The 112,526-nt window shown below is 42.0% G+C and overlaps 2 protein-coding genes across 12 annotated transcripts; one reads left to right on the top strand and one right to left on the bottom strand.

Annotated features, from left to right (window-relative positions):
• The first annotated feature begins 2,911 nt into the window (after positions 1-2,911).
• HAGHL (hydroxyacylglutathione hydrolase like) lies at positions 2,912-60,744 on the top strand. Of its 10 annotated transcripts, none has more exons than XM_021006668.2 (10): positions 2,912-3,095; positions 3,614-3,759; positions 9,156-9,280; positions 12,303-12,367; positions 20,800-20,917; positions 22,187-22,340; positions 22,610-22,713; positions 24,278-24,379; positions 26,549-26,628; positions 57,098-60,744. In XM_021006668.2, exons 3-10 carry the CDS (start codon positions 9,176-9,178, stop codon positions 57,189-57,191), a joined length of 822 nt encoding a protein of 273 aa, XP_020862327.1. In that variant the 5' UTR covers positions 2,912-3,095; positions 3,614-3,759; positions 9,156-9,175; the 3' UTR covers positions 57,192-60,744. The 10 variants fall into 10 exon arrangements, with proteins under 10 accessions (XP_020862327.1, XP_020862329.1, XP_020862330.1 ...); XM_021006670.2 differs by lacking the exon at positions 57,098-60,744 and adding an exon at positions 40,891-44,579; XM_021006661.2 differs by lacking the exon at positions 57,098-60,744 and adding an exon at positions 33,579-34,619 and having other exon boundaries at positions 2,914-3,095.
• Positions 34,970-64,697, bottom strand: CIAO3 (cytosolic iron-sulfur assembly component 3). Of its 2 annotated transcripts, none has more exons than XM_021006659.2 (11): positions 64,554-64,697; positions 61,900-61,995; positions 53,496-53,639; positions 52,894-53,026; positions 50,364-50,498; positions 49,717-49,835; positions 47,858-47,987; positions 46,380-46,452; positions 38,760-38,897; positions 36,783-36,940; positions 34,970-36,232 (listed from the first exon to the last, which is right to left on the bottom strand). In XM_021006659.2, the coding sequence occupies exons 1-11, from the start codon at positions 64,617-64,619 to the stop codon at positions 35,994-35,996; spliced, it is 1,431 nt and encodes a 476-aa protein (XP_020862318.1). In that variant the 5' UTR covers positions 64,620-64,697; the 3' UTR covers positions 34,970-35,993. The 2 variants fall into 2 exon arrangements, with proteins under 2 accessions (XP_020862318.1, XP_020862319.1); XM_021006660.2 differs by lacking the exon at positions 64,554-64,697 and adding an exon at positions 62,723-64,427.
• Between the last annotated feature and the right edge of the window lie 47,829 nt (positions 64,698-112,526).

Here is a 112,526-nt window from a genome sequence, read left to right as displayed (position 1 = left end):
GTTTCTATCTATCTATCTAAAACTAACTAGCAGGAATGGTTGGATCTAGGGAGGATTTTTTTTTTAAAGGATGAGGAGACTTGAATGTGTTTGTAGGTAGGGAATAAAACTTAACTGTGGGGAGAGATTGAAGATTAGATAGTGAGAAGGGAAATGATAGTGGAGGAAATCTGATGGAGAAGACAGGAGGAAAGCATCGTCACTGTTTTTTCCATTTTTCATGTTGTTTTTCTTTCTAATTTCATACTTAAATGCTTTCAGGATGATCTGGCTTAAGTCCCTGTAAACATTTGTTTCCCTCCATAGCTACTCACTGTTTTATGTACCTTTGTAATTTGCCACCGTTTTCCTCTATATATCTTATAAATGTTTATATTCTAAACTTGTGTTGTCTTGGGGGCCATTTCACTTGGGGAGGAGATACAGTATTTGCTGGTTGAGGCAGTTTCTAGGCTCTTTTGAGCTCCTTCCTGTGGCAATTAAGTTACATTGGTTAAATTTTCTTAAGAAATTGTGATGGTCTTTGTCATTTTTAAAATCCACTTTCTTTTTTTTTGCATCAATAACTTCTTGAAATAGGTCAAATCGAGGTAGCTGCATGTTCATTTTTGTTCTTTATTCTAATTTTGATCTTTGCTTTAATAATTTGGTAACTGTACCCTGACAGTTAATTTGGAAATGACTCCCACATCAGTACCCAGGTATTTCTTGTCTGTTCAAATATGATTTTTTTTTTGTGATGCTTTCAAGTCTTAGTGCCTCCCACCTCTCTTTTTGAAGATGATATATTCATTATCTATGGACATGACATTTCCATATGGTCTATGTCTATATGCTTCTCATTTCTTATTCTTATGTCATGTTTTACAATTCTTTGCCATCCTCCCCTATGCCCACCTTTATGTTGAAGTTACTATTAAAGTATATATTGATTTAATTTGGAGGGTCCTGATCTTAACATGTGTTTTGTAGAATTTCTCCAGCTCTTCATCCCCTGAACAGATGTTGGTACCTAAGTTGCATTATCTTCATGGCTGCCTTATTTCAAATGGTTAGCTTGAGCACTGCCATATGAGATAAACAAACATCCTATGAAATGATATTTCTTCTTGTCTCTAGACAAGATATTAAAAAAACAACAGAACAAACTCTACCAATTCCTTTATTTTCATCCCAGAGAAGAAACTGTGAGCCACCCTTCTATTTAGTGGCAACTTCTTTTGTCTTCTGACTTAGTTATCTCACATTTGATGTTCACTGTCTAAAAACAGTGATTTAACTTAGTACCTTCTTCCCCCTTTTCTACCATTCTGCCACTATCACTGCAGAAGTACTAAACTGGTCATATAGCACTGAGGGCCATTTTATGTTTTTGTTTCATCTACTGCCCCATCCAAAAGCATTCATCACCAAGTGGTCAACTCATTGGTGACAAGCCTTCCCATGTTTAACTGGTCCTTAGAAAGCAGATATAGTCTAGTCCTAGCTCTATACTTAAAATTTCTTCCATCATGGTAGAACCTGTCAAGACCTTGCTCTCTGTTGGCATAGTCTTAGAGAATCCAAGTATCATCTCCTTCCCAACATGGAGGCCTTTGTAGAGCTAAAGAACCTAAGACTGTAACTTGGGTGTCCTGAAACCCTTTCTACCATGGTGGCTAAGGTTCTTTATAGCTATAATTCTGTCTAATTGAATAAACATTAAGTACATATAGTGTATAAGGCACAACACAGTCTTTCTCTTCAGTAAACTCACTTCTGTGTCTAGCTGATGTGTCCAGGTTCTATTATTTTTTGTCGCTTACCATGTAACTGTAAAATGCCCTAAGAACAGACTTTTACTGAGGCCAGTTCAGAAAATTGGTGTTCAAAGAGAGTTTATCCCTGGAAGTCTTCAGCAAAGATGGGGTTTGGCATAGTTCTCTGATGGGCTTTGAGCAACTAGGCTTGAATCCTTATAGACTCTGATAGACAAAAATCCGTGGGATGCCACTGACTACTTTCCTGGACTGAGGGATGGCTATGTGAGCCTACAATGAAAGAATTCATTATGTACTGACCACTCAGAATGTGTCCCTCCTGAGGGAGGTGGACGGATTGGCACTAGTAAGATAAGGTGGCAGAGCAGGAAGTAGAACTCAGGTCTCTGGACTCTAATGCCAACGATCTCACTAATGTGCCATTCTTTACTATCTGTGAACTGAGGCAGAAGCACCTCTGTGTGAGGAAGCTGGAGGGAGGGGTGTCTAGGAAGTTAGTGTGGCTCTGTTGAAGGGTGATGGGCCTGGGGTGATGGATCCCGATGGCTGAGACTGAAGAGGACTCACTTTCTAGAAGGCTGGGGGAAGGGGTAAAAAGGCAATGGGGCTGGAGGACAGTACACTGCAAACTGCAGGTGTTTGACCAGTGTTTGCTCACGGAATGAATCGAAGGAATGGGAGGGTGGGAATGAGGGAAGTTGCCTGGGAAGACCCAAGGGAAGGAGGGAAGAGGGCAGGGGCTGAAAACAGGAAAAAAAATGGGAAAGGGGAAGTGGAAAAGGACCTAGACTGGAATAAGAGCCAGGGTCAGGTGGAGTGTGCGTCTGGATGAGGCTCGGCTGGGGGAGGGCGGTGTCCCTGGGGCCACGGAAACTGGGGCAGGGCGACCTCTGAGGCAGCGACTGATAACTGCGGCAGGGGAAAATGGGCAGCTTCAGTCTGAGGGGCTAGCTTTGGAGTGGAAGGGAGCTGCTTCCTCAGGAAGGCAATATCCTGGCTAGGGTGGAGGAGGACAGGACGGAGGTTACCAAGGCCGCTTTTCTCTGAAGCTTTTGGAAATGGAGGGAGAGCTGAGGGGAGGCCGGGGGCGGAGCTGGAGGTGGGGGAGGGCGGGGCCTAGAGGACGGGGGGGAGGGGCGCTCGCTCGACGGCCGTTGGCGGCGTGCGCTCCTGGTGGGCGGGGTTGCTTCCGGGGCCAGTGACAGCCAAGGCCGGCCCCGGACTAGCCCCTGGTGTAGCCTTCGGGCTCCGCCCCCCGCTCCGCTCCTCGAGCTCGCTTCCCCCACCCCTCGCCGTTCTCGCTGTTTGGACAGGTCAGGCCAGGCTCAACCACTGGTGAGGAGAGCCCGGATCCTGGGTGGGAGACCTTCTCCCCTGACGGCGAGTGGGTAGCAGCCATAGGGGAGGGGCCGACGTGGGCGGAAGTGGAGGGGAGAAATGGGCGGGGGCGGAAGCTGGTGTGTTGGGCGGGGCGGTGGGCGGAAGTTGGCGGGGATAGGAGAAATGGAGAGAGGCTGGGAGGAGCGGGGGTGGCCAGGCCCTCTGGGAGAGTTTGTAAGAAGACCTGAGGCAGATGGGCAGAAGGTTTGGGGGTGTAAGGAGGTGGGTGATGGGAAAAAGTTTTGGGCGAGTGTCAGGAGATGAATTAAGTTGGACGAAGTTAGCCGTGTGTCTGGTTGTACATTTGGAGGGGTATTTGGAAGCGTGAGGACACTTCATTTTTACATTCTTAGTCCCTGGCTTCTCGATCGGCAAATGCCATACACCACTTCCCCCCCCCCCCTCCAATTTTACAACATGAGGAAATGACCTCAGAGATTATCTAGTACAATCCATTCATTTTACTGTTGCAGAAATTGAGGCCCAGAGAGAAGTGACTGCAAATGAGTACGCCTTTGCCTAGACCCTCGTATGACAGCTGCATTTGACTGGCACAAATTCCCCAAGTGACTGAAAATTGCTCTTCATCTACTCCTTTAAGCCTGGGCACGACCCTTAGGTGCGTTGCTTAGGCATCCTAGGGAGAAAGGAACCTATTTGGGAACTCAAAGATAATCTGACCTTCTCAACTACCGGGTCATCTGATAAATTGTGCCATGGATCTAGTCTCAAACCTATTCTGTCACTGAGATAGCTCTTGATATTCGACATGAAATCCCAAGAAACTCTCTTAGACGCACCTGAAGATCAGTGATGTTGACTCTGGACCATCTTGGCCTGACTAAACTTGAAGTTCTCAAGCCAGTCCATTCACTTGTATTCACTACCCCATGAGTACATTTAACTCACTTCTGATGCACAATTTTTTTTTCTTGACGAGGCAATGGAGGTTAAGTGACTTTCCAGGGTTACACAGCTAGTACATGTCAAGTGACTGAGGTTCGATTTGAATTCAGGTCCTGACTCCAAGGCAGGTGCTCAATCCACTGTGCCAACTTGCTGCCGCGATGGTTAATTTAAATGTATTTGGTCTGAAACACTTTGTTACGTAGTCAGGTAGGCTAAGCATTCAGCTCTTGATGGTCTCCATGTGTGTCTTAAATGATGAGCTGCCCAAAGGGCAAGAACTGGATCTGACTCAGCACAATCCATGATAAACACTTTTTGTTGTTCATGATGATGATGATGATGTTGATGATGATGATGGAGGAGGTAGGGGTTATTCTCCCTCCTGGATTATTGAATAGCTTCCAATCTCCCCCTCTGATACATTGTGCATATGCTTGTTCTGTATCAAAGGTTTGGTTTTTTTAAAACTTTTTTTTGTGTCATATGCCTCTCTGGCGTCTTGGTGAAGCTTATGGACCTCTTTTCAGAATAATATTTTTTTAATATTCATAATGGAAAGAAATTCTAAATTGCAATTAGAAACTAGTGAAAATAAAAATGTATTTTTTTCTCCATCCACGTTCACAGACCCCCTGAAATCTATCCATGGACTTCTAAGGGGTCTGTGGACCCCAGGTTAATCATTTGTGCTTTAGAGTCATCTTTGTAAAGCAGAGATATAATGACATCACTTTCCTAGTAAAAGACTTCAATTGCTCCCCAGGGCCTACAATAAGGTCCATACTCTTTAGCTTGCCATTTTGTGTTCTTCACAAGCTAGCTCTAATCTATCTTTTCAGCTACACTGTTACTTTGATTGTTCCTTTTCTTTTTTTTTGGTGGCATAGTGGAAAGGGCAATGGATTTAGAATCAAAGTATCAGTGTTTGCTACTTCTCACCTCTGTGACCTTGGCCAAATTACTGCGTCCCTTGGAGGCTTAGTTTCTTCATCTATAAACTGGGAATAATACCTGTACTACCCAACTCACAGGGTTGTTGTAAGGATCAAATGAGATGACTTATTTAAAAAGTCTTAGAAATGTAAATTGTTGTTATGTTTCAGCCAAACTAGGTTATTTGTTTTTCCTCCAAAATATCTTTAGTACTTCCTCTTATCAATCAATAACTAGCCTTTATTAAGTGCCTACTGTGGTACTGTGTTGAGGAAAACATGTGCACATAATTATGTTTAAAATATATAAAGTAAGTACAAGATAATTTCGTGGGGAAGGAGCTAGCGGCTGGGGTTGCAGTCAGGAAAACCTTGTGCAGTAGGTGGTTCTTGAGCTGAGCTTTGAAGGAAGCTGTCTTCATCCCTTAATGTCTTTGTTCATACCATCCCTTATGCCCAGAATGCCCTCCTATCTCTGCTTGTTAATAACTGTTCTTCAAGGCCCAGTCCAGGTGTCATCTCCTTCCCTGGTCCCTCTAGCTAGAAGTCAATTCATTCAATTCAGGAAGCATTTATTAAGTGCTTACTATACAGTCAGTGAATAAACATTGAACCTACTATGTGCTAGGCACAGTGCTAACCACTGGGGATACAAAGAAGGGCAAAAAAGCAGCTTACCCTCAGAGCTTACAGTCTAATGGGCGAGACAATGTGCACATAATCACGTACAAACAAGATATATTTGGGATACGTTGGAGATAGTCAACAAAAGGAAGGTGCTGGTATTAAAGGAATCAAGAAAGGCTTCTTGTACAAAGTGAGATTTTATTTTTATTTTATGAGGCAATTGGGGTTAAGTGACTTGCCCCAAGTCACACAGCTAGTAAGTATTGTGTGTCTGAAGTCAGATTTGAACTCAGGTCCTCCTGACTCCAGGGCTGGTGCTGTATCCACTGCACCACCTAGTTGCCCCAAAGTGAGATTTTAGCTGGGACTTGAAGGAAGCCAGAGAAGCTAGGAGATGGAAAAGAGGAAGAAGAGAATTCTAGGCATGAGGGACAGCCAGTGAAAATGCATGGAGTCAGGAGATGGTGTCTTATGTGAGGAACAGCAAGTAGGTGAGTGTTACTGGATCACAGAGTATATGGAGTGGAATAAGGTATAAAAAGACTGTAAAGGTAGGAGGGATCCTGGACTTTGATTTCCAAACAGATTTTATGTTTGATCCTAGAGGTAATAGGGAGCCTCTAGAGTTTGTTCAGTGAGGAGGGTTCGGGGTGACATGGTTAGACCTGTTGTTTAAGGAAGATCAATTTGGCAGCTGAGCAGAGAGAGGACTGGAGTGGGAGAGATCAAGGAGATCAAGAGAGCAGGCTATTACAGTGTTCAGTTGTGGAGTAACTGAAGCTGGGTGGCGGCAGGATCACAGCAGAGAAGAATGTATATACAAGAGATGTTATGGAGGTAAAGCTGGTAGGCCTTGGCAAAAGATTGGTTATAGAGGGTGAGAGAGAATAAGGAGTTAGGGATAACACTTAGGTTGAGAACCTGGCTGAGTGGTGGGATGCTGATACCCTTGACAGTAATAGGAAAGTTAGGAAAAGGAGAAGATTTGAGAGAAAAGATGAGTTCAGTTCTGGATATGTTGAATTTAAGATGTCTACAGGACACGTAGTTTAAGATGTCTAAAAGGCAGTTGGAAATATAATGCTGGAAGTTAGGGGTGGATAAATAGATCTGGGAATCATCAGTATAGAGATGTTGCTTGAATTAATGGAACTGATGAGATCATCAAGTGAAATAGTATAGAGAGAAAAGAGAAGAGGGTCCAGGAGAGCACCTTGTGGTCAGTGATTTGGATGAAGATCCATCAAAGGAGACTGAGGAGAGATCTAAGAGGTAAGAGGAGAAACAGGAAAGTATAGTCACAAGAACTTAGAAGAGGGTACCAAATTGCAGAGAGTGGTCAACAGTGTGAAAGGTTGTAGAGAGGTCAAGAAGGATGAGTATTAAAGAAAGGGCTGGGGCAGATAGGTGGAGCAGTGGATAGAGCACTGGCCCTGGAGTCAGGAGGACCTGAGTTCAAATGTGACCTCAGACACTCAATAGCTCTGTGACCTTGAGCAAGTCACTTAACCCCAATTGCCTCTAAAAAAAAAGGCCCCAAATATCTGGCAATTAAGAGATCACTGGTAACTTTGGAGAAAGTAGTTTCATTTGAATGATGAGATTTGAAGCCAGTCTGGAGAGAGTGAAGAGGAAAGGAAGTAGAGTCACCAATTGTAGACAGCTTTCTTGAGGAATTTAGCCACACAGAAGAGGAGTGATATGGAATGACAGCTAGCAGGGATGGAGGGGTCGAGTGAGAGGTTTTTTGAGGCTGAAGAGACATAGGCATGTTTCTAAGCAATAAGGAAAAAAACTGGTAGAGATTAAAGATAAATGAGAGGGCAGGGATGATGAAAGGGGCAGTTTTCTGGAGAAGACAGGATGTAATGACATCACTTGTGGATTTGAAGCGGTTTGTCTTGACAGGCAGAAGGTGGTACCCTTCATGTGAGACTGGAGTGAAGGAGGAGATGGTAGCAGAAGACATCCTGAGTGATGTGAGATGAGTAGGATTGTGCTCTTCTCTGGAGTTACAATGACAACATGAAAAATCACCTGCCCTCAAAGAGCTTGCATTTTAGGTTGATGCAACATTTATACAGGGAAGTTTGGTACAAGATAATTTGAGAAGAAAGGAAACGCTAAAAGCTAGGGGGATCAGAAAGCCTTCTTGTAGGGTGTATTGCTGGGCTAAGCCTTGAAGGAAACAGAGGTGAGGAGGGAGGAAATTCAGACTTGAAAGAACAGCAAGCAGGTCTGTTTGGCTGGATGGAATGGTTGAGTATGAAAGGGAGTTATATAAAATAATTCTGCAGAGGGAGGTTTGCAGTCAGACTCTGAAGGACTTTAAATACCAAGCCAAGAAATTGTTATCATAGAAGCAATGGGAAGCCATTGAGGATTCCTGAATAGGGGAAGTGACATAGTCAGTGTTTTAAAAAGATAATTTTTCCAGCTGTGTGGAGGACCATTTGGAGAAAGTGCAAACAGGGAGATCAGTTTGGAGGCTATTGCAGTAGTCCAGGAAAGAGGGCCTAAACTAATGTGAATGGAGAGAGGAAGGGATAGATTCAAGAGGGGAGGAGGAGTTAGAATTGGCAACACCTGGATATGTTGGGGTTAGGGAGAGGGAAGAGTCAAGGATGACTCCAAGACTGAGAACCTAAGTTATTGGAGGGATTGTGGTGCCCTCCACAGAAATAGGGAAGTTTGGAGGAGGCCTGATGGATTTTAGGGGAAGGGAAGGCAATAAGCATTTATGAAGTGCCTTCTATGTGTCAGGACTGTTTGCTAAGCATTTTTACAAATATTTGATTCTCACAACAACTCTGTGAGGTAGGTGCCATTATTATCCCCAATTTACAGTTGAAGAAATTATGGTAGACAGAAGTTAAGTGGCTTGACCAGGGTCACACAGCTAGTAAATATTTGAGGCTGGATTTGAACTCAGGTCTTCCTCGCTCCGGGCCTGGGATTCACTGTGCCACCTAGTTGAAGGAGTTTAATTTTGTATATATTGATTTTGGGATGCCAACAAGATATCTAAGTATAGATTTTGAGGAGGTAGTTGGTACTCCACAACTGGAATTCAGGAGAGAAATTAAGACAGGGAATATATAGATTCGGTAGTTATTATGGGATATTATGGGATTATACTATAACCAGATTAGAGTTGAGAGGGAATTTAGAATTTAGAAATTATACTCCTGGCCCCTCTCTCCCTGCCCTACCTCCCTGTCTCCCCAAGCCATTTTACAGATGAAGAAATTGAGGCTCAGAGTGGGTAAGTGACTTGAAATGATTCTTTTTCCTGTGCAGTCCTCTAGGATTTAGTTAATAGCACTCATGTAGCTCGTATCATGTCCTGCCTTCTACTGTACTTAACTGAAGATATTTTATTACCGTTAACACAAATATAAGTTCCCCAAGGGCAGGGAGGTCTCTCATCTATCTTTTTCTCCCTTCCTTAGGATTGCTCACACAGATCCTTCCTGTAGTGGACACTCAGGAAATGATTGTTAACTGACAGATTGAAAAAGTTTCATTTTCCCTAACTTTCATGTAGAGCCTGAAACTGAATGGACCATGAAGGTCAAGGTTATTTCAGTCTTGGAAGACAACTACATGTATTTGGTCATTGAAGAGAATACCAGAGAAGCCATTGCAGTAGATGCAACAGTTCCCAAAAGGGTAAGTAGGGGTTTAGGAACCTTCTCTTTGTGGGCCTCAGTCACCTCTTAAGGTGGCACCAGCCAGGGCTAACTATTCTCAAGAGGCTGGGTTGTTACAGAAACTGAAGAATTCCCGGTTTTGAGTTATTGTGCTTTGGCTAGTGAGTTATCAAGACTCTAATCAGTGTTTTTCAGTTTAAGTTCTATGTTAACTTTTAAATTATCAAAGAATTAAAATGAAAGAAGTTGAACAACAGTTAAATTTAGGAGTAAAAATTTATGAGGGATCTTTTTGGGGACCCCTTTCCTATTCAGGTGACTGGGATAGGGGAGACTGAGTAGGTGGGAATGCTCTTTTTCTAGGTCTCAAGCCGTGTAAGGTCTGCTGCTATAGTAGGTTTGGTCATAGTAATAATGGTAAAATGGCATATGAAGGAAAGGAATAAATTTATTGGGTTCTTGGCTCTGTCACTAATGTTCTGTGTGACTGTTGGTAATTCACTTCTTTTTTCTAAGATTATTGCCCCCCCCCTTTTTTGCTTTTAGGCAATTGGGGTTAAGTGACTTGGCCAGAGTCACACAGCTAGTATCAAATGTTTGGTCTGAGGCCAGATTTGAACTCAGGTCCTCCTGACTTCAGGGCCAGTGCTCTATCCACTGTGGCACCTAGCTGCCCTTTTTTGTTTTGCTTTGTTTTGTTTTTTGCATATTTCCCCATTTTTAAAGCACAGGGTTTCATTAGATGACCTTTAAGGTCACTGCTGACATTCCATATAGCCAAGGTTTCTGTGGTAATGGAGAAAGGAGATGTTACAAAGCTGAAATTGGGGGCAATTTGTTGTGTCTCTGACCTTTCTTGTGGTAATTACACTTCCCTGTCCTCCATGTTGATCATTCTGAAAGCCCTGGAGAGACACACAGCTAGTTGCCTTCCTGGAAGCCATGCCCTTTAGGGATCATGAACATGAGATATGCCCTTAAGTCTGAGATTGAGGTTATGGAATCCCTAATGCACCTGAGGGAGAACTCAGAGATCCTCATACTACCGTGGCTGTATTGGAGATGCTCCCATGTTTCCTATACACTGCTACAGCAAAATGGTGGTTAGATCAGTTACTGGGTTACCAAATTGTCCTGGGTAGAGCAAAACACATGGAGATTTGCGATTGTCTAGGGATGGGCTTTGCCTTCTCCAAGGAGGCATTTGTCATTGTCATCTGCTTGGCAACTTTCTCTTCTGAATGGATTTATTTGTGAAAGTGCCTGTGAGTTGCTCTTTCTCTTTCTGTCTCTTTTTTTTTTTGGCAGTTGGGATTAAGTGACTTGCCCGGGGTACACAGCTAGTAAGTATCTGAGTCTGGATTTGAACTCAGAACTTCAGGGCCAGTGCTCTATCCACTGCGCCACCTAGCTGCCCTGATCTTTCTCTTTTTTATGCTGTGTGCTGTAATTCCTAAATGCTATTGATCTGATGTTGATGAGTCAAGGAAAGCACGGTTGAGGAACTATGACAAAAGGCAGAGATTCAAGAAGACATGTCAATACAAAACAACTCTAAAGAGAAGCAAGTGCAGAAAGGGGGTCATTGGACTGCAGGAGCAGACGCAGAAGGAGAACACGTGGAAATGGATCCCAGCTAGAACTTAGGTCATTCTGGACCTTGGAAAGAGGCTGAGAGCGGTAGCCCTGTGCCTGCCGCCCACGGTCACTACCTCAGTCTACTTTCAGATATAACTAGAACAGTCCTGGTGCAGGCCTCGAAGCTTTTGTTGGCATGCAGCCCTCTTCTGGGCAGTCCTGCCTAACATTGCCTAAGCTTTCTATCAAAGCCTCCTGTTATTCCAACCCCTTCTGTCTTTCCCTCTCAGGTTCATAATCTCGGTCCCAAGCCTGCCTCAGGGAGGGACTCATTATTCTACATTATGATATCTTGCCTTTTGATCCTTCCAAGGTCCAACTCCAGCCGTGCTTGTGCTGTGTGGAGGGGGCTGTGTGTGTGTGTGGCCAAGGGCCTCTCTAGAGGAGGAGATATATTGGCCCATTACTAGCTGTCTGATTGCTAGATAGATTTAGGTAATTTCTGGGATAAACTATTTTTGATTATAGGGAATAAAGCCCTGACAAATGTTTAAAGGCAGTATCTTTCCTTCACCCACTTTCCTTAAATGAAACAGAAACCTCAAGGCTGTCTGGGGGATGGGCTATGCTTTCTCCAAGGAGTCCTTGTCATTTGCCTAGCAACCCTCCTCGTCTTCTGACTAGACTCATTTGGGATAGTGCCTGCTGTAATTCTTCATCTAGTTTCAGGCCTAATTGGTCTTTGCTGCTTCACTAAGAAGTCTGAGACCCTGTCATATTCTGCCTGAACCTAAACTGAAATCACGTGCAGAGGGTGGAGTCAGTGAACTTGAGAAGTCACTCACTAGGTAATGGAAAAAGCAAGAGATCTATCTTTGAGTCACAGCTCTGCCCCTTACTACGACATTCCAGAGGTTATTTAACCCTTTTGGGCCTCATTTTCCTCCTGTAAAATATGGATATTGGATTAATTAACCCCCAAGGTTCCTTTCAGTTTGGATATTCTGTGATTGTGATTGTGATTCTTGGGAAGGCTTATGCTTCATGGTGACAAAGGCCATTTGGGCTGATGGGCTGGTAGTTTCTGCTGACAAGAATGTATCAGTGCTGGTTCTAGTTTGCATTTCCCTCGGGTGCCAAAAGATCCTTTGTCAGGGTTCCTCTGTGGGAGAGGGGATTTGGGAAATTCCTTAGCATCTCACTAGCGGTTGCCTACTGACCTGACCAAATGAAGATAAGAGCTATAAGCTGCCCTGCTTTAGGGTTAGCCCTTTGCTTTGTAGGGCTTGGAGCAGGCTGACTTAATTATGTGTAACTGTGTTCCTTCCTCCTCAGTCCTATAGTCGTAAGCCTTGACTTCTTTACTCCCTCAATACCCTCATCTCTTGCTGATTAATATGGTCTCTGAGCAGAGTTCAGGAGGAAGCTGATTCTTTCTGAGGAGCACCCCAATTCTCTTTCAGTTGCTGGAAATTGTTAAGAAGGAGGAAGTGAAGTTGACAACCATCCTGACCACTCATCATCACTGGTAAGTAATTTCCCTTTGTCTAAAGATTGTTCCTCACCTGTTTCTTCTAGTCCTAAACAGTTCAACAAGACTAGGCCTATTAGAGGCAACTAGTTGGAACAGTGAATAGAGTGTTGGCTAAGAGTCAGGAGAATCTGAGTTCTAAACTGGCCTTGGACACTTGCTAGCTGTGTGATCTGGGCAGATTACTTAACTTTTATTTGCCTCAGTTTCCTCAACTGTAAAATGGGAATAATAATCGTACTTACCTCCCAGGGTTGTTGTGAGGATCAAATAAAATAATATTTGTAAAAGTGCTTAGCACAGTGCCTGGCACATAGTAGATGCTTAACTTCTTTCCTTCCTTTCTGTCCTCTCTGTATCTTTCAGAGAGGAACTTGACACTCCTCTCTTTGATGAAGGGCAAATGTGAGTCCCAGTTGTTTGGGGTCTGATTTACAGATTTACTAGCTTCTTATAATCTCTTATTACTGGATTTTCTCTTCTAAGTATTTCTTTTTAATATAAATTTGCTTTGCTCTCCTTTTTTGATTAAATTTGTGCCTTTTAAATAAAGTTAACCCATCCAGAGCTGTGCTCTCAATAGGAGACCAAACTCTCCAAGTCTCAGTGATTTTTGTGATGTCATTCCCTCCCCTTCCTTTAGGATCATCTCTTCACTGTTTGGTACTCATGCTTTTCCCATCCGTATTTTGTCCCAACTTCCCCAGTCAACACTCCTGGTTCTCCTAGACCTCATAAGACCTTACCTGTCATAGACCTTACCTGTCTCCTTTTGATTTTAGATCCTTCCTGCCATTATTATTGTTTTTCTTTTTCCTTGCTTTTTGGTGAGGCAGTCAGGGTTAGGTGACTTGCCTAGGGTCACACAGCTAGTAAGTGTCAAGTGTCTGAGGCCGGATTTGAACTCGGGTCCTCCTGACTCCAAGGCTGGAGCTCTATCCACTGCACCTCCTGGCTGCCCTGAGGTATTATTATTGTTTTATTTATATTTTCTCATTCTTGCTCAGGGGAAGAATTGTTAAGTTGTCATAGGATCATAGAACCCCACAGTTGGAAGAGACCTCAGAGAGATCCCTGTCTAAGCAGGAATCTCATCTATAACATTCCTGACAAATGGTCAGACAGCCACTGTGATACCTGGGGTCCTCATGTTGAAGAGAATGAAGCATGGACTCAAAGTGGCTTAATAAGGATGCTTGAAGAGGAGTTAGATTCATTCTCTTTGGCTTCAGAGGACAGGACTAGGAACAATGAGTGGAAGTTATGAGGGGGTAGATTTTAACTCAATATAATGGAATGGATCTACTTTAGAGATAGTGAAACCTCCTCACTGGGAGGGAGTCTTCAAGTAAGGCCAAGGGATCACCTGTCAGGAATGCTGTGAGATTCCGTGAATCTTTTACCCTTGGGAAAGCTTGACCTTGAGTCAGTGTCACAGCCCAAAGGATTGCATACAGCTGTCTTTTATGCTGTGGTGCCATTTGAAGAAACCAGAAACCACAGGTCCTGTGTGTGCCCCTTGCTTCCCTGAGTAAAGTGAGGACAGATTCAAGGAAATTAGAGTTCTGGGGTAGGACACCTTTAGTTGTAACCTGTGTATCAGTTTGAATTATTTTGAGGTTATGGGAAACCCCTGTCTACCTTTATGGTATTTTCTTTTTTGCCCTTGATTGGTGATCAGAGAAAGAGAACTCTACTTAGTCAAGTGTTTGGGGAGCACCCAAATCTGCCTTCCATGGCAATGAGGGGGCTTCTGGATTGGCTGAGGATCATCCTGGGATTATAGAACTACAAAAGAGCTCCCTAATAGCCAAGTCCCATATCATCTGTCTGAGTATCTTTTTAAAAAAAATTTATTTTATTAATTTATTTTGATTTATCAACAATCACTTCCATATGCTTTTGAGTTTAAAATTTTTCTTGCCCTTCCTCCCCACCGCCCTCCCCAAGATGGCACACAGTCTCATATATGCTATACATTTACATTCCTTTTAAACATATTTTCACATTAATGAAGTTGTAAGTAAAAATTAAAACCAATAGGAGGAACCATCAGAAAGAGGAAATAAAACTCAACAGAGGAGAAAAAAAAAAGATAGCGATTCAACTTTAACAGTTATGATCACTGTGTCTTTTTCTCCATCCTTTTTTTGCCCTGTTTATGCTTTTCTTTCTCTTTTCTCCCCTTCACTAGTGTTTTGCTTTTGACTGCTGCCTCCTTCAGTCTCTCCTCCCTTCTATTATTCCTTTCCCTTTTCTTCCCCTTTGCCCTTACTGCTTCTTCCCTCCCTTCTATTCCCCCTCCCTTTTCTTTCCCCTTTTCCCTCCTACTGCCTATAAGGCAAGTTAGATTTCTATACCTAACTGATTATGTTATTCCCTTCTTGAGCCAAATCTGATGAGAGTAAGGTTCAAACAATGCTCACCCCCTCCTCCTTTCCCTCTGCTGTAATAGGATTTTCTGTCTTTTCCTGTAATGTAATTTACCCTTGTCTGCCTCTTCCTTTCTCAGTATATTTTCTAAGATCAGACTAATCCACTTACTTGGATCCATTTAACCCACTTGATTAGATTTTTTTTTATCATTACATCAAAGTCAACTAATATCCACCCCCTTTATGTATACTCCTTTAACATGGTGTAATAACAATACAGTTCTCAAGAGTTGCAAGTGTCATCTTCCCTTGTAGGGATGTAAACAGTCCGCCCTTATTAACAACATTTGTATCTTTCTGTCCCATTTACCTTTTTATGTCTTTCTTGAATCTTGTACTTGAAGATCAAATTTTTTGTTGAGCTCTGGTCTTTTTATCAGGAAGGTTTGGAAGTCCCCTATTTCTTGAATATCCATCTCCTCCCTTGAAAAATCATGCTCATTTTTGCAGGGTAGTTGATCCTTGGCTGCAATCCAAGCTCCTTTGCCTTATGGAATATCATGTTCCACCCTGCGGTCTTTTAATGTAGAAGCTGCAAGGTCCTGTGTAATCCTGACTGTGGTTCCATGATATTTAAATTGTTTCTTTCTGGCTGCTTGCAGCACCTTCTCTTTCATCTGGTAATTTTGGAATTTTGCTATTATATTCCTTGGCATTGTCAATTTGGGATCTCTTTCAGGTGGTGAGCGGTGTATTCTTTCTATGGTTATTTTACCTTCTGGTTCTAGGACTTCCGGGCAGTTTTCCTTTATGATTTCCTGAAAGATACTGTCCAGGCTCTTTTTTTCATCATGATTTTCAGGTAGTCCAATGATTTTTAAATTGTCTCTCCTGGATCGATTTTCCAGGTCAGTTGTTTTACCGATGAGGTATTTTATGTTTTCATCCATTTTTTCATTTTTTTGTTTCTGTTTGACTGATTCTTGCTCTCTCATAGAGTCATTAGTTTCCATTTGTCCAATTCTAGTTTTTAACAGATTTTCTTCTGTTAGTTTTTGTACTTCCTTCTTCACTTGGCCAATTGTATTTTTAAGGGATTTGTTTTCTTCAGTGTACTTTTTTCCAGGGACTTGTTTTCTTCAGTGTACTTTTTTTCCAGTTGGCCAATTGTATTTCTTAAGGATCTTTCTACCTCTCTCATTAGACTTTTAAAATCCTTCTTGAGCTTTTCTAAGAAGGCTTTTTGGGCTTCAGACCAGTTCATATTCCCTTTTGATGTTGCAGATGTGGGTTTGTTGACAATGTTGTCCTCTTCAGAATTTCTGTCTTGATCTTCACTCTTCTCATAATATGAATCTATGGTAAGTTTCTTTTTACTCATGGTTTCTTTATTCCCTGGCCTTTAAAGAGATTGAGCTCTCCTGCTGGGGAACAGAGGGCACTGACCCAAGCTTCTTGTGTTGGGAGCCTAGGTCTTGGTCACTGGCTTTGTGTGCTAGGGCCTGTTATGTTGGCAATTGGAGGCTGTAGGGTTTTGGCAGCTTACCTCATGTTGGGCTGGAATCAGCAAGGCTAGAACTTTCAGGCAATTCTAGGTTGCCTGCTTTTCCTTTCCTTTAGCTTTCTTCAGCTCCTTTCAGATGAATGCTGCAGGGTGCTTATCAGCCTGGGGCCCTTTGTAGTGCTGCTTCCCTTATTTTTGCTGAGGCACTGGGAGACCTGTTTGCTGGGCTGCTACACTGCTGTTCCCTGTCTTTCTTCTAGTTCACCTGTTCTAGGTTTTTTTTTTTTTGTGAGGTGATATTTTTTGGGTTTTTAGAGGTTGATAGGGGAGGGTGAGAGTGACTACCCTTTTACTCCGCCATCGTGACTCCTGGAAGCGGAGGTCTGTCTCAGTATCTTTTGAAGAATGGATACAGTTTTCATCTGTACTGACAAACACGTGGCTGTTAGCAGTGTTGGTATTGGGTACATCTAGCTTAGAGAGAATAGGGATGTGCCAATCTGGGTCTAAGAGACTTTACTTAAGGATTTGGCTAGAAAGCTAAGGTGTTACTGTATCAGTAACAAAGACAACAAAAATCATATAATTATCTCAACAGATACAGAAAAAGCTTTTGATAAAATATAACACTCATTCTTATAAAAAAACACTAGAAAGCATAGGAATTAAAGGAACCTTTTTAAAAATGATAAGTACTACACATATAAATCCGAGAGCAAGCGTTATCTATGATGAGGATTAGCTAGAAGCCTTCCCAGTAAGTTCAGAGGTGAAAGAAGAATGTCCATCATAATCACTATTATTCAATATTGTATTAGAAATGCTAGCTGTAGCAATAAGGCAAGAAAAAGAAATTGAAGCAATACAATTAGGCAGTGAGGAAATAAAACTTTCACTGTTTGCAGATGATATAATGGTATACTTGGAGAACACTGGAGCATCAAGTAAAAAAACAGGTAAAACACTTAGCAACTTTAACAAAATTGCAGGATACAAAATAAACCCACATAAGTCATCATCATTTCTATATATTCCCAATAAAAACCAGCAGGAAGAGATAGAAAGAGAAATTCCATTTAAAATAACATTACACATTATAAAATACTTGGGAGTCTATCTGCCAAGACAAACCCTGGGACTATATGAACACAATTACGGAACACTTTTCACACAAATACACATCTAAATAATTGAAAAAATATTCATTGCTCATGGGTAGGCTGAGCCAATATAATAAAAAATGACAGTTTTTCCTAAATTAATTTATTTATTCAATGCCATACCAAACTACCAAAGAATTATTTTATAGAGCTAGAAAAAATATAACAAAATTCATCTAGAAGAACAAAGATCAATATCAAGGGAATCAATGAAAAAAAATATGAGGGAAGAGGACCTCCTAGTACTTGGTTTCAAACTATATTACAAAGTGGTAGTCATCAAAACAATTTGGTACTGGCTAAGAAATAGAGTGGTGGATCAGTCGAATAGATTCAGGTACACAGTACCCAGTAGTAAATAACCATACTACTCTAGTGTTTGACAAACCCAAAGATCCAGCCTTATGGGGCAAGAACTCACGATTTGACAAAAATTGCTGGGAAAACTGGAGAGCAGTTTGGCACAAAGTAGGCATAAACTGTCTCACACCATATACCGAGATAAGGCCAAAATGGGTACATGATTTAGACATAAAGGGTAATAGAAGCAAATTAGGGGAGCATGGTAAAATGTACCTACCTGTCAACTCTTTGGATGAGGGAAGAATTTATGACCAAATGAGATAGAGAAGGTCACGGGAGGTAAAATAGATAATTTTGATTACATGAAATTGAAAAGGTTTTGCACAAACAAAACCAATGCAGCCAAAATCAGAAGGAAAGCAGAAACTGAGAAAAGCTGTTTATAGTGAGTTCCTCTGATACAGGCCTCATTTCTCAAATATATAGAGAATTGAGTCAGATTTATAAAAATAAGAGCCATTTCCCAAATGACAAATGATTGAAGGATATGAACAGGCAGTTTTCAGAAGGAGAAATCCAAGCTGTCAATAGACACATGAAAAAAAAATGCTCTAAATCTCTATTGATTAGAGAAATGCAAATTAAAACAACTCTGAGGTGCCACCTCACACCTATTAGATTGGCTAACATAGCAGAAAAGGTAAATAAATTCTCGAGGGGATGTGGAAAAATAGATACACTAATGCACTGTTGGTGGAGTTGTGAACTGGTCCAACCATTTTGGATAACAATTTGGAACTACACCCACAGGGCTATAAAACTGTGCATACCTTTTGACCCAACAATATCATTACTAGGTCTGTATCCCAAAAAAGGACAAAGAAAAAGAAAAGGGCCTATATGTACAAAAGTATTTATAGTAGCTCTTTTTCTGGTGGCAAAGAGTTGGAAATTGAGGGGATGCCCATCTGTTGGGGAATAGCTAAGGAAATTGTGGTATATGATTGTGATGGAATACTACTATACTATAAGAAATGATGAGCAAGGTGGGTTTGGAAAAACCTGGGAAGACATGAATTGATGCAAAGTGAAGTGAGCAGAATCAGGGGAACACTGTACATAGTAACAGCAATCTTGTAACAATATTCAAATGTGAAAGGCTTGGATACTCTGATCAATACAATAACCTAAGACAATTCCAAAGGATCCATGATGAAAAATGCTATCCACTTCCAGAGAGAATGCTGATGATCTCTTGAGTACAGATTGAAGCATACTTTTTTATTTTATGTTTCTTGCTTTTTTTAAAATTATTTTTTGTTGTTTTTTTTTTGCAACATGGCTAAAGTGGAAATGTTTTATATGACTTCACATGTATAAGTGATATCATACTGCTTGCCTTCTCAATGGATGGAGGAGGTGTGGGAGGGAGGGAGTAGGGAAATAAAAAATTTTAAAACAGAAATGTAAATATATATATATATATGTATATGTATATATGTACACATAACACATATATACATATATATTTAAAGAAAGCTAAGGTGTTCCACAGTTTGGGATGGGGTAGATTTCTATGTATAGATAAATAATCAGAAGATGTAGTTTGAGACAACTTCTTCAATATATTAGTTGTGTGTAGAGTTGGAAAGAACTCAAGATTTGGAGCGAGAGGGTTTGGTTTGACTCTAGTTCTGCTACTTACTATTGTTGTCCTTGGTCTAGTCACTTTACTTCATTGAGGCTTTGTTTCCTCATCCATAAAATGAGGGGTTGGACTAGATGAGCACTAAGGGTTCTTCATCTCTAAATCTGTGGGATCCTAAGTAATTTCACCTTTCTGATCTCAGTTTCCCCATAAGTCAAATGGGACTAATAACACTTGTACTACCTGTCCACAGGAGTGTTATGAAGAAAGAATTTTTTTGAACCAAAGAACACTATGTCAATGTAATTGAACGATTATCGCTTTTCTGCTTTTCTTTTTTAAAAATCAAATCATACAAAACACCACCCCCCTTCAATCTTAGAGACCTGTTCTTATTGTATGGAGTATATACTGATGGGTGTACACGAGAAAGAAGAAAGAAGGTGCTAGGACCAACATCAAGAGAGTCAGATCAGGGTGGGGTGTATCTCTGAATCCACGGGATTCAGAGGAAGGCCAGTGGCCTCCTGCCTTAAGTTGTGAGTTCAAGGATCAGTGTAGAAAGTGGTGAAAGGTGAAGAAGGCCTTGAGGGCAAAGCCAATGAATCCTCTGCTTGGTGGCAGATGGAGGAGCTAATACACCAGGCAGCTTGTGGAGGGTCAGTGAACCCAAGACCTAGGATAGGATGCTTTACATGTATGTGGTGGCACCCTGGGAGCAACTTTCTAGGGGCCCTGAAGCAGACATAAGGACCAAGACAGGGCAGAAAGTGGGTAGGGGAAATCCCTTGTCTCATAGCATCATAGTCTCTAATAATTGCATTATTTAATAATGCAGTTATCCCTTCAGCATTACTGGAGTCAGGGGCATAGCACCCCTGTGTAAAATTTTTTGGCCCTTAGTACCAGAGAAGAAGTCTGAATTATTATGGTATTAAAAGATAAAATATAATATAATACTGTACATATATTTGATACATTTCTGAATTTCTAAACCTTTCTGTGGTGTTTGCTGGCTTTCCTGTCTTGTTTGCAGCTTCTGCAGAACTCCCCCCAAATTCCCATTTAACTTCTTATGCTGACCCGAGATACATTGAAACCACGATGGGGAAAGTCTTGACATGGGAGGGATAACTGTAGTTAGAAGGAACCTTTGGAAGCCCTCTAGTAGAACCTGTACAAGGAACTCTTTCATGTCTGATAAGTATCTCTTTGAAAGCAACTCTTTGAAAGATCTCCAGTGATAGGGAAGCCACGGTCTCCTGAGGCAGTTCATTCCACTGTTGGACAATGATAGGAAGTCACCTCTACCCATTGCTTCTCATTCTGCTCTCTAGGATCAAGGCTCCCACTTAGGTTTTTGGAGCTGGGGGAAGGGAATATGGGATATAGAGAACTGTGGCTTATCTGGGGTCCTTGAAACCTTCCTGTCTATGCAGGGATCATTCCAGGGGCAATGAGGAGCTGGTGCAGCTGTGTCCAGGGCTCCGGGTGTATGGTGCTGATGAGCGCATTGGTGCCTTGACACACAAGTTGACTCACAACCAGGAGCTCAAGGTACTGTGGCAGAGTCAGCTGTTCCCTTCTGTCCTTGCCTCCTCTTGGATGTCCTGTTCTCAAGTATGCCGCCTTACCTCCCCCCCATTGCTTAGCTCTGGGAACTTTCAGGGTTAATTAGGCTGTTGGGCTGGAAGCAGGGACCAAGAGTTATCAGGCATAGGACAAGCAAGTCACTGCTAAGCCTCTTAGCACGACCATTTCTGAGTTTCACTACCCTGAGAGAGATATGAGGAGGAGGAGGAAGATCCAGGTTCTATGCCTAGGAGGCTCAGTCTTTTTGGGAAGACATGGAAAACAAAAAGGAACGATGCATATCCGGGTATAATCTAGTTGCCCAAGGGCATGGAGGGGTGCAGAATGAGGGCACTGAGCATAGATTGGATGCCCAAAACTCTGGTCCTGCTCACATTTTCTTGTGTGACCTTGGGTAAACCATATGGATTCTCTGTTCTCATGTGCCTCTATCCGTCCTTTGTGGAGAACCACATGGCAATAGAAGAGACAGGCCCAGGGATAGACGCTGGGTGGTTTCCAAGCAGCTGAGATAAGCTTTGGCCAGGAGGGGGCATCCCTGAACCTTGTAATGAGTTAGTGAAATCTCATTGTTTCCCAGGTCTCAAGATGTAGGAGGGGGTTTTAAAGGATGAGGCTAGCTCTCTTTGGTCTAGCAAATAAATATTTCAGTTGGAGGCAGTGTGGTGCAGCAGGAATAGCACTGGGTCTCAGTTTTGCCACCAGCTTGTGGCCTTGAGCAGGTTGCACCTAGGAAGGCCTCATTATCTTTAGCGGAACAAGGGGGTTGGACTCGATTATCTCTAAAGTCCCTTCCTACTCCAACATTCTGTGTTCTAAGGCCAGCCAGACCAAAGGCTTCATGGTGCCCTTTTATGTAGAATGGGTTCTAGAAATTAGGGGGAATGGTACCACCAAGTCTGTTTGTCTTCAGAAACCTGCCCCGATCCTAGGTGAGGCGTGCAGAGGACACAAACCTTTGTCTCAGTCTTGTTTCCTTTTTGCTGGGTGTCCTCCTCTGTCCCCTGCACTGGGTCTGTGGTGGAATTTGGCCCTTGTCCATTGGCGTCCTACCATGAAAGTGAGAGAGATACCATACCTGGAAGAAAGGTATGGGATAGGGGTTACAGATACTGTCTCAGTCAACTTGGGAGCACACCTTGGGTCAGGGGTTGGGGCAGGGGTGACAGGGTAAGGGGAGGGAAAACTAGTAAGGCTTCAGGCAGTTTCCTGGTCCTTCCCTTCCCTCTGCAGTTTGGAGCCATCTGTGTGCGGTGCTTGCTCACACCTGGCCACACCTTGGGCCACATGTGTTACTTCATGTGGGAAGACAACTGTCCAGATGCTCCAGCTGTGTTCTCAGGTACCTGGAGGTGCTTCTTTGTGTTGCATACGCCTAGGAGCCAGGGTGAGCAAGAATGGGAGGGAGTACTTTGGTTTTCCTTTGGGACTGTAGTTGGCATCATTCCCTGTACATTCTCCTTTGGCTGAGGTTGTGTGTGGGTGTCTTGTCCCGATGGGACCATTCCAGCAGACATAGCATGACAATTTTGTCCACCTCCTGCCATCTGGGCTTGTGTGTGGCTGTGTGTCTCTTTCCTCTGTATTGTGTCACTCTCCATGATGTCCCTTTCCCCTGGCAACTAGAAAGAACTTCCAACCTCCTTCCCTGAACAGGCGATGCCTTGTTCATCGGTGGTTGTGGTCGACTCCTGGAGGGGACAGCAGAACAAATGTACCGGAGCCTCAATGAAACACTGGGGACTCTGCCCAAGGAAACTGTGAGCACCTATTCTTAGCCTGCTTCCCTTTCCTCATCTTCCTCTTGCAGTCTTACCACATTTTTCTTCCAGAGGCTAAATCCTCCCCCTTGGGAGGCTTTAGGTAGAGCTGGGGATGAGCTATCTGATGTCTGTCTCTTTGGTTTCCCTGACCCTACTGAATGACATCCTCACTGGGGCCTGATACTTCCAGGCTGCTGGGATGAGAAACAGAAATGTAGTACCTAGTCCTAAAGGACCCTGAAGTATGGAACTCAGGGAAAGTAAGGGGGCAGGAGAGCCAAGAATCTAAACCTGTAGGGGTCAGTTCACCTGGATTATGTCTGTAAGGGACAGATGACTTAGGTTTGTCAGGCATGGCTGGCAAACAGAACCTAGAATCTAGCCTAGTAGCCTCTTGATTAGCTAACTGTATGCCTGCCCACAATTGGAAGCTGGGGGCTTTGCCACTGAGTGTCAGGGGATGCATTAAATAGAGAAAAAATGAAGAGAATGAAATGGCTAGAGTATGGGACCTTCCTGCCTAGGTCTATAACCTTGCTGGAACTGTATAAAAATCCATTTGTTCACCATAATTGAAGTAAGTGGTTAATATCCATTCTTCCTTCTGTTGTGTTTAGGAATGCTGTTGCTTAGATGGCCAAATAGTAGTGATGTACTTAATCTTTTCTGCTTACTTTCCCAAATTTGGAGCATTCTTGGGAGACCAAATAGCTGGCTGTATTCATCTATGTCCCATATAACTTTTGCCTTATGTTATAAATATTATGGACCAGTCTTTTAATTCCTTAGTAGGATTTGTTCTCTGAAGCATGTCTCCAGTAGTGGAGAGGGGCAATCTTGAGCTAGCCATATTTTCTCACTTGTTTCCCCTTGTAGACAACATACTTTTCTTTGGGGGGCGGGAAGTAACTGGCAAGGTTAATTAAGGGTCAGATAAGGATTAGAATCAGGATTCGGTCTGTGGCTAGGCCTAGGGTTCAGTCAGGGATCAGGATTGGAGGTGATCCTGTGATTGGGGTTAGGGGCTCAGTGTATGTAATAGGAATAAGCTAATTGATTTAGATGGGGTTTTCACTTATACGTCTCCAAGACTAGAAATGTTACCTAGACCTACAAGGCTAAATACTGGAATGCTTTAGTCTTGGGTTTTAGTCTGTACTGCCACTTTGATCCTATGTGTGATTAATCTGGGCCCTTGGCTTTTCTCTCTTTTCCCTCTGTCTATAGTCCTACAACTGGCATGAGTTCTAGAGAGCCAGCCTAGGATTAGAAAGGGGGAGAAACAGACAAGTTCAATGGCAGCAGCTCTGGAGAGAGAGAGAAAAATAGAAATAGAAATATTTGGTGGGGATGGAGACTCATAGTTGTTGGTCAACAAAAGGTTTGGGGAATCCCAACCTATCTGCATGGATGACAGACATTGGGCTGATGTGCCCACCTCATTGTCCCCAGCTGAGCTTATTCTTGGGGTGGTTTAGAACATCCTTCTGTTGGCTAGATGTGCCAGGGCAAAATCCTGGCACTATGGAACCCTAAAGCATCTCTTCCTTTTCTTTTGCAGAAAGTGTTCTGTGGGCATGAGCACACTGTGAGGAATCTCAAGTTTGCTTTGAAAGTGGAGCCTGATAATGAAACTGTGAAAACAAAGTTGGCTTGGGCCAAAGTAAGTATTATAGAATTTGGGAAGACAAATGGGGCATTGAGGCAGTGTTGGGAGGAAGTAAGTGGAGGTATTAGGTAAGCTTGCTTTGAAACTGAGGACTTAGAAAATGCAATGGGGAAAGAAATTTATTTTATATAATATACCCTTTTGGTGTTTACAAGTCAGAACTAGCAGCCTCATTTTATTATCTAAACTTAACCAAAATACCTAAAAAAGGAGGCATGCTGGTCAATTTGTTAAGATTTTAAAAATCTCAGGTTTAAAGATGTAAGCTATTTGCAAAAACACTTTAGAATTGCTTCCCAAAGATGGTGGTGACAAATTCCCTTAGGTCTTTATTTCATGGAACACTGGGAAATAAACAACAATATATTTCAACTCTCTCATTTTCGCTTTGTAGAAATAAGGCAAAACAACTGATATCCCAGGAACACCTGGATAAAAGATTGTTTTTATCATTGCTCCTCCCTGTCTTTCCGTGTTGAGTGGGATGCTCGTCTTCATAATAATGGTCCATTTTAGGGACCTTTGGCAACCCAGTGTTTCAAAGGAAGGGGTTTTATTGGGTCTGGGCTATCAGGCATCCAGATGTAAATCTGGGAGAGGTCTTGCAAAGAAATTGTCAGGACCTGGTCAGTCCATTCAGTTGGGCTCTTGTGTTTAATCAAGCTCATCCTTCTTGGCTTGGCTGGCACTCTGACTCCTCTGTGCATTTACTAATAGACATTTAGTGCCAAGAGATGATGACCCAGACTGGAATGAGTTTTCTCAGCTTACTAGGATCAGCTTTCTCTCATTTGGGGATATCTTCCTCTTCTGGTCCTTAGTATACTGACCCTACTGGCACAGAGTAGGGATGTTAATGATTGTTAGATATTTGAAAGACAGGGGACTAGGGCAAATAGTCCTGACTGTCCCTCCCTTTGTATGAGCTGACACAATAGGTGTTCTCCAGTATCTCTACCACCAATCTGAGCCCCTTTCAGCTTTGGTGGCTGAAGTTTTCCTCCTTGCGGTAGCCGATAGAATCTAATTTACCTCCCAAGCAGAAAGTCCTTCCTGGTGTGGCGCTCAGAAATCCTCTCTTCACACGTTGCTTATTGTGTCCCGGAGGACAGGAGAATGAGCACTGATGAGAACTTTTTATAATCCCCGTTCATCTTGACATGTTCCATTAGGGACTTTAGCAGGCACTTTAATGAGTTGTTGTGGCAGAAGAAAGTAATCACTTGATGGGGAGCCTCTTTGCACTTGGCAATAGGTTGGTCCTTGGATAGCAGACACAGTTATCCAGCGAGCCCTACTTAAAACCAGTTCTTGAGCTCTCTTTCTCCTTTGAGAATCCGTGGTCACCTTCATGCCATAATGAGGTTTCAGAGCTTTGGCAAAGAATTACCAAGCCTTGCTAGTTACTAACAAGTTTATGTCAGCTTATGTGTATACCCTAATATTTAATGGTAGTTTATAACTACCAGGATACCTCTGGCCTATGTTCTTTCTCCCTTCTCCTTTCATTCCTTCAGTGTTTCGATGATTCCTCTGTCTTCTCCCATTAGAACTTTTGACTTTCAAATCCCCTCAGCCCCTTTATCTCAGTTTCTTTTACCCTGTTGGCTTTTGCTTCTCTTATCCCTTGATCCCTGCCAGTTCTTTTTGCTTTGTCCCTCAGTACTAGTGTGTTGACCTGGGTCAGCCACTTAGAAGGCAGCTGTACTAGCCTTTATACCATACTTAGCCCCTAGTATATTTCTGTTATAATGCATTGGGTTTATGGTACAATAATGATATTTTGTAACCCTCATCTGATGTTGCTTAGATGTGGGAGATGTTTCCAGGCCTTTCCATTGTTCTCCCCTTCGGGCACTAAGAGGGCTGTAGTAGTATATGGCCATTAATTCCTTCTTGTCTCTCCTTTTGGATGTGGGGCTGTTGTGTTGTGAAAGGAATGGAGACCAGGCTTAGGTCCCTGTGATTTCCAGCTTTTCTTCATAATGGGTGGGTAGCTGCTAGCAGGAGAGCCAGAAAACTAGAAGGGTGAGCTGAGCATTCTTTACCAAGTGCCTGCAGTAGCTGGTTCTGAGCCTGCATTTTGCTTTGGCTTTTTTGTTAACAACTTAAATGTGCTATGGCATGTGGAAAAAGTCATCACTGAACCTATTATTGTTCCAGGCTAGAGATGATGACGACATACCCACAGTGCCTTCGACCCTAGGAGAGGAGTTTCACTATAACCCCTTCCTGAGAGTAGTGTAAGTATCTTTCTGTTGGTTGGGTCTGCTTCAGCTCTGTAATATGGAACATATTCCATGTGTGTACATGCTCGATTGTCCTCTACTCTGACCTCTTCCTGTGTTCCTCCCCCCCCCGCCCCCAACTGAGCCTTACTATTGTAGGGAGGTGCTCTTCCTTCAACCCATCCCTTAGGTGTCCAGGGCTGCTGGAACTTCTGAATCCAGAACCAGGGATTCTCATTTGAAACCCTGTTTTGAAATCCTGTGTCTTTAGTTTGAGAAATGTGTAGCTCCCATGGGATGATGATGACATTTTTGTTCCAGGGGTTTTCATCATGGTTGTTGTGGGCCCAGAAATATCAGCTTAGTAGTTGAGTGAGAAAATTCACACTGGAACAGACAACATACTTAGAATGAGAAAACTTCCAGGTAGGAGAGCCATGTGGCAAGTGGCTTAAATCCTCCCTTGGCAATAATTTGGCCAGTTAGCGATGTCTTTATGGGACCATTTGCTGCAGTAAGTGGAGTATCCTTGGTAATGGAGACAGTTGGGCTCGTCAAATTTCCAAGCATAAAGGGCTGCTTGAAGCTCTGCCCTATCACATGTGTGGACTTTTGCCTGGGTAAGTGAATTTGTCATGAATGGGTTCAGTAAACCTGAAAAATAATAGTCATAGCATTGTAAAATGAGGAAGGACTGAGAGAGCTGGGTTTTGAGGAAACTATTAGGTTTTTGAAAACTTAACACAGGCCATATGCTCCATCCCTTCCTGGCCTTCTCCTTGCTCTCTAGGTCATAGATGGAAGGGCCTTTAGAGCCTTCTAGGTCAACTTCTGACTTGAAGTACAAATCCAATCTACAGCATCCGTAAGTGGTCATTCTGTCTCTACTTGAACGCCTCTGGTAAAACTCAGTGCGTCATGATAACGCCCGTCCACCTGTCTCATTTTTGGAGAATGATTGTTAGGAAGTTCTTCCTTGAATTAACCTGAGATCTATGTCCTTGTTACTTCTTATCTTTTCTCTGCCTCCACTCACTCTTCCCCAGGAAACATCCCTAGTTTTTTCAGTCAGTTCTTGCATGGCACGAGCTTGAGACCCTTCACCATACTGGTTACACACCTTCAGACAATCCCTAGCTCATCTGTATCCTTCCTAAAATGTAATGCCAAGAACTGAATACCATGCCCCAGATTTGGTTCAATGAGGGCAGGATATAGCAGGACTATTTCCTCCCCTTTTCTGGGCGCTGTGTAACTTTTAATGGAGCTAAGGTTGTACAGAGGCAGTGTTGTAGAGTAGAAGGCTAGCCTTGGAGGTAAAATGGGAGTTTAAGCCCCACCTCTGACACACACTGGCTGTGTGACCTTGGGCAAGTCACTTACCCAGGAAAACTCTCTAAGATTGAGTTGAAGAACAGTTTTCAACTTGCATTGGTAGAGGAACTTTTCCCACTGGGAGTCCCCTATTCCATTGAAATCACAGATCTTGGTTGCCACATCACATCAAGCCTGCTGTCCATTAAAACCTCTAGATCTCTTTTCTGACTGCTGCCTAGCCAACCCTCCCTCATCTCATACATGTGAAGCTGGATTTTTAAATTCAGGTTCTGTCATGGCTCATCTTATCAGATTCAGTTCAGTTGTTGAGTCCACATTTCTCCTCATGCACAAGTGGTTTTGTCAAATGTTTTGCTTAAAATCTAGGTATAGTATATCTGTTTTTCTCCCTTCATCTAGAAGTCCTGTCAAAAAGAGGAAATCTGGTTAGTGTGGCCCGACTTGCTTGGGAGCTCTTCTAGTTCTTGGGAGTACGGCTTCTTTTCCTAGCTTTTCACTAACTGTTTAATAATAAAGTCTTGGATTTTGCCAGGAATGGAAGTCAAAGCTCATTAGTTTATAGTTGACACACCTAATTCCACACCCTCCTCCTTTTTTAAAACAATCAGAACATTTGTCCTTTCTGGTCTGGGGTTACCTTTTTCACTGACAGTGGCCCAACAGTCACATTGTCAGCTTAGTAGCTTGGGATATAGTTCATTTGGAACAGGTGACTTGAACCCATTAAGGGCAGTTAATGTTACCTTACTTGGACATCTGTTCCCTATTAGCCATTTTTATTCTGTCCTTTCTAGCCCAGGGATTATTCTCTTGGAAGGGGAAATCATTCAGGACAGGAGCAAAATAAAGTGTTGAATATCTCTGTCATCAGTTACCATTGTCCAATTCACCATGAGTAGCAACAGTCCCATTCCTTCTTTGATCCTCCTCTTTTCCCAATACAGGGTCCCCCCTACCCCCAACATTTTATTTTGTTGTCCTTAGTATTCTACAGCTTCCTTTAACTTCTGTGTGTTTGGGCTTTAGCACTCTTGAAGCGTTCTTACAGGTCTGTGCCACACTTCTGTGTCCATTTTCCATTACTTGACTTTGCTTTTAGAGTTTCTACTTTTTTTTTTTTTGGTGAAGCAGTCAGGGTTAAGTGACTTGCCCAGGGTCACACAGCTAGTAAGTGTTAAGTGTTTGAGGCCAGATTAGAACTCAGGTCCTTCTGACTCCAGGGCTTGTGCTCTATTCACTGCACCACCTAGCTGCCCCTACATGTTATTTTTTTTTTAAATTATAAGCTGGTTGGCAAGTGTTTAATGCATTCACATCTATCCTTTTTTCCTCATTGAAACTGTTTCTCTTTTTTTATAGAATTTCATTCTGAAGAGCTTCCAGTTCTTCCTGGACTGCTTTCCTTTGCAGCATTTTAGTCTGTGGCATCCTATCATTTCCTGAAACCTTTAATATCTGCACTCCCAAAATCTAGGGTGAATATTAGATGCTTAGCTTTCCACGGGCAGCTAGATGGTGAAGTGGATAGAGCACTGGACCCGTACCAGGAAGACCTGAGTTCAAATCCAACCTCAGACTCTTACTAGCTGCATGATCCTGAGCAAGTCACCTCTGCCTGTTTCCTCATCTAGAAAATGGGGATAATAATAGCACCTTCCTTGTAGGGTTGCTGTGAGGGTGACATGAGATAATATTTTAAAGATCTTTGTAAACCTCTATGGCACTATACAAATGCTAGCTATTGTTATTACTAATTATTACAAATTCTGAGATAGTGTGGTCATTTCATCCCAAGGTTCCCATTGTTTCCACTCCAGCAGCCAGTTCCTCGTTTCTTCTTCAAGATGTGCTTCAGTTTGTCTGTTTTCTTGCTAAGATATGGTGTTCAAAAATGGACATAGTAGTCCTTATGGAGCATGACCAGGTAGACAACAGGGCTTCTTAGTGAAGTTAAAGATCACATTTGTTCTGTCGGCTGCCTTGCCAAGGTACATTGAGCTTGCATCATCCCTCCCCACCCCACCCCACCAAGTTCTCTTTTTTTTTTCTGTGAACTACTCCATAGTCACATACCTCCTCTTTGAGCCCTTGTGCCCACTGTCCCAACCCTTTTCCTTGTGTTTATCAGCATCTGACTTTAGAGGAATGCTGTACTACTTTATTGCAAGGAGAAGAGATTAGGAAGGAGGAGAAGAGGCACTGAGAAGTGTGGACTGAGCTGAGTTTTTACAGGCCTAACAATTTCCAAGGCTTCCTCCTCAGAGGGTCCAACTTTTTCTTGTTTGGGAAGTATCCCATACCCAACAGCAGTACAGGAAGACTAAACTAGCTCCAAAACCAATTATTCCTGCCTTGGAAATTGCTAGGCCTGTGTTTCCATAGGTATCATCAGGTGAAAGACAGTCCAGTAAGGGTCAGAGGAAGAAGAGGTGCTGATGAGGCCTACACAGTTTTCTTCCTGACAATAATAATACAGAAGTCTTCTGTCTTCCTGGGTCCTGTGTCCTAGGATGTGACCAAGAACCTCCCAAGACTTGTTAGACCTGATTACTACCTACTCCTTGTGAATGACATGGCAAAAATGATATTGCCAGAAGGAATCTAGAAGGCATTGCTAAGGATTATGAAATCTTGGTTAAGAAACTGAAAACTTGAGGGCTTGGAGATATTTTCTTTCATATTGCTGACTAAAGGCAGGGGCTTCAGAAGAGAAAGGCAGATTTGGGCAGTGAAAGGTTGGTTATGACATGTCTGAGGAGGGGACTTAGATTTCTGGACTGTGGCTTAAAATGCAGAAATGACACCCTCTTGGCCAGGGATGGAGTGTACCTAAAAAGAGCTAGTAAAAATGTATTTGTTTGCAGTATTACAAATCTAATCAAAAGTGAACTGCATATGTTTATTCACCAAGCTAGATACCATAAAAAGTAATTCCAGTGAAGGAAAAGTAGCAGTGGAGACTACCTAGGATTGCACGATAAAATACAAAATATTCATGACATCAGATACTTATTTACAAATGCACAGGACACAGATAACGAACAAGGTAAAGAAGTAAATTTGAGGGGCAGCTAGGTGGCGCAGTGGATAGAGCACCAGCCCTGGAGTCAGGAGGACCTGAGTTCAAAGCTGGCCTCAGACACATGCCACTTAACTAGCTGTGTGCCTAACAAAAGCAAAAAAAAAAAAAAAGAAAAGAAGTAAATTTGACCTTCTCTGGGATTTGGCAGGATGGAACTTATGATCAGAATATGGCTCTGGTAAGCTACTCTTTATGTAAAAGAAATAGGATAGGTAAAAGGAGGAACAGAGTAGTGACGTACCTAAAGAATATATGTTCATCTGAGGAAATCCAGATATCAGAATCAGGGGAAGAATTGATAAGCACATTTAGGTGAAGAACAACAGAAAAATAAACAATATTGTTATGGGGTAGTGTACTGTAGACCACTTAGAAAGAGGAAATGGATGAGAAGTTCAGGAAATCAACTCTATGCTTGGCACACAGGCATGATAGAGAAGTGATAGGGTACTTCAGTTAACTGGACATCTGCTGGAGTTCTATGCCAAAAGGAGAGCAAATGATAATTTCTTGATGTTTCCTAATGATAATTCCATTCTTCAAAAGTTGGAGGAAACAAGAGGAACTTCTTTTCTGGACCTGATTCTCACCAACAAGAAACAACTGGTCACTGAACAGAAATGAGAAACTTATTGGGTGGGGGAGGTGGGGAGGGCAAGCTGGGCACAGTGTGCTGTGTCTGGGAGCATCTAGAGTCTGCGAGTTCAGATTTCAAAGGGTTCAGAGAAAGGATAGGGAGGATTTCGTGCACTAAAATTCTACAGGGTAAGTCAGCCTAAGAGGGATGACTTCAGAATGAAATTCTAAAGATGGAAATGGAAGCAATTCTGTTGAGGGACAGAGGGTGCAGTTGTCCAAAGAGACCACTGTGTATACCTAGGAAACTCACTGAACTACAGGGGTTTAAGACAGCTACAGAAGATGAATAGTATTAGTAATGCTAAAGCTCAAAATGGGTGGGGAGGTGGTGAGGAAAGCTAATGGGAACAAAACAGGGTGAGTTTTTTTTAAAGCTATATTGAAGAAAACAGGAAGATCAAAGAAGCAGAAGACTGCTGCTGCCAGGGTGGATGGGATGATGATAAATAGCTATGATGATGGAAGACAACATGGAGCTACTCAACTTTTAATTTTTTTCTGTCCCCCCCCCCCCCCAAGAGGAATATGTTTGGCCTGGAAAGGACAAAACAAAAATGGCTCATAGGGAGTTGAGATTCCAGATAAGGAGATAGTGAGAGAACACCTAGCTGCTTTTGATGAGTTCAGATCTCCAGGACCAGATGAATACCAGGGTACTGTAAAAGAACTTTTGAATGTAATTGCTGTCCCACTGCCAGTGATCTTTAAAGACTGTGGTGAATGGGAGAGGTGCCACAGGATGGATTTTGAAATAAGGAAGAAAATAGAGTCTACAAATTAGGCAAGAGAAGTTTGACTTCAATTCCTGGCAAAATTCTAGAACATATTTTTAAAAGGGATATTGAATGTACAGTTAGAAAAGAAAGCCGTGATAATAAACCAGCATGACTTCAAGAACATGTCACATAAACACCATTTTCTGTGATTAGACTTGTAGATGAGGGGAAGCAATGGCATTACATGTACCCCTATCTACCAGACTAGTAAGTCTGCTTGAATTTCAGCAAGATATCTGATAAAATTGCATGTCATTCTTATGGGTAAGAGCAGAATGTCAGTTGGAAGAAAGGGCATTTAGGTGATTTCAGAATCAGTTAGATGATTGGGTCCAAAAAGTAGACATTAATTTTTCAGTATCAACTTAAAGGGAGGTGTCTCGTGGAGTGCCCCGGGGATCTATCTGTCTTTGGTCATGTTCTGCTTAACATTTTTATCATTGGCTTAGATAATGGCATAGGCAGCATACTTCGACTTTTGCAGAAGATACGGAGTTGGGGTGGATAGTTAACAGGTTAGATGAGAATCAGGCTTTAAACTAGAACAGAAGTCAGCCTGTGTGGCCCACTGCCTGTCTCTGTATGAGAGCTAAGAATGGTTTTTATGTCTGTAAGTAGTTTTATTGTACTTAAAAATCTTAAACCGTCCTGAGCTCAGGGCTGGATTTGGTGAGTGGTTGTAATCTGCTGACCCACAGACTAGAACATTGGGCTGAATTTGATAAAATGAAATTTAAATAGTGATATGTCTTAGATTAGGGTAAAAAAAATCTCAGGTATAAAATCTGTGAGGCTTGGATAGACAAGGGGTGTCAGATTGGGTCTGGCTGCTGATTGGTGGTTGGAAAATCTGTGATTCCAACAACGGCCAGGACCTCAAGCAATGGAAGAAACTGCTGAACTGCTAGTCTCATAGCTAAACTGTGCCTCTCTACACTGCCACTCATCCTGATCTTTGTGGGCACTCCTGGTTTATTGAATTATCAGTATTTCTCTCAAAGATGCTAGGAATATAGGTTGTGTTTCAGAGTGCACAATTTTGTTTGCTATTGTAACTTTTTCTGAACCCTGATGGGATTATTTTACATCTCTAAGATTCTTACTGAACTAAAGCTACCTTTTAATTGTAGAGAAGAATCTGTCCAGAAATACACTGGGAAAAAGGATCCGGTGGAGGTCATGAAAGTTCTACATATGGAAAATGACAATTTCAAAAAACCTGCGGAACCACTGGACCCTCGTGCAGTCCTTGCACTAGAGTGGGGCCTCTTGGGCTCTTTAGTGCAAAAGAAATAAAGCCAGTAAAACCAGCACTTGCAAGTTGGGCCCATCTCTCCTGACATTTGGCAACACTATAAGTGGGAAGGACTCCTACAGTGGTACATTGCTTGTTTTAAATTAATTCTTCAGAGAGCTTCTCCTGGGCTTATTTTGGCCTACTGCTGATAAGATTTTGGGGGTGAATCTTTGATTTTTTTGGCAGATGGTTTCTTCCTGTAGTTGGGTAATCTGTGGTTTTAATCTGATATGGTATTATTTCAAAGGGGAAAGAGCCCTGTAGCCAGAATCAGAAGACCTGGGTTTGAGGCCTGGCCCCATCCTCTACTGGCTATTTGACCTTGGGCAAGTCTTCTTCAGCTTCATCTGTAAAATTAGGGGATTGAATTAAATGCTCTCTGAAATCTCCTCTAGCCCTAAATTTATTATTCTGTTGCTAGTTTATCGCTTTTCTTTCTTCCTCCCTTCCTTTTTTTTTTTCTTGGAAGGGCAGCAGCCACTTATGGGTCCAATTCCAGTACTGAGGAGGGTATGGAAGCTTTAACCTACTGTTTTTTCCAACCTGGGCTGCTTTGCCCCTCCTTTGGCAGCGTGGTGGCCCTCTTCTTCTGGAAGCTCACCCTACTGGTGCCAGACTTAGCATATCTGATTGGCTTTAGCCCTGTTGTCCAGAACTTCTCAACTCAAATGTCACCCCAGCCTCAGTTTGTCCAGTCTCAGGGACTACAGATGTGCACCATCACACAGCTGCAGCCATATTTTTTTCTAAAAGGTATTAAAATCTAGTTTTAATCATGGGCTATAACCTTTCCTTACATATCACTATTGCACCTGCATTGCCTATAATATGTAGAGAAAGTCTGTGGAAATAAAACCCATTTTGGAAAATGGAATATGGAAGCCAAGTTGATTTTAAAAAGCTGCTTAATAGCACTGTGAGAGCTCACAACCATTTTCATGTTACTGTGCAGAACCTATTTTTAGGAATGATGGGGTTTTTTTTCGAATAAAGCTTAGAAAAAGCTTTTTTTAATTTGAAGAAAATGTCAGAGGGAGGAACTTATCCTTTAGAAGTGTTGAGTGGCTTTCTCATAGCTTAAAAGAAAAAAAAGCACAAAACCGTATAGTAATTCAGTCATGGTTCAGCCTGACCTGCTGTATAGAAGCTACAATTTAGAGGACTTCACCTAACTCCCTCTAGTCAGAATCTTGACAGTGAAAAAAGAGGCTCACAACAAGGAAATGGAAAAATGCCAGGGGCTGATTTTTAATATTGCTCATTAGTCAATATGCAGAATTTAGAACATAATTACACATAAAGAAAAAAAGATTCTAATGACTATGGGAGTCATTGACGCATCGTAAAAAATAAATACTATGTTTTACCTGAGAGCAGCACACAGATGAATTCTTAAGGCATCTGAGTGGGTTAGATGCTTGACACATTGAACCTAAGAACCTGAATATGCCGTTTGTTTTCATACCCAGGCGGTCTGAAGTTTTATCATTTGACTAAGAAAATGACTTTAATTCAGTATTCTATAACATGACTGGTAACACCAAGGAATTAGGGTTAGATTCTTGTCAAGACAACCTCAGTTCCATCTGGTACTTTCATTTTCCCCAATCCACAGACATTTTCAGGGAATGACTAAAGGCTCACATTTTGCTTTACATTAAGATCTGGGGTCAATCATCAGCTAGTAATCTATTTTTTTAAAAAAATGATGCCAGCACCACTGCATTATTGGAAAATCTCATAACACTTGTGTAAAAATAAGAGAGACAAACACCCAAAGAGATCAATGAAATCATCCTTGGGCTCTTAGATCTGATCCTGGTGACAGAAACTCAAGTCACATAATACATGGAAGTGTTTACAAAATCACTTATATGAAAACTAGATTGAATAGGTGTTGGGGTGTGGTGGTGGTGGGGGAGTGGGGGAGAGAGTCTAGAGTTTTTAACCTCCTTGGTTAAACTCCAGGGCACATAAAATGTAATGCAAAAATGTCTTGTCCCATCCAACTAGAAACCCACCTTTTAACTGGTTTCCATTTTTATCTGATGGCCCCTTTGCCTCAATATAGCTCTAATACCAGGCCCAGGAGTAGTCTCGCAGTTTGTTTTTCTTAGTGAGCAATTGGAACGATGGCTTGGTTAGGATTTCTTCCGGTGGGGCCAAACTCAGCCAACTTCAGCAGCCTTTGATTTTCATGGTGTTCTTACTCATTCAGCAGAAATCACATGTGGGACACCCTGCTTCTCTACCACTTAATGTTAAATCCAGAGCTCATCTTCTCTACCGCGTGATACTGTGTATGCAATGTTTTCCTAGCTTCTTTGGAGGTCTCCCCTTTAAGCCACTGTTCATATAATTCTCTGATTTCTGGACTTGTCTCAGGCATTACAGTCCTAACCATCTCATATAGCTTTTCAACTTGTTGGAGAAGGTCCTTACTGGATATAGCTTCTGCTTTGATCTGACCACCACCATTTAAACAGCCTAAATGAAAAAGAAAAGCTCATGAATTTGGAATGAGATGTTCAACTTTAAAGACACCAGAGGAAGCAATTACAGCAATTGAAAAGGTATTCAGAACTACAAAGGTCTAGGCTTGATGCTACAGGGAGAAATAAAGATGATATGGGGAGAAAGAAGGTGAAATAAAGCACCAAAATTATCAAGGACTGATTCGGAACAGCCATTACTCTACTACCTTCATCTTATTTCCCCCACAAAAAGAACAAAACATGAAGAAAAGGCCTCAACTCTGTTCTTCCGGGATTCTGGAAGGGTCAGGATAAACACCATTGGCTTACTTCAACACTCTGGGAAGTAGGATCAGCAGTACTTTGCTGCTGCCCCATCCTGGTCACTGTGAAAGGCACAGTCCTACCAATTAAAATCAGATTCTACTATTCCCTCCCTAATCCTAACTTCACCGAAAGTTAATTTCAACAAATTTCTATATTTATATAAGAAATCATTAGGTCTTGCAGGGGCCAGTACAGCTGCTATGCTAGCCCGTTAGAGGTAAAACTTTATCTTTTACCTGATGGACAGGCCATGACTTCCACATAGTGATATGGAGACTTTCCTCTCTTGAGTTTCTGCACTAAGTTCTGAATGTTTCTAAATCCATATGCCAGTGCAAAGTGAAGTAGAACTGTACCATCTTTTTCTAGCGTCACTTCTTGGAAATCTTTGTTTCTGACATGAAAAAGGAGAAAATGTAAGAATGTAAGAAACTTTGTAATCAATTATATTTGCATACAGAATATTCCATCTTCTGTACAGATTGGGGAATGGGGACTTAGCAGACTTATAAGGAAATTAGGCAATTTGTGGCTTTTCAAATAGGGTACAAACTCCCAAGGTTGTATCCTATGACGTTTATGCTCTATTCCCTTAGCAGATGTGGCATGACTAGAGTACAACTGGGCAGAAAATTGGACCCAGGAAGGAATGGCAACCAAGAAGAGTTGGTTGATGTAGAAGGATTAGCCTTGCTTTGTACTGAAGGAGAAGGTAACAAAGTAATTATCAAGAGTCCTCGTCACTTCTCTTGGCAACAAGCTTTGAACCCGGAAGGAAAGGAAAGGAGGGGAGAGAGGCACGCCACACAGGCTGATTTAAATGAACAGTCAGAGGAGGATGCCAATTTTGGTTGCTGTCTTTTCAAACTATCGCCAAACTCCTGGGGAAAGCAGCCTATATTTATTGTCTCTACTTCATTTATTCTCACTCAGGTCTCAATCCCTTGCAATTTGGCTTCTCACCTCAGCACTGAATTGGAACTGCTCTCCCCAGTTACCAATATCTCTTAACTGACAAATCTGATGGCATCTTCTCAGTCCTCATCCTTCTTTTCTGCAGCATTTAAAACTGTTGACCAACCTTTCTGGGACCTCTCTGGGACAAGTGTCTGACCACATGACACACTCTGTCCCCCTACTTGTGGGTGTTCTTCAAGGTGCTGTCCTATTTTCTCTTTAACACTCTTGTTGACCTCATCAGTTGCTAAGGGTTCACTTATCTCCATGTAGAAAACTTGAAAATCTACATATCCACCCCTGGTCTCTTTCCTGAACTTCAGTACTCTATCACCAGCTGCCAGTTGGACATTTCAAACTGAATGTCCTCCATGCATCTTAACCCAGAATGTCCAAAACAGCTCAAAAATCTTCTCTCCAAAACCCATCCATCTTCTGAATTTACCTATCTGTTGAGAGCCCAGATTCAGAACCTTGGGGTCATCTCTAATTCTTCACTCTTGCCCATTCTAAAAATACAATCAACTGTCAAATCTTGGCAGTTCTACCTCCACAGCATCTCTCACCCCACCCTCTCCACTCAAGTGGTGGTTACCATCTAGTTCAAGCCTGAATCATTGCCTCTTCTCCCCCTCTCCAATCCATCCTCTAGTTAGCTGCCAAAGTTATGCTTATTAAGTGCAGGTCAGATTATGACATTCTCCTAAGCCCCATTATTCAGTCGACTCCAGTGGTTCCCTCTTCCCTCTAGAATCAAATGCAAACTCATTCACTAGTCATGTAGAACCATTCACAACCTGGTTCCAGCCTATTTTTCCTATATTTTCCTTATTACACATGATTTTCATAGTCTTTGGTTCAATCAAATTGACCTCAGAATTTACTGTTTCCCACACAAAGCACCCACTCTCCTATCTCTGTAAAGCTGTCTTCCATGTCTGGAGTGAATTTCCTCCTCAATTCTAGCTCCTGGAATCTCTCGTTTCCTTCAAAGCTTAGTTAAAATGCCACCTCCTCCATGCAGCCTTTCCTAATTTCTCCCTGCTTCCTGCCTCTCCTCACTAAATCACCTTATATGTAGTTTGCATTCACTTGGGTGTGTATAAGCTGTACGTGTCTCCTACAATTTCAGCTCTTTTGAGGACAGGTACCATTTGCATTTGCACGGTGCAGGTGCTTGATAAATGCTTGTTAATTGACTTCACACAGTCAGTTTTCCAAGTTCTCTTGTCTGCACAGTAGTTGAAAAGCCTTACTTCAAGGGTTTGTAGGTGATTCCATCCACTTGGATTCCAAAGAGTTCTTGGGCAGCATATCGGAATATGTGCTCTAAATAACCACCGGAACCACCTCCTTGGTGGCCGAGGAGCTCCTCTCCAGAAACACAGCTAAACCTGGGGGAGAGAGGACACAAAAGATCATGGCCAGCTTGACGACACACACGCAGTCACAGATCCGTGTGCTCACAGATGGGTAAGAATCTGTATTTAGGCAGAGAATCCATCTACTGGTAACAAGGAAAAGGCTTTTTTTGGTCGACCTGCTGCTCCATGCCTTCCAGGATGGCTTCAGTGGAAATAAATAGCTCTGACAGCAGAATTATGCCCTGGGCTTCTGATCCTGCAGAATCTATGTGGCAGATAGGTGCAGTGCTTATGGAAAGTCCTAACCAGGGGCTCATTTGCTGACAATGGAATTTTTGTCCTAGCAACAGTGAACATGTAGCATAAAGGACATTCATAAATGGCAAGAGTAAGTTTTTGGGGAAATTCATTATAGGACACACACTGGAAGCACAAAAGCTTTTTTTGTGTCTAATGTACTGGGTGAACAAATATACTGCACTTTAATACTAAGATCTGCAAATAGCTCAGTCGGATCATTACCCTTTTATCACAGTATGCAGGGAGATAGGCATATGGGCACTGGTGCCAGAAATGAAGGAAGACTTTCCCCTGGTTCATCACGTTACATTCAGAGCCTTCAGCTTCAGCAGCCCGCTGAGGCCTATTGGCCAGGGCTCACTGCACACGGTGCTGCTGTGCTTGGATACCAAATCAACAGCCCCATTTCCCTATCAAAGCATGCATGGATAGGTTTCCAGGTACTCTGTCCCATTCTCCTGTGCAATGAGATAAAAAAGTATAAATCTGATTCAACGAGTCTGTGTTGATGGTGCCAGACAAAATGCCTTATTTTCTGACTCCTTAGTAAAGACCAAAGTGCCTCATATTAGGATTTCTAAATGCTTGTGAAAATAAAGCTATTAAGGCTGGCCCCAGAAAAGAGTTCAGAAAACGAATCTCTCTCCCTCCTTAACACAGGTGGGGGGTTATGGTTGTGGAATACTGCACATACTGTTAGACATGACTAGGGTGCTGGTTAGATTTGATGAATTTTTTTTCTTCTTTTTTATCCTTTGTCCCAAGGGATGGCTGGCAGGATAGGGGCATATTCAGAAATGAGGATGATACAAAAATAAAAGATACCAGTAAAATATTTTTTAAAAGTGGCCCACTGTATCAGGCAAGGAGAAGTGAATTTAGACTTCGTTGACTTTATTAATCCCATGAGCATCTTTAGGAGAATGCAAGCTGGTGAAAAATGGTTGTATTCTGGTAGTTTTGATGCTTATTTACAAGACTGAAAAAGTGCTTTGAGAGGTCATCCTATGTGTGAATTCATCACTTGATAGCAGCTGCCATTGGTAGAGTGCTGTAGAGGTTTGCAAAGCATTGTCCTCATATTATCCTAAAATAGGTAGTGCAAGACTTATCTCCATTTGACAGATGAAGTAATTGAGGCTCAGAGAGACTAGGTGATTTTCCCAGGGTCACACAGCTGGTTTCAGTGCTGAGACTCAAGCCTTCTGGCTTTATCTATTTCCCCGCTATTTACTAATTCCATGCTACCCTTCACAAGACTATCTTTAAGAAGGAAGAAAGCCTTGAAGTCACTTAGAACTTGTTCCTTATCTTTAAATCAGTTCCACAGAAACTTTGAAGCATATTAAGAACAAATTTTTTGCTAAAGACATGCCAAGCCAATTCCATGCTCCATAGCCACAGGGACATAATTTCATTTCATTCATTTATAGGTATACTAGCCTCTATTTAGGTCTCAGGCTTACACAGCAGAAACAACAAATTCAATGTGGAATATAACAATGGATCTGTACAGGTTAACTGGAAAGCTGTCGCTGTAGAACAGCTGTGCAGAAACCAACGCTGCCCTTCTTGGTCAGTGCTGAGGCTTCTGTGCCAGAAGCAAAAGCTCTGGTCTTCTGCAGAGTAACATACTCATTTAGGAGGAACTACAAAGGGCAACATTTTGCCTGGGAATCTGCTTCAAAGCTTCTATTTTTAACTCCCTTGCTCTTGTTTACAGGAACTGAGATTCATTAGTAAATGCTTCAGTGTGTTCAGCATCACGTCCTGCTGGTCTCCACCAGGAGAACTACCAGGAGTAACCTCATCAGGGAACCAAAGCAGACTCAACCATGATCATGCCAGTAGCCATGGTTCTGACACCGGTAGCCCAATACCTCAACCAAACTGAAGAGCCCTGTTCTCTTTTTCCATGTGTGAAAATAATCCCAAGCAGAAGCAGGCATTGGGCTGTTTGTATTTGTGCTACAGCTGTCCTAGAAGATGTGTCTCAAGGCTTAAGAAAGTTAAAAGGCCAAAGTAAAAGGAAAATGGTCACTGCCTTAAGGTAAAATCAAGTCAGTTCCTCTGAGTAACTTTACCTGAGTGGCCTTATACTGCTAAAGATTTGAAGCCAGGAAGTGGACACTCTGGGATCTCCTTAGAGTAAAAGAGATGACCAATGTGGAAGTCACAATTGTGTCACAAGTACTCCATTATCCACAGTGCTGCCTCTGGCCCAGGAGATCTTTGGCTGAGCTCAGTGATAGCTACACTTGGAACAGGATGTGTGTCAATACCTGCACGTTTTCCTGGGCTCTAAAGTCAAATACAACTGATATGCCTGGCACTTACTGTGGTTAGAGCTTAAGAAATGCTTGCTGGTTGACTGATTTGGGGGTTATTTGTAGTTTAATATTAACTGTGACTTCAGTGGATCTGTGTTCTCATGTGGATGCTCAATGCAGTGGTGGAGATTACAGCCCATTTGTGCCTGCTCATCCTGGGGACACCCTTATCCATGTGATCCCCTAAATCCACAGTGTAATCCCTGGATCCATCCACTCTGGTGGAGGCCTTCCTTTAGGTTTTCTGACATTGCGTGGATACCAATGGAGCTGGCTCCACTGGATAGGCTGTTCATCCCTTGCTCTTTCTTAGTGACTGGTCAATCTTTTTCTCTCCAATAACATCTTTTATGCTACTTCTCCCAAACAATTCTTCATTTTAAATGAACTGTATCCTATGTATGTTCACCATATGCCTCCCCATTGTCCTTTGGGTGACCCTCAACTTTAATTCTTTGGAGGTATTGTATTTCACAACTCGCAGCCATACAGCATCACCTGAAGAATATTAATGTTAAAAGGATGAGCCTCTGTTTCAGTTTGGCGTCATAAGGAGCACTGAGCAACTAATTTCTTAAAAGCAAAGCAACTCTTCCTTTTTCCTCCTGGAGTAAGCGGTCTTTCTGCAGTATCTGTTCAAGGCATATGTATTGACCAGCTTTATCTGCAAATCAAAGTCTGAACAACAGACGTTCTTTACCTACTTGTATTCTTCTGTGTGATTAGGTGGAATGCTTTTGAATGATCGTGGATCTCATTTAAAAGGCTGTGTAATATATGGGGCTTCATGAAAATGCACAATGTTACCTATAGACAGACATAGCTGGAGGACCTCACCATCTGTAGGGAATTCTCATTTGGACTCTCAACTAGAATCCTTAAATGACAGCATCAAATATAGTTGGCAGGCATATCATTCTATTTTATGTTTTGCTTGATATTTATAAGGGTTGAACAAAGTTATCTTTGTTGTTACATCTGTCAGGCAATCTTATATGATTTTGATATAAATGGAATATACCTTACTGGAGGAAAATCTTCAAGGTAGTGTATTGCTCTACCAAGTCAATTTTTTTTATAGTCAACAATAAGTACAGTGAGATCTTGTATTCTCTCAACTTTCGCTCAACTCTATAAATATAACTATGTGGCTTCTTGCACAATATTGTGAAAGCTTGCTGATTCCCCCCAAAAAACCTTCATCAAGTATGCCCTCAATGCATATGTAGGTTATTCTCACAAAAATTTTATTGACATGGCAATATAAAGTCAGCATATGGATTGGTAGTTATTGATAATCTTTTGGTTGCCCTTTAAAAAAATATAACAAGGAGTAAGATTTTTTTTCCCCAAGAGTTTGTTATTTTTCCCCTTTTCATAATTTGAGAATCAACCCTAATGTCCTCAAAATTGCCTCACTTTCACCATGGACCTCCTCTGTACATACTTGGTCCAATCCAAGAGCTCTTAGTATTTTAAAATTTCAGTCTAACATGTCAGTAGTCTGACTATATCAGAGCGACTAATATAACTAAACTGACTCATCATGGATAGCTGATTTAGGAAAAACCTCCACACGACTACTGAGTTGTTTCTTATACATCAAGGCAAAACTGGTTTCATATTTTTTATAATGTGATTTGGTGCTCACCACATCTAGTGTCTTCTTAGTCCATTCATTAAGACAGCATCCATGATATAGATGTGAGGCTTCTGTGTGGTCTCTGACCTTTTATTTCTACTCCTGATCTATATTTTCCAATATGTTTTCTGCCATCCTCACCTATGCTCATCTTTGCACTGAAATCATCAAGAATCAACTATATAGGGATCTAGTCCTAATTTTGCCACTAGCTATGTGACATTTAGTAATCAAGTTAATACAGATTTAACTTGAAGTCTTATCATCAAATTCTTTATAGAATTTCTCTACCTCGGGGCAGCTAGGTGGCACAATGGATAGAGCACCAGCCCTGGATTCAAGAGGACGCCTCAGACACATTAAATACTTACTAGCTGTGAGACTCTGGGCAAGTCACTTAACCCCACTGCCTAGACAAAAAAAAAAAAGAATTTCTTTATCTCAAATGGCAGATGTTGGTCCACAGGTTGCAATGATTTTTATGGCTTTTTTTTTTTGCAAATACTTATGAGGACTATACCATGAAATGACCCAGTACTCCCTGAAATATTTCTCTTCATTTGAATCTTGAAAAAGAACTTGTGAGCCATCTTCCCTTTTAGCTGCAATTTCCTTTTGTCTTGTTTCATTTACACTGTGAATCATATTCAGATGGGTAAGATTTAGTCCTTCCAGTAGGTGGTTCACTTGTTGGTCACGGTTATAAGCCTCATATTTAGGTAACTGGTTAGGGTCAGACTTATGTGTGATTCTTAGCATCCTCTGCTCTCTTTCTGACACTGTACTACTACTGTCTTTGCAGAAGTGGAAGGGAGTAGTGAGGGAGCTGTACCTGGATAACTGGCTATTTTATTTTTTCCTTTGTTTCCTGGGTTATAGGCAGTCTGTCATAGACAGAGAATTCATCACCAAGTGGCCAATCTACTAGTGATGAAGCTGGTCCTAAGGACCAGCTGTTGGAAGGTTACCTGAAGCCTCTCCATTACTCTGCTGCTATAGCCTTTGAAAACCCAGGGTCATCCCTACACCACAATGAAGCATTGATACTATCTGTTATAATAAGAGAAGCTCACATTTCCGTAGTGTTTCATTACAATTACAGAGTGCTTTCCTCACAACAACCTTGGGAGATAGCTATTTATTATTACTTAACATTTATACAGGACTTCATGAGCTAAAAAGTACTTTACATATATATCATATTATTTGATCCTCATAATAATCCTGTGGGAAATGCAGAAAAACCAGTAATATTCCCAACTTTACAGACAGGAAACCAAGATTCACTGGTGAAATGACTTGCTTAAGGTCACGAGGCCAATAAATATTAGAGAGGGGACCTCAACCCAAGTCTTCTGGACTCTTAATTCCACAAGTCTTTCCTCTAATACAATGAGAAAATAAGGGACTATCAGGCCCAAGAACCCTCATACCCCCCCCCCCAAAAAGAAAAGGAAAAATGTAATTAGGCTCTCACATTAATAGTTTGTAGATTTTTTTTTTCATTATGAAAATATCCAGGCTGGTTATTTCCCTTAAATACCAAGTCAAAGCCCTGCCTCCCACTTCATGTTTATAAAGTTTTAAATGACAAAAACAAGTGTGAGTCTTAGTGATTCAGGCTAAAATGCCATCTCTTGGGTAGAATTCTGCAAGCCCAAGGATACCTCGATAAAAATTTCAAAACAGGTTATCTTGTGCTACTTTTTCTTTCTCCTTAAAAATGAATCCACATTGATAAAAAGTTTAAAAAACCCCAACAAATCTACAACTAGTTCTGAGTGGTGCAGCTAAATTGCAGTCCATTTTATAAGCCCTGAGCTTAGCAGGTCAGAGAGGGAACAGAAGGAACCTTCGAGGTCATCAAGCAAAACCTGTGTCCTCATACATATGGGGAAACTGAGGCCCAGGGAGAAGAGGAGACTGAAGGTCAAAAACTTAGTGCCAGAGGCAGGAAGAAAATCCAGGTCTCTGGGCCCCCACCAGGCAGCTCTGCTATGCTGCATCTGCATGCCCAGGGACACAGAGAGGAGTCCAAATTCAACTTTGTCTGTGGTCCCATGCTATCTAGTATTACTGATTAAATAGGAGGCAAGGCTACAAAGCCATTTTCTGTGCACTTAAAAAGAAATGGGCTTAGTCGAATGTGGTACATTTACAGCTGATACTAATTTAGAGCAGCAAAACATGTAATTTAGAAGTTATTCAAAGTCTTTTGAGCCCCATCTCTGTTTGTATGGATGGCGTCCAGCCAATGGTACTGCTTTTCACTTTAAGCACTTGAATCACCGCTCATCTGTTTTTCACATTTGAGAGCTCCTGCTTTTGCTAAATTGAAAACAAATGATACACACAAAGGGGCAGGCTGAAACGACCCCAGATGACTTTATCAGTGCATTTAGGATTCCAATACACTCAGGAAATGACTGACTAAACGGAATGGCCAGGGAGGGGAAAAGGACTGTGCTATTTATCACTGCATGGTCTGTTCCATGGAATTAAGCATTTGGATTAAAAAAGGACATTCAAAAGTAGACTCACATTTCTTGTAACTTTTCCCTCATCAGGTAATGGGCCTGGAGTCAATTAAATTCACCTAATATATAGAGAGATACTGAGGGAAACAGAAGATGTTGTATAGAAATAAAAGATAGGAAGGGCAGAACAGGAGATCAGTTAATCAAAAGCATTTACTGAGTGCTTGCTATATGTCAGGCCCTGTGTTAAGTGCACGGGCTACAAGTACTTAGAATGAAACAATCCCTATTTCAAGGGGGACTTAGATTTTTTGGCAGCAAATGCCTATTGGTCTGTCAGAAGGCCCTATATAGTGGAAAGAAAACTGGCCCAGGAATCAGGAGAAGTGGGTTCCAGGTCTGGTTTTGCCACTATCTAGCTACGTGACCTTGAGTAAGTCATTTGCCTCTGTCAAATAAAGGGGCTGGACTTCATGTTACCCTCAGGTCCTTTCTAATCCTAGCATTCTATGAAGCCATGAACCAGTCAAAGACTGGCCAGGGCCAAAACTGACTTCATCTTCTGATTTGCTCAGCTTTAGACCATTAGCCACCCTAGACACACACCAAAATAAAGTTCCTTATTTCTAATTTGTGCCATAACAGCTCCTAGAGCCCAACACTTTGACAGTGAGTAAGAGCACTCAGTGATGGTTCTGATGCACTCCAGCAGATACGATGAAGACGCTTTAACAAATGAGCAACAAAAAATACTTGTGCTTACTCAGCATCCAGAGGGGCTGGATCCACATCTGACAAAGAGATTCCCTCTTGTTCCAGCAACCTTAATATTTCCCCTAGAACAGAACCACAACATAGATTCTTTTTTCACTTGGCATGTCAATTAAAATTCTGAGTCATCTAGTTGAAATAAATTTCACAAAAGACATTCAAAAACAAACAACAACTGTTGGGGCTTGAGAGAATGGGGGGACACAGGCACACTGTACAAGCCTGACATAATTAAAAGGACTGAAAAGCCTAGGCTGAGTAATAATGTGAGTTCACTAAAGATGCCTACATGTTCTTATGGCCTAGTTCCTACAAGAAAGCAGAGCGAGGACCCTAACAAGTCATTAAGTCCTTTCTCTGCTAAACTAGTCAGATGTGACTCTACTCAACTTTAAATTTAACGTCTTCCAAAAGAGATCCACAGCTTCCCCATGTAACTCAATACTTCACTTAACAAACCCAAAGACATTTTTCCTTAACACCATTACTGACACCCCTACCTCCATCATTATCGTGGAAAAAACTGTGGGGTTAGGCCTATACCTATGTCCCCTTGCAGGTGCAGTATAAGTCAATTTCTTCCAGTTTTGTTTTCAGTGGAAATTGAGAACAGCTGATCAGGAATGACTGCTATATTAGGTCCAAGCAGAAAAGAAGCTCCTTCACACAGAGGCCATTTTTAGTTTTGTCTTTGTATCTCCAGCACTGGGCCTGGTATGCACTTAATAAATGCTTGCTGAGGAGATGGCTGGATAATGAAGACTGATTCAGTTTTCTGCTTTCTAGGATAACACCCCAGATTATTTAACCTTCCCCCACTTTCTACTCTTTTAGGGATTCCTGGAATCCTCTCCAACTTTTTCTCATTTTCCTGCAGTCCAGATATGGACATGCCATTTAAGTGTGTGCAAGGGCTGAGTCGGGAGGGGGATGTTCCAATATGTTCTGAGTATTGTGCTTGCTGTCTGTCACATAGCACAGCATGGCTGATTCTTGTTCAGCTTGTGACATAACCTTTTTCCGTTATCAATTCTCCTCAAAATGGGATGCTTTGAACACTATTCCGGATGTGTGGTGAGGCCAAAGCCAGGGCTTTCCCAGCTCCAAAAGAGTGAACAAAGGCTCCCAGTTATGCTCAAACTGTTCAGTTGCTAAGTTCTTGAAAACCTGGAAGTCCCTCAAATTCAGAGTTCAACTCTTAGGGAAAAGGACCAATAGTAGTACTTCACATTCCACATAAGTATGACATGGATAAGAACTTAATGGGAAAACTAAGTTATAGAGAGATTCCACTCAAAAGTAATAAGACAGCATTGTTTTCCTATATGTCATGGGAAAGTGGTGCTGAGAAAGGCCAGACACCGAAGAGATGCTGTTAGTCTAGCAACTAAAATGAAACAACTGCAAAGTCCTGTGAAAATATTAGGTCTCAGAGAAGTGCTAAGTATATTATAATAATGTTACCCATACCTGTGGTAATTACACAGTCTACGTCTCTAGTTTGGTACTCTTGGTTGAAAAAGTCTGGTCTTGATGCTTCTAACTTTTTGTCATAGCAGGGCATCACTGTTACATGGTAGATCTTGTCAGGGGTTAAATGCTACATTAAAAAATATGGAAAACATGGAATTGCTGCACTGATTACTATTCATAAAAATAATCTCACTACTAAACAAAAACAACTCACAGTCCTATGGTGCTTTATGATTTATAGGGCACCTTCCAGTGGCAAAGCTGGGATGTAAGCCCATGTTGTCTGAGTCCTAGCCTAGCATTCTTATGAATGCATGATACTGCTTCTTAAATATACTGAATAAGAGGGATTAGACACATGTTATCAAGAGAGACAAAAATACAACATACCCACCAACTTCTTGGAGGGCCAGGAAATAACTGATAGTCAAGGCCATTTGAAAGAGAGCTTTGCCAAATATTTTTTGTCTCTGTCAGTGTTTTTTTTTTTAAATGCATGCAGATGTCTTGAGTTAAATTTAGTAGAAGAAAATGAAACCATTCACAGATATTAAATCATTCACAGATAGTAAATCATGGAATCTGTAGTGCTTTCACATGTTCCCTAACAAAATCAATTTTAAATAAGAGAAAAAAACCATAGGATATCTATATAGCTAAGGGGGAATTGCAGAGGTCAAGTAGGAAAAGAAAAATCACACTGGAAAAAAATTAATGAGCTTGGAGAGAAAAATTCATTCATTTTTTAAGGAAAAACAAAATACCCTTAGGTAAAATAATTAAGTTGAATTACATGGAATTTTCATCTATCCCCAAAGGCTTTATAGAGTATAGTGCAAAGTATGTGGCGCATTCCAGTTAAAATAAATGCCCTTTTTTTACAGACTCATAGACTGCTTAGAGCTGGAAGGAACCTCAGTGATCAACTCTCCCATTTTATGGATAAGGGTCAATGGTGAAGTGACTTGTACAGTCACATGGCTCATAAGTGGAATGGCAGAGCTGGGATCCAATCTCAGGTCTGCTGCCTCTTTTTTTTTTTTGACTAGGCAATGGGGTTAAGTGACTTCCTCAGGGTCACACAGCTAGTAAGTGTTGTGTGTCTGAGGCTGGATTTGAACTCAGGTCCTCCTGAATGCAGGGCTGGTGCTCTATCTATTGTGCCACCTGGCTGCCACTCTGCTGCCTCTTAATCCAGTGTTTTTTCCATTATGCCATACTGGTTTTTCCTCCTTAGCTTTATCCCACTCTCTCTAGGAAGTGTGAGGGCATCTATGTCTGTAAGTGTAGCCTATATTTTGGAAATGGGGCCCCTTATTAGATTAGTTTTGATTGCTTAATGGAAACCAACACATAATAGTTATAAATTATTAAGAAGTTTGATAGAGAAAGCTATATAGTGCTTGTACCCGCATAATGTTAAGAGGCCTAGAAAAAATCTGTGAGCTGAAGAGTAATGGGAGGACATGGACAAGAGTTAAAGAGGATGACAAGGTACGAATGGGTTTTGATCTGCACCATGGGAGAGAGTACCCACATCAACAGTATCACAAATCCACTGAAGTATACTTCACTAGAACTGGCATTCTGTCAGTATAGACGTCTTCCACCAGTGGGGACTGCATCCCCACCAAAACTTAGGAGATGCTACAATCAAAAAGCATCCTCATGGTGGTCAACCTTCTGGCACAAAGTCTCTCTGAACTTGGCTGGGCTGGTCAGCAGACAAACAGTCTGCCACCAAGTCCACACTCTGGCTATCTTGTTACTCCTAAAAAGTGACCGTGTAGTTTGAAAGGATCTAAGATAGAGCTCTGTCAACACTGTCAGCTTCATATGGACAAGAGAAGTATTACCTGCTGCCGTGCAAAGTGATCCTTGATTAGGCTGCCCATGACCTGTTGGGGAGATTTAGCTGTACTAATGTAAGGAATAATAAAACTTCCGTGGGTTTTCTCAGCATAACAGATCCAACCTGAAAACCACCACGAAATACAGTTAGCGCACAGATGTAATAACTTGAAAAAATCTAGCCACCCACTCCCTAAACAAGGTTAAGATTCCAGGTACTTTTGCTGCCAAATGTCTATAAAGCAGGTTTGCAAATGACATGACATTTGGGGGAGGATTAGCTGCTAAAGAAAGTCTTGAAAGGAAAAAAACATGTATATGATGACATTAGAGAACTTTCCTATTTTTATCTCTATTATCTTTATTAATAGTAGTTCAAATCATATCACATCACATCACCCCTGGTTTCATGAGAACTGAAAGACTAGAAAATCAATTTCAAGAACCAAGAAAACTTCCTGGCTTCTAGAATCAATTCCTGTGGGTTTAGGAAGAATAAATTTTATGTTGATGCCATGAACCAGCTTTTTTATATCACTATATTTCCTACCCAAGAATGACTCTCCCTCTACTTATTTAGAGCCACTGATGACCTGTCAGATTTTATTTTAATATTCAGAGGCCAATAAAAACCTGTATTCTTCAGGCACACCTGGGCAGGCAGAGGCCAACATGGGCAAGGCTTGTTTGGATTCTGTGCGTCTTCGAAATCGCTGTACAAACTCTCGCTGGCTTTCCAAGAGGCTAAAATTCCTTGAGAAAGTTGTGTCAAACACATAGTGCACTCCTGCAAAATGAGTATCTCATTTACAAACAGGGAAGAAAGTTTAAAAAAACAAACAAAAAAACTGTGCAATCACGAGTCTGCCTAATTATTTTGTATTTGGACTGTACATTGCTTGACTGTATCAGAATGACCCATTTACCTCAGTTTTAGTAAACGCAACAAGCAAGAATTGAGGCTGAATCTGGACTCTCAATTGACTTTGCATGAGTAAGAAATGATACTGCTGATTATGCCACAAAAATAACAGTGATCTCACGTCCCGGTAATGTTACTGCTCAGCTGTTTCTATATTGGCCAAAAGAAGATTATCTGCCAAAGTGCCCCAAAGACTACCCATTGTGTCTGTGCATGAAGCATTTTTATAAGAAGCACTGTTCCCTTTGTCAGAATGCTAATAGCTCCAAACTGGACTCTGGTCACAAGAGGAGTAGGTAAAAGGAAGTGTGGTTAGCTCAGGGCAAGCCTATTAGAAGGGCTGTCTCACCTGGCAAATGGGATGAAAAGAACTGCAGATGTTTAGTCTGAATTAGATTTAGAATACTCCAGACTTGTCAACATGTAAGTATTATTAGGTTTATTCTGTTAGGTCTGAAGGGTAAAGGTAGAAGTTATAGGGATGTACTGTTTAAGGATGGAATGCACTATCGTGGGCACCCCTTTACCAAAGGTTTTTAGGCGTTAGGTGGCTGCATTAGGAGAAGGAAGGGATTCCTAGTATAGGAGGAATTGGATTAGATGACCTCTGAGGTTGCTCATCTTCTAAACCTAACTCCATGGTTCCGGGATCTTGAGCCCAATATGGTCTATGCAGTTGGCTGACAGAAGACTGTCACTGTATAGGAAAGGCGGTGCTTCTACTCCCCAGTTAGAGGCAGCACAGCACAATGGAGACAGCGCAGACTTAAAAGACCTGGGTTCAAACCCTGCCACAGAGACTTAGTGTGTGACTAACTGTGGCTAAGTTACTTAAACTTCTCAATCTGTAAAACGGTGAGAGTAATGACTGTACTGTTTACCTTATGGTGCTATATTGTAAGGAGGGCACTTTCGATGCTATATAAATATGAGTGATGGTTAGCAAAGTTTATGGGACAGTCAAATCATGTTAAACCTAATCTCCCCTCTCTAGCCCAAGTATCAAAAATCTGAATTCCCTGGATGACAGTTCAACATGATACTGATCTGTGCAAGTAAGACAAAAACAATGTCTTCTGGGTGATTGCTGAAACCCTCCTGATGCCTCATGGGGTATGGTGATGATAGAGGGCTCAAGGCCATGCATGGCCTGAATTCAGAGCACAGATTCTGGCCAGTACCAGAGAGCAAACCGTCAGGCTGGAAAGGTGTTGAGAGTGGACTCAGTGACAAACTGGGCCTGTGGCCTGAGGTCTGGCTTCACCTTCTACCAGAAGGTGGACCACCAGAGGCTGATGAAGAAGATGATGAAGGGGCAGCTAGGTGGCACAGTGGATAGAGCACTGGCCCTGAACTCAGGAGTACCTGAGTTCAAATCCAGCCTCAGACACATAACACTTACTAGCTGTGTGACCTTGGGCAAGTCACTTAACCCCATTGCCTGGCCAAAAAAAAAAAAAAGATGATGATGACTATTTGCACAGTAATGCCTGAAGGTGATTTAATAAGGTCCAGAAGGGTATGATTTATCTTGTACATCACTGAAATCCTAGCTCTCTTAAATACTGAAGAAGTGGCTGAATGATGTAATTAAAAGAACATTACAGTCAAAGGATGTGGGTTCCAGTCCTGGCCTTGACACTGAGGCTGATGCAGGGTGATGGAGGAGCAAGTCTCTTCATCTCTTTAAACTCTGGTTTCCTCACTTGAAAAATGTGGATAATACTATGATATTACCTAATACCTTTGAGAGCAGAGTAAAGCTTTTTATAAATCAGAAAGCATTAGGCAAATGTGAAATATTATCTTTCCTTTTTTGTGTGTGTGTGAGGCAATTGGGGTTAAGTGACTTGCCCAGGGTCACACAGCTAGTAAAGTGTTGTGTGTCTGAGGCCGGATTTGAACTCAGGTCCTCCTGAATCCAGGGCCAGTACTCTATCTACTGCGCCACCTAGCTGCCCCTGTGAAATATTATCAACAGGAAAAATAAATTAATTCTAAACTTTGGAGGGACCAAAGTCAGAATTTTAAACTGTTTTGCCTTAAAATGTGCTGTCCTTGATCTTCAAAACTAAAACTCTGACTTGAAGTCAAATATAGTATAAGTGGTTGAAGTTTCAAAAAAAATGACTTAAGATTTCAGTCAAGCACAATGTCAGTGACTAATAGGCAGGCGAGTACTTCACTTCCCACCTTGATAGTTTGAGGACACCCTCTCATTATCCAAAGGGCAACTGGAACAAGGGGGCCCCTTTCCCACCTCTATTTTTAAAGAATGCAGTTAATTTCTTGGCGGTATCTAGAGGAGTCAGTTGAAATCTTGCTGCTAGTGATGCTCTCGACTGTGGTGAAACAGAAATGACAACCAGCCTTTGCTGGCTTGGCTCCGTGGTCTGGAAAACAAAAAGTGAAAAACTAATCATAATGTCAAAAGATAAGACAGTGACTATGCTGAAGGAGTACACACATGTCCTTGGCTCTGCGTCAGATTTTCATTGGTTCTACACATAAATGGGACATCAAATTCACTTCCTTTAGCTGATCATATCCAAAGAAGCTACAAATAATATTCCACAAATAATATTCTATCCTGCCATTTCTAACTGAATATTATGTCTGAATTCAGACATAAGCACCATTTTAGGGCTGTAGCATAAATTACTTCACATTAGAAAATTCACGAAGATTCCACTTAGGAAATGTTTAAAAGGAAGGCACCTCCTGAAGACTATTTTGATCCTAGGTTTCTTATGAAAACTGTGGAATGTTGAAAACACAGGGTCAGCAGGTAAACTACACTTTTGAATGCTGTACCATGGCATCTGATGAAGATACACATTTCAGAAGTTTGCTACCACATACTTTGTTAAAATTTAAAACCTTGTACAGCTCTTCATGGCTCTGCTGGGTGATTAAGACACTTTCTGCTGAAGTAATACAGCCACTGCAGGCTAAGCAGTCATTCAGAGAGATTTTAGCTTTTTCAAGCTTCCGAGAGCCTCCATCCTAGGGACAATCAAAGAAAAACACTTCATAAACAACTGACAAGTGATGTAATTATTTCATTGTAAAGATGACATGAAAATAATTACTTTTAAAAAGCTAACAAAGTCTTTATGTTCTAATGTTATAGTGTTAGAAATAGATAATTCTCTGTAAAAATAACAGCATTTATATAGTGCTTTATGATTTGCAAAGTGTTTTACATAATATCTCATTTGAGCCTAAGAACACCTGTGAAATAGGTGCTGTGAAACAGGATGAAAGGTTAAGTGACTTTCCCAGGGTCACACAGCTAATAATCCTCTAAGATAGGATTTGAACTCCAGTCTTCCTGATTCCAAGTTAGGCACTTTATTCCCTATGATGGCCTTTTGCCTCCAGTATTTGGATCTGAATGCCAGGGCCTCCATGCACCAGGTACTGTGCTAAGCACTGGGGATATAGATATGAGCAAGGAAGCTGGTCCTTGTCATCAAGAAGCTTGCATTCTAACAGGGGAACACAACAGTGTTTATACAACACATAGGTATACCCATGATGTTTTTTGGACTGATGTCAATTGCATGGGGGAGGGAAAAAAGTCCTAGCTGTGTAACCATGTATGGTCCATCCCAGCCTCTCAGTTCCCTAATGTATACACTACTTCACAAAGTTGTTAGGAGGAAAGTACTTTGTGAACCATAAAAAACTGCAGAGAAGTGTTATTACTAGCACCACTACAGCAAAACCAAACCCCACTGTGATGTTAAATCGAACTCTTGTTTGCCCGAACAACTGTTAAGCACTTAACTGCCTATCGACAAGTGTTAGGTGCTGGGAATGCAAAGACAAAGATGAGGTGGTCCCAGCCCTCAAGGAACTCACATGCTAAAAAGGGAGACAAAACACACATATGTGTAGGTATGTACAATACACATACAAAGCAGATACCTTAGGGAAGACAGCAAGAATACTAAGCAAAGAGTAAGCAGCCATCAAGCCAGCTCTTCCTCATGATGTCTGAATGTCTGTCAGATTATCCTGCCATTTCTAACACTTCCTGTGGAACCAATTACCCATACACTAAAAGGATGCTTTTCCCAGGAACCAATGAATGACTTTAGGTGGGGCCAGAAGCTGCATGTTTATGGAAAACAGTACATTCAATATTCCTAAATTTCAAGTTCTAACACTTCATAAAAACTCATTTGGAAATAGGGGAAAAAGACAAACATTCAGATTTCCTGCAGCTGCTCTTGGATTAAATGAAACAGAATGAACTCAAAGGGTGAAATAAAAAAAGGAGCAGTGAAATGAAGGGAAAGAGCAGCTGTAACCTTAAGTTTAAGTTCACTCCACACTGGGTACTGTGGTACAGTAGCCAGAGAGCCAGCTATGACTTTCAGGAAGGCCAGGGTTCAAGTCTCACCTTTGACACATATGGGCCTTGTGGCCCTGGGCAAGTGCCTTTTAGGGCTCCAACTCAGCTCTGACTGTTGTTACCCAATCTCTTAGTGTCCCAGGTGATTCTCTAGAAATGGCAAAGCATATACCTGTACTGGCAGAGGGAGTTTCCTCCTCAACAGTGCCTTATACTAATTAATTATAGGTCTGAAGGGAGAAAAATAGTAGGTACGGATCAATTTCTAACAGCCTTGATGAAGGTGAGAGCAAGTCAGAAAGATTATCTATCTATCTATCTATCTATCTATCTATCTATCTATCTATCTATCTATCTATCTATCTATCTATCTACTTGGTTTCTATAATGATGAGAAAGGGAAAAGAATGGTCCAGGGAAAGTCGAATAAGAAAATGGCAAAGGAAAGGGTCAAAGGAACAATAACGACACTCCTTTGGTCTGGCACGGCCCTTAAGGTTACTAAACCCTTTAACTGTTATCTGATTCCCAAACTCTGACGCAGGCAAGACAGGGGCCATTATCTCCATTTTATAGAGGTGGAAACAGAGGCCCCTTTAGGCTCCAACTCGGCTCTGACTCCCAGTCCAGTGCTCTTGGTACTATAATTACTTTGCCTTTCATAATCCAGAATTCTGAAGAGGGATCGGGAAAGGAGACTAAGAACAGCAGAGGCAGAAAAGCACCTAACAACTCCTTTATGAATTCTCTGTGATATCTATAAAGCATGTTCCCCACAATCATCCTGTGATGCAGGGAGTTGTATTATTAGGATGCTTATTTTTACAGATGAGGAAACCGAGGCTCAGAGATAACAATTGACTTGCCCTAAGTGACTGGGCTGGGATTTCAACCCAAGCATTTTGATTCAAAGTCTCTCTATTGCACCATCTGGCTTCTCTGACTAATATAGGAACTTCTGGTTCGGCTGGCTTTGTAAACAGTACAGCACTTTTGTGACAGGCTTTATTGGCTCAGGGCTACAGATCTGACAAGGCTACAGAGATGACAAGGACATCTAGGTCCCTTAGGGGTCAACACTGTGGCAGAGCTGAGAGCTTTCATAATAGCTACCCTTCTAGCTATCTGGAAATTAGGAATCCAGACTTTTCTCTTTAAACTTTACCAAAGAGAAACCTAAGTACTTCTTCATAAAGAAACACATTAATTAGTTCAGTGTAAAATTCTGGACTTCAAAGCCCCACTTTTGGTAAAGATTGTCTTGTGTTTTCCTAGATGAAAAATAACAGGTCTTTATGCCTGTCTTTAGAAATGCAGGAGCTGGTGGGGACCAGGTGATCTGTGAAGAGTCTTTTCTGACATTTTTGCTCCTTTCTCAGAATTTGACATGATGTCAGTGTTTACTCTGGGGAATAGAGAAGGAACCTTAGAACATTCACCCTTGGGGCCTTTACTATACACAACTAAAAGGTCCTTACATACCACCATATAAACCATACAATATAACCATACATATAACAAACGTTGTTTAGAGAGCCAAGGCCCAGCTGCCTTCAATTAGGGGCCACAGACCATTGGGAAGAGAAGCCTTGGGGAGGCTGGCTATATCTAATCCACAAATCTTCTCCTGCTTTAAATTCTGTCAAGTGAGCTTGCCAAGCTCGTCAAGCCCTAGCTGTCCTGGCAGTCTATTCTCATCACCCAAGATACAAACACAATCTGACTTCCTCTTGAATCTTCTATTTCAGGTTCTTAAAGTGCGGTCTGAGGACCCCTGGGAGTCTCTAAGACCTTTACAGGGGGCTTCAAAGGTCAAAATTATTTTCATAATTAATAAAGATGTTGTAATTTCAAATATGGTATATATCAATAGACATAACACACATCAACAAAGTTGTAAAGGAGTACTGTACCAAAATGTTTGAGAACTGCTACTAAAAAAAATCACTTCTACTCTTCTGCAATCACATTCCAACCCAGTTCTTCTTCCACTTACCCTGTTATCTCACAGTCCTTGTTAACCCCTGTTCTATTGTTAATATGTTCCCATGCATACTGGGATTTTAAAACCAACATTCTTTCTAAATTCTTTCCTTAACAGAAACAACTTGTATGTAGGAATTACATACAGAATATATACAAAGGAATTTTGGGAAGGACACTTACAACTGGGGGGAGTAAGAGGATTCTTGTAAGTTGTGCTGAACTTTGAAGAAAGGCAAGGAACTGCATGAAGCTGATCATCTGAACCAATTTAATTGATCCAAAGAGCACCTACCATGTGCCAAGCACTAAGGATACAAAGACAAGAATTAAATAGTTCCTGACCTCAAGGAACTTACATTCTATTGTAACTCAGGGGAGCTAAAGAGATCACTGAAGACAAGGGCATGGAGAAAGAAAAGTGGGGCTACGACAGTGCCTTGGGAAACACCCACACAAAGCTGGCAGAAGGATGATGATCCAGCAAATGAGACAGGGAAAGAATGATTAGACAGGCAGAAGCAAGAGAGAGTACTACCGTGGAAGTCAAGGAGAAAGCAGAGTCAAGGAAGCCAAGAACAATGCTTCTTACATAGAAATCTACCCAGGTCATTCCTCTGCACAAAAATCTTCAGCAGTGTTTTATGGCTTCCCAATTAAAAACTGTCGGGCGTTCAAGGCCCTATGCAACCTTCCCTCACCTTCCAGCCTTATCTTATTGCTCTCTACCACGAATTCTATGCTCCAGTCAAACACTGACGTCTCCTACCTCTGCCACTGGTCTCTGTGCCCCCAATACCTTCCTCATCCCCCTTGCCTGTGGAATTTTTAACCATCCTTTGTCTCCTTTGCTTGTCCTTTGTCTTCCTGATTCCTTCAGGTGAGTATTCCCTAAAGAACTGTGTCCTAGGTGCTTTTCTTTTCTACACTTGTCAATCTTACTTACTCCTATGGTTTCAAAACTCTCATCAGTGCAGGTGACTCCCAAATCCTTCTCAAAGAGTTGCAGACCAACATCTCTAACTGCCTAGAGTTTTACCTTTACCCAGGTGGGCATCCCACTGGCACCTCACCTCAAAATGGTCAAAACTGAGCTTATCATTTCATCCAAACTTGCTCATTCTTCTGACTTTGTTATATTAATCAGTGCCACTACTAGGCTCTTGTGGTTGAAAACTGGCACTTTTGGTCCTTCCTTTGACTTTCTATCACATAGCCTTATCATCCCAGAAATGACTCTCACACTTGCTCCCTCCTCTCTGGTCTAATGTGGGGATTAAAACTGTCCAACCTACAATTAAAAGAGACTGAGGCAGAGCTCTGATCCAACGGCACTTTATTAAGAGGTCCACGGTCCCCTCTAATGAAGTGGACCTCAGATCTGCCTCATGATCTGAGACGCCCCCTTCTTCTGGAATTTTGTATTTATAGAGTTTGATACCCAAATATGCAAAAGAGGCACAGTAAAATACAGAATCCCAATGGCTGACATATACATAGGTTAAAGTAAACAAAAATGATCTGTCAGCAGGGTCACAATTTGGCTGAAGCAAGGAATATCTCCACTGACTAGGTGGTCATAAGATGGATGGGCTCCTCCTTAGGCTAGGCAGAAGGAGATGGTACAAGCTATTCATATGCTCCAAGAACATATGGTGGTGGGGGCGGGGGTGGGGTGGAATTTTCCATATCATGCCACCACCCATACGTGGTTTGGTCATGGAATTTGAGCAGAACAGAATGGAGATATCTTTGTCAGCATTCTTATGGTTGGGCAAGTGATCTCCTTAGGTGGTAAACAAGTAATGAACATTACATTAAAGTTTGAGGCCTATTATAGGACTCTCCCATTAGACTCTATATTCCCATGTAACTTATATAAAGTATGGATTAATACACTGCTTATTCTTATACCTATTATTAGGTGATTGACTAGATATGTATTACTAGATGAATATATTACAATAATTACTAATAACCATTACCCCTTATAAAATCATAATGAACTAATACTGATTAGAGTTTGAGCAGTAGTCCTCAATGAATTGTTTCTCTCACTAAATGCCACTACTCTAATACAGGTTCTTCATAACTACATTGCCTCCAAATCCACCCATCACATTGCTGCTAGATTTATCTTCCTTATGCAGAAGGAAGCTGTTCAGAATTCTTCACTGACATCTTACCAACTGCCAAATAAAGTTTAATTTCTTTAGCACGGCATGTAAGGCCCTTCATAACGTGGTACAACCCTACTTTTCTTTTTCTTTCCTTTTTAGAGTTTATTTGTTTAAAATTCAATTTTATTTTATTTTCAGTTCCAAATCTTTTTTTTCCCTCTTCCCTCTCCCTCCAACTGAGAAGGCAAGAAAAACAAAATTCATAAATATGTATAGTTACACAAAACAAATTCCAGCATTAGCCACGTTCCAAAAAAGAAAAAAGAAATTGAAGAAAACATGCTTTATTCTGCACTCTGAGTCCATCAGCTTTTTGTCTGGAGGTGGACGAGTCCTTTGGAACTCTGGTGGGGGGTCCTTGTGTTGATCAGAAGTCTTTACAATAGTACAAAAGATTCTCCTGATTCTGTTCGTTTCACTTTGGATCAGTTAAGTCTTCTCAGGTTTTTCTGAAATTGTCCCCTTCATCATTTCTTACAGCACAATAGTATTCCATCACTTTCACAGTTGAGCCATTCCCTGATTGACAGGCATTCCCTCAATTTCTAGTTCTTTGCCGTCATAACAAGAACTGCTCTAAATATTTTTGCGCATACTCCTTTGATCTCTCTGGGGTGTAAACCTAGTAGTGGTATTGCTGAGTTTCATAGCTTCTTGAGCGAATTTACAATTTGCTTTTCAGAATGACACCCCTACTTTCCCAGCCTTGTCTCATGCTATTCTTCTCTTTGTACTTTGTCCTCCAGTGGAGCTGGACTACTTGCCTTCTCTCACATGCGCCTTCCCTTCATGAATTTGCTCGTTTTTTTCCACAGGCCTACAGTACCCCTGCTCTACTCCCCTGCCTCAGGCCACTCCCTTGTGCTCATCCCCACCTACAAGTGTGCTGAATTCTCCATCATCCTTTATGGCCCAGTTTTGGTACGCCGCCCCCCCCCCCCCCCCCCCCGGTTGAAACTGTGGGTTAGTAGGAGTCAGATCTGCATTCTAGTTTCAGTTCTGCCACTGACCAGGCCATCCTCCAAAGTTCAAGAGTACTTCTGTTAACTGTGGTCTTGTGTTGGGTGTTGGGAGGAAATGATACAGCTTAATTATGCTGAGTTATGTTATGGTCCTAGAAGGAAGGGACAAAAACACCATGTGAGGTCTCCCATGACTCCTCACATTTGGGGATGAGCACTTTTTACTTGCTCCTCTCTTCTACACAAATAACTATGATATAGAATCAGCTTAGGCAGTAGAACAACCAGGAAATCAGGGTTTTAGAGCGGACTTCAACATCAAATTCCCCAAGTATGAGAGCAGAGGTTGAATTGTAAAGGAAAACTGTGAGCCAGGTACTGAACTCCTTATGAAAAGAAAGAGTAAGGTAAGTAGATGAGGGCAATAAATCGCTGGACTAGGTGATAAAGATGGGGTGTGCTGGAGCTAGCTTTGAACTGGCTTTGTGAGAGCTGATTGTTCAAATTTCACTGTGATCAGTTAACACTTCAGATGCTATAAATCAGAGCTTGATTTATTGCTTTGTTGATTGTCTAGACTTAACAAAATGATGGAGAAAATGTTAGTAATAATAATAAATAACTTAATTTAAAAAAACTTCAAAATGTGTCATACATCTAATTTCCCCCCAGAGAGCCTTCTATTCAACATTTATCAGCACACCCCTGGATGGAATGAACCTCAAAAGAAGGGAAGTTAAGTGATGACGGCAAAAAGCAAGTCCAGAAATGGAAGAAGTATGCTTCCTCTTTCTACTCAGTGCATGAGAGGAGGAGCACCTGGTACTTGAAAGGGTGGCCAGGAACTGGTCAGTCAATACAATCCAGTGTTTTTTTGTAAAGAGGCAAGTTTCTGTTAGTACAGGAAGGTGGAAAGAATGTGAAGCAGAGAGATTTAGGACAAAGGGAAGTTTGCCAGCAACAGAGCACAGAATCCAGAAGTCACAATTGAATGGGAGGGTAAAGGGCACCGGGTTGAGAAAGATAAAGATGATAGTTGGACAGAAGGTATGCCTCGGCAGATGGGAATATACCCACAATAGCATAAGGGTGTGCCCACCCTGGTAAGGGCTCCCAGTATGATGCTTTGCACACAGCCCTCCGTCAATATGGGCTCTTAAACTATTGAGAGGCCAAGTGACTCAGATGGTCACACAGTCACAGCCAATGGCAAAACTGAGACTAGAACAGGTCTCCTCAACCCCAAGCCACTGCCCTTCCCTACTCCATTACACTCAGACATGCTTTCAATTCTTGCCAAACAAGAGATTATTGTAGATCTACTTGAGTTACATAATTTCAATTCAAATTATAACCAGGTAAGAGTTCAGTGAAGCAGCTTGATTTTAATACAAAGAGTTTGATTTTGATTATATCATCAGCTAATTATGCAACAGATGTTCACTCAGGATAAGTAGTCTGAGTTTGAAAATCTCACTAAAAAAAAAGAGAACATACTAAAGAGAAAAGACACCAGTCACTGGCCATATCTTTCTTAAATAGACATGATTTGCTAAACAAATCACATTCATTGTTCAATCTGAATGGACTCCTCCATTCTCCCTTGATTATAAGAGAAGTGCTCTGTAAAATCCAGGGACTGATATCAAACATAAATTACTTGTGTGTAACCAGCATTCAGAGCTGGAAAGCAAACTGGAAGAAAAGAAAAGTGGGTCTCAAGATGTTAGTTGCAATTCTGTGGCAAGGAATGGTGAGAAAATTCCCCCAATTCTTACTTGATTAACTTGGAAATAAGTCCCATCATCTTCAATCTGAATCTTGGCTGTGCCTTTTCCGAGTTTCTTTTCAACTTTCATAGGCTTTATGCAATCCTAGACCAGAAAAACATACAAAACCCAAATGGTATAAAAGTGAGAAAATCATAATATCACAGATGTGGATGTATGTAGAACTGGAAGAGACCCTAGGGATCATCTGATCCAACCCTGTCAATTTCCTGAAGAGGAAACTGAGGCCCAGTGAGAGGAAGGGACTCACCCAAGGTCACACAGCAAGTGACTGGCATAACTAGTACTGGGATCCACATCCTCCTAATCCCCAGTCCAGTACTTTATTATTCACGGTGAATACACATGACCATAACAACAGCTCTCAATGACACAGTGCTTTATGATTTAAAAGCTTTCCCCCCAGAGCAGCCCTATGAGGAAGGCAGTACAAACATAATATTTCCATTTTACAGATAAAAGTCATTTGCCCAAGATCAGTCACATAGCCAGAATGTGTCAGGACCAGGATTCAAACCCAGGTTTTTTGACTCCAAACCTAAAGTTCTTTTTACTATGCTGCAACGACTCCTGTCTGATAGAGGCTTCTGCAGAATTGAAGAAGTCTCACATAGCTTTACTGGTTATCTTTAAATGCACCTACAAACACTGACATTATCAAATACTTGCATAAACTTTTTCCTTTTGTATCTCACCTCTCCAGTCCTTTGCCTCCTCTTCCCAACCAGTCCTCAAATAGCAAAAATAAGCTAATTGCTCAGACTGGTTTTCTGTTAGCAGAAATCCTCAACACAAGATAAGAGTTGCTTACCTTGTTTTCACACAGAGAACAGTTTTCTAACATTGTCCAAGGCTATTCAGTTGATCATAAAAGAAGCCCATGAAAGGTTCACTCTGAACTAGCCAATGTCTGCCCAGCAAATCTCTATACCAGTCCCTCTAATGATCTCAACTTTCCTTTTTAACAGCAGCAAACAGGAGGTGTGGTCACTAAATTCAGGATGACAAAATGCTGCATGTGCTACTGAGAGGGAGGTCTGGGGGAAATGTTTGCATTTGAAGATCTGGGGCCATTCCACCCCCACCTCCATCCCCCATACACTAGAAAAATTTCCCTTTTTCAGTTCCTTCTCCCTAGACTCTCCATGGCTATTCAAACAGTGTCAGAAATTAACCAAATTCCTTCTAGGTATTCTATTACTTCTCTATGATAAAACCGTCAGGGACAGAGACAAGCACAAAGTACAGCACAAAGAGCCAGGGACAAGGGCTTTAATCATAGGACAAGAGAGGTTCCATTTACCCAAAAATGTATACAGAGCAACTTTTTGTGATGACAAAACTGGAAACAAAGTACATGTTCAATAATTGGGGCCTGGCTAAACAAAGTGTGCTATATGTATGTGACAAAATATTACTGATTCATAAAAAAAGATGAATATGAGATATTCACAGAAACATGGGAGGCCATATGCACTGATAGGAGAGTAAAATATGTAGGACACAGCAGAAATGGAAAGTACCAAAAAAAAACCCCTAAATATATAATTATAATGACCAAGTTTGGACTTGGAAAAACACACTTTCCTCCCCTCTTTGCAGAGGTGAGGGGCATATACTGTCAGACACCACTAATGTTTCGACTGACTTTCCGTAATTGCTTTTATTTTCCTTTTTTTTAAATTAAAAAAATTGCTCAATGAGTAGGAGATAGGGAAGAATGTATTTAGAAATGACAGTGATGTAAAAATGAAGACAGCAATACAAATAAGATTTTTAAAAAAGAAAAAGCCCTGAATTTGGCATCAGTCCTGGTCTGGAATCCTGGTACTGTGACATACTAATTTCGTGACCTTGAACACACATGTATCATATCAGTTACAATAATAATTCACATTAGTAACTGCGCTTATACACTTTACAAAGTGCATTTCTCTCCTCGCCCCATCATCAGGGATGGGCATGTTGGCACACCTTCCAGGGCTGCATAACTAGCAGCAATGATCGTTACTAAAGGGGCCCCCCACGAGGCTGCGGGCACCGCGGGGGCCCTTTGCTCGCAAGCCGGACCGGGCTGGCTTCAATCAGCTGAGTCACCGCTAACTGTCCCGGCCCTCCGGCCTCGGCAGCTCCTCCCCGGCTCCTCCCGGGGAAGGCGGCATGTGCCGGCCATGACCCGGGGCAGCTCTTCGTGGTACTGAGTCCCAGGCCCGGGGAGTGAACGGCCCGAAGTCATGCGGGCAGCAGCAAGTGGCAGAACTAGTGACCAGGCTAAACCTTGCACGCTTCCCAACCCCTCCGTGGGGCAAGCCAGAAGCCCCGGCTTAGGGAGTCGGGAGAGCTGGGCCGCGGTGGCTCGCTGAGATCTTGGGAAAACTTTTCCATTGCAGGAACTTAGTTTTCCTCATCAGCGAAATGGGCGGAACACCGAAGGACGGAGTCGGCAGCACGGTTCTGCAGGAATATTACGCAGAGAAGCCCCTCCCCCGGCGTGTGGGAAAATGCCCGGGCCCCCATGACGTCATTAACGGGCCTTCGGTCCCACCTCGGGCGCGCCCGTCCCCCGATCGCCGACCCTCCCCACCATCGGCCACCAGGCTTCCCTCCTGCGAGGCTCATCCCCCCCAGAACTCCCGGCCCACCTGAGACGGCCCAATGAAGTCGTCCAGGTCCGTCAGCTGCAGTGCCCCACTGAAGGGCGACGCCATGACGGCCACACTGCTGGGTGACGCTCCTGCTCCGACGGGACTGTCGTCAAAGGCCTTACAGGGAGGTTCATTTCCGCCACACTGCCGTCAAGAGCTACTCGCGCACGCCCGGCCGCCTTCCCCCTGCCCGCCCTCCCTCCCTCCTCGCCTTTCGCCGGAGTTCGTGCGCGTGCGCAATGCCTGTGCCTTCGAAGCCTTTCGTGCCCCGCCCCTTCTCCTCCAGTCTTTTCTAGGAGCGGGTGGGCGGTGTCAGTGACAGTGACAGTGACAGTGGGCCTCTGCTGCACGCGACGAGGCTTCTCCCTCTCCCCTTCTCATTTATTAAGCACCTTCTCAGCCCAGGAGAGTTGGAGAGAGATCAGACACCAAACCACCCACACTCATTTATTAAGCGCTTCTTTTGTGCCAGGCTCTGGGTATACAGATGCAAAAGTGAAACGGTCCCTGTCCTTGAGAGGCTTACAGTCTGGAGAGGGGAGACGATGTGCTCTCGGATAGCTACATACAGAATAGATAGTAGCTCAGTGGAAAGAGCGCTGGGCCTGGAGTCAGGAAGAATCTTCCCGAGTTCAAATCCAGCTTCAGACACTTACTAGTTGTGTGATCCTGGGCAGGTCACTTAACCCTGTCTACCTCAGGTTCCTCATCTGTAAAATGACCTGGAGAAGGAAATGGCCAACCACTCCAGTGTCTTTGCCAAGAAAACCCCAAATGGGGTCAGTAAGAGTCAGACACTACTGGACAACAACAACAATGTTGGGGGGTGAGGGTAGGGGGGGAAGCTAACATTTGGAGAAATAAGAAAGGGCTTGGGGTTCTTAACCTGGAGTCCTCAAAATTGTTCTGTAAATATTCTAATAATTGTATTTAAGTATAATTGGTTTTCTTTATAATCCCAAGCATGCTATTTTATGCATTTAAGCACCTTATTCTGAGAAGGGGTCCGCAGACTGGACTTTGCCAGACTGCCAGAGGGGGCCAGGACACAAACAGGGTGAAGAAACCCTCCTGTCCAAGGTGGTGCTAGAGATGAACCTTGAAAGAAGCTAGACAGAGTTCTTAAGAGAGAGAGGAGAGAAGGCACGTGCAGGGTTTTTCTGCCCTTCCCTCCCCCACTCCTCCAAGACGGCACACAATCTGATATAGGTTATACATATAGATTCCTATTAAACATATTTTCACATTAGTGATGTTGTAAGGAAGAATTAGAACCAATATGAGGAACCGCAAGAAAGAGAAAACAAAAGAAAAGAAAAAAATAGCAAGTAGTATGCTTTGATCTGCATTCAAACTCCATAGTTCTTTCTTTGGATGAGGACAGCATTTTCCATCATGAGACCTTTGGAGATGTCTTAGATCCTTGCATTGCTGAGAAGGACTAAGTCTATCAAAGTTAGTCATTGTACAACATAGCTGTTACTGTGTACAATGTTCTCCTGGTTCTGCTCACTTCAGTCAACATCAGTCCATACAAGTCTTTCCAGGTTTTTCTGAAGTCCACTTGCCCGTCATTTCTTATAGCACAATAGTATTCCATTACATTCATATACCACAACTTGTTCAGCCATTCCACATCCTCTCAATTTCCAATTCTTTGCCACCCCACAGAAAGAGCTGCTGTAAATATTTTTGTACATGTGGGTCCTTTTCCCATTAGTATGATCTCTTTTGGATACAGGCCTAGAAGTGCTATTGCTGGGTCAAAGGCTATGCACATTTTTATAGCCCTTTGGGCATAGTTCCAAACTGCTCTCCAAAATGGTTGGATCATTTCACAATTCCACCAACAATGTATTAGTGTTCCAATTATCCCACATCTTCTCCAACATTTATCATTTTACCTGTTGTGTCGTGTTGGCCAATCTGATAGGTATTTAGAACTCTTAAAATTGCAACTCTTAATGCTAGTGAATGAATTGACATTGTTTCCCAAAGAAAGTATTGAGAGAGAGCTGTACCTCCTTAAGACAAAAGCTGCACCAAACCTTAAAGTCATCCCCCGTGGCCACGACCGAGTTAGAGAGAAAATAATTCTTGGGAGTCAGTTCTTATTGAAGGTATATTCTGTTTGATTATGCAATCTGCTGGCTCATCATTTTATCTTATTCCCTAAACTTCTGGGAGGATGTCTTGCTGTTTCCAGAATTACAATGATTGTACCTCAGCTTTAAGTTAGATTTTGTAATTCAAGCAGGAATTTTATTTTTCTTTCATTGTACCGCCATTCCTGGGACTATAGATAACAGATTTCTGTGTGCTTTCCTTGTCACCCCATCTTGCCAATCAGTGTCTTGGCGTCCCTAGGAACTAGAACACAGAAACGTTACTGACTTTTTTTTTTTTTATCAGAGATAGGACTTTTTCTGTATAAAAAGGAAAAGCCAATGAGTCATCTTTAGTAGCAGGACTGCTCTGCCCCTATCTGGCCTTCCAGGTGCTGACTCTTCATCTGGAGTACCGCCATCTCCTACTAGCTCTTTTTGGTGCTGACATCACATCTGGAATGCCACCACTCCAGCTCTGGTGCTTCAGAACCTCCTGAGACTTCTGGGAGATGTTGTCTCCCACTAGCTGATCTGGTAACTTTATGCTTCTAAAATAAATTGGCGGAAAATCATCATCGATGCTTCCACTCAGTTTGTGGTATGGCAATATACCTACTAGCCAACATTGCCCATTTTGAGGGCAATTTCCTCTACATGTTGGAAGTAATATGATTAATTTCCCTCTTAATATTTTCCTGCAGATGCCAAAAGTAACCTTAAGTCAGTTGGCAAAAAGAGTAAGGTAATAATTTAAATTGTACTTCCTATATCATAGAGTTAATGTGGGGTATCATGACTCCTCTTAACTAGCTCCTTATAGCTTCAAGGAGGTGGGAAGGGAGGGAAGTAATAAATTCTTATATTTTAGTATTTAGTGTAAAAGGGCAGAGAGAAGCATCATTAATTCTTATATTCTAGGATTTAGTCTTCAAGGGGGAGAGAAGACTCAATAATTCTTATATTCTAAGAATAAGATTTTAATCTTAAGTCTCTATTCCCCCATTTTAAAATGCTGAGGAAATTAAGTCTCAGAGAACCTTAAAAAGATCACACAATCAAGTAAATGTGAGAAACAATGGGCCCACCCCTTTTGAAATGTTTCTGATTTATTCTAAATCTCAGATTCCTTTTATTATGCTGTCCGGCAGTGGTGACCAGCTCTACAGGGTAGTGCAGTGAGGATCTGGGTTCAATTCTTGGCCTTGCCACTTGCTGTCTGTGTGACCATTACCAAGTTATTAATCTCTCTCAGCATAAGTTTCTTCTTTTGTAAAGTGAAGATAATGACATCTGCATTACTTCCCTCATGGTGAAACTTGGACAAACTTAGGTGTTTCCAATACGAGAAATACCAGTGGGAGCAGGGACCTGTCCACAGCTGACTCTTATAATCCAATTCAAGAAGGATTTATTAATTGTATATTATGTGCCAGGAAATAGGGATATGAAAACAAGGTGATTGGTGCTCTCAAAAGGCTTACATTCATCGTGGGCACAGTTACAAAACATAAGATGTGCACAAAATAAATACAAAGGAATTGGGGAGGTGTCAAAAAAGGCCTAGATGGTGCTTGAGATGAGCCTTGAAGGGAGCTAGGGATTCCAAGAGGTGGAAGAGAGGAGAGGGAACCATCCGAGGCATGGAGACAGCAGATGAAGTCCTGGTGGGGTTCAAAATGGTGGCATTATGGATTTGGTGCCAAGCAAGCCAACTTGGGGAATTCGCTTTTTGGGGGGCATAGATCCCTCTGGAGATCCAGTGCTTTAGACTCTTGTCTGCTCTGGGACTGTGTTTGCCTGTTTTGCCCTTCGGATCCTGATGCTCTTGCATGCTGACCCATATTTCTAGATCTCAGCCACGTCTCCTGTTTCTACTGACTCCTCTTCTCAGGCCCTGGCTCTTTGTTGCCTGGTAGCAAGTGACTTGGTACTCCCTCTACAATCATGGTTCCTCCTCCTCCCTTTCACCCTAGTGGACCAGAGAGAAGAATACAATAGGATTCTTGTGGGAAAAGTGCTTGGTAAACTGTGAAATGAACTATCACATGGCTCTCAGAGTCACCTTTTATATTATTTATAAATATTTGCCTATTTATAGATATGATGGACATGTGCTGCCCGATGATTTGATTTTATGGATTCTGATAGTATAGTTCAATAAATATGTTCTCCAATGTTGTGTGTGATTAAGGATGTGCAGAAATAATTTTATAGTTGCTTTTAAGGAAAGCAGCTACAACAAAAAGTGACATATTCAAAAAATAGCTGAACTATTATGGTAGACAGTAAACATTTATTAAGTGCCTGCTGTGTGCCGGGCACAGTGCTAAACCCTAGGGACACAAAAAGAGGCAGAAGAGAGTCCTTGTGCTCAAGGAGCCCATGATCTAATGATATTTAAATTTAAACTAAAGTGATAGCCATTGAAAAATGGCATAAAGGAACGTAGACTTGTACACTAAATCTCAGAATACTTGTGTGACAGGTGCTATGAGTGCCAGGTGGATATGCAGTGGTGGTGCTATGGAAACTATAACCATCCACCCTGACTAGGTTTCCTGATTTCTGTAACCCACAAGGAAGCAGGCTGTCAGTTGATTGACTAACTAGCTAGGGAATGTAGTGCCTCTCCCCTCCCCCTCCAGCTACCAGGTAGTACTACTACCCTTAGACTACTAGTCCAGTGGTAATGTCAATAGGTGTGCACTGCATGTGCATTGGCTTTGCCAACAGCTGCAGAATCCTTACTGCTCACCAGGGGGTACTTGATAGCAAGGTCTTAGACTACTTTGCCCACTGTGTGAGTTCTCCTAGGCTCCTGGAGCATAGTGGCTGGCAATGGGGTTCTGTGCAAGTCTAGGAGTATGAACTGAAATGTGCTAAAAATGAGTAAAAAACCTCTCGTTTCTGTTCTGAGCTCCTGCTTACTGACCCCATTCAGAGATATAATCTTAGCTTTTTAAGGGCTAAGTACTTTATTGGACCAAAGTAAGATAACTGTAAATAAGCTGTAGACTTCCGTCTGATCCTTTTGTCAGTCACCATTATTACTCAAGGCTTGGGGAGGAGGATCAAGGAAGGTACTGTGGGTTCAGTTGATTTGGCAAGAACACAGTAAAAGCAGGAGGGAAACACTAGGGTCTGGAACTGCCTTCCAACCCATTGTGCTGGAGTTGGGGAGTTCCACTGCAGTGGCCAGTCCCATCAAGCCTTTCCTGTCTGGGGTCCCCCCCCCCCGGTCCTATCCACAGTGGCCTCAGATCTTCACCTTCCAATCCCTGCTGTGACTACTACAGATCTCCAGGATTGGTCCCAGCTCTTCCTTCCTGCTGCCCAACCTAGGCTGTAGCATTAGTGCTAGGAAAAGAGTTAGAGGGTGGGTGGGGAAAGGGCCCCCCACCCCAACTCCATTTCAAGGCTGCCTTGTTACACCAGGAGCTCTCAGTCTCTGCAAGCTTCTCTGCTTCCAGATGCATAGAATGGTGGAGTGGGAGGGAGTCCTCTGTGCAAAGCCCATGAAAACAGTCGGGTGGGGGGCCGAGCAGGGTGAACCTTGTGAGCTGTCACACAAAATATCACACTGATTCTTGACCTCTCGGCAGCTTCATCTTGGTTTTGAACTTAGACCTAGCTAGTCCTTGCAAACCCGATCATGCTAGAGCAGGGCCATCCGCAGTCATCCTGATCTGTATCTTGCTACTGGACCCAGATGCCTCTGGAGGAGAAAGTGAGGCTGGTGACTTTGCACAGCCCTCCTTCACTTAAATCCTTGCGAGTTATGGCATCAACCTCCCGATGTCATGGTCCTCTTCGAGAATGAAGGACAAACATCGGCAATCATATGAGAAATAGGACACCCTGTATTGCTTTGAAATTTAAGGCAGCTGGCTTCCAACAAGTAAAAGGAAATACTGTGTCTCACACTAACCTTGTGAGATAGGCTATCCTTGACTTACAAACACTTGATTTATGAATAACTCATATGCTTCTGATCAACTCTGGGCATAAGCTCTAGCTCTGACTTAGTTTCCCAGTCACTTAGAGAAAGACTGATTAAGAGAGATGCTTTCTCTCATGCAAAGAAACAATCAGTAAGGTTTTCTTAGCAAGTTCCTCAATTTTCCTTCCCCTTGCTCCTACTGTTAGGAGGTGAGTAGGGAAGGGTTGCATTTCAGGCATCTCAAGTTGGAATTCAGGGTGCATTTCCCTGTAAAAATACCTGCATAGCTGATTAATTATCTCCTGATCTTTGGGTATACTTAGTGTAAACTTTACCTAATCCTATAAACATGAGTGCCTCCTATGGTTATTTTGTGTACCTGTAGAATAGCTATCATACTGTAACTGGGCAGACTGGCACAGCAAGTCACAGGTTTGACCCAGTCTGGCATTTGTGAAAACTTTTATGAGGAGGGGTCCTTTGAATCCCAATATTCTTGGGTTCATGAGCTAATTAGTTAAATGTCATTATGTATCGCCCGTGGTGGCATACACATAGTAGGAGCTCAAATGTTTGTTTGAATAAGTGTGTCCATGAGACCAGGTTTTTTTTCAGGGTTTGAGGTACTTGGCATACTCAGATGGCTCTGGAGGAATGAGGAAGCAATTGAGCCTAGATAACCATGACTCTTCCACAGTGATCTAGAAAATGAGCTAGTTCAGATTCCAGTTGGGAAAGCCAAGAAAAAGTCACAGTGTTTCCAGCTCATCGTGGCTTAGGGAGACTGAGAAGTTTGCAGACAGTGGGGCTGGGGTCTGACCAGGAGGACGAAGAGCACAGAGCATTTAGCACCTAGGAACTGAAAGAGGGCAGAGAGAGGGCACCAGACTGGAAGCGCCAGGGGATCCTTGAAGTAGTCCTAGTAGCAAGAGCAGGTGCCATCTGACCGTTCTGTAGTCCATTACTCGCTTTCAGGCACAGATCCAGGTTGGAGAGTAATAGCTATGAAGTGGGCCTTAGTTCTGTGCCAAATAAGGGACAGATTCCAGATCTGAGCTGTGTGTCTCTGAGATCCCCAGAGCTAAATGGTGTCTCCGCTCTAGCCTTTAGCCTAGCATGTAAGCCTGCGGTAGAATACCCATAGCAGGAGTCTCAGACTAAAGGGGAGCCTGCAGTTCAGTCACTCTAAACCTAAAGAGTCTCTGAGTGGGCTCATAATAACTGAGTCCCGTCTCTGAAATTCTCGACTATGGACAAGTCAACAGACCCAAACCTGGATCAGGAACTGGCAGACCTTGGACCCAGAGGACAGTGAACCAACCTCTCTCTGAATCACACCACTTTGGGAGCACTAAAAGCTTGCAGGCCCCCAGACTGAGCTGTGAAAGCATCAGAAAAATTGAAAAGGACACAGCACCTCCTCCTGACATCCCCACCCCAGAAGCGCACAGAGCTGGCACTGACATAAATAAAGTCAAAAGTCAAGAAGCAGGCTGGAAGAATGAGCAAACAAAAAAGGAATCTGACCACAAAGAGCTGCTAGGGTGACGGATGCTCAAGACACAAACACAGAAGAAGAGATTGACTTGAAAATATCTACAAGCAAAATCTCAAAGAAAAGTAGAGCTTATACACAAGAAGAGAGTTAGAAGAGTTAAAACAAGAGTTTTAAAAAAGAACTAAACATGAAAATGAGAGCTGTGGAAGAAAGATATGAAAAAAGAATTATCAGCTTGGAACAAGAGGTACTGAAGAAAATAACTCCATGAAAACTAGAATTGGTTAAATGGAAGCTAATGATTCTATGAGACATTACGAAATAATAAAACAAAACCAAAAGTTTGAGAAAAACAAAAGAAAATGTGAAATGTCTCAGGGAAAAAAACAAACCAACCTGGAAAACAGATTGGGGAGAGATAACTTAAGAATCATTGTGCTGCCTGAAAGCTATGAACAACAAAAAAGATCCTAGATGTCGTATTTCAAGAAATCATAAAAGAAAATGTTCAGATATTTTAGAACTAGAACGTAAAGTAGAAATTGAAAGAATCCACCAGTCACCTTCTGAAAGGCTATACAGTTAGTGACAGAGTCAGGACTGGAACTCAGGTGTTCCAACTCTAATTTCAGCACACTTTTCCATATGCCACAATGTGACCATATGGAATAACTAATAGACGATAAACACAACACTAGAAATATGTCAAATAAGTGGTTCCTTTCTGTTGAGATGTTCTATATTTGTCAACATGAAGCAAATCTTACAATACCCACGTGAGGCAGAGAAAGCTGCTGCAATTAAAAGTTAAGGAATTCTCACACAATGTATCCTTATACTCTGCATTCAAGGGACAGGTGGCAAATCACTTGTGCATTGGGTAGATTGCGATTTCTCTTTTGTGTTAGTGTTACAAATGAGATGGTACTGTCATATATTCTAAGACAGTTATGAAGCCCCTAAGGAAATCATTACCCTACAGAGGGTGAGGAGGATAGTGTAAGAAATCTGGAGCGGGTGTTTTTTGAAGGCTCCTTCCGCTCTGGAAATGGGTGGTGCTGAAACAGAATAAAGAAAAGAGTTGGATCATTAGGGCACAGCTGTAGGGGACGAGGCACTTCGGAGTAAAAAGAGGAGCTTTGCCATCTGGTTCTTTCTTTACAACAACACTAATTTTCTCCTCGGGAGGAAAAGTTGGATTTAACTCTAGGAAGCAAATCAATAAAACGACACCCTCATTGAATGCTTCGGTCCAAGCTCTAGCTAGCGCTGCTCCTTTTAATGGAGTGTGTTAGCCTTGGAATCAATCAACAATCCTTTATTAAACACCTATGAAGTGTCAGGCACTGCTAGATTCTGGAGACAAAAATAAAGACAAAAAAAGAAACAGTTTATGTCCTCAGGGATCTCACATTTTATCTGGAGAGAAAATATGCTCACAAATAAGCATAGGTAGAGCATACAAAATAAATCCAAGGAAGTTTTGGGAAGGAGGGAGGGTATTGGAACTAGGGGAGAGGCTAAGAAGTACTGGAGTAGATCTACCATCCCATGGATATAATCCATGGAACCCTCTGCTATACCATATATCGTAAGCACAGAAAAGTAACCTTTGTGAGCCTTTCTTTGTGTCCCTAGGACTTAGCACAATTCCTGGCACATAGTAAGCACCTGATAAATATTTACTGACTGATTGACTGAATCATCAGCCAGGTTAATCCTCAACCCATTGGCTTAAACTTGTATTTCTAAAGGGCTCCCTTCCTTCCACAGACAGTGAAAATAAGGGCTACCTAACCATCAAGACTCAACTACCCGTGACAGCCTTTTTCCCTAGAGCTCTCTGATGTCCCATCTCTGAACTTTATACTTTATACCCTTTTAAAGTACTAATCATTTTATTTTATATTACAGCTATTGATGTATATATCTTTATGTGTATATATTGTTGTATGTAGTTATACTGGAGTAAATATATATGTAAAAACATATGAATAAATACATATAGAGTATATATGGGAATAAATATATAGTTATATTAGAGTAAATATATGTATATACAAGTGTGTATATATAAAATATATAGGAGTATATATAAACACACAAATATATTTATATATACTTATATTGGAGTAAATATATATGTATATATGAGTAAATATATGTATATTTATAGGAGTGTGTGTATACACACACATATAGGAGTATATATAAACACATATATGATTATATTGGAATAAATATATAGAGTATATATAAATATAGATATTGAGTATACATACACACATATACACATACAGTTATGTTGGGGTACACATATATAGGAGTATATATGTCAACACACATATATAGTTATATTGGAGTAAATATATATATTTATAGGAGTGTGTACATACATACATATATAGGAGTATACATGTAAACACACATGTAGTTACATTGGAATAAATACATATCGGAACATATATAAAATATATATTGAGCACACACATACATATACATACATACATACATACACACATACACACATACATATAGTAATGTTGGAATTGTGCCATAATGAATAGAGTGTTAGACTTGGAATTAGAAAGACCTGGGTTCAAAAACACTGCTACAGACACTTATCTGTGTGACCCTGGACAAGTCACTTAAACTTTCTGAGTATCAGTTTTCTCATCTATAAAGTGGGGGTAATAATAGTATGTATCTGGTGGGGTTATGATGATCACATGAAATAAATGATGTAAACTATTCCAAACTTAAAGCCCTGTATAAATGCAAGCTACTATTGTGCATATTAGTCCTTTCTGAAATTCACCCCTTCCAAATTTGCAATTACCTGTAATATACTTTGCAAATGACAATAATGACAACAACAACCCCCCCCCCCCCCAATTTGCAATTGCTTATCTATGTATGGGTTATATCCCTCCGGTAGAGTGAAAATTCCTTTGACTGAAGGACTGATTTGTTTTTGTGTTTGTTTCTTCAGCACGTAGCACAGTGCCCCATTTATCGTGGATTTGTAGATGGAAAAGCCTTTGAGAGCGTATAGTTTGACTTCATTTTACAGATGAGGAAAATGATTCACTGAGAGGTTAAGTGGCTAACCCAAGGTCATACGGATAATAAGTGACATAGCCTGCATTTGAGTACAGACTTTCTGACTCTAAATTCAGCACTCTCCACTACGTGTAATTGATGTTTAATAAATACTTGTTGAATAGAATCTTATCCTGTCCCAACTTTCCACCTTCTTCCCATTAGATTTGGAGTTAACCTGAGGACAAGTTTAATATCTTACCTATCTTTGAAATAATAATTGCTGATGTATATATGACATTTTTACATTATAACATATTTTGTATGAGGATGATGGATAGAGAATTAGCCTTGGAGCCAGAAAACCTGGGTTAAGTACCACCTCTGGCACATAGTGGCTGTATGATCCAGAGTACTAAATCAACTTCTCAGAGTTCTCTAAGACTCCTGCATTGGTATCCATTAATGATGTTAGGTAGGGTCTGACTATATTTCAGACTTGTTAATCAATTACTTTATAAGCCTTTGCTTAAGCAGCTAGTAGCTACTGTACGTGAGACACTATTTTGGGCATTAGGGTCCCTGTCATCAAGGAGCTTACATTAGATTATCAGAGACAAAAAATACACATTAAATATATGTGTATACACATAAAATATATACAGAAGAAATACAAGGTCATTTGGAGGGGAGAAGTACTAGCCTCTGGGGTTTGGGGAAGATTTCATATTACTCATTCATACAGACCTTTCTTCTCATTAGTCTGATTTGCTGAAGTGGCATTACTTTTGAAAGACTAAATACCATCTGTACACTGTTTTGGTCATAAGAGAAATGTCCCAGGAATTCACTTACCTGATGTTAAAACAAAGAAACCATCAGGTGTTGGGTGGGGATGTCCAGCCATAACCTTGAGCCCAACGGCATTCACTTCTGACTGGGTATGAGCCTTTACCCAAGCTTGTACTGTAGGATGCTCAACGATGGTGTTCAGCTCAGAGAGATTTACATCAAGCAAGTCTTTCAGATTTTGAGGACTTAATTTCTACGAATCCAAAATAAAAAGAGAGAACCCCTGAGACTGTTGCCTTAGGTCTACAATGCATATCCCAGGAGACACAGACCGGCAAGACAGTACCCAAGGTCTAGGGCTAGTTAGCTCAGTGAATTAAGACAGAGTGTTAAGAAAACCAAGGTTGTATTTCTGACTATCATTACTTAACTACTCTTGGTGTTATACTATAAAACATGGAGGGAAGCAATGTGGTTTAGTGGAAAGATCATTGGACTTTGAGCTAAAATGGTGGCTTGGGTACATCAATTCATCCTGGGCACTCAGGGAATGAACTTTTAACAGGCAATTGCTTGTTCAAGCTGTGAGCCTGTGAATGGTTAAGTATAGGACAACATAACTGCTGGCAGTGCCAGTGAGAAGCTTTGCCTCCAGTGTTTCCCACCTTAACCTCCTCAGGATTGAGGGTTGTAAAGGTGTCCATGTCCATCACTGGGGAGTCAGCTGCATATTGGATGAGATCTTCAGCTGGGGCTCCTCCTGCCAGGAGGAAGCAGAGGGCGAATTCCCAACTTAAGTCATTAGCCAATTGGCTAGTACTGAGTTTTCTGTCTGGTTTTCTGGATCTTTTGCACTGCCCCCCCCCCCCCCAATACATACACTGATCTGACTGAGAAGAGTCTCCTTCCTGTGCCCAGTACACCCTATACTTGGGGTGACCCCTGACCCCTGCTGCCTCTCATGCTCTCTCCCATTAAAAGGGACCACAAGCCATCTAGTCCCATCTATACTTGAGCAAGAATATCCTTTTTCCTATTTCTATTGAGTTTTAACCCATTAGCCATTTTCTGTGCTTTTCAGTCCAAAGATTATTCTCTTTGACAGAGAAAGCGAGCTACATAAGAATTGAGTAGTTCTATCTTCATTCTAGAGTCTATTATCATTATGCTAACCAACCTGGGCCATGGTTTTATGGCTTCTTTGATCCTCCTCTTTTCCTCAACTTAGCTAAAACAAGCCCCAAGCCCCCCACTCCCCACCCCACCTTTTTTTTTGATGTCCTTATCTTTCCTTACTAGCCTGAATTGATTCTGAGCTTTGGCATTCCTGACACTATTCTTTCTTTGTTTTTCTTTGTTTGTTTGTTTATTTTGTTTTTGGTTTTTTGGGTAGGCAGTGGGGTTAAGTGACTTGCCCAGGGTCACTTTTTTTTTTTTTGCTATCCTGACACTATTCTTACAGAGCCATAGCACGTATTTTGTCGTCAGCCCCTAGCTATATGACCATGGGCAAGTTACCTAAACTCTGTCCCTAAGGCAAGTCGGTAAAACCTATTTACTGCATTATAAATAGATTGTAATTTATACCACTCTACTAGTAGTGGCCAGGTTTCTGGGTGCCTTAACAGTCTTAGCATAGTGCAGGGCACATAGTAGGCATTTAATGTTGAGTTACTGATGCTTGAGACCTTGCAGTGAGATCTGAGGAGAGGATGAATTCAGTGCAGTACAGAGCCATTCACTTCCCCTGAAGGATTACAGATGTAGAACTGGAAGGGACCTCAAGTCATCTAATTCTATCCCTTCATTTTACAGATGAGGAAACTGAGGCCTGGAGAGTAGAGTGACATATCAGATAGATAGTAAGTAGCCAGAATTGGAACCCAGGTCCTCTGACTCCAAATCACATGTTTTTTCATTGTACCATGCTGCAAACAACCATTCAAATGCCTTGTGAGGCACTGTGCTAAACGTATAACAAATAGCACCTCATTTGGTCCTCACAGTTCTGGGAGGTAGGCGTTATTATCCCCATTTTATAGATGGTAAGACTGAGGCAGACAGAAGTTAAGTGATTTGTCCAGGGCCTCACAGCTACCAAGTGTCTTGAACTCAGGTTTTCCTGACTCCAGGCCAAATGCTCTATCCACCATGGACTATAACTACCGTGGTCCAAAATTATAATCTTTGTACGTTATTATTAACCAAGGTGTTTTTTTAGGAAATACATAATTTCTAGGACACTGTAGTTTGAAGAAGTGTTAAAGCAACTTGGGTGGGGTGGGGGTTCAAAAGTTTCCTGAGAGGCACAGTACAGTAAAATAAACTTTGGACTTCAATTCAGAAGGCCACAGGTGGGGCTGGCACCATTCTTGACTTCTCTGGGCACAAATTGGGGGTTGGACTAGATAATCTCTTTTAGGAAAAGTCTTTCTAGCCTTTTTTCCCTGCACTAAAACAGATTAAAAAGAAGCAATATGGTATAATGGATAGAGAGCTAGCCTTGAAGTCAAGAAGAGCTGCGTTCAAATCTTACCCCCACCACATACTGACTGTGTGACCGTGGGAAGTTCACTTAACCCTAGAGGCAGCTAGGTAGCTGGTGGATAGAGTGCTGGGCTTGGAGTTAGAAAACCCTGAGTTCAAATCCAGCCCCAGAAGTTACAAGCTGAGTGACCCTGGGCAAGTGACTTAAGTTCTGTCTGCCTCAGTTTTTGTTGGTGTTCAGTCATGCCTGACTCTCTGTGACCCTATTTGGGGTTTTCTTGGCAGAGATACTGGACTGATTTGCCATTCCCTTCTCCAGCTCATTTTACAGATGAGGAAACCGAGGCAAACAGGGTTAAGTGTTTTGCCCAGGGTCACATAGCTAGTAAATGAGGCCAGATTTAAACTCAGGAAGATGAGTCTTCCTAACTTCAGGCCCAGCACTCTATCCACCGTGCTACCTAAAGCCTGCCTCAATTTCCTTATCTGTAAATAGGAATAATGATAGTACCTGCCTCCCAGGATTGTTGTGAGGATCAAATGAGTTCACAACATCAAATGCGTTTGTGAAGTGTTTTACAAACATTAAAGTGCAGCATAAATGCTGGCTATTTTTCATTATGGTTATTACTTAACTTCTCAATGCCCAGGCAACTCCCTTAGATTATAAATTGCCCAGCATGTACTGACCTGCACTGATAGATGGATTTTCTTCACGAGGATTTCCCCCCCCCACGCCAGTGACATCACAGTTCTTGTAAAGTAGAACAACAAATTCAGTCTAAATATTTCTATTGGCCCAGTAAAGTTTCTAGCCTTGAGAGTTTATAAGCCAGCCCCTGCTATGTTGGCACCACCTGCAACAGCTGTAGTTCCATCAACTGAGCCTCGGGATGTCACAGATCGAAGGGACGCACGGGGGGGGGGGGGAGAGCGCCGTATTTGAAGGTAAGAATCAACCTTTGACGAGCCCTGCTTCCTACTTCCCTCATAGACTGTTAGAGCTGGGAAGGACCTGGGTGATAATTTAATTTTAATCCCTCATTTTATAGATGGACCAGGAACACGCCTTGCCCATGATTCTGCAGGCACTGGACCTCAGATCTGCTCACTGCCCCTTTGCCACTTCCCATAACACCACTAGATATGGCCTCACAGACCTCCCGTTATTATCTCGGACGGTTAGTTGTTCCATTCATAGAATTGGCTAAGGGCTCCCTCTGGAGTCTCTTAATGCTTCTCCCTCATGCAAAGAGCTCTCTGTCTCTGTCTCTCCCCACCCCAATTTCTTTCTCCCTTTTTTCTCTCTCCTTCCTTCTCTCTCCCTCATTCTCTCTCCATATCTTTTCTCTTTCTCTCTCTCCTTCTCTCTCCTTCTGTCTCTCCTATCTTCTTCTGTCTCCCTGCTTCTCTCTGTCTCTTTTGCCTCTTTCTCTTTCCCCCTCTCCTCTCTTCTATCTCTCCCTCCTCTGTCTCTTCTCTTTCTCTCTCTCCCCTTCTCCTTCTGTCTCCTTCTGTCTCTTTCTCCCTCCTATCTATCTTTCTCTCTCCCCTGTCCTCTCCTATCTCTCTCACCTTCCCTCTCTGTCTCTTTTGTCTCTTTCTCTTCCCCCCCTCCTCTCTCCTTCCTCTCTCTCCCCCTCCTTCTCTGTCTTTGTCTCTTCTGCTTCCTTCTTTCTCTCTGTCTCATTCTCTTTCTGTGAAGGTGTGTGATACTCCTATTTCTCTTTGCTCTCCAGGAAAAAAAAGTAGCAGAGGCTGTTTTGGGACTTCCTCCCTTATCATCACTAAAAGGACTGGAATCCTAAAAGGCCTGGAATCATCTGGCTACTTACACAGGCAGAAATAGGAATAAGAGGCATTATGGCCTTGTGTTAGAAAAAACATAGGATTGGGAGTCAAGAGACCTGGGTTCTAATTGCAACAGCTTACATTTATATATTATGCCCTTTAACACCTACAAGGTAGGTATTATATCCCCTGTTTGGAAAATCAGGGAAATTGGGCTCACATAGGTGAAGTAACTTGTTCAAGGCAATACAGCTAATACATTGTATGACTCAAAGCCTGGTCTTCCAATTCTTTTCTCTGCCATTAACTCAGGTTCCTGTGGGCAAATCTCTTCCCCTCTTTGTGCCTCAGTTTTTCCATTTTTTCTCATTCTTTCTCATTCTTTTTTTTTTCCTCAATTTTTAGCAATTGGGGTTAAATGACTTGCCCAGGGTCACACAGCTAGTAAGTGTCAAGTGTTTGGTCTGAGGCCAGATTTGAACTCAGGTCCTCCTGACTTTAGGGCCGGTGCTCTGTCCACTGTGCCACCTGGCTGCCCCTCCAATTTTTAATATAAGGGCATGATACTAAATGAGTTCAATCTCTCAGCATCTCATGCAATTCCGTAAGATTATAGTTTCAGAGCAGGTGAAGATTCTGTATGGTCCAAAAAAAATCCCCGTAGAGTAAATGATCTTTAAGTCCCTCCTAAATTTAATGTTCTATGACCTTAGATTAAAGTGCTAATATTGCTGAATAGGGATGGGCAGTCTGGGAAAACTTTAGTGTGACCTGAGATTAAAAAAGTACATTTTATTGGTACTTTTTGCTTTTGCATCATAATCATTTTTGGAAATCTGCCAAGCCTGCCTCTTGCTGCACTCTACTCCTCTGCCTTCCCCATTCTGGAATTTGACTCTTCTGTGTAACAAAGAAAAATAGTTTAGTAAAAATACCTCAACCAGGGATTATATCTGGCAATGTATACTCTATTCTTCCCTCACAGTTTCCCACCTCTTTGCCAAGAGGAGGCAGGTACATTTCATGATTTGTTTTCTTATTTGTTTTTATAAAGTGAAGATCTGTGAACTGGAAAACCAAGATCAACTTTGTGTACTTGTCAGCATCCGAACTCACCAAGCAAGGCCTTCAGCATCTGATAATAGGCATTCTGTGTTTTCTGGTGCTCCTGGACTGTGGCTTTCACCTGGTGGTAGATGAGGCTCTTCTTTCTTTGAGAGCACTGAGGAATGTCCAAGGGTGTTCTCAGCTCCCTGTGCCATTGAAAGATGTAGAACCATTTTAAGTTAGAATGTGAAAACCTAGACTGCCATCAGAATTCTACACCTGTACTCCTCCTCATGGCATGAAGATAATCCTGGGTTCTTGAAGGCTATGATAAATGGAGTGCGGTGTCTGACAGGTGCCACTGATTTAGAAAGACTTTGAGCGTGAGCTCATTGATGGACTACATTTCTGTTTTCTGTGAACCAGCTTAGTTATGGTTAGAAAGCCTCATCCTTAGACTTGTGTAGGGTGAAAAGTTCTCTTGGCCACAATAACTCATGAAAACCACCTGCAAAATGATAGAGGAACTGTGAGCCATATAAGTGAAGGGAGGGGTACCTAAATGCCACATCAATAAAATCCCAGATCATTGAAGTGTTCTAAAGTCAGTCAATAAACATGTATTAAGTATCTACGGGGCTGAGATAGGCACCGTGCTAAGTGCTTCATTCTATAGAGCATTGAATGAATCCTTGTGTAAATCAGCTGTGACATAATCACAGAGAACAGGCAGTTTTATTTCTGCCACCGTGGCACCTCGGCAGAGTTCCTTCCCCTTTTCTGGGTTTTATTTTTTTCCTTTGAAAATGAGGGGCTTGGATTAGAGGACATCTGAGGTCTCTTCCAGGTATCAGATTTTAATGAGCCTTTAACCATATCCTTCCTTCCATATTTCCAGACAGAACTACCCCAATTTTTTTATCCTGTCTATTCCGATAACATTCCATCCTCTCCTTAGTCACACTCAACCCAAGCACAAAAGTATTGCCCTAGAATTGGGCCCTAGAACTTTTCACGTTCAATTTAAAAAAATAATTAATTAACATAGTATAATGAAAAGATGATTGCTCGTGAAACTGCAAATCTATTATGTTCAACTTGCTATTCCTTGTAAATATATAATAAAGTTATCATGTAAATTTCTTTTTTCTTTTTTTCTTCCTCCTGCCCTAGAGATTAGAGGTGGCTACCATTAGACACAAATATATGTATGTATATAGATAGATAGATACACACAAGTATAATTATTTTATACATCTATTTATCAGTTCTTTCTCTGGATGCAAACAGTGTTTTTCTTCATATGTCCTTTATAGTTAATTTGGGTATTTATAATACTCAAAATGACTTATTCCCATTTTATTTTGTGTTTTGAATCAGACACAGTGAGTGACTGTCTGCATCGTTTCAGGGGGAGAGGGTATCATGATGTGAGTGGCAGTGTGGGACAGTGGAAAGGACATTGGCCTTAGCCTTGGTTCTAATCCTGGCCCTGCCATTCACTACTGGTACAACCATGGGAAAATTGCTTAACCTCTTTGGGCCTCTGTCTCCACAGCTGTAATATGGAAGGGGAAGTGTGTTTCTGAGGTTCTTTCCAGCCATCAATCTATCATCTTGTGGTCCCTTGGTCTGTATAAGGGCGAGGACTGTTAGCCCCTGCTTGGGGCTCATGATGGGGCATGGGGGGGACGTGGGGTGGCTGAACACAGCCCAAATTCTATTGCACAGAGCTACAGAGAGAGACTTGTTGAATTAGGGGAGAGTCTCCTGGTTTTCCTTCTACCCTTCCCATATCCCACTCACTTCTCAAGGGGAGCTCTTCAGAGACTTCTAGAACTGGAAGGACCCTTAGAATGTTTGAGTTTAGGACTTAGGGACATGGGCAGCTTAGGGTATAGAATAAAGATTGTTTGAACTGCAAGGGATCTCATAAATTAATTAGTTCCAACTCTCCCTCCCCCTTTTTTTAACATAGGAAGAAATCAAGTTGCCTCGGAGGAGATGGGGGAGGTGACTTGCCAAAGGTCATACTGTTCTTAGCAATGTGAGCCTAGATTATTGTTTACAAGAGAGAGGAATGACTTAAGTTATACCAGATGTCCTCAGGACTGAGATGCTGCAGCAGGCGGTCTTCCAAAGCGCAGATGTGAGGGTCCAGTGCGGTGAGGATGCTCCCTCCTAGCTGGGTGTGGTTAGCTTTCAGGTACTGGTTGACCATTGCATTGACCTATGAGCCCACACACACATACACAAACTGTAACTTTCCTGGATGTCAGATCTCCTTTCCCTGTCCCACGTCCAATGCCTTCTCCCCTCTCCTTTCTTTGTCAGGTCTCAGGACTATTGTGGTCAGGTAGGTGGCTGTTTCAGAGCTGAAAATGTGTTTGTAAGAAGAAGGAAAGACTGTAGCTGAGTAGTTTAATGTTCCATTACTGTTCTCTAATTATTTCCTGGAAGTGTTTCCTTTCTACATTCAGATTATAAGAAAGACTCTGACTTCTTTTATATCCTAACATAGCACAGGCCTAGGCACATAGTAAGTGCTCCATAAATGCCAAGGGGAGAAAACGAAGAGAGGAAGGGTGAGAAAGGAATCCTTCCCATATCTTTAGTCTTTTCTCTTTGGCCAATGGAATATAGTGGAAAGGGTCTTGGATTGGTGGCTGGGGTCTCTGGATTCTGGTCTTAGCACTGCCTTTGACTATCTGTGTGCCCATGGGCAAGTCATTTCCTCTCCCTGGGCTTCAGTTTACTCCTCTGAAAAATGGGGGCAATAACTCAGAAGAATGTTGTGATACTCAGATGAGCAAAAAAAAGGCAAATACATTTGTAAATTGTAAAGGTGCTGTAAATCATAAAGCACTTTTCAAGTAATAGAGGACTTTGTAAGCTAAGAAACATCTCTGAAAATAAGCGATAACTTTGCCCCTTGTAGTAATAATGGTTCTTTGTGACAAGCAGTACTAGTTCTTTGTAAATAAGAAGCCTTATGGATTGTAAAGTGCACTGGAAGCTGTAAAGGTCTTTGTGAATAATAAGGCACCTCGAAAACAGTAAAATGTTTTGTAAACGGTGAAATGTCAGGTGAGCATTAAGCACTATAATTCTAATCAACTCTAGGGATGAGCTTATTGCTTGGATGCTCCTGGGGGTCCGGCTAATAGGGGGCTCTGCAGCCTTTGCATTCCTTCAGAGACTTTCAGAGACAGTGGGTGATGTGGTCTCTAGATGTCTCTTCTGCCTTTTTCTTTAGTCGCCTGTTCCATGAGATCATCTCTCCTACGGTAACACAGTTCCACCTAATGAACCCATTGCTCTGATATGACTCAGAGGTTCTGCTTCGTGGTCCACTAAAACCTGAAACAATGAATAGGAAGGTTGAACATCTAGAAGCTTGTGTCCTGAGAGGAAAACCCCTTTGAGCCTAACTGCTGGTGCCAGGCTCCAGGCCTATACCGTCAACCCTGTGCCTTTGGCTTCACCTAAGGATGGGTCTCAGTTTAGGAAAATCAGATTAGCAAAATTCCAAACTTAGAAAAGAGACAGATAAGGGAGTTAACGACTGGGTTCCTTGAAACAACTAGCTTTTTCAACGTAATTTGAGTTAGAAAAATCCCATTCAGAGGCAATTTATTGGGAACATATGGTGTAGAGCAAGGCACACCTGGACCTAGCACAGCCCAGCACAGCCCTGCACTACCACCCCCAGCCCCTCAGGCTATTGTGACAATATTCTAGCAGATCTTCTTACTTCCACTTTCTCCCTTATGGGATCCATCCTCCATATCTCCTTAAGGAAGCCTTCCTGGTCCTCTTAGTTGACGATACTTTTCCCCTTTTGACATGGTCCCATGTGCTTTAGAGGTAGCTAGGTGGCTCTGTGGATAGAGCACTAGCCCTGAAGTCAGGAAGACCTGAATTCATTTACTAGCTGTGTGACCCTGGACAAGTCACTCAGCCTCTGCCTCAATTTCTTCATCTGTAAAACTGAGATAATAATAGCGCCTATTTCCCAGGGCTGCTGTAAGGATCAAATGAGATAATATTTGTAAAGTGCTTTACAAACCTGAAGACATCATATAAATGTTACCTACTGCTACTGTTATTATTATGTGCAGCTAGGTGGCGCCATAGTGCATGGAGTGATGGGCTTGGAGTCAGGAAGACAAATCTTCCTGAGTACAAATCTGCTCTCACTAGCTGTGTGACCCTGACCAAGTCGCTTAAACTTGTTTGCCTCAGTTTCCTCAGCTGTAAAATAAGCCGGAGAAGGAAATGGCAAACCACTCCAGTATCTTTGCCAAGAAAGTCCCAAATAAGGTCCCAAAGAGTCAGACAGGACTGAAAGCAACAATAAAAACTTTGTAAGCTCATTAGTAGACCAACCAGGAGAGGAATTTTTCTGTTTTTCCCCTCTACATTTTTTTTTCTGTTCTGCACCTATGATTTCAATGGTATAGAGAACTTCCTCTATGAATGCAAGTTAGCACTTGCCCTGGAACTTACAGTTTTAGAGAATTTCCTGGGGGCTCTGACAGGCTAAACCAGGGGAGGAGAACCTGCAGCCTTGAGGCTATGTGGCCTTGAGGCCGCCTGTTCCCCACCCCTGGGCTAAGTAGTTTGCCTCTAGGGTCATCCCACTATGTTCCAGAGGTAGGACTTGAACTCAGGACTTCATGTGTCTAAGGCTAGCTCTCTTCGCTATACAGGCTGGCTCTTTCTCTCTTCTTACCTTTTCATCATGATTTAACCAAGAAGTTCCTCTCAGGAGGGCAACTAAAGTATCACTGGCAGTGATGTTCCACCGGGCCATCTCTGCCGGTTGGTATGCTTTGGCTATGTGGCCCAGGAGTGGGAGGTAGTCTTCGGGAAGTACTCCAAGCGTCTGTTTCAAGACATCGTATGTCACAGTGTGTCAGAGCTAAACACGACCTCAGTGATCTTCTAGTTTAACCTCTTTGTTTAAAAAAATGTCTAAACTCGGGGCAGCTAGGTAGGGCAGTAGATAGAGCACTGGTCCTAGAGTCAAGGAGGATCTGGGTTCAAATCCTGCCTTAGACACTTCTTAGCTGTGTGATCCTGAGCAAGTCACTTAACCCTGACTGCCTCAAAAAAAAAATAAACCCAGTAGCCATCAACAAAACACAATTTAAAAATGATTGTACATAGCTCCGCAAACTGTAAATTATTTACAATTTGCTTTTAAAATGCACATATTAATATCAACAAAACAATTTTATTGTTTTTCTTCCTCCTATGTACTTTTTCTGTTGTATACTTTTCAGTTTTGTTGTTTTTATTTTTTGTATATGTCGTCAGTGTATATATTGTTGTTCTGATATTGCTTTCTTCGTTCTGCAGCAGTTCTTATTTTTCCCATATTTTTCGATATTCTTCGTATTTGTCATTTCTTTTGGCATTCCATTAGATGCACAAACTCAACGTGTTTTATAGAGGAGGATCTTAGATACGGAGAGGGGAAGGATTGGCTCAAGTCATGCAGTAAATTAGCAGATTTGGGATTGGAATCCCGGTTTCCATCCACTGTCCACACGGGAAAATGAATGGGTTTGACATGGATTTTTGGATTTGCGAATCGTCTTACTAGGACTAAATATACATGGTGACCTTCCACTCCCACCTGCCTGCCTTTGCTTAGGCAGTCAGGCTTGCTGATCTCATAGGTGGAGGGCTCAGTTTTGTCTCTCCCATGACTTCCCTCTCCCTCTTCCCTCACCAGCTGAACTCTACCTTATCCAGTTTCATTTTCAGAACCTGGAGCAGAGGATCCTCAAACTCCATGCTCCCAAAGAGCTCCAAGTGGTTTTTTAGGACGCTGTCCGGCAAGCAGGCTTCCAGCTCACTAGTAGAAGTGTATCGGGCGGCTACCATGTCTCTCTCCTTCTTTACTCTATCTGCTGTTAGTGGCACTCCAGGACAAGCTGGTGAGGCATGAAGCAAGAACAGGCATGGGGCGACTTTCCAGAAATGCGAAGCCTTCCTTTCCTTTCTACCCAATAACCTCATCTTAGTCTCAAGCCCTTGTGCTGGGCTTCCAGCAGAAAGAGACCACTCATTGTACCCTTCACATGAAATGTCTGAAAGAAGTGTGAATTTAGGGGTCCTGGCATTCAACACCTTCCACGATCTGGCTCCGACTTCCCTTTCCAGTCTTATTTCATGCTATTCCCTTTCACATACTCTGCTCTATTTCAACTATTCTCCATCCCCAGACTTTTGCTCACATCCTTTTCTACACCAAGAATTCTCCTTTATCCATTGAGATATCCCTTTTTTATTTTTGATAGGCTCAGGTCAAGTGCCACGTCCTCCACGTTCTGCTATGAAACATAACTTGATCACCATCCTGCCTCCCCACCCAACCCCAGCTGAAAGCACTCTTCGTGTTCATGGCTAGCCATTCTAGTGCTACCCTCCTGATCTTCCTCGGGACACTCTTCTATCTTATCAATGTGCTTTCTAAAATGTGGGCTAAGCAGAGCAGTCCAGATATGGTCTGACCAGGGAAGAGCCCAGTAGTAGGAGCACCTCCCTCCTTCTGTATGCCTCTACTAAAATAATATTAGGATTTTTTTTTCCAGCTGCTCTGTCATAATTTTGACTCATATTGACCTTGCAGTCCACAAAACTCTCAGGTCATTTCATATAAATTACAATGGTAGATACTTAATATATATTTATTGAATTTAATTGAACACAATCCTTCCTCCTCCATTCAAATATTGACTGAGAAACAGTTAAATGGAAAGCCCTGAGCTTGGGGTTGTGGAAGAGACAAAAAATGAATGACATGGTCCCTCCTCTCAGGGAGCTCACAGTCTAATAGGGGTAGTAGCAGGAACGGGGAGGAACAGAATATAAGCGGATAAGATAGGAACAGAGCAAAGTGTTCTAGTAGTTCAGAAGATTACTCCTGGCCAAGTATATTATGGGTAGCAACTGAGGTGGGCCATAAAGGGTGATAATAATTAATAATAATAATAATAATAATAATAATAATAACAACTGACATTTACATAGCACTTTAAAGTTTGCAAAACATGTTATATACATTATCTCATTTGAACTTCACAATAACCCTGAGAGGGAAGCATTACAGCTCTTTTTGCAGATGAGGAAACTGAGGCTCAGAGAAATTAAGTGACGTGCCCATGGTCACTCATCAGTACACGTCAGAGCCTTTCCTGACTCCCAGGCTTAGTGATACTTGCATGATCATTTTCATAGCATAAGCTGCAAAGTACTACATAAATACAAGCTGTTATTATTATTATTTCTGTAATCTTTAGTTTTGGTCAAAATTAGCCAATACTTTAAAAAGTAATTTAGAACAAATGGACAGATGGAGAAAAAAAATGCAAAATGCTTCTGAGACATGTTGAAAGAATGATCTCATTTGTTTTAGACAATAAGAGGGAATCCTGGAAGACCTTCCTGAAAAACTGGAAAGGATGTTCCCTGTGTCTTAGTGAGGGAGGTGTTTGACCATGGTCATGGTCAAAGATTTAGAGCTGGGAGGAACCTGGAGGTCATCTGGTTTGATTTCTTCATTTTGCAGATGCGGAAATTGCAGTATAGTGACTTGGCTAAGGTCATACAGATCATACATAGTAGAGCTGGGATTTGAATCCAAGTCCTCTAACATCAAATCTCAGGTGCTTTTCACTATACCATTTTTGATACTGTAGAGAAAGTGCTAGAACTAGGAAATCTAGGTTCTCTTTGGGATTGTGCTGATGGCTTACTGGGTGCCCTTGGGGAAGCCCCTTTTCCCTGGGATGCAGTTTTCTTCTTCTGCAAAATGGGGCTGGTTAGGCTAGCGTAATTCTGAAACCTTCAATTTTGATGGTCTCTGTCTGATTATGTGATGTTTTAAGAAGCTACAACTTTTAAGTAGAATAACCAGAAACAGACTAAGAGAGACAGGGATTTCAGAATTTCAGCATGTAGACTACCTACTTGTGTCCCGTTTGTTCCTTTGGGGTCCTCTGAGTTGTTTCAAACTGTACATGAATTGTTCCTTGTTGTGAATCTTTAGCCAACTCAAGAAATTTGGGAAAAAATGTGTCTTCGAGGTCTGTGGAACAAAGGGATGGTGTTAGAGAGAGACGGAAACTTAGGGTGAGAATTTTTTTTTCAGTTGTTTTTCAGTTGTGTCCAACTCTCCATGACCCCATTTGGTGTTTTCTTGGCAAAGATACTAGAGTGGTTGACTATTTCCTTCTCCGGCTTATTTTATAGATGAGGACACCGAGCCAAAGAGGATTAAGTAACTTGCCCAGGGTCACACAGCTGGTAAGTATCTGAGGGTGGATTTGAACTCAGGAAGATGAGTTTTCCTGACTTCAGGCCCAGGACTCAATCCACTGTGTCACCTAGTTGCCCCCAGGGCAAGAATATTTGGCTTGAAACAGTAGGCATTTTACTAATCACCCGGTCTTTACAACAGTCCCATGAAACAGGGGTTATTATCACCATTTTACAAATGGGAAACCTGAGGAACAGAGAGAAGTGACTTGCCCAAAGTAAGAGAAAGGGCCAGGACTGAAACACCTGACATTAAGCCCTGATTAAGGAAATCAGAAGTACCAATTAGCCCTGTGAAGAGATACAGAAGAAGCAGGTCTAACGTGTGGAACTGGGAAGGTTTACCTACTTCCTTCCATCTCCCTTTGCAGCTTCACTGACCTTTCCCTGACTGTACATCCAAGTCAAATCTGCTTGACACAAGCTGTCATGGACCTAAAAACTAAATAATAAATGTTAAGATTTATAATGATTGACTTCCTTTTTTTTTTTTTTGGTGAGGCAATTGGGGTTAAGAGACTTGCCCAGGGTCACACAGCTAGTAAGTGTCAAGTGTGTGAGGCCAGATTTGAACTCAGGTCCTCCCGACTCCAAAGCTAGAGCCCTATCCACTGCATCACCTAGCTGCCCCAGTGATTGACTAATATTGTGTTTTACATGCGATTTGTACATTATCTTACCTGATTGTCACATTAATCCTATGAGGTAGAACAGATAGCATTATTTCCATTTTTACAAATGAGGAAACTGAGGTTCAGAGAAGCAAAATTACTTGCCCATATAATAACATAAAGAAGCATGTGTTAGATGTGAGATTTGAACTTTGGGTTCTCCTGATTCTGAGTTTATCATTCTTTTCACTAAACCATGTATTGTAAAGGTATTCTGATTGATAAAGACTAAATATGTGATTCCCACCTCTCACCACCCTCAGAGGGCTACTTGCATATTAATAAGGAATTCTAAGAGTATCTAAGAATGTGTACCCTAATGGTAGGATTTCATGCATCAGTAGCTGGCCATTGGTGGAACTTGGAGGTAGGGCTTTCCAGTGCCCCTCTCATTCCTCCATGTAATCTCCTCATGAACAGGTAGATGGAGGCAGTCCACAAGTAAAAAGGAAATCCTGTGTTTCTGTGAAGGGGAAGTTTTTCCTGATCAAAGCAGTTGCCTTCTGTCGATAACTGCCCCCGGATTCTGCCTCCAACCAGGTTTGTACTTGTTCCTAGATAGAGGGGAAATGCTGAGGCAGCCTTCTGGGTATTTACCTCTGTCTGGAAATGAGCTGAGATGATTTCCTAGGGAGAGTTTAGTATAGTGGAAAGATTATTGGATTTGGAATCTGGAGATTTGGGTTCAAGTCTAAGCTCTGCTACATAGTTGCTATGTGACCTTGGGCTAATCATTTGCCCTCTCTGGGCCTCGGTTTCCCTGTACGTAACATGGAGTGAGACTAGATGATTTTAAAGATACATTTTAGCTCTAAGTTCTTTTTCCAGGTAGATACAGTCTGGAAAATCCTTTGAGATGTCAATGCTAATAAAGTCTAATAAAGTCCTTAGTTTGACATTCTAGGCTTTCCATGAGCTGGCCCAACCTGTCTTCCTAGGCTTATCTTTTGCTAGTCCTGCTCATATTTTCAACGTTCCAGCAAGTTGGGCTCCTTACCTAAAAGTCCTTTACTTCAGCTGCTTCCTTTTCCTGGAAGGCCCTTCTCCCCAGATTCACCTTTCCAGTCTGATCTGTCCTCCAACTCCAAATGCCATATGCTCTATGAAGTCTTTCCTGCCTTCTGCCCTAGCTAGAAGTGAGTTCTTCCTCCTTAGAACTGCCACAGCATTTTATCTATATCTCTCTTAATGCCCTCATTCCTTTCTGCCGTGCATTGTAGCTTTCTGTGTCTTTGTCTGACTTTCTTCCACTAGATTGTGGGCTCCCTGAAGGTAGGCACTGAGTATCCTTCCTCTCTGCCTCTTCTACAGGGCTCAGAGCAGGGCCTGGCACACAGTAGGTGCTTAATAAGTGTTTATTGAATGAATGAAATTGGATACCACCAGATCAACCATTAATATCTGTGTTAACTTTGAAGGTAAGCTCCCTGAGAGTAGAGATTTTTTCATTTGTCTTTGTATCCCCAGCACTTAGCATAGCGCCTGGCACACAGTAGGTGCTTAATAAATGCTTATTGATTATCTTTCCCTCACTGGTTTTATTGCAGGAGAGATGTGGGGTGATGTATGGGGGTGGAACAAAAAGGGGGATAGAAGGACTGACTGTGAGTGATTCTTAGGGCAAAAACAAAGAAATGAGTTGTTAGAAGGAACTGAGAAAGATCAAGCCAAGTCAATAAATACCAAAGATAACTTCACTGTAAGATCAGAGGATCACAGAGATTCAGAACTGGAAGGAGACCTTGGGGACCACTTAGTCCAACTCCCTCATTTCACACATAATAAAACTGAGGTCCAGAGAGGTTGTGCTTTGCCCAGTGTCACACAGCTACTTCGTGGCAGGGCAGAGATTCAAACCCAGGTGGTCTGATTCTAAATCAGCATACTTTCCATGGTATCTCACTTCCTCTCCTTTTCAGACCTCTTCCAATTTTCCCATGTATGCTATTCCTGCCTCAATCCAACCTCTCTGCCTGTTCCCTGCTGTCAGCATCTACAGGGTTGAGTGTTTGCTAGGGATGGAAGAGGAGCTAGGGAGAGGTCTCATCTTGTTCTGTAAGAGGCCTAAGGGTAAGGAGAGAAATCCAGGTGGCAACCAAAAGGAAACACATGGGAAGTTCAAGAAAGAGATTAAGAGTTGGTTGACGGGCAGATTTGGGAGCAAGAAGTGTCCCTGGAGGCTTCCATTGGCCAAAAGTCCCATACCCTGCCATTTCTCCTCCAGCCCTCCTCGGTACAAAGCCCATAATAGAACCATTCTCTGAAGACCGTTGCAAGGTACCTCAGGGACTCTCTGAAGGATATTGCTGTCTAAGATGCTGGCAAGATTACCCATCCCCTGCAGGGTGCTGGCTGTCCATGTTGATGGAGACCTATGGGGGAAAGAGACATAGGGATGTAAAATCACAGCCATTAGCTTAATGAGTTCTTGTATTGGTCTTGGATCTTCTACTAGTTCCTTGTGTGACCTCAATTTTCTTGTCTATATAATGGTGCTGAGGATTTTAGCCAATGCTTTCTAAGACCCCTTATGCTCTAAGGTCCTTCCGACATACCGTATTCCATATTATGAGACGCCTTGCACATTCTGTGAATAGGCTGTGGATGTGGGACTCATCTATTCCCTTAAATGCACACCTTTGTGGAAGGATTGGAATGCTGAACAGACCCCTGAAGAAGGACTAAGTCTCATGTTTTCTGAGGGTCAAATTCGGTGCTGTGGATTGGTCAAGGGTATATCCATGCTGTTGATTGGCAAACATGCATGACCATTGCGGCTACTGATATTGACATAGGATCAAATTCTTACAAGTACATACATACCCAAAGATGTCTTCCAACCTATGCTGAATGGCTGTGACTTGAGATGCAGTGAATGATGAACAGTGCTGAAGCATTTGGAGGATGTAAGGGTCAGATTTTATAATTTGTGAGTCATTCAGGGCACAGGACAAATTACCCAAAATTTGTAGGTTTTTCTTGGAAAGAGAGTCACTTGAAATTCCCTGGAAGGGAATGGGGAAAGGAGACAAACAGAAACAGAGAATGGATAAAAATACAGTTGGGGATTGTAGGTCATTTTTCTCAAAGTCTTTTTTTCAGAACCTCAGTTCCTGTAAATTTCTAGATAGAAACAAAAAGTCACTTACCAGGCAGTGTTCAGCCTGGTCCACGAGGGTTTTCCATTTCGAAGCTTCCTTTTTCAAGATTTCAAAATGAACCTGTCCAATTTGCCTAAAATATTTTTCACAGTTGTCTGGGCCAAAGTCTTTCTCCATCCTGGAAATGATAGTAAATAGTGACGGTTTTAATTGAAACCTAGGTCTGAAGATGGATAGTATTTAGGGTCAAATGTTGGCATGTATCAGGGGCCCATAGCCTCTAGTTGCCAGGATCTAAACACATCTAATACAGGAAGGCCAGAGACAGTAGGGAAGGGCTCAGAAGGAATTGTGGAGGTCACAGCTATGATCAACCTAGTGACACAGAGTCATAGCTGCCAGAGCCCTTTGGTGGTCTCTGTCCAAGCTTTCTGGCTGCTAATAGCAGAACCTGGTACCCAAGACTTCTCCAAGAGAATACAGAATACAGCAGGGGATAGAGAGATACTGAGGGAAAGCCAATTAGGAGCAACAAACCCCAGAGCCATACTTCTCTACCATGTAGAAGTCTCTCCTCCCTTTGGTATTTCCTTTCATGACAAATAACTTTGAAACTACAGTATTATGAGAAAGCCTAAAAACACCAGACCAGATGTCCTGATTCTTTCTATTTCATCTATTGTTCTGCGGGTAACTACAGCCAATGTATTCCTCAGGACTACTGCCTACAATTGCTGCTTGTCAGTCTCCAGAGCCACAAACTAGGAATTGTTATATCTGGGACAAATTCCTCTGGAGAGAGGATAGTGCAAAGGACCATCTGACAAGTGGATGGATGGGAGGGAATGGTAAGTGATAACCGTGGGATAGAAAATGGCCTGACTGTGGGTGAAGGGGCCCCGGAAGAGTAGGCTATGTTCTAGAGGGCTCTGAGAAGAGAGGTCCTGGGGGTGGAACCATGGAGGGCAGTTGTACTTCATGTTGGCCTGGGCTGGTAAAGAACTACAAGGTGTTGGCACCCTGGGGTGGAGCCTCATTTGTCCCATTCCAGTTACTTTTCAGGCAGCCTGAGGGTACAGCTGCCCTGACTTCCTCAGTGGGGTAATAGCATGGGCAGAAGAGCAATGTTTGTGGGAGACACTCACCCCAAATAAAGCAGGATATCAGCAGGATATTCCTCAAAATCTGATGGTGTGATGAACCCTATCAGTCTCTTGGCTGTACAGCGGAGCTATAAAGAAAATTGGAAAATCCGATGTTGTCATGCAAATAATCCTATTATATTGGTATTATTTGGTTTTATATGTGTGTGTGTGTCCTTTATTTCCCAATATATTCCTCCCTTCCACACCCAGAGAGACATCTCTTTTAACAAAGAGTAAAAAAAACAGTTCAGAAAAACTAACAAACAGCAGTTAAGGCAGAGTATATCTAGTGTTTCATATGCATAGTCTCCCACCTCCGCAAAGAAGGGAGGGAGGCATATTCTCTTATCTCTTCCCAAGTTTGGTCATTATAGTTATACAGTATTTGGTTTTTATTTTTTTGCCTTTTTATGGAAGTTTTTTTTTTCCCCACTGCTGAGTCATTTCCCAAATTAAACCTCTTTGCAATGGTTTTCTTATTTGGTTACATGAGAAGTGGCAAGAGGACAGACTACTTTATAACATCTGCAGTGATTAAAATGAGAACCACAGAATCATAGAATTGTGCAATATTAGACCTTGGAGAGCTTTTATTCCCTTCTCCCTCACCTGATACATGGAAAACAGAGTCTTCTCTTTCCAGCTTGTCAGTCTAACCTGAGCCCTGATTTTAGGTTGGACTAGCCTTGGGTAGAATGATGAAGTGGACTTTCAGAACATTTGCAAAAAGCTGGTATGAGAGGGGCTGGAGACCAGCATTCATAAATGATTAAAGAGAAAGTATGTCTGTCTGCTTCACTCATGCTTTCATCACACTGGCTATCACCTGAGCTGGATTCCAGGGGATTAGATGCTAAAGCTGGGTAGGAAGGGTGTCTCTGTGTGTGTGTGTATGTGTATGTACTGGGGATGGGGGGGTGGAGATATAGGAGATATGCTCACCTGGCTTTTGTCTATTCTGATATGTTTACTGGCCAAGACCCTGATAAGCTCAGCAAACTGACTCTGTTTCAGGAAGTTGGCTGCTCCACAGCTGAAGCCCTGTAGCAGATTTGAGGACAGCCTAGACACAAAACAAAAATTGTACCATTTGCACAGGACCCAGATTTCTCTGCCCTTCTACTTGGGGGTCATGGATCAGTAAATTGTGGAGTATCTATTGAATAAGAGGGTAATGCTTGGGAAAACTCCCAAGGAAGGCAGCATGGCAATAGAGGAAAGAGCCCTGGCCTTGGAGTCAGGAGACCCAGGTTTCAGTTCCAGCTCTGACACGTACTAGTCAGGCTGTGTGACTCTGGTCAATCATTTAATCTCTCTGAGCCCCAGTTATTTCATCTGTAAAATGGGAGGAGGGTAACAATCCTTGACCTGTTTCTTTCAAAGGACATTTGTATGGAAAGTGCTTTGTAAGAAATAAGAAATGTGAGTTATTATTATTATTATTCTCTTCGGTCCCAGTTTCTTTTTTTCTTTTTTGCTTTTTCTAGGCAATTGGGGTTAAGTGACTTGCCCAGGGTCACACAGCTAGTACGTGTTGTATGTCTGAGACAAGATTTGAACTCAGGTCCTCCTGACTTCAAGGCTGGAGCTCTATCCATTGCACCACCTAGCTGCCCCTTCTTTGGTCTCAGTTTCAAAGAATTTTCTTGGTGACTCTGGAGAAAAGCCCTCTGGTCATCTTTTCAATGAACATAGGGGTTTCTTTCCTCTGTTCCGCAAACCTTAACTCAAAGCCTTCTTGGAATTCCCCAGCTTTTGGCCTTCAAGACCAGGGATAGCTACACAGGAGAGTTTGGGCATAGGCAAAGCTGGGACACACTGCTTGGTAGCTGTGCCTGGAGTCCCAGACAGTCATTCTCCCATGTAACATGTACTTATTTGTTAAGCATCTACTTTGTGCAGGTCTTTGAGTTAGGCACTGGGAGACACAAAATTAAACAAGAATTTGGGCAGTTAGGTGGTACAGTGGATAGAGCCCCCGTCCCGGAGTCAGGAGGACCTAAGTTCAAATCTAGTTTCAGACCAGACATTTGACACTTACTAGCTGTGTGACCCTGGGCAAGTCACTTAATCCCAATTGCCTCGCCAAAAAAATTATATAAGAATCTGTCTATCTTCAAGGACAGAAGGAAACAAGCATTTTATTAAGCACCTATTATGTGCCAAGCCCTTTACAAATATTATCTCATTTAATCTTTACAGCAATCCTGGGAGATGGGGCTATTATTATCTTCATTTTACAGTTGGGGAAACTGAGGCAAACAGAGACTGAATGACTTACCCAAGGACATATTACTAGTAAGTTACTGAGGCTGGATTTGAACCCAGGGGCCTGTAGTTTGGTAGGGGAGAGAAAACATATAAATGTAATGCAGATTAGTTTATAAGTACAAAAGAGAAGAACAAAATGGTATGAAATATTCAAGAAAGAGAATATTTCTGGATGGTGATGATTGGGGAAGACATAATGGAGGAGATGGTCTTTGAGCTAGATCTTAAAAGGTCTAATGAATATGGGTACTACAAACTTCCCCTTGCCAGTGCAGAGATGGGGCTCAGTGCCAGTCACTGTAGGTAAGTAGTTAAGAGGAGCACACGTAAGTAATGGTTCAGATACAGGCCCTCAATGTGGCACCTGGGAACTAGTCAACTTACTGTGAATAATTTAGAGGAGACTTGAGCACAGCCTGGAAAAGCACTTGGGCCTATGGGAAAGAAAGAGGACAAATTGTGTGTTAGTGTGAACTGGGTCCTGTAGCTCATGAGAAGAGGCATCATGGAATTGGAGTCAGAAGAACTAAATTTGAGTTCAAGTGGCCATGTCACTTATCCTCTCGGAGCATCAGTTATCTCATCTGTAAAATGGGCATAATAATCTTCATGCTAAAAACATTTTGGGGTTACTCTGAGGAAAGCACTTTGTTAGCTCTAAAGTGCTGCTAGAGAAACGCATGGTGTTATTATCATTACCCATGACAGCCTGCTCCAATGACTCATCAAAGCACGAAGGTGACCTTGGGCACTTGAAGTCTATCACATAATAGTACAAACTGGGGTATATTCCTACCAAGCTGGAAAGGCTTTGAGTATAGGCTCAGGAACAGATTGTGTGCCTGTCATAAAAGAATAGCCTAAGTGTTAAGAAGTACATCATCTGAGGATTGGCCACTAGGTGATAAGGGTTTTGGGGCACCCCAACTTCTGAAGATGGGGAGGTGTTGTGATCATCTGTTTTGTTGGTGATGGTTGTGGTTATTCAGTAGTTTTTCGGTCATGTCTGACTCTTTGTGACCCCAGTGGAGGTTTTCTTGGCAAAGATACTGGAATGGTTTCCCCTTTTCTTCTCCAGCTCATTTTACAGATGAGGAAACTGAGGTAAACAGGGTTAAGTGACTTGCCCAGGGTCACATAGCTAGTAAGTGTCTGAGGCTGGATTGAACTCAGGAAGAGTCATCTTCCTGACTCTAGGCCCAGCACTCTATCCACTGCTTTATGGGACCCTTATACTTACGCAGACAGATCCTTCAAGAATGGGGTGTCCCAAATATCTTAGTGTAGTTTGATTAAACTAGTAGTAGCTACTTTTAGTAGTTACTAAAGCTTAAAACTGCACTATGACTTTTGGGACACCCTGCATTAACGTAAATGAAAGGGAGAGAGATTTTGGTTTGGAAGGGACTTCAAGGTCATCTGGCCCATCTTTCTCATTTTACAGATGAGGAGACACTGAGGTCCAGAGTGATTAAGTTATGTGTCCAAGGTCACATGGGGAGTAAGAAGCAGAGCCTGTGATTTAAATCCATGTACTCTTACTCCAAATCTATCATTCTTTCCCATTTCACCAATTTAACCCAATAAGCATTTATTAAGCATCTACTATATGTAAAGTGCTATGCTAAGAACTGGATCTATAAAGACAAAATGGAAAAGTTTCAGCCCTCAGGGAGTTTACATTTTTAGTGGGGATACAATGCAGGCAGGTCTCAACCAGTGTGAATAATGAATTCTCCTGCAGTGGTCACATATAGTTGAATTTTGCTCTATTTGAAGTCATAATTATGTGAAATAATTAGCCCTAATGTAAATATGCAGTGAGAATTCAAATAATGTAACCATGAACTGGAACATATATGTATATATAATACACATATATACACACATAATTTGTATATATATACATGTGTGTATTATATCTATATCTACATCTATATATCTATATCCAATTATTTTAAAAGAGAGATAACACTAGGCACTAACTAACAAGCAGGGGGATGATGAAGGTGTTCCAGTAGGAGATAGCACATGAAATGACCCTTGAAGGAAACTCTGGATTGTTAGTTACAATGTACTGGCCCACTGGGAAAGTTTTAGCATTTGGGTCTTTCAAATTCCCTCCTAAGGCTGCATTAAGAATCCAATGGAAAAAAAATATATAAAATCCTTTGCAAACCTTTAAGTGTTTTTATAAACTCAGTTATTATTCCACTTGTTTTTCAGGAAATCCCCCTGGTCTGCTCCCTTATGACAACCAGTCTCCATAGAAATGGAACAGTGGCTAAAACATACCATAGTTGATGTTTCTACAGCATGTCATAGTTATAACACCCTTTACATATGTAATCTCATCATCATCATCATCATCATTATCATCATTTGTACTTATATGATGCTTTAAGATTTACAACAACATGCTTTTCTCACAACATCCTCCTATGAGGCAGGGAGAGTGTCATTATGCCCATTTTACAAATGAGGAAATTGAGGCAGGGTGATTTGCCCAGGGCGATTTAACCATGTAGCTGTTAACAGCAGAATTGGAATTCTAATTCAGATCTTTTGTAGCCAAGATCAATGCTTGGTTCCCTCCCACCCCCATACTATGTTACCTCTTATAGGACAGTCACATTGATGGAAACTACCTGAGCAGGTGTCCACAGCATTTTGTTGATCTCATCAATGTCCATCTGGGAAGAAAGCAGCTGAGACAGAGGGATCTGGGAGGCCAGACTAGCTGGAACTCTGGGAAAAACCTTTCCTTCATTGCTTTGTAAGATCTGAAATATAGAACCCCACAACCCCTCAGGAAAATCCATCTATTTCCCGGAAAAACAGTTGGCTTCTGCAGCCTATACACACTCCCCTATCTGGAATTTACTGGGGCCACATGACAATCAATCAATCAATCAATCAATCAATCAATCAATCAGAAAGCATCTATTAAGTGCCTACCATGCACAAGGTTCTGTGTTTGGCAATGGGGATGCAAAACCAAAAGAGAAACTATTCCTGTCTTCAAGGAGCTTACTGTGTCCTGTAACATGGTAACAACATGGCAATCACATCAAAAGGCTGAGATTCCTATCCAACGTGAATCTCCAGAGCTGAATCTGATCCACTAGCTCCATATCTTGCCTCCCTCCAGTTTCTTGCTCCCTTCCCCCTAAAAAACTAAATGGAAATATTGAGCTTCTAGTCAGTCAGTATCCTCCACTAAGAGCCTAGTGTTATGCCAAGCTAGAGTCTGAGGAGAGATTTATCTGCCTTCTAATGTCTGCGCATTAATCTTGGCATTGAGTGGAGACACACAGACCAAGTCCAGACTCTCTTCCCTATGACATCCCTTCAGACATTAAAAGACAGAAGTCATTCCTTCCTCTAAGTCTTTTCTTTTCTAGCCTAAACTTTCTTGGTTCCTTTAGTAGATCCTCGTGGGGCACAGTTTCAGATTAATATCTCCTCTAAAATACAGCCCCCAGAGCTGGGCACAGTGCTCCAGAGATCATCTGGCTAAGTGAGAGTACAGCAGAAGTATCACCTCCTTCACTATGGATGCAAGCCGTTTATTAACAGAGCCAAAGATCACATCTATTGTTTGTGCTGCCAGCAAACCCCCTATATTCAGGCTTCCATGCTTGGGGCTGGGACGGGTGGTATCAGGTATCAGAGTGGGTGTAAACATCAACTCGTGCTCAGGCAGAGCCTGGGATGCATGTGTTGTTGGCCAATTGTGTTTAGGGGGGCCCATACTCACCCTATGCACAAATGCATATTGTAGGGACTCTGCAGCCCCTTGAAGAATGTTGATGAAATTCTCATCTGCTGAAAGCTGAAGGATGGCATCCTCGCTTAGCTGGCTCACTTCACTTGAGGGGAGTCCAGATACTAGGGTTCCCAGGGCTAATACGTCTCTAGCTTGTGTGAGCTATAGACAGAAAGTTAGGAGTATACAGATGCCACATTATGGATTAATACCCTTAATACTTTATGGATAATACTCTTAAGGACAGGGGTTCTTAACCTGAGGTTCATGAATTTAAAAAAAACACGTTTGATTGCTATTTCAATATAAGCAGTTTCCTATATATCCTACATATTTTATTTTGTGCCTTAAATATTATCTTTTTTGGCTTTGTTTTATTGTTTCTTGATGCCTTTTGGAGTCATTAGCTTCCACTTGCCCAATTCTAATTTTCTCTCTCTCTCTCTTTTTTCTTTGTTGTTGTTGAGACAATTGGGGTTAAGTGACGTGCCCAGGGTCACACAGCTAATGTTATTTATGTGTCTGAGCCCAAATCTGAACTCATGTCTTCCTGACATCAAGGTCAGAGCTCCATCCAACTGCACCACCTAGCTGCCCCTCAATTCTAATTTTTAAGGAATTATTTTATTCAGCAAGATTTTGTACCTCTTTTTCCATTTGGCCAATTCTGCATTTTAAGGAGTTTTTTTCTTCAGTGAATTTTGGTGCCTCTTATTTAAGGTGGTATTCTTTTCAGTATTTCTTTGTGCCTCCTTTATCAAGTTGTTAATTTTCTGTTCATAATTTTCTTACATCACTTTCACTTCTTTTTCCAACTTTTCCTCTACCACCCTTATCTCTTTCTTTAACTCCTCCAGGAAATTTTTTTTGGGGGGCTAGGCAATAAGGGTTAAGGCCCAGGGTCACACAGCTAGTAAATATCAAGTGTCTGATTTGAGGCCGGATTTGAATTCAGGTCCTCCTGACTCCAGGGCTGGTGCTGTATCCACTGTGCCACCTAGCTTCCCCTCCTCTAGAAATTATTATTGGGCTTATGTCCAATTAGCATTTTTCCTTTGAGTTGGTTTTTTTTTTTGGTAGCTATTTTCACATTGTTGTCTCCTTTTGAGTTCATGTCTTAGTCTTCCCTGCCACTGTAGCAGTTTTTTGTGGTCAAATTCTTTTTTTGTTGTTTGTTCATTATTTTAGCCTAATCTTGTCAAAGTTGGGCTTTGTTCACTTGAGGGCGAGGAACCCCTCTCCCAGGCTTCAGGCTTTATTATACTGTTGTTTTCAGAGCTACTTCTGGGGATCTCCAAGTTTTTGGTGCTTCCAAAGTGCTGTGACCTGTGGAGAGGTGTGGTCATTGCTCTTCTGGTCTGTGCTCTGGTCTTTACCCAGGAAGAGCCCCTGGTCATCTGCAGCCATAAGTACTAGCATTCTTCTCCACTCTGGAACTGCAACTTAGAACTGGGTATAGGCAATGGAGCTGCCAAACAATGCCTAGTCCTGCACCCTGTGTTAGCACAGGGGGCCCCTGCAATCTCTTTCTGACCAGTTGCTCTTATCACCTCTGGGTTGAGAGCTGCCAAAGCTGTTGCCAAGGCTCACAGCTAGTGTTGCTACCACCAGGCTAGCCCCCACCCCAGTGTCACAGAACTCTCCTTCTGACCTTCTACTTTGTCTTGGGCTAGAAAAATGTCTCACCTCAACCTTTTGTTGACTCTGCCATTCCAGAATTTGATTTGAGGTGACATTTTAAAGTTGTTAGGAGGGGAATGTTGGGAGAGCTTGGCTGTAACACTTCTACTCCACTATCTTGGCTCCACCTTCCTCTAAAAGTATCATTCTGAGGAAGAATCTGTAGGCTTCAGACTGCCAGTGGGCAATGGGGTCTATGACATAAACAAGATTAAGAACTCTTGCCCTAGGATATTAGACAAATGAAATGATTATTCCTAGTACAGCAAAACTTTAGTACTTTGTAGCCTAATTTGGAGTTTGTATAGTTTGAACACAGACTGAAGTAGAAATTATCTGTGTACAGTCAGTTAAAAAAAAAAGGATTTGCTGAGTAAATAAATCAAAATGAACAATTTATATTCCAATAGAATATAAGCTCTTTGAGGGCCGGGCCTGCTTTGTTTTTGTTTTTGCATTGTGCCTAGCACACTGGCTGGTACACAGTAGGTGCTTAATAAATTCTTGTTGAGTAAAAAATTTGCCAAGGTATTACAAGAGAGAGAAAGAATCAAATAGGTCACTTGGTTTAACACTGGGGTCTAAGGAGGAAATAGAAATATTACTGAGGCAGCTAGGTAGTGCACAGGATAGACTGCTGGTCCTGGAGACAGGAAAACCTGAGTTCAAATCCAGCCTCTGACACTGTCTAGCTGTGTAACCCGAAGCAAGTCATTTCTCATCTAATTGCCTCAGTTTCCTTATCTGTAAAATGGGGACAATATGGGGCAGCTAGATGTCACAGTGGATAGAGCACCAGCTCTAGATTTAGGAGGACCTGAGTTCAAATCTGGCCTCAGACACATAATACTTAACTAGCTGTGTGACCCTGGGTAAGTCACTTAACCTTATTGCCTAGACAAAAAACCCCCCAAAAAACCCAAACCAAAACAAAAATGGGGACAATAATAGCACCTACCTCCTAGGGTTGTTGTGAGGTAATAATTATAAAGTACTTAGCATAGTGCCTGAAATATAGTGGGTGCTATGTAAAAGCTAGCTATTATTGTTATCGCTATTATAATTATTTTTGGGGGCACTGTATTTTGTTGCTTCTGCCCGTGTTCCCTAATATACATGATCACAACTTTAGAGCTGAAAGGGATTGTAGAGGTCACTTTTCCCAATTCCTTATTTTACAGATGAAGAAGCTGAGGCCCACTTTACTTCAAGTGACTTGTCCTGGATCACACAGGTAGTAAAAGTGGTAGAGTTGGGTTTGGACTCATGGCCTTTGACTCTAATTTGAGGAGACTATTTATGAAAAAAAAAATAGAACTTCTGAGACTCCAAAACAATATTTGTGACCTATGGTATAAGGCCATATTGGGAATCCCAAGAGAGTTCATTCAAGGGGCAAACCGGGTGTCCAACTCAACACTAGACTGAATGAAATGAAATTCAGATTACTACTATCACATTATATACAACTGTGGTGGTTTCTTCCTCAGTCAAATCCCCCTTATTAAACATGCCCATTCTCCAAACTTCTATGAACTCTCCATCATTCACCTAGATAGCCAGGTTCACGAATTCAATCATCTTTGATTCTTCCCTTCGGGATTACCCGGGTGATACCTGACACGTGCAAGCATAGGCAAAGAGTGAGATATAAGTTGAGGTGGCAGTGTGATCTTGTCTGGCTCCTCCCCTTAGAGTCTCCAACCTTCAGTTTGAAAAGAAGTGACTTTCCTTAAAAGGCTGGGATCTGTGGTATGAAGAAACAGCCCTGTGGAGGCAGCTAGTCTGAGTGACCAAGGGTCAATGGTGAGCTAGAAGACTAGTGGAAAAAGCTCATGGCTGGAATTCAGAAGTTCTGCACTAATCACTGACTCAGGATGTGACCTTGGAAAGCCTCAGTTTTCTCCTCTATAAAATGGGAGGAGGGGTTTGAACTATATAATCTCTAAGGTTCCTTCCAGCTCTATTATTCTGTGGATTTAAGTCATCAGGTGTTTTCAAAGCATTTCTTAAGATGATGTCATTTTAAAATTTTATTTACCTGAAGTCCATTTTGAAGGAGTTTCTTCATAATGATAGAAGCCTGGGCAGGGCTCCAGCCCCTGATGCTGGACAGAACTGAGAGTGTCCTGTTCAGCATCTGTCCATCGGCCTTACTCAGGATCATGGATGGTGTTAACCCAACAGCCAAGGCCCCTAGTGTCTGAAAGGTTTCCTCTGAAAGGAGGTCTGCGAAGGCTTCCACCTCCTAAGGAAAACAGAGGCAGAGGAAAGTGAATGTTCTTGGAAGGTTCCCATCTCTCCATGTTTCTTTCATGAAGCTCTCTCCTCAGCACTGTTTCAGACCCAGGTCTGAACAGTAGAAGTTTTTCTTGAAAGGCTAGGATTTGTGGAGAGCTCTAAGGTGGGACCCTCATTTCCCTCATACCCTGGGGATGTTAATACATAAAGTAGTATTTATAGCCTCTTGCCTTTCCCTCCATAGCTCACCCAAGCCAGAGAACTGGTGCATACATCTCCCCTTTCTTTCTCCCCATCAAGGTGGAGGTGACTGAGCATGACTAGTCTAAGCCTCTCAAGGACAGAGGCTGTTTCATTTGTGTCTGTGTCTGCAATGCCTATTATAATTTTATGCCTGAAACATAGTAGGCAGTTATTGCTCAGTTCATCGATTGGCTAAATTTCAGTCCTATCCCATATCCGATAGTAATAGGGAGCTGTGTGCAAGCTAAAACTTTGCTAGAAGATCAAGGGGAACTGGGGCTAGTCCCAAACATTAGGCTTCAGAAAGATATTGGCATATTCATTGGGCAGGGGAATGTGTCCCTCTCAACATCCTCCCCCAAGGTTGATGCATGCCCTGTCACTGGGGCACTGAGCAGACTGAGTGTTAGGCACTTACCGAAGTAATGTTGGGGTAGAATGTGTCCAGATCACTGAGTGGAGCATCAGATGAGAACTTGCCCAAATTCTTGGCCAGCCAGTTAGCTGACCTCATTGTATTCCCTGGGCAGGCTGATCCTCCTGTACAGAATTTCAGAATCAAAGGCTATTATCCTCACATGTGGCTCAGGAGAACACATTCAAAGTCCATTTAAAATAGCCTTCCCTGCAAACTGCCCATATACTCTTTCCAGTGCTTGACATATAATATACTAGGCATTTAATACATACATATTGATTGGCTATCTGATTGATTGAAAGAATGATGGGTTGATTCTAATAAGTTGGAATTTAGTGGGATAAATGTAGAATCCTATACTTGTTTTTGAATCAGGTATAACCATACAAGTACAGGATGGCCAATTAGATATCAGTTCATGAAATATAGAACTGAAGGTTTTAGGGGATTTTTAGCACAATATATATCAACAGTGAGTCGGGTTAGAAAAAAAAAATTAACCAAAAGCTAAATGTGATCTTAGTCTGCATAGTTCCAGAAGTGTGATGTCCATAGCCAGGGAGGCAAAAGTTGCCCTGTTCTCCAGACCTGATTGGATCACGTGTGGAGTACTGTATTCAGTTCTGGGCATCATATTTCAGGAAAGACATTGATACAAGTACCTAGGACAGCAACCAATATGTAGGAGGGGATTCCAGGTCTTAATCACCTCAGTTATTACAATAGCTGTTGGTTTTTCTTCCTACTTCAAATCTCTCTCCACTCCAGTCCATCCCCCATTTAGCTGACAAAGTGATCTTCTTAAGTCTGACCATGTCACCCTCCTATTCATCAAACACCAGTGGCTCCCTCTCACCTCCCAAATCAAATATAAAATCCTATTTCCCTTTAAAACCCTTTATAATCTGGCTCCCTTTGCCTTTCCAGTCTTCTTACACTCCTTCATGTCATCTACATTCCAGTGTCCCTTATGTCAAACATTCTATCTGCTGACTCCTGTCATTTTCACCAACTGTCTCCCATGCCTTGAATGTTCTCCACCCTCATTTCTATCGCCTGTTCTCCCTGTCTTGCATCAAGTTCCAGAAAAAATTCCGCCTTCTACAGAAAGCCTTTTCTGATCCCTCTTAATTCTAGCATCTTCACTCTATTGACTATCTCCAATTTATTTTATGCTGTTTATATCTTGTTTGTACATTAGTTGCTTGCATGTTGTCTTCCCCATTAGACTGTGAGTTTGAGAGCTCTTGGGTTCTTCCTTGTGAGCAGGTAGTGTCTTTTGCCTTTCTTTCTTTGCCTCATTTCTTACATAGCCTTAATTACTGAATGGGCTTTGCCACAATCAAACTGAGACCTGGGAAAGACCTTAATTTAAAAAGGCCAAGGTCTCCCACTGCATCCGGGGACATCACCAGTCATCCTGATCTATATCTGGCCACTGGCCCCAGATGGCTCTGGAGGAGAAAGTTTGGCTGGTAACTTTGCACAGCCCTCCCTCACTCAAATCTAATTCACTTGCGTGTCGTGGCATCACCTTCCTGATGTCATGGTCCTCTTTGAGAAGAAGGACAAACAACAACATTCATAGTGCTTAGCACATAGTAGGTGCTTATTAAAATTGCTCACTAGACAACTGACCAGGGTTCTTGTCCCAGCTCTGACACAATTGTGTGAACTCAGACAAATCACTTCTCCTGTCTGAACTCTACATGTTTCATCTGTCAAATGGGGATAGTAATCCATTAGTACTAATAGTACTATTCATTCAACATTCATTCATTAGGTACCTACTATATGTAATATACTTTATTATGTGTTTCAAATGAGATACTTTCCAAACCCTTCCCAATTCTAAATGGTGAAGTGCTGTATAAGTATCAGTTGTTGTTGTAGGTGTTATTATTCCTCTACTAAATTTCTCCTTTGCTATCTCATTGTGGTATCAAAGAGACCCAGGATTCTCAAAGGCTTTGCAGCAGAATGTTAAGCTCCAGACCTTTCTCTGACACTAGGAAGGGCTTAACTACAGACTCTGTCCTTGGGGGACCAGCCTAGTTATGACCTAGGGTCAATGATGCTTATCCCCAGGTGGATGGTTGCCAGAGGATTGATTAATTTTTTACTCTTTTGGTCATTGTAATTCAAGTATTAATGGCTAGACAGGACGTTATCTGCATTGGTGATTGGCAAAAGAGTATCTAAACTGATGAAATAATGGATCTTTTAAAGTAATGAAGTTATGATTCCTTCTAACAACATGCATCTCCAAACTACGTAGAAAAAAATCTTTCAAAATTTGGAGACCTAATAGAAGAAATCAAAAAGTATGTGAAAAAAGGAGGAAGAACCTATAGGGTGACCCAAAAGTGTTAGTGAAGTTTTATTCTTTTATAGCTTTAAGAGATTATAGCTGCACTAAGACTTTTGGGATGCTCTGTATAATCTCCTTCATCTTTTCTGCTCTTCAGGTTGTCTGAGACAGGCTTTTTAGTAAACCTATAGAAGATGGGCCGACACACCCATATTTTTATACATTTTTTAAAAAGCTATCACTGCATCTCCCCCATCCCATGTGTAAACAGAACATTAAGCCTAAAGAATAATAGTAGGACAGCACCTTGTCTCAAGATCATTTCTATCTGAACTCCAAAGGTGAGAGGAATGAGATGATAATTAAGATAATTATATTACTACTTAAGATCAATAGGGCAGTAAGAAGTGTTCCTCTCCCTCTGCCTTGCCCTCATGCCCCATCCCCCACTCCCCCAAGGCCACCAACCTCAGAAAACCGCCCAAGGCTCCCAGGAATGGAATAATTGACCCACCTGTTGAACCAGTTTGTTGTAATAAGTATTTCCTCATGTACTCGTTGTAGATGTCACTTTTTGCTGTGGCTGAGAGAGATTCATAAACTGTGTTGAATCCTTTCACTCTGGAAAAACAAACAAACAAACAAAAAGGGTGTCCTCGCCCAGGGCTTTGCACATAATGGAAACTTGCTGAGTGGGTTCTTGAGGGGGTTCTCCAGATCTCATGGCTGCAGTGAAACTACATGTCACTTAGCATCCAAGTAGCCTGGGTACTCAGGAAAATGTTGCCATGTCACTGAGCTTTGTCAGGACTATGCAGACAAAGAGGCATGGTAGCATGGTGGAAAGAGAGCAAGGCTAAAAGACAGGAGCAATCACTTCCTTCTCGGACACCCAGAAAACTTTCTAAAACTCTAATCTGCATTGGGAGAGGGGATTTCCTCATCTAGAATGTCCTTATCCCTTTGGAATCATATGTCTGGTCTCCGTATGATGCAGAAGTATAAAATCATAGAAACATAGTAGAGAATTGGCAGGAAAGAACCTAGAAACTAGAATGTTAGGCTGGCTTGTAGATATACCTGAAGCTTGCTACTTCATATCTCATTTGCTACAGCAGCTGACCAGGTCGTCTCCCACTCCCAGGCTCTTTCTGATGTATTGGGCCGCCTGTCAGGCAGCTGAAGAGGCCTTGCTATAAGCCTACGGTGCTAGTGCTGTTTCTGTCTGCCCTTGTATTCCAAGATTCTGGGAAGTTGCTTGACTTGGGCCTGTCCCTGCCTAGAGGTCCCAGTGGGATTCTAAGAATCATACGCTCAGGACAGGCAGCTTTCTTAAGGAAAGGTGGGCAGGAAATCCCCATTTGGATAGGCCAATAGACAGTGTCCGGGGACAGAAGGTCAGTGCTGCTCAAGGTAAACCTAGGAGAATGCCCATTTGAGTAGGCCAGTGAGCAGTGTCCAGGGACAAGAAAGAAATGGAAGGTTGGACTAGAAGATGATCTTCATGTCTACTGTATGCAATAGGATACATTTGAATATGGAAAATGCCTGCTAGTTCCTCCCTCCTCTCCTCCCAATTTTTTTCCTTCTGAAATTAAACCCTTGGACACTTTGTGCAACTGTATGTAAACATCAGACTTAGAGTTAGTCCTGACTCTGACACTTATTAGTCACGTGCCCATGGGCAATCAATTAACAATCAATCAACCCACTATGTGCCAAGTCCTATGGTAGGCACTGGGTATTCAAAAACAAAAAAATGAGATAATCTCTGCTCTTGGGGCAAGTCAAATGACTTCTCCAAGCCTTGGTTTTTTTTTTCTTTTTTCTTTAAATTTTGCTAGGCAATGGGGTTAAGTGACTTGCCCAAGGTCACACAGCTAGTGTTATGTGTCTGAGGCTGGATTTGACTTAGGTCCTCCTGTCTTCAGGGCCAGTGCTCTATCCACTGTGCCACCTAGCCGCCCCAAAGCCTTGGCTTCTTTACCTATAAAATGGGACCCTTAGTACCTTTGGTATCCCTCTCTCTTAAGGTTGCAGAGAGAAAGCATTTTACAGATTCTGAAGCACAACAGGAACATGGGAACAATGTGTGATCGTCATGAGCAGATGCCTTTAGACATCCTGGAAAACACCCGTATTGCCCAGACCCCTCTGGGACCCAAGACTCTGCTGGGCAGCAGAGGAGTGTCTTGGCACTCACACAGCTTGGTAGGAGTCACAGGAGACATTGGTGTTGAGTCTGGCAAGGGTAGTTCTTGTCACAAATGGGAGGAGCAGGGGGAGCTGATGCTGGAACCACTCTGACCACACGGAGGCAGGGAAGAGGTGGGAGCTGGGGCTCAGCCTTTCTAGAACAGCCCTCAGGATGGCGGCCCCAACTGTAGCATTGGGCAGGGCATTCAGGTGAGCCTGCAGAACAAGATGGAGGGTGAAGGGTGGTGGCACAAAAGTGGGATCTGAGTGGTGCCAAGCTGACCCATGGCACAATGGAGAAAGCCAAAGGAGTTGCTTTGTTGTCTCCAACCTGCATTTTGGTCAGCGGTCCAGTCTTTATAGACAACAAGGATGCTTTCATGGAACAGATTGAATGTAGCTCTTCAATACAATGCTGCTTGGAACCAGGCTGTGCTTTTCCTCTCTGGAGTGGGTAGGCTGGGTTCCTTCCTTCCTTCCTTCCTTCCTTCCTTCCTTCCTTCCTTCCTTCCTTCCTTCCTTCCTTCCTTCCTTCCCTTCCTTCCTTCCTTCCTTCCTTCCTTCCTTCTTTCTTTCTTTCTTTCTTTTCTTTTTCTTCTTTCTTTCTTTCTTTCTTTTTCTTTTTTCTTTCTTTCTTCCTTCCTTCCTTTCTTCCTTCCTTCCTTTCTTTCTTCCCTCTATCCTTACCTCTTTCCTTCCTTTTTCTTTCTTTCTAAGGTTCTGTCTATTATTTATTGATTTAAAAAAATAAACATTTGCCTCAGTAGAACAAAGTGCTTCCTTGAAGGCCTTCCTCAGACAGGGTTGGGTCAGTTTGCCTTCTGTGTACCATTTGTTCTGCTGTTAGGGTGAACTAAAATCGACCACAATTATTTGGATGTGTTATAGAAGGTGAATGCAGTGAGATCATGTGGAAGGAGCCTTGTCCTTGGTGTCTGAAAATCAGCTTTCAGATCCTGATTCTACCATTCACTAAATGTGTAACCATGGTCAATGAGGGCTAAGTCTATAAGTTTCCATTTCCACATCTGTAAAATGGGAATAGGTAGCTAGGTGGCACAGTGGATAGAGTACCAGGGCTGGAGTCAGGAAGACTCATCTTCCTGTTGTTCAAATCTAGCCTCAGACATTTATTAGTTATGTAACCCTAGGCAAGTCACTTAATCCTGTTTGTCTCAGTTTCCTCATCTGTAAAATGAGCAGGAAAAGGAAATGGCAAACCGCTCCAGTATCTTTGCCAAGAAAACCCCAAATGGGTCATGGAGAATTGGACATGACTGAATGACCACAAATGGGTATAATGAGATGTGTTACCTAAACCTCAGATTGTTGAGAGAATCTATAGAGTGCTTTGTAAACCTTAAAGTAATATGCAGCTATGAGAGGCAGTGGTACAGCGGATAGAGTAAATGACTGAGAGTCAAGAAACCTAGGTTCAGTCCCACTTCAAACACTTCCTAACTACATAATCATGGGCAAGTCATTTAACCTCTTTGACCTCAGTTTTCTTACTTCTTACTTGTAAAATAGGAATATTAGTTATATCACATACTTTACAGGGTTATTGTGAGAAAAACACTTACAAACCTTAAAGCACTATATAAATGTGAATGGTTATCATTCAAGACAACCCTTACCCTTTCACTGCCCTAAGCCTATATGACTCTAAGTGTTTTTTTAGGCAATTGGGGTTAAGTGACTTGCCCAGGGTCACACAGCTAGTAAGTGTGAAATGTTTGGTCTGAGGCCAGATTTGAACTCAGGTCCTCCTGACTTCAGGGCTGGTGCTCTATCCACTGCATCACCTAGCTGCCCTTAAGTTGAGGGTTCTTAATCCTTTTTGTCTCATGGACCCCTTTTTAAGTCTGGTAAAACTTATAAAATTCTACTTAGAATAATGTTTTGAAATCGTTGAAGGAAATGCTAAATTTCAGTTACAGGTTGGTGAAAATAAAGATGCAATTCCCTCCCCATCCAACTTCATGGACCCCAGGTTAAGAACCCCTGCTTTAATCTATAGACAAGTTCCGATCTCTAACGGTGGAGGGAATTTCCACACTGGGAGTTCACCAGACTAATGAACTCATAGTTTTAAACAACATATAAATTATTGTCATTGAAAAGTATTTTCCTCCCAAGAAAGGCTATCAGTAGATACGGGATGCTAGGAAAACTGCATGTAACAGGTAGATTAAGAGGAGCATGATGGCGTTGGCTAGGGGGAAGGAAATTCTAGAAGGCAATCTTAGGGCAATGAGGGGGCTGGTAACATAATATGTTCAAGGCTTGAATTGGATTTTATTCACTACATTTGGAAAAAGCCTTGGAGTCTGGATTTGAGTCTCAGTTTTACCACTTCCTAGTGGTGTGACCTTGGGCCTCAGTTTTCTTGTCTATATAATGGGGGCAATAGTTGCACTATGTATCTCTCAGGGTTGTGCTGTGTAAACTTTACAGCACTATGGGAATCTGAGGAGGTGGGAGTTCCCTACCAATCATAGGAGAATATAGATTTATCACTGGAAGGGACTTCAGAGGTCATCTAGTCCAAATCCCTCATTTTACAGATGAGGAAACTAAGGCCCAGAGAAGGTGGCTTTCCCAATGTCTCATGGGTAGTAAGCTTCAGAGGTGGATTTGAACCCACACCATCTAGTTCAATCTCTTTGTTTTTATAGATGAGTAAACTGAGGCCCTGAGAGGGAGCAGGATTTTCCCAAGGTGAAGGTAAAAGTGCTAGGTTATAAGCCCACCTCCAAATCCATTATCCTGCACTAGACAATGCAATGGAAAGTTATTTGTAAATAGTAAAGCATTACAGAAATGAGAACTTCTGCTGTGTTATTTGTACAGCTTGACATGTAAATAGTCAATGCCCATGGAAGCCC

This window comes from Phascolarctos cinereus, unplaced genomic scaffold, assembly GCF_003287225.1.
Source record: "Phascolarctos cinereus isolate Bilbo 61053 unplaced genomic scaffold, phaCin_HiC Scaffold_4;HRSCAF=312, whole genome shotgun sequence".
Taxonomy (NCBI): Eukaryota; Metazoa; Chordata; class Mammalia; order Diprotodontia; family Phascolarctidae; genus Phascolarctos; species Phascolarctos cinereus.
Note: the sequence above shows the minus strand (reverse complement) of the source record. Positions and strands in the feature narration are given on the sequence as shown.

Excerpts from the sequence above, each read along its gene's own strand:
- HAGHL (XM_021006664.2), top strand. The coding sequence starts at position 9,176 with ATGAAGGTCAAGGTTATTTCAGTCTTGGAAGACAACTACATGTATTTG. Across the intron at positions 9,281-12,302 it reads ATGCAACAGTTCCCAAAAGG|TTGCTGGAAATTGTTAAGAA; the intron begins GTAAGTAGGGGT and ends ATTCTCTTTCAG. Across the intron at positions 22,341-22,609 it reads GCATACGCCTAGGAGCCAGG|GCGATGCCTTGTTCATCGGT; the intron begins GTGAGCAAGAAT and ends TTCCCTGAACAG.
- CIAO3 (XM_021006659.2), bottom strand. The coding sequence starts at position 64,619 with ATGGCGTCGCCCTTCAGTGGGGCACTGCAGCTGACGGACCTGGACGAC. Across the intron at positions 49,836-50,363 it reads GTTGGCCTCTGCCTGCCCAG|GTTGGATCTGTTATGCTGAG; the intron begins GTGTGCCTGAAG and ends GGTGGTTTTCAG. Across the intron at positions 46,453-47,857 it reads AGACTGTGTAATTACCACAG|GGGAAATATTAAGGTTGCTG; the intron begins GTATGGGTAACA and ends GTTCTGTTCTAG.